Here is a 134,296-nt window from a genome sequence, read left to right as displayed (position 1 = left end):
GACACGTGTTGAGAAAGAATGACACATTCCAAAATGGAATAAGAGAAATTCTTTTTATTTTTATTTTTTTTGGTAGTGGGGAATCATTTAAGCTGCCCCAAAGCAAGCCCAGGAGGGCTGAAAATAGAACCACAACATAAAGTCTGATGGAAAAGCCCAATCGAACTAATAATAAAAGGAAACTTAATTTTCCACCTATGCTCAAATAAAGAACTAGTATAAGGAAATTAAACCTTAAAAAACTAAAAACTAGAATAGAGGCCCAATACAATGCAGAAACCCTAGCTATTGTAATCCCTGCGCCGTCAACTGCAAGTTGCCGTTGAAATACCGCCGGAAGCAGAAAAGCCTCGAGTACTGTACTGATTGTCCGATGCCAATTGAATCCCAAAACACAGATCATGTGAAACCCAACATCCAAGGGGAGAAGATCCCTCAAAACAAAATCATTCCCTCCACCACAGAGACATATCTCAAGAAAGAACCATGGCTACATAGATGGAACCAAGAACCAGTATGTAGAACAAGAACAAGAACGATGGAGAATGGGGGGTGGAAAACCCATGCGTGAGCACCCATACTCGCTAAGGTAAGTGACTTACACTTTAGAATCGCAGCCATATGAATCGTCTTGGAGGTTTAAGGTAGAGAGAGATGTCATGTTAGGAGGTCAAGTGATCTTAGATCTGGAAACATATGAGAACAGTTGGCAATGTGAAAAAAAGTGTGAGGGCTATTTGAACCTTTGCAGCAGGGCCCTCTTGATTAAGCGAGACTAGGCCCGAAATTGATCAAAGGTTGAACCTGAGAACAACTTCGTTGTGACTAGCTGGATGGTAACAGTAGCTTTTTGGCTTGAAGATACCAGCAGCGATTGGCCCAGGTGATAACAGCAGCAACTGGAATTAATTCAAATGGAACTTATAGGTGGATGTGGTGTGGGAGCTAGATGCATGAGAGTTTAGCAGAGAGGGAGAATTCCAGCAATGGCATGATTTCTGGATTTTGGGTTAAGGTTGGTTGGGAAGAATTGATGGCTAGGGATTCAGAGATAAAGCTTGATCTCTTGCTTGATGTTTCTGGGTTGTTGTGGCTTGGTTTCCTACGGCAATGGACTCGCCCTTTATAGCGGTGATAGACGGGGAGGATTTTCGCCAAGAACCAGAGGCTTTGAAAGGGTATTCTCAGTTTTGATGGGATCATTCTAAAACTTTCAGCTTTTGTTTTCCCCATGAAATCAAAAGAGTGAAAGCTTGCTTTGGCTAAGTGGGTAAAGACCGGTGGCGCAGGTATAGGACGGTGATGGGGATCCCAGATTTCGTGCTGCTGTGATTTTGGAGAGATCATAATCCCTTGATTTGTGCTATTGTAAATTGTGATCAAAAAAATCTAAGGATTATTGGAAATTGAGATAGGATTTCGGAGGATGAGAGTTGGGAAGCTTTTGTATAGACTTGGGGTTCTTACCAGAAATGGGTGGAGTAGTAATCCCAGCAACAACTTGATGGAACAACGTTCCTGATTTGGGGAAGACGACTCGAACGATTTTTTGGGCTACCGGTTCTAGTGTAGTGGACTTTGGGTAGGGGAATGACTCTAGTGGGCTCTAAGTCTTGTTGGGCTTGCTTTCATCTCTCTACTAGCCCATGTTAAGATTTTGGTCCATCAAGCATGAATTTTGGTTCCCAAGTCCAAAATTATCGATGGGCCTTATCGTAACAATGGGCCTCACAGGATCCGTTACCTTCCACACCACATCCCGCCGTATAAGCCCCAAACGTAGCTTGGGTCTACGCGTATTGCATGGTAAATAAGCGTGTTAGCTCCTTTGAAAATGCATGTCAATCGTTTGAGAATTTGGGCTTCTCGTATAGCTTGCTAAATAGAGAGCTTCCTTTTGACGTGAAATGGGCTTGCTTGAAGGCGCAATTAGGTTACGAGGTTGATGACTTGCCCTCTTCGCTTATCACTCATAGAATTTGAACTTGTGGAAATTTGGGTGTCAACATTAGCCCCCTTGATTATGTCGGTCGTGTGACCGTGTTACGGGCTACATAATCAAAGAATCCGGAGACTTACCGCGTGATTATATATAACATTTTTTTTTTTTTTTTTGCATTGGCTTGCGTATCTTACCGATACGAACTATGGCTTATCAAGCCTCTCTGTTGTCACATGATTCTCATCATCATTGGACTCCTAGATAGATAGAAGAGAGGAGTCATACTTTTCAGTTACTTTCCCTTCTAGGAAAACGACATTGGCGTATAAAGTATTTTTCTTTTCTCTTCTTTTCCTTCCATATTCTGATTTGTGCAAGACACCTTTCTTCTCAAGAGTCAGACCCTCGATCTAAGGAAAGAAGGCTCATCTTCTTTCAAATTTCTTTGGCTTGAGAGGCTCCATTCCCATTCCTTTACTCAAATACAGAACAGATCGAGTGAGTCGGGCTTATTGCAGAGCCGATTTGTGATTTCTGCGCTTGGTAAGCTTGGCCGACTGCATCCTCTTTTGCTTGGTGCGATAATCTCCGTCCTCTGTTATCTGTGTCTTTTTCTTCTCTCTTTCTCTTCTCTTTCCTTTTTCTTGATTCGGTATCTGCTGTTATTGTAGCCTTGTATTGGTTCACGCAGTATCAACTTGCCAACGCGACTGCTTGTTGCTCAGCGATATTGCTGATTTGCTGCCGTGATTAATTCGTTGCATATTGCGTGTTCTGTTCTCGTGTTATCAATTCTGCTGCTGTAATTGCTTGTCGCTTCAGCCATACTGATTCGTTGTTGTGACTGACCTGCTGCTGTGATCAATTTTGCTATTGTGATTGATTCACTACCACATGTTTTGAAAGGTGCCCAACTTGTAGGTATTTCCTTCCATTCATAATGCATCCCAATTTTTTTTTTCCTTTACTGCCATGATAGTGACGAGATTGATACAGCAGGGTATTATTGGCTACGTAAACTGTTTCTTCTCAGCTCGAGCTCAATGGCCTTAATTTTTTTTTTCTTTTGCTTGATGCGTGATAATAGATTGATTGGGCATGAGTGGCTTGGACTATTTCTTCTTTGAGTTATGCGTGGAGTTTTCTTTTTATTGCTGTAATTGCAATTAAACATGATGGAGCTTGCTGTTAGTCTGTCTGGTTCATCATGTAAGTTGATTCTATTAGCTTGGCTGGGCTATGTGGATTCAATAGTTTCAATTTTAGCTTAGTCCTTTGCTTGGCATGTGATTATGAATTGGTTGAGCATGGAGTAGCTTGGATTCTTTTTTTTTTTTTTTTTTTTTGGCATTATGCGTGGAGTTTTTACTGCTGTGATTGCAATGAAACATGATGCAGCTTGGTATCATTTAGTTCATCATGAAAATTGCACCTGTTAGCTTGGATTGACCATGTTAGTTTTAAGGTTTTAATTTTGCTCGGTTTCTTGCTTGGCATGTAATAGTTAACTGGTTCAACTTGATTGCTTGTGAATAGAGTGTTGTGATTCAATGGCTTGGCCTCCCTTTTTTTTTTTTTTTTTTGCATTGGCGTGATGATATGCTTTTGAATTGGAGCCCTAAGCCTTTTATTAGCTTGCTACCATGTGTTGAAAATGCATTCATGCATGTTCATCAAATTGATGTGCTTTTGGAAGAGTAGTTAAATGAGTAATGACATGGAGATTAGATAGTGAAATAGGTTAATGTGCTGAAATTAATAAGGAATGTGTCGTGTGCGTATTAGTTTAATGCATATAGGCATCAAGTGGCTGTGGTATGCATAATTATGTTTGCTAAATAACAAATGAGTATTTGAAAGGAATGAGATGCTTAGTGATTTGAAATCAATGCTTGGTTACTATAGCTGAAGAGTCAAAGTGTTGCGCTTATTTGCTAAGTCGTGGAACGAAGTAAGGGAATCATGTGATCAAATAATTAACAGAAGTAAAACTAAATGAATTGTAACATATAAGTCTGTGTCAGTTATGTGTGTCATATAATGCAGGAAGCATGACTTTTGTGTTAAGAATTGTGATAAAATGCATGCAACATTGCGTGAGAAATGAAATAAGAGTGATGAAAAGAATAGAAGGAAACGTACGACCTGATAATTGAAAGATGAGGAGATGATTTGCTGCTGGGAACAGCAGCAGGAGTAATACTCATGAGAAAGAAAGAGAAATGAAGTGTGTTTTGAAAAGCCATGAGTATTCAATTGCGTGAATGAATAAATTCGCGAGTAAGATGAGTTATAATGAAGCAAGTTCTCAGGTAAAATAATGCATGTGTGACACAATAGAGGTCAAAGAAAGCAAGGTTGGATTGAGACAGACCTTTTTCGATGATTTCGGTTATTTGCTTGGAGTATTTTTTTGTGTTTTGCTTGATTGGAGTTATTTAAGAATGTAGTAGCTTTGCTTGGGCATGTGCTTTGGTAGCTTGAGCTTGTGGCTACCTTAAGTATTTTGAGTGATCAATTGAGAGAGATTTGATATTGAAAAGAATGGGCATAATCGCTTGGCATGGTTCTCATTTGTTCTGTGAGAGATGCACGACCTTAGGGAGGAGCTTGGCATGGCTTTGCATGTATGTTTGATGCTTGTATGCATAGTATCATGCTTGCTTGGATTTTTTTTTTTTTTTTTTTTGCCTAGCATGAACTTGTTTAAGGGCTTGGCGTATTCCTCTTGGTCGTGGATCTGCTTGGCTTGAGCATGAGCTTGGCATGAACATGAGTTTGGCATAAGCATGAGCTTGGCATGGGCATTGACATGAGCATGTGCTTGGCATGAGCATTGACGTGAGCATGTGCTTGGCATGAGCCTGTGATGAGCACGAGCTTGGCATTGTGTAAATGTACTTTTAATAATTCGAACATCATAGGAACTTTGATTTTTTTTTTTTTTTTTTAAGTCCTAATACCTTGAATGAGTAGAGAAGTGGTCTTTTGTAGCTTGGTAGTGCTTTGCAAGGATTACTTAGCATGTAGTGGTAATGATGAATCATACAGCAGTGATTGTGCTCATGAATCATCTTTCACCAAGCCCCCAGTATACCTTACTCCCAGCAAAACCAATATTTTGCATGTAGCACAGCAGTGACACAATACCATAGATATGCATAAGAGCTGTCATGTTTGCTCTCTAGGTTGTGATTTCTGATTGAGTTATGTAACAGAGATTCAAGCTTAGGTCTTTATTTGATATAGCTAGCACATTCCGGCTATACTCTCATGTCCATTGATTACTCGTCGACTAATTGATGGCTTGGCATGGCTTGGACTTGTTGAACTAGGATCTAGTAGGAATTGCAGCTACTGTATGAACCTCTGCTGGAATTGCTTTAGTACAAGTTTTAATAACTTGTGTGTATGCTTGGTTGATTATGATGGTGAGTTGTTTTGGCTTAGAGGACATAAAGACAACGTGTAATGAAAAATGGTTAGAAGTGTTTATTTTCTTCAAAAATGAAGAGGAAGGACACTAGATGTTTGATTTTGATAATAGATAGAATTTAGTAAAGGAGGTGGATTGGGATACTGAAGGGAAGATGGTACAGTGTTTGGTTTTGATAATAGATATACTTGATTGTCTGAAATCAATAGCATATGGAAGCTTGAATCTTGAATTTGATTGAATACTTTGCTTGCTCAATTTCCCTGAATTTGATTTACTTTCTTCTGTAGTTAAATTGGATTAGCATGCTAAAGCTTCAGTTTCTCACGTGTGTATTTGAACGTTGGCTTTATTCCCAGCAGTAAAATGGGTCTGCTACTTGTTGATGGCAGAGCTTGTGGCTTGATATTTTAGAGGATTTATTACATATGAAAATGCTTCATGGAATTTATAGCATCTTATCGAGCATGTTGCAATGCCTAGAATCATTGAAAGCTTTGTTATTAACGGCAACATAATGGATCTCCTCTCTCTTTTCTTTTTGCACGTTGTTAAGGCAACGAAATAGCTTGGAATATTTGAATCGCTTGGATATGATGCCTTGTTTTTCTGAGCTCATTTTAGCATGGTGGTGAGTGGTGACTTGCATGGTTTAGCAACAACTTGATCATGAATAGGCAATGTATGTAGTCTTGGCTTGGTTCCGGCAGTGAATTTTTTTTTTTTTTTACTTTTCTCTTTGTTAAAGCACTTAAGCAGTTTGGAGTGCTTAAATTTCTTTATGCGTTGCTTGAGTTGCATGATGTTTGGTTCAGATTGCTTTGGCATGATGGTTTAGACTTGCTTGATTAGCTTTTTCGTTGTGGAATAAGTCCCCATTGCTTGGCTTGGGTTTATTTTGATTGAGCTTGTGATAACTATGCTTGAAAATGTAATAGGCATGAGTTTTCATAAAGGAATTTATTTGATTTGAATCCTTCTATACAAATGAGATCAAATCAATCCCAATTTTTTTTTTTTGGCTTTCAGATGGGATCAGCTTGATGCATGAATATGAGGATCAAAAGTTTGGGGTAGATGAGCAAAAGCTTGGAATTAGCACGGAATTGGCATGAATTTGAGTTAAGAGTAGGTATGAGCCTGATATTGATATCATAGAATGGGACGATTCCTGAATTTATATATGCATGTATTGTCTTTGATTGTTTTTTTTTTTTTTTGAATATCTTGATTGCATTTGTAAACTTCAGCTTCGCTTGGCCAATGAGGACCTTGATCACTGTGGTATAGAAGTGAGGCTTGAAGGTATTTTGGAGTAATGAGGCCTGCATTTACTGTGACTTCTTCAAATATTCTTTTTCCTATCAGAATTTTCTCTTTTTGGATGAGATTGCCATGCCTTGATATGAATATGGAGCATTTGCTGATATCAGCTTCACTTTGGCAATGAAAGAGATAGAAAACATCATGTAACAACCTTAATCACAGCAGTAACTATAGTAACCATGAGCAAGGTCTTAATTACTCAGCCCCCAAGTGTCTTTGCATAAGATTTGAGATGCTATTTTGAAATATGGAGGCTTAGGAATAAGTTCAAATTGGTTTAGGTTCTTCAAAAATGAGAAGGGTAGTTGTAGCACTCAATTGGTGGTTTGGAAAAAGCATGCTGTGATGTGGGCAACACAGTCTTGAAATTTGATAGCTGCTGCTTTGCATGTTGCTTGGCTTCATTGCTTATTATATACATGATTATTCCACTATAACTCTGTAAGCTGGTTTCATATTTGGTAGAGACATGGCTTGAGAGAGAGATTCTCCTAAAAGAGCATATATAGATTGACTAGCTCTTGGTACATGGTTTTAGGCTTAATGGAAAATCTTGGTGTTATGTATAGTACTGAATTACTAGCAGTAGCTAAGGGAATGTTAACAGCAGCTCAAATTTTGGCTATGAAATCTACTAGTTTGAAAGAATGCACAGTGGTGCAATAACATGGCTAGGAGATCAGGTGTTAGAGTAGGTTTACTAAGATTTGTGTGTTTGACTATGGTTTTGGGTTTAAAGAAAGTTCACAGCAGCTCATATTTCTGTAAGCTAGCTTGATATTTGGCATAGGCATGGCTTGAGACAGTATTTCTTAGGAAAGAGCATGAATAGATCAATGACTCAGGAGTTTGATTAGCTCTTGGTAACTTTTTTTTTTTTTTTTTTTTTTTTTTTTTTTTTGTCTATCGATGACCCCTTTCTTTGCTTGGCTTTGGCATGATTGAATATTCTTTGCATACCCTTATGATTCTTCTGAAGTTTGATCCAATCTTCGGCATGGGTCTTTAACTAACTTGGCTTGACTTCACTTTGAAGAAGTACCTTCAATTTCATATTTCGATCACAATGTTTTTATAGTGGCTAAGTTGTTGATTGAATGATCATGACACACTTCTTTTGGTTTTCTTTTATAGGAGCATCAATAATTGAAAACTGGAAAACAAAGCTCCATTCCGCCAGTAAATTCCAGCAGCTCAGCCCCCAGGTAAGAATGTACAGTGTAGATGCTAGCTTTCTTCGATTCGTATTAATCCCGCCAAAAGAAGCTTGCTTGCTTTGTCATTATCAAGTCATTCGAATTGGTATGAGAATGATATGATTGTTTGCTTGGAGAATTTGAGAATCTTCAGGCTTGGATATGTGATTTGGTAATGAGGGCTCTTTTAAATATTCTAAAGCATGACTACTGATTTAAATGGAACACAGCCATCTTTAACAATGGCATGAGTCTTTGCTTGTTGACTTGTTAGCTCGCTCGAAAATGATACTTCTAACTATGAGCTTTTAGTTGATTTAGGAAAACGGTGATAATAAAGATGAAACCTAGTTCTAACTCATCGATGAAGTAATGCCTAGTTAAGGGTATGGCTTTAGAAAGTGAATTTATATGGAATGAGGACCTAGTTTAGGACGATATATTTTTTCTTGCATGTTGGTTTGTTGCTGTGCTTGCTTTGCTCTGTGCTCAATGTGTAGCCTTCTATTAACATATGCATAATAATAAAAGATTCTAATACTAAGGCTGGCAGTAGTGGTTATTAGGATGTCTAGCATGTGGATCTTTGATGCTCTTAGGAAGAAAAGATAAGCATGGATGGCTACGTCAGCATGATTATTGAGGAGCTTTTATATTAATGCTGACTACATAACAAAAGAGGGTAGATAGTTCCTAATGATGGAAATTTTAGAATTTGGTTTTGTGCACTTCGGTTTTTGTACAGAGAAGCTCTTTACCTAATGAAGCTAATGGTGTTGAGTGCTTGATTACAAAAAATGCATGCAACCTGCTTGTGTTGTAACAACGATGGCTTGAAGATTGATCTTAGGAGTGTGCCTGTTTGCTTGAGTAACTATAGCATCTGAAGGCTTGGGGCATATTGAATAATTGTTTGTCAAATATATATATATATATATATATATATTTTAACTGCATCATGAATGCCTTTTCCAGTTTTTTAGAATCTCCTTTGTAACTGGTTCATGGTCTTGCCTCAGATTGGATCGGTATTCCATTGAAGATGAAATGTCAACTTCATTAGTTGATACAAGTTACAGCAGCAACTATCCAGCCCAGGCATATTGACATGAATGGGGGTTTATCACGGCATCTCAGCATGATTGGATGTTCTCTCCGTTTGACACCGAGAGGACTCTGCTTGTCTTTTGTGTATAGTTTAAATAGAAGTTTTGCTTCTTAATCAAAGTCACAGCTTCTGAACATTGTGAATTTGATAGGGAGGTTGCAATTGGAAGATGGAGTTTGCACGAGTCACAACCTAGTTCCATAAGAGGAACATGAAAAGATGTAATTAATTTTTTTTAATACCCAAATCTTGGCTCTTTGGAGAAAATAAACCACTCTTGTACTAATATATTTTTCTGATGTATACCAAAGGTTCACAAGAGGTAAGAGAGCAAGAAACTGAATATGGATTTTTCAAAAGTGAAGAAAACAAAAAATGTTTTCCGATTAAGCTTGACTACTTTGCTTTATGCTTGATTGTGTATTGGCAATGTTGTGAAATCAAAATCATGGATGGATAGAAGCAAACTATCATCTTGTCATGGAATAGAGCATGAAATTTTTTTTTTTTATTTTGCTTGCAGCATGGAGCACTGCTGTGAATTTGAGGAAGTCGTGCATAGCATGTTTTTGAAATTCATTAAGCAAAGCCCCCAAGTTTGCATGATGCTTGAATATATGCCCTTTTATTCTAGGCTTCCAATTACTTTCACAGAGGAGGATGACTTAAGAATAAATATGCTGAGCTGACTTAAGCCTTTAAAAAGCAAATGTGTTTGTAGTGATGAGAAGCTGTAAGAGGTATATGATCTCTAGAATGTAAAAAAAAGTATTGTGGGTGATAGCAAACAAAGACTTAGACTTTTCCATGTTGCAGGCAAGCTTGACAAGGGTGATCTGGTAAAGAATTGGGTTAGAATGTGTAGTGCATTGATGTTTGCAATGACTGGGAGGTGTGTGTTTGCAAAATCGTTTCCGGCAATGGTTCTTGATCCCATGAACAAAGCCTGAGGGATAGATTGAGATCTACTGCTGTTAGAATATTGTAGCTTGAGATATGTTGCTGTGAGGAAGAAGACACCAGCTAGACTCACAGCCTAGTCCCCAGTGAAGTCGCCAAAAATGTGAGGGCTATTTTGTGTTTTGAACCTTTGCAGCAGGGCCCTCTTGATTAAGCGAGACTAGGCCCGAAATTGATCAAAGGTTGAACCTGAGAACAACTTCGTTGTGACTAGCTGGATGGTAACAGCAGCTTTTTGGCTTGAAGATACCAGCAGCGATTGGCCCAGGTGATAACAGCAGCAACTGGAATTAATTCAAATGGAACTTATAGGTGGATGTGGTGTGGGAGCTAGATGCATGAGAGTTTAGCAGAGAGGGAGAATTCCAGCAATGGCATGATTTATGGATTTTGGGTTAAGGTTGGTTGGGAAGAATTGATGGCTAGGGATTCAGAGATAAAGCTTGATCTCTTGCTTGATGTTTCTGGGCTGTTGTGGCTTGGTTTCCTACGGCAATGGACTCGCCCTTTATAGCGGTGATAGACGGGGAGGATTTGCGCCAAGAACCAGAGGCTTTGAAAGGGTATTCTCAGTTTTGATGGGATCATTCTAAAACTTTCAGCTTTTGTTTTCCCCATGAAATCAAAAGAGTGAAAGCTTGCTTTGGCTAAGTGGGTAAAGACCGGTGGCGCAGGTATAGGACGGTGATGGGGATCCCAGATTTCGTGTTGCTGTGATTTTGGAGAGATCATAATCCCTTGATTTGTGATATTGTAAATTGTGATCACAAAAATCTAAGGATTATTGGAAATTGAGATAGGATTTCGAAGGATGAGAGTTGGGAAGCTTTTGTATAGACTTGGGGTTCTTACCAGAAATGGGTGGAGTAGTAATCCCAGCAACAACTTGATGGAACAACGTTCCTGATTTGGGGAAGATGACTCCAACGATTTTTTGGGCTACCGGTTCTAGTGTAGTGGACTTTGGGTAGGGGAATGACTCTAGTGGGCTTTAAGTCTTGTTGGGCTTGCTTTCATCTCTCTACTAGCCCATGTTAAGATTTTGGTCCATCAAGCATGAATTTTGGTTCCCAAGTCCAAAATTATCGATGGGCCTTATCGTAACAATGGGCCTCACAGGATCCGTTACCTTCCACACCACATCCCGCCGTATAAGCCCCAAACGTAGCTTGGGTCTACGCGTATTGCATGGTAAATAAGCGTGTTAGCTCCTTTGAAAATGCATGTCAATCGTTTGAGAATTTGGGCTTCTCGTATAGCTTGCTAAATAGAGAGCTTCCTTTTGACGTGAAATGGGCTTGCTTGAAGGCCCAATTAGGTTACGAGGTTGATGACTTGCCCTCTTCGCTTATCACTCATAGAATTTGAACTTGTGGAAATTTGGGTGTCAACAAAAAGAAAAGAAAATTCGAGGAACAAGGTCCTCCTAATCTGGACATAGCAAGGAATTCACCACAAAAGGGTACAAAATATCACCACAAGACCACAAGGGTGAGAAAGGATCTGAAAAAGCTTGGAAAATGGAGATGGAAGGAACCTGTGCTAAAGCCTTAACAATAGTCCCGCCCCCAACTCTGAAGCCGTCGATCTAGATTCGGATGGATCAAGATCTGGGCAAGAGAGAAGGGGGAGGGGGAAGTAGTTCTCAGATCTGTTTTCTCTCTCTAAAACCTAGATAGAGAAGCTCTCTAAGGAAATGTGCAACATGAGAGAGAGAAATTCTTAGATAAAGCAAGCGCACCATGTGGCGGTACAGATATGTAATCTTCTCCGAATCTAGGACCTGAGAAATGATAATACCAAAGAAATGGTTAACCTCATTAAGTTTTTAAGAAAGTAGCTTATTTTAATGACTAATTTAAGAAAATTACGAAGAGGCAACAAAGCAATGCCAGAAAGAAATTAAAAATGGTACGTTGAAACTCAAAAAACACTTGTCACAAAAAATTTCATGCAAAAAGGGCTCGAACCTCGAAATTCAACAAAAGCCTTTCTTGATACATGTGAAAAGAAATTTAGAGGTAGAGCCGAAATCCCGATGGATGCAATATAACGAATAAGGTAGAAACAAATTTCACTATGTTTTGTTTACCTTTTAGAGTTGAAAAGTTGCTAAAATTTGATTTGCTCTAATCTACTGAGGATTTTACAATATTTTTAAATTGGAGATATCAAAATTCTTATAGTAATAGGTCGATACAATATGGTTTCACTATCTGAAAATTACTCATAATTAAATTAACTGCTCAAATAAAGAAATTAAGTCCGTTCAGGGTTCTTGTATTGTTTCGATCTCATGAATAAAAAAAGTAACCAGGGAAATAAATAAAGCGATAATTTTTCATTTCATAAAAGAGTCAATTTACAAAAACGTTTGTCCTTCTCATAAAAAAAATAAACAGATATTTTGTCTGGGTTTTTTGTTGGGTATTTTCCCGTATACCCAAAAAGCCTCTGTATTTTTCCCAACTGCCCAACATTTTTGTATTACACTATTACTTTTAGAAAAAGACTAATAGGGAAAGGTCTTTCAAGATAATGCCTTTTGTATCCTATATTGACCCTTGGTTTTAAGCAATACTATTCAACTAAACGAACTTTGCTCTAAACGACAAAAACAAAAACAAGACTAGCCTTCAACATGCCCAAGTTTTTCACCTAACGGCCTCCTGCCTAACGGTTACTTTAACAGGAGGAATCACTGCTGCTTGTCCTAATTTTTGGTTTAAAACTGATTTTTTCAGATGAATAGTAGAATTAGAACCTTAGATTTATACAGGATGCATGCATCTAGATAATGACAAATATGATTACTGAAAAATAATGACAAATGTTTTGATGAAGTGGGGGATCACCTGAATTTATTTATTCAAACATACATCTGTGTTAAACATTCAGAGCCTCATTCTCAGGTAAACAGCAAAAGGCTGTTTAGCTATCCATAAGAATGAGAACAGATACTTACTTGTAAATGAAAGCACACTACTTCACACTAGACAGGAAGGGAAGCACACTACTACTATGACTTTCTTACTACTTGAGAGAAGACTCTTCTGCTCAATTTTCTGATGCCTTACAAATGAACCTAAAGCTCTTTATATAGAGAGCGGAACTCAAACTTGAATTCAAAACTTAAAAATGTACAGAACAACTCCGTGATCTTCTGCTTTTCTGAGTGCTCCTGATGATGGAGGTCGTACAGGGAAAAGCAAAAGCTTTAGTAGGTGAGAGGTGAAGTGTTTTTTACTTCCCTTTTTAGAAAAGCAAAAGATGGCTTTAAGCAAAAGTCTTAAAGACAACAGTTGCAAATTTGGTGCTATTCTTCTTCACCCGTGAGACTACATATTCTCATCTGTTTCTGAGTTATGGCCAAAGACAAAGGAATTGTTGTCTGCCTGGGCCATTCTAACAGTTGTTGCGTTGTCTTCGACATCTGTATCAACATACATCTTGTAGTGGTTGTCAGTTTCAAGTCTTTCCACCCATTGCATGCATGCCAGTGTCGAATCTATCTCTTTTCTGGTGAGAGATAGGAACAGGTCACTGCTGACTACGTCAGGATGATCGTAAGCAATGATAATAGTTTTTTCTCCTGCTGCCAGGAAGGTATTGCTGATATCTTCAGAGATGATCTTCTTGATATATTCCAGGGCCATGGCTTTCATCCATGGGATGCTTGAGTTTGGCTGGCCATTGTACCCAACACAGGCAGGCTGAAGATATTGTCTTTGAAGAATTCTCACATAATGATATGGAGAAATATATTCAACCTCACCATTTGCCTTTTGGATCCATTCTGGAGGAGTGGATCTAAACTTCAGACGAAGCGTACAATCATTTTTCCTTATGTTTTTGACTGTGTTAACAATGATAGGAGGCAAGCCTTTGAGATCATCATTTGTTTTAGTCCACAGATTATGGACAAAACCATTTTCAACAAGCCAGAGCTTGTGTTCTTGAGGATGTTCACTCTGAACATTTACCAGGTATCTTCCAACATAGGGTCCTGCGATAATGAAGAGAGTTGGAGGAATACGATCTTCAGAATTATGACTTCCTATCAGACAATGGAATTCATGCCAGTCTGATTCTTGGAGTGCTTTGATAGGGACCTTAGCACTTTCTGGAGCTTCTAGGAAGTGAATTTTTTCTTTCTTGACAGCACTCTGCTGTAGTTCTTCAAACTGTGGTCTTGCATTTTCATAGAGTTCTTCAGCTAATGCAAAGAGAGCTGGAAACATCAGACCACTGCTTCTTTCTTGAAAGGCAAATAAGAGATTATCTAGAATTGCCTTCTGGTGGTAAGCTAGTCTCCTGCCAGTTCTGAACACAGGAGTATCAAACGTTCGAAGTTCATAATTAAACACATTTATTACTCCAGTTGGAGTAGGTTTGCTTTTTGGCAAAGCAACAGCCGTCAACGGTCTTGATGAGCCTTTACCGTCTGCCGTTTGAGACGGGCTAGCCAATCCTTTACCCTGGGATTGATCAGTTGTGGCTGGTCCTTTTGGACCTAGCAAGAATCTTTTGAGGATTTTTTCTTTAGGATCCTCAGAAATTTCATGTTCTTTCCCAGTTCTTCTGCTTCTGGGATTGCGACCTTCGTCGTCATCTCTTCGGTTGAACATTGCTAGTTCTCTGTTTTAGGCGTCTGGAAGATAATTCTTGTTACCTGCAATTAATTCAACAACATAATCATATTGTTTAAGAAATAATTGCCAGTTTGCTAATCTTCCTCTATCAGCAGCTTTATCAAGTTTAAAATTTTTGAAATTCTTTACTCTAGCACAATCAGTGCGGACAGTAAAGGGTTTTCCGAGAAAAGCTGGAGAATTTAAAATTGTTTTCTTAACAGCTAAAATTTCTTTTTCCCCTGTGGGATAATTTAGTTCTGCAGGGCTGAACTTGCCACTACAAAATTTGCAGATCTTTTCAATGTTAGTTCCAGGCGTTTTTGCCAGAATAACACCGGACCAATAATTATCACCCGCATCTGTTTGGAGGATAATCTCATCATTTTCCTCTGGTTGCTGTAGAGGAGTGAGGTTTTTGCAGAGATTCTTTATTGATTACACGCATTTTTATGCATGTAATTGTATCTAAAACACGATAAATTAGTTAGTCCTCAAGTCAATCATAATGTAATTAATCCATTTTTATTTACTTGTAGAAAATAAGCGGAGTTGCGGAAATCGAAAGAAAATGACTCGAAAATTGAGCAAAATGGAGTTTCCGAAAAAAGGGCGAAATTGTCAATGCGGGTCAACCGTGGTCAACGCCATCAAGGGAGCGGAATCCAATTACCTCTGGTAGTATTTGCGGAAGTGCATTGAGAAGAAAGAAGAAGAAGAAGGAAGAAAAGAAAATTTAATTAATCAAATGATTAATTGCTTATCTAATCAAATGGTTAATTAAGCAATTGCACTTTGATTAATTAAACAATTGCATGTGCAGCTTTGCCCATCACGTGTACGTGTAAGGCAGGTGGAACAGAAGAAAAAAAAGAAAGAAAGAAGGCTTAGAATGCTGCACACGTGTTGGCCTATCAATTAAGCAATTGGTCATTTTCTTAATTATGCCTTGCTGACCAATTTCGAACCAGGCTCTTCCTTTCATGTAGTGCCACGTACCCTCTTCTTATCTCCATTTTCTTCAGACGAGGAAAGCCACCTAGTGCGATTCTCTCTCTCTTGTCAACGGTAGCCTGGAGACCAACATATATATTGATTCTTCTCCCATCAAACCCTACTCTCTCGGACAGCAGCTACAGCGCCGCACCAAGACCCATTCTTTTTCCTCTCACCAACAGTAGCCGACCTCCTCCTCTTCTCTATCTCTATAACCACAACCCATTTTCTATCACTAGTTCACCACCATTCTTCAATTAAATTCCATCAATCCTTCAAAAATCCAGGTTTAGGTACAAGAGAGAGTATAATTCCAAGCTAGTCATGTTCACTCTCTAGTGTAGTTGTGATTAGTCTTGGTCTCTTTCTCTTTTCTTTACTCTCTTCTTGCTTTAATTTCTTGTAATTGATGAATTTCTTTGTGGGTATGTTGATGGATTGTGAGTAGTTTCTTATTTGGGTCTAGAGCTTGAAGCCCTAGCAATTTTTACCATGTAATGACATTAATTTTTTGTGCTTAATGAAAGTGTGTTATGGTTTTTGTTCATGACTTTGCGTAATTTTCGATGGGAATTTGTTATAGAAATTAGCCAATTTTATGACTAGTTCTTGTCCTCATCATGAAATTCATTTAATTAGTGGCTTAATTTTATGAATGAGTATGTTGTCATGAGCAAATTGTTAGTCTCTAAAAATTGACTTAATGCCATTTAATTTTATGCATGTTAGGAGCCCTAGTCCGGTCTTAATGTGTGTGTGATGAGAATGTGAATGCCCTAGCCCGGATTTGCATTATTTTTGTACTATGAGAATGTGAATGCCCTAGTCCGGATTTGCATTATCACTCTAAGGCCCTAGTCCGGCTCAGAGTTAGGGATTGCGCCATTTCCCTTTTGTTGTGTGCCAAAAATTGTGTTGTTATGGTAAATGATTGCTAGAGTGGATGCCTTAGTACCCAAATTTTGTCCATTGTTTTCCAAACCTTTAAATTTCTAGCACTTTACTTTTTTGCAAATTTTAATTTTCTAGTTTTTAATTTCCAAAACCAAAAATTAATTCCCCCAAATATTTGCTCACATTTTTCATTGTAAGTACCATAAGGCCTTGAGCCTACCAATTTATTTTGGTGAGTTCTTGGCTACTTTTTGGCTTCGGGAGACCTAAGCCGTGCATGTGTGAGACTTGGTGTTTCACTTAGCCATTTACAATTTTTTCTTTTAGTTTAGCAAGTGACTTTTGTGACCCATAAACCATTGGATTTGAGTTAGCTCAAGATCCCCGAGGTACGATATTTCCGGGTTTAAATATTTCCCAATTCTTTGATGACCGTGTCCTTGTTGCGCGTAAGTTGCATTTTAGGCATCAAATCATTTATCTGCTTCACCGTTTTTTCATCATCTTCTGTGAAGTTCCATTTTCTTTTGGAACTTGTCTTAGGAGATAACATTGCTGTTAACCCTGAGATTTTGGGTATGAAATCTCTCCCATAATTTATGACACCAAGGAATCTTTCTAGACTCTTAGCATCAGGAATTCTATCTGGGAATTTCCAGATCTTCTCAAGGATATGCGGTTGGAGTTTTATTACTCCATTTTTGATGTTTATTCCTAGGAAATCAACTTCATCGAGGATAAAGAAGATTTTCTTTTCTCCTAGGATAATTCCATGTTGAACTATCAGCTTTACAACCTCGTGGAGGTGTTTCATATGTTCTTCTCTGTTTTTGGAGAAGACAAGGATGTCATCAATATAGACGACGCAGAACTCCGCAACATGTTTGAAGATGTTGTCCATCTTTCTTTGGAAAATTGAGGGAGCTTGTTTTAAACCAAAAGGCATTACCAGCCATTCGTAATGTCCTTGTGGTGTTCCAAATGCAGTGAGAGGGATACTCTCGAGATGCATCTTGACTTGCCAAAAACCCGACTTTGCATCGAATTTTGAAAAGACTTTGGCTCCTCTGAGCTGGTTGATCAGTACTCGTACTTGAGCAATTTGATATCCGTTTTTGACAGTCTTTTTATTGACATCTCTGTAGTCAATCACCATTCTAGCTTTTCCTCTTAGAGTTTCTGCATGATTTCTCACGTGGAATGCTGGAGCATGATGAGGGCTAGTGGAAGGTCGAATTAATCTCTTGTTCAGGAGATCTTCAATATCTTTTTTGAATTCTTTTTGATCTTCCTCTTTGTACTGAGGAATGGCTTTGACATGACAGATAGCATTCATGTCATGCATTCTTAGTTCACAGACCACTGGGTCTTTTTCCCAAAACTTCTGGGGATCTACATCGATGTTCTGTTCGAGTAGTTTCTTGATTTTCTCAAGAGTGGGAATTTTCTGAGACTCAAGCTTATTCTGGAAGTGCTTGAGGTTATGCTCATGGATGAAACTAGCTTCTTCTTCTTCACTAGTTTCTTCTTCTTCAGAAGATTCTTCAACAAGTAATTCTTCTTGTTGTTTGATTTGGAGTATGGGTTCAAATTTGGGTTTGTAGAGGGTAAGATCACCACTATTCTATTGCGATCTCTGATATTGGGTAGTGAAGTTTGGTCCAACTACACTTTTGGCTTGAATAAGCCTATCTGCCCAGAACACCCGTTCTCCTTTTCTGAAGCCTATTGCTTCTTCATCCTGGATAAATCTCTGTTGGAGAATGAAATCATTTCCCAACAAGAAATCTGAGCCTTGGCCTTCAGATTGCCAGACATTATGGATGAGAAATGTTCCTCCACCAATAGTGATATGAACATTTTTTGCTACTTTATTCATGGTGAGATGACTTCCATCAAATGTGACACCAGTAGCTGTTCTTTTCTTGTCTTCTTTCCAGAGTTCTTCTGGAATTGCAAATCTCTTTGCAACAGTAAATCCCGATCCATTATCTACAAAGGCATGTAGATGGTATTTTTTGTGATCAGGGAATTTTAGTCCAATCTCTATGTAGTTGCTGTATCTACTAGTAGAGACGACCTTCGATTGTTGAAGCTCATTTTTCTGAGCTTGTTCTTTTGGAATGAATGGTTTACATTTTTCTGGAACAATTTCTGGTGGTTCAACCAGTTCGAACTTTTCATTTTCATCAACTTTTTCTTCATCGATGATTTCTTCCTTTATTTTTGAGGAAGATGGTTCCATTATTTCTTGGAACAAGGCTTCTACCTTCTTCTCTTTTTGTTCAGAGAAATATTCTTCATATATTCTTGTTCTACCAATTGGCTGACAAGGCCATTCTTGGTTTTCCTTCTTGCTTCAGCTATGAAGCATTCTTTGTGATAAGTCTTTTTTGACTCTTCACAAAACATAGGGAGACCATCCTTTTCGTGACATAGGCAGTAGTCACAAACGAATGTACCAGGGTTCACCTGATAAGAAGACATTAATGATTCTGTCTTGCTTTCTTCCCAGTTTTTGATTCTCAGAACATTCATCTGTCGTGATTCGAAGTACTCTACTTCAGAATCTGATTCAGACTCAGATGATTCTTCTTCTTCAGACCAGGCAGAGTAAACTGACCTGTCGTCTTCTTCATCATCAGAATAGGCTATTTCGTAGCCTTTCATATTGGCAGATTCTACTATATGCTCGTATTCTTCAAAGAGAGCTTTAGTAGATCTTTTACCCTTTTCCGGGCATTCATTGGCATAGTGCCCTTCAGCTTTACATAACCAACATCTGCAAGATTTCTTGCTTGGTTGTTTATGTTGATGAGTATTCTTCTTTTTCTTAAAGAATTTCTTTTTAGGATCTTCATCCTGTTGTTTCTTGTAATTGGAACTCTTCTTGAATTTCCAATCTTTTTTTCTATTACTCTTTCCAAATTTTTTAGAGTAATATTTTTCTTTTTTCTTTCTGTGGAATTTAGATTCATGACAGCCCCAGTTGGTTGGCATATCAAGTATTCCATAACAGAAATTTTCAACTCCTTTGAGTTGTTTCTTAGCCATCTTTGCTCTAAGATTGGCTTTGCATTGTTCTTTCAATAATTGCCGGATTCTGTCGGCAGTTCCTCCAACTGAAAATCTTTCAATTGGTTTTTCAGCTATGCTTTCTCTCACAGCTGTTCTCCATGGTTCAGGGAGTTTCCTGTGCAACAGGTTGACTAGATCAGTATTCTCTAGTTCACCAATCGTACAGTAATATTCTTGAAATTCATTCAAGTATTCTTCAAAATATCTCATGTCACAGATTTTGAGAGCATAGATATTTGATTTGGCCGTTTCTGTAGCCTTTTCACTCAGATTTGAGAGATCTCCACAGAACTGATCGTACAGAGGTGCTGCAAAATCATACGGAGATTTTGAAGTTTTGATCTCTTCTAGCCATTCTTTTCCTCTGGCTGTTTCTTTGAAATAGAAGTAATACTTTTTTGCTACGCCGGTAAAAGTAGTTTCAAAGTACATCTGAAGATCAGGAGCTTCAAATTTTCCAAGGGTAAGAGCAGAGGCCATCATCAGGCTGTCTACCCATTGGTCAAGAGTTTTTCTCTTGTCTAGAGCTTTGTCTAAATCTAGCCAGATACCATAATTTGAAATTGGTACTCTAGGTATCTTGTCCTCTAGGACAAATCTTTGAGAATTTCTTTCTCCATTTCTACCCGTAAGGGCTTTCTGTATAGGGAGTTTAAGTTTTCCCTTTTCTCTAATTATGAAAGTTTTGGAGCTTTCTCCTTCTTCCATTTCAATATCCTGGTAGGGAAGGAGTTTTCTTTCCTTTCCTGGATTGAAGTTTTTCATTTCTTCGATTAGTTTTTCTAATCGTTCAGGATTTTCGCAGAATTCTGCTTCTTCATAGAGATCATAGAGATTTTTTGCTCTAAGCATATTGACTGGTCTGTTTAGATCAACTTCTAGTTCTTCTTCAGTGATGGACTCTGATGGTTCTTCAGAGTTTTTTTGTACCACTCACACTAGCTTCTCTAGTGCTGTAGCTTCTTCTGAGAAGATTTTTATTTATCCTGATATTTTCAGGACAAACATCACTTTTTCTGTGATTGTCGAAATTTAGACTGATTTCTCCAGTCTTTCTACTTTCATAAATTTTAGCTTTTGCACTTTCTGCTGGTAGCTTCAGACCAGATAATTTCCATTCAATGGGAAAAGTTACCTCTTTCCAAGTAACCTTGTGGATCTGTTGTGAATGGTTCTTCTGACTGGTGAGGAATCCAGTAGTAAGACCAGGGATGTTTGATATCCTTGTCTTTGGCTCTACTGTGGTACTCATCAGTTTATAGTATATTCTGTATACTATTGCCAATTCTTGCATATCATTTTTCATAGATATACCATCTGTCTTGACTCTCAGTCTTAGACAGTGAGCTGCATCTTTCAAGCTGGTAGAGAAATTTGGGAAGCAGTTGAAATATGCCACTTGGTTGCACAGAGATGCTTCAAGGGTTCCCAGCAGACTAGCTTGAAAATCTGTTAGTCTATTGTCTTGTAAGACACATAGAACTGAACAGTTTATGCCTTCTCGGGCAAGAAGTTTTATGCCGACTTGGACTGCTCCAATGTGCATAAATTGATAATTTTTTGCTCTTGCTCGGGCAACTTCAGCAGGAGTGATCATTAAGAGATCTGTTTCTCCTGTTGTAGATGGGGTTGTGAATTCTAATAATTTGAAGTGATGGGTATCCATCAGGTCAAATGTTCCCCTTTTGTAGATTTGTTTGAAATCTAGCTTTGGAATTGAGGCGTTTTTTACCTCATGCTCGATTTCGTTGTATTCAAATTCTTCAGCATTTAGGAGTTGTACTCCTTTCTTTTTCCCGAAGATGCTCATCATCTTGACCTCTCGAGTATCTTTCGGATTTTCATACCGAATACTAGTAGTAGAACTAGTTGAGGGATCCAGAAAAATCATGTTTGGAACATGATTCTTTTCTGGTCTTTCTAATGGTTTGAATCCATTAGTTTTCTTTGTTTTTACTGTAAGCACTTTCTTGTCCTTCAGCATATTTTTCATAGAATCCAGCTTTTTTTGCTGTTCATTGATTTTTCTGCTAACACTTGTTAGCTTTTCTTCTTCCGTTTTTGGAAGTTCTTTGATGTAATCCAGTTTGTTTTCCAATTTTTCTAATTGGTGAATTATAACAGGAATTTTTTCTAGATGATCTTGACATCTAGATATTTCTTTTTGCAGGATCTGATATTTTTCATCAGAAGATTTTAATAGAGAATTCAGTCTCTCTATTATTAAATCAGACATTGTCCCCATTGGGGATTCCCCTACTGAGCTATCTTACAAGCTCTGATACCAGTGATTTGCGGATCTAACCAATGCTCAAATAATCAAGAGGTTTTTGTTCCAATATATAAGAGATTATCAATATCTTGTTCTAGCTTATAAATTCTGGTTTGAAGTCTATAGATAATATCCCAGTAGTTGGGGGTTTCTCTATTAAGACTTTCTCTATATTCTTTCAATTTTCTCAATTTTTCTCTCTCCTTATGTAATTCTTTGCTAGTATTTCTACAGATAGCATTCAACTCGAGTCTGTCGACAATCGAAATTCTGAATAGTAAAGCGTACTGTTTACCTTTTGAAATAGAGGATGCCTGTTAACACTGCATATTTAAACAAATAAAACTCTGATGGGCCCACCACGTTTCAACAAAATTTAAGTAAATAATGAAATAGACAGCAAAGAAACCAGACTGACAAGGACAACCAAGAAGGGTACTACTGGTAGGGGTTTTGACAGGATGGGTAGGTAGGAAGAAAATGGAGAAACAGTTGTGTAAAGAGGAAGAAAAATAAGACACTGGGGTGTATGAGAAGTATTCTCAGGGATTTGGGGTGTATAAGCATTAACCTTTTTTTGTTTTGATCAAATTTGTCTGTGTTTTCGTACCTCTAAAAGAAAGACAGAAAACAGAAAAAAAAGACAGCTGGGCTCGTAGCTAGCTGCGGTAACTGCTTCCCTACCAAGCCTAATCCCTGATCACCAAAACCTCTCACCCTCAATTCTGGTCAGCATTTCCATTTCAGCAACAAGCTCAAGCAACAAAAGAACCCACATTGCCTTAGCAGCCTCCAAATTAAGAATCACCATGAACTTGAACAAATCCAAGCTTCAGGAGATGTGCCAAGCCAGAGGTTGGACCTTCCCCAAGTACAGCAGCAACCAGCAAGGCCCACCTCACCGACCTCGCTTCTCAGCCTCTGTGCTCGTCCATGGCTTCACCTTCAACACTAAAACTATGCTGACCTCTAAGAAAGAAGCCGAGTGCTGTGCTGCTGGGTTGGCCTTGGATTACTTCGATGAAAACCCACAACCACCCCAGCCCAAACGCCCCAAGTGTTTCTCTTTCCTGGCTCAGCCTTCTCATATACCTTCACTTCCTCCACCTTCATCACCAGGTAACAAAGTTTTAGAGGCTCTGGGTCTCTATAGTTGAATTTTTATTTTTAGTAGTATTAACTGTTTCTAGTTTTATGTTCTGTTTCTATTGTTGGGTCTCTTGTAGTTCTGATTTCGTGTCTGTGTATCAGGTTTGCCGTATCTCACATACAAGGAGAAAGAGATATGGGTGAGTCTCTGTTTTTTAAGGTTGATATTTCTGATTCTGTTCCTGAAGAAAGGTTAAAAATTTCTGAGTCATGAAGTTGTGAAATTGGAAATGTTTTATCTTTTCATGCTATGTGTTGTTTAAATAGGAAGTTTTGCAATAATGTACATGGCTACTTTGACAAGCATTCCCGGGATACGATAAGGCTTTTTGAAATCTGATGCTGAAAAGAAGTATCTTGAGAAAGAGCTTGAGCTTCAGAAGACACTGTCTTGATCAATGGGTGCATAGGCATTTGGTGGAGCCGTTTCTATTTGCTCCTTGGCTCTGATACTTGTCTTGATTAGTTAGCATCTCTGCCTTTGCAGAATAACTTTTTGGTTGTTAATTTCTCTTTTGCTAATCTCTAGTGTTCAGAACTTGTTTTGTTGACATGCTAGGAGCTAATGTAGCCTCTCTTTCAGAATGAGACAACTAGTACAGAGGGAAAGAAGGACACTTACGAACTGGAGCTAATGTTGGCAGAAGAGAGAAAGGTTTGCTGTACTTTGTTTTCTTTTACTTGGTAATTTGGTTGGTTGGAGCAATCACATGTGTACATGAAACTTTGAGATTAATTTGTATTTTTCATGATTGACCAGCTATGGCAGAGAGAAAAGCATCAGCTTCAACTAAAGAACTTTGAATTGGAGAATCAGATTGATATGAAGAAGAATGAGCTGGAGCACTGCCGCAAGAAGCTGCAGCATTTGGTAATCATACTGTTGCAATGAACTTAGACTCTATTGGGATGTTAGAATGATTTTACTACTCACGTATATTTCCGGCTTCTATATGATATTCGTTCATACGCACTCTGATTTGGAATATAGTTTGTGGACTATTGTGTGCCTTCACTGGGAATCAAATTTTCAGAGGGAGGAGAGAATGGTAACTAGGAGAAATGACGTGAAAGAATCAAAAACACCAATGAAGTTTCCTCCAAGTTTTTTTCTTGTCCACTTATCTGATATTCGATGAAAATATAATGAATCAGAAAAAATTGTTCTAGTAGGATTTAGATTGAGTTAGTGAGAAGGTACCATGGGGTGGTGCAACGTCAATCTCATTTTCAAGTTCCATTTTTAGTAATGCTTTACTTTGTGCCGTGATAGTGAAGTCTTGCTTTCAACGTCTCAAGCTCTTCATCATCCACTCCCTTCACGGTGTAATTCTATCTTTTTCCTTGTAACTTCTTTTGGTTTTCTTTGTTTGGATTTGTAGAACTATGAATTCTAGTTAACAAATAATGTTAAGGGCAAAGTTTAAAGCCCGTCTCTATGTTTGGATAAAAGTTGTGATTTCTTTGTGTTGATTTTTATGTTGCTTATGTGAGATTGCTTAATTGATTTTGGATTATAGAAAACTTTTATATGTATGTGTTCTTTGGCGGCCATTCTCCCCAAAACGCCGGTGGCCGGCGTCGTAGACTTGCCGGATGAGAGAAATGGGCTTCGTCTTCGACACCGCTACCAGCCTCACCTGACCCGGATTCCGGCCCGACCGCTCCGCAGCCTGCCGGACTCGAAGAATGACCGACCGGAGCGCCGATACAGCGACGTTTTCGACAGCCTGAGCAGCCATGCAGTGGAAATTTGGGAAATGTGGACCGTTGATTTTTTCAGTCTCTGCTGGGGTTTCCCCTTCTTTTTAACCATTTCCTTATGTTGTGGTCCCTATTTGCACCAATGATCTCTCAAAAAAAAATTCATTTTATTCTCGTTTTTCTTAAAACAAAAATTTCTATGTATCTCTGAATTTTACTTATTTTGATTTTTGAAAAAAAAAAAATAGAGGTCAATTTTTTATCCACCACGTATCGAACAAGCGTCCAATACATATAGATTTATGGTCAATTGGCAAAACACATCGACATCGGTCTTTATAACTAGTTAATGTTCAGTTTACTTCTAAACAGTCGGACACTTTGCTTGCTATATATATAATTCCGTTACTAATTACTTACATGTAATAGTTTATAAGAGAATATCTCAATTTTATATTCATAGCGAATCTCCCCAACTCTTAGTTAATCTCGAACAAGTAATGTATGTGTGCATAAGCAATAATCACTTCTTTTTTTTTTGGTTACATTGGAGGGAAATGACTCTATGACCTAGTTTTATTCGGATTGTCTACTACACATTCGTGTACGCCATCACACATAGATCCGACGATGTGTGAGCATTGTAAGGGATTTCTACTGTTCATTGTAGAGACTGAGTTGGATCCATGGATACATGGCATACACGCATGTACGATAGAAGTTTTGAGTTTTGTTTTATATAATCTAGTTTTTCACCTTTCCTCACCAGTTAAGTTTTGCCGGATGGGACAATCTGGTTTAAAACACCACATTTGAAATGGTGGTTAACTTGTGAACAATATTATTATTTACTTTTCCTGTTTCTTTTTAACCGTATGTAGATTGCATAATTTCGACCAAAAAAAAAAAGATTGCATAATATAAAATGCTCAATTCGCAATAATAATAACAATAATCTTATATATTAAGCCAAATTTGTGCTTGGAGAGCTTGTAAAAATCTACTTCCAACAAGAGACCAACTAACAACTAAGACTATGTAGATGAAGTTCATTGCCTCTTATGCAATCATCAATTTGAAGCAATGCTCATTTGTTTTGTAAGTGTCCAATAGCCTCACTTTTACTATCTCAAGTTCCATTTAATTTTACTATGCTTCCTCATATTAATTTTAAGGAGTGGATATTAGAACAAGCTTTACATCTCACACCTGAGATTTTTGAAAAGCGTTTAATGGTTATTTGGGGCCTGTGGAAAAATAGAAATAACAAGCTATGGGAGGACATAGTTCAATTTGCCATTTATATTTTCTTAAGCCGCATGACATGGCTTGAGGAATTTCAAAAAGCCAGAATGGCAGGTTCAACTTCTAACAAAGCTGATGTGCACCAGTGGAAGCTTGCTCTAAATGGTTTCAAGCTAAATGTAGATGGAGTCTTTCTAATGCAAGTACCAAAGCGAGGACTAGGAGTTCTTCGTAACCAAAATGGCAAGGTGCTTGTTGCATTTGCTCAACCTGTACAACATGTGACCTCGACATCACAGGTAGAATTGCTTGCTATTCGAGCTGGACTGTAATCAGGCTGTGCTAGACATCAAGAATACCTGTGATAGCAAGCAATTCATCTACTGTAGCAACTTCATATCTCTGGAGCTACTATTGAATCTGACTGTAATCAGGCTGTGCTAGACATCAAGAATACTTCAATGGCATTGTATGAGTTTGGTAACCTTTTGGATGATATTCATCAATCCAAGCAAGCTTTGCACAATGTAACAATTAGCTTCGCTCCTTGTACCTGTAACAAAGTGGCACATAGACTTGCCAGTATAGGCTTTGATTTTGTTCAAAGGGAGTGCTGGCCACATTGCACTCCCAGTTGTATTCTTGACATTGTTCGGAATGAGTATTCTTCTGCTCGTTAACTTCTATCAAATACCAGTTTTTCTTTCAAAAAAAAAAAAAAAAACTCCTAGAAGAGTGATTATAATTTTGAACTACCTATTGTAGATACCTCCATTAGTATGGAGAAATAACTATGTCACCAAGCATATGTAACACCCTCTTTGGGGGGCCCATAAGCCATGGTGGGACTCAACCGCGATATGCATCCCGTAGCTCGATGTCCAAGCTACGCTGTGATAGTCGGAAGTGCTCAAGAGCTTGCTAAGAAGCCAACTTCCCAACCATGACAATATATGCCTTCACAACATGCTTTGAAGACTAGAAGAATGACTTCTTGTCCCACATTGAAGAAAATGTAAAGGAGAGTGGCTCCATTCCTTATAAAAGGGACCACTCCTCCCACTTAGAAACCATCCCATTACAACACCTCTTGTAATCATGACCACTATACACCTCTTTCTTTTTTAACGTTAATTAGAGCCTTAGGTTTGTAACATTAACATTGGCGCCGTCTGTGGGAAGCTAACACAAAAGCTTCGTCATATACCACTCACTTAAGTTAGCTTGTGCACTCAGCTCCGACGTTAAACAACCCATTGGTTGTCGGCTCATTAGCTAGCTCATTGATTTGTCGTTCATCCAATCAAGCTTAGCTCTCACAAAAAAAAAAAAAAAAGAGTCAATTTACTCTGGACACCCACTCATGTAACTGAGTCTCATCTCCCCAACTCCCTTGTCGGACCCAAATTCATCCTTCTTCCTCATTGCATCACTCCAATCAGCAACAACACCAATCTTGCACCGCCAAGCTGCAAAGTTGCTCCAAGCCTCATCAAACTCCAAGCCTTTTCTCCTTCGCCAATAAGAGTTGACGGCCCCAAGCTCCAACACCCAACTTGGTCAGCGTCAGGTCAACTGACTAAATGCTAAAAAAAAAAAAAAAAAAAAAAAGAGTTTACACCTGTTTGCTCTTCGTGCCCAGTCAAGCTTAGCGTTACATGCCTAAGCTCAAGCTTGTCCTCGTTAACCCTTTTCAACGAGCGACATGCCGCTCAACTTACAATGGGCATGGTCCTCGTTAAAACTCTATGACGAGCGACATAAGCTCCAGACATCGACGCAGCTAACTCACAAGGTGTCGGCTTTAGACATAAGCGCAGCTAACTCACAAGGTATTCTGAGCGACATCATAAGCGCCAAGCACAGCTCACTCACTCCGCCAACATCACTTATGCACCCAGAAATTTGGCCGCCAAAGGCCTCCACCAAGAACCCATGTTCTACGATCAGCGTCAAGCGCCATTCACACCTACTGCAAGCAACAACGCAAGCGGCATCAAGAGCGCCATCCGCCAAGCGTCAGCTCACCATGACGGAGCTTATCGTTGCTATTATTGACGGAGCTCCTCTGACACATCTGTCATCAATAACCGACAGTAGCGAACAGGACAACGACCAGCATCCACCAGGCGTCATCCTCCAAATTCGTTCCCCAAGGATTCGTTGGTGAAGCATTTTCCTCCACGGATTCGTTCCATCAAGCGTGGCCCGTCAAGCATCGTTCCGTCATGTATTGCACAGCCATGCTCAGTCCTTATAGGCCGCCAAGCTCAACTGTGACGGACCGCCAAGCTCAACTGTGACCGACCGCCAAGCTCATTTGTGACGCACCGCCATGCTCAGTCATGACGCACCGCCAGCACAATCATGCCTCACTCATCTACTCTGGAAGTTTCGGAAATCTCGTTTGCTCGCTCATGGCGGTCTCTCATGATGAAATGCCAGGTCGCTCATGACGCAGTGCTAGCTCTTGGTGCAGCCTTCCGCCGGTCATCCAATCTTCAGTCCTCGGACCACCTACTCCGGATTGCTGCCCAATGACAAGCATCCTCAATGGCTGTCATCGACCTACCACTCTTGAGAAATCACCGAGTAGAAGTCATCAATCATTAAGCTCCCCCCCCCCCCCCCATTATATACTCTAGACACCCACGTACGGTTGATTCTCACCTCAGAACTGATCTGTCTTCATCTCTGGGCACCTATTGATCATTCGATCCGAGTATATAGCTGATTGCCGGGCACTGAGAAACTCAAAGTACTCGAACATGCCATAAGCTGCAGACAGCTTCCGAACAATGAGATTAGTTTCCCTCCAACCTTTACTCCCCATCATATACAGTCAAAGCATGCCTTATATGCCCATATTGCTCACTAGCTATTATAACATGCAAAATGATACAACTATTCTATACTTTTGTGGCAGATCCACTTGTCATGTTTTAAAACACACACATGGTTTAGTGTACTCTAATGTAGTGCCACGTATATGATATGTATGCAACGTCATAGGGCTGCTAAACTCATGCCTCTTATCAAAACCCGATAGGCATACACGTACAACACACATCATAATTCCTTTACATGATCTAGTATCATTGGAATTGAATGTTATATATATCCGTCAACCTCACATGGTTATTTAATATTACTTACTAATATTCAAGTATTGTTTCAATCATTATCTCTAGTTCACTACTGGACTTTACATAGTATGTGCTCTGAGTCTATTACCATTGACAACTGTCAAGAATCTAAATTGATTTACACAACTTGTGATAAATAATATGATTTATGAGCTAGCATTATTCTAACAACAGTATATTCACTCATTCTTTGACACAATTGCACTTTGTGACACATTCATGTTGTGATCATATATGGAATTTAAGCCTTAACATCCACACATGCTTACAAAGTCTACTCAGGTATATGTCAATTAGTTTCATTACCTATTTGAAATTCAAATTGGAGGCACATAGTCAACATGCTTCTCTCGCCATATATTGCTACATATACACATGTTATACGGCTAGTGACTGACTAATATATAGGCCATGCCAATCAAAACATGTTATATGGTGTGATGCATTATAAATTGTATAACACCGTACCACTTAAACGTGCGCAGTATCAATGCATTACCATTGCCCCCGGTCAACGCACATATCAAGCATTTAATAGTTTTACAAACTTACATGTTAATTGTCTACTTTGTCTTGAGGTTCGATTATCTCTCCCGGCAACTTTCTTAAAATGGAACCAATACCTCGATGGTCGGTTGATGCATTCCAAATAAAGTCTCACGATCGGATACCTCAATTCTTTACAACATATTAAAACCTCGTCCGATCGGCTCCAGATAAGTCTTTATCATACACTCTTTCAACTAGAGCTATTTGTCATGTCAATGCCATGCTTTATATGTTTCAAATAAATTTTAAAGCATGCTTATGATACATGCTATATGTTTTAGTAGCACACCTACTACACCTACATACTATCGTCATGCCAATGTCATGCTTTACATCTCAATGATCCTTAGCATGTTTACAACAATACAAAAATGTTATTAACAACTTTACTACAAGTACATGCTATATACATGTCATGCTTAAATCAATTTAATGTGACACTCACTTAAGAAAACTATGCCATGGTTTATTAATATGCAGAAGGAAAATATTTTTATTAATAAAAGGATAAAATATGAAGAATTGCCATTAACCACAAAAGGTCGAAGAAAGTCTACTTTTTATTAGAAATTTTTTTTTTTTATTAAAATATTTTATTTATTATTTATTTACTATTTTAGATTTCTCTAAAAGAAAGTGAAAGATCAAATATACATAAGGAGTGCGTGTCAAGAGGCTAGAAATAATAATAATAATAATAATAATAATAATAATAATAATAATAATAATAATAATAATAAATAAATAAATAAATAAATAAATAAATAAATAAAAATACTGAATAAATTACGCATCGTGTTTAAACAACTAAACCAAAAGTAGAATGAATAAGTAAGTCCAAACCAAACCGTTCTCCTTCGACGACGCTCTTGGTCTAGGGTTTGCAAATTTTCTTCCTGTCCGGCGGCACTCATTGGCGGCAGTGGCTCGCCTCACCGGCTAGAGGCTGCTGCCGGACGAAAAATTGAATACTAGAGGCCTGGGAGCTTCTTAGAGAGGAATTTAACTCGGGCTGTGGACGGGATGGCTTTAGTGACGAGCACTAGACGCCGGTCGGTGAGCACTAGAATAACTTAATCACACGACAATCATCAGACGACACATGAGTTTTTGCTGTCGTTTGAGTTACTCAGACGACAGATTTTTTAAACCTATCGTCTCACCTCAACTCAGCCAACACATCATCATTTAGTAAATTTAAGAAATTTCAGACAACAGTAACAAGGACATCTGTTGTCTGATCAACCAAAAAAACAAACAAAAAAATAATTTACATTTATTTTTTTTGCACTCAAAACACTCCAAACCTATCTGAAAAACTCAAAAAGCCGTGCTCCCTCCCTTAGCTAAAAAATTAGGTCACTCTCCCTCCCAAATCGCTCGCGGTCGCACTCACCATCGCCCTCCCAAAACCCGATAGGCATACATGTACAACACACATCATAATTCCTTTACATGATTTAGTATCATTGGTTGGACAACCAGGGTCCATAGTTAGATTCGAGCTATCAATGTGGTTCAAAAGCTACTGGCTCAATGCTCGGAGGTGGCCGAACGTTAGAGAATCTGTCAGTTCATTATCACAAGCAAAGAGATGGGTCCAAGAGCTGTACAAAAAGCACAAGTTTACGTCTTAAGGTTTTTTTTTTTTTTTTTTTTTTTTTTTTTTTGAGAATGACGTCTGATTGTAATAGTATTTTAGATTTTCAGAATTTTTAGGTAACCATTGTTTTAAGCTAGGTTATTTATAATGCCAGTTGCATGTTTTGTCGTTGCACATTCTATTTACAAGGTGTTTGAGCCCAAAAGTACGAAACTGGAGCCGAACACAAGGGTCACTATTAGAGTTCAGACCTTGCTTTTTTTTTTCTACATGACTAATAGCGTGTTATTCAATGCAATTTTTTTTCCAAGTCCAGACTGGACTTTTCAACCTGCAATTCTCTTTCCAAGTCTAGTACTCTGGAGTATGCGAAAGACTTAAAACACTTGACTCTGTTCCATTTCTACTTGAACAATGTATGGTTCATCTTTTTTGTTTAATTGAATGCATTTTTTTTTTGCCGGAAATAAATCGAAATACAGACCCACAAGGTGAACGTTACATCTTATGACGCATATATAGCTTAAAAAAAAAAAAAAAAAAAAACCCTTAGCCCACCCCACCCTTACATATGTCAATGAGAATCAAACCCATGACCTTTACAATGTTGGAATTATAATTTACCAACAGGTCACAACTCATCGACTATACATACCGGAGAGTAATTCTTTACATGGTTATTTCAGATCAGTTAAGGCTAAAAAAGCATCCCATTAAGTTACAAAGGTAATAAGAATGTAATTATATCAAGTTTCACATCGGTACCTTAGTTGAAGATGATGGACAATCCCTACTATCAAATTGTCATCTAATTTTGAATTTCATCTCCACAAATTTCTCAATACAAATTCGGCATTGTGATGGTGTCGATAATAAACTACTCTTCTCTCAGTTCCATGACTTATCCAATTCCAAAACTTCTGTGAATTGTACCAACCGAGGGTCTATTAATTATTTTGTATCCAAGGTTCTAAACATATGAATTAATTAAGGTTTGAAATGAGTAATGTGCACAATGAGCCCGTATAGTGACCAAAAGCCCAAAACTTTAACCAAAATTGAAATTCAATTATACAAATTGTAGAGCTCATATCTCATTTTTCATCATCGATCATCAGAGTAGCCGACATATGCAGAAAATCCGCCAGAAACACCAAAACTTAATTTTCTGTTCTTCATAATTTTGCTGATGTGGAAGCTTGGTTAGGAAACCAGAGTCCATAGTTAGATTTGAGCTGTCAAGGTGGTTCAGACTCTACCAGCTCGACGCCCGAACATTGCCGAACGCGGGAGATCACGGTCGGTTCATTATCGTGAGCAAAGAGATCACAGGTCGAGAGCTGTAGATTATTCTGACCCAGACCAAGCTGTGTGTGGAGTTGACAATTACAACAGTTACAACCCAAGTCAGCCAAAATTAAAAGCACAATTATAAGTTATTTTTGATATTATTTTGCAATAGTATTTTATATTTTTAGGCAAAACAACCACTGTTTTTTTTTCCCTCCTCCTCCCATGGGGTACCTGTATAACGGCTAGAGTTTCAAATTCGAAATACGCAGCCCGCGCCAAAATCAATTTGCCCTTTTCCCTTAAAAGCCCTGAGAGCAAAAGTGTGTGTGTGAAAAAGAGCGAAAAGTTTTCCCACTCCCTAACTTACCCGACCTTTCGATTCCACACCCCAAACCCGAAATCCCCAAATCCCCAATCCTTCTAGTGTTTCAATTCACTCTCAGACTCTCCCCAATCACCAACCCCCTTGGATCGAACCCTTAGGCTTTCAATTTCTCTCATTCTTTCTTCTAATTTTCAAACTTTTCCGCCGGTCTAAGGTTTCCGATATCAAGAACCGGCGAGAATGGATCCTCTTCCACAAGAAGTCGACGATTACATCAGAGAGTCGATTGACCACACCCTCGTCCTCCCCGTGTCCGCACAGACTCTCGAATTGAAGAAGCTCCGGTGCTCAGAAGCCGCGAAGCGACGTCTGCGCGACCAGTACACGGTTCTACTCGCCAAATTGAAGGAGAAGGATCAAGCTCTGGACCGATTTGGTTGGTTTGGTTGGGTTGCTTATGTGTTTTTGGCTTCAGGGCGAGGCTTGTATGAACGCTCAGGCTTTGAGGAAGTTTGTGGAGGAGAATCAGATACTAGCGGCAGAGTGTGTGCATCTGGTGAGTTAGTGTAACAAGTTGGAGAAGGAGTGCTCGCTCTATGATCATGACCGAGAGGCTTTGATGGATTTCGGAAACGAGGCAGACCAGAGGGCCAAGGAGGCTGAGTTTCGGGTCGAAGAGTTGGAGGATGAACTGGGACAATTGAGGGAAGAATTGAAGTTTTACAAGAATAAATACGAGAGGCTTTCGGTAATTCTTTCTAACTATCTTTTATTTGTGTAGTTATTAGTTTTTCATGGATTGAATGAAATTGGACTTGTTTGATTTGATTCTTTGGTAATTAGCTGTGAGAGTCATTAATTGTGCAAGGTTACTCGAGAACTGAAGTTCTGTTGTTTTTCCTTTGTGCTTGTTGAAATGATTCCTGTGGCATGCTGTTACGAAATTCATTTGTTGAATTAGAACAATCTAAATAGCTTGGATAGTTGTGCTTCATAATCTTTTATGTGCGGCAACTCATGTTCCATTGGATGACAGGAGAAATTGTTTGATTGCTGCTTTTGCTGAACTTTCTGATATTCAGATTGTAAGGTTAAAGTTATAACTCCACTAAAAACACACCCGGTGCTCTATTCTTGTTTTCTTGGCCAATTTCTTTCAAGCATTTAGAATACTTATTACAATACAATGTATGTAAACTTGGTTTGATCTTGATGGGAATAATAGGTTTAAGGCAAAGTATGAGCCCAATCAACTGAAGCCATCAAGTCGTACCAAAATATTAGTTTTCTTCAATGTAGGACGTGTCTAGCCATGAATCAGAAGTTCTCATGTTCCTTTGTTGCTATTGCAAAAGTTCAATGTGCATTTTTTTGCTCTAAGGGGTAGTAATCAGTTATTGCCTTATTGGTAATTGGTTTTGAAGAGATATGCCTAATGGTATATACCCTCTTTAACTCAATCCTTTGTAAAAACTTAACCTGTTGTCAATTTTTCAAGAGAGTAAATGTGAAGCCAGTTAGGGGTATCTGCTGAACACTGTGTATAGGATTCAGAGTTTGACAACTTGCATTATCACTCAAACTTGAGCTTTACTCCCTTCCATCTCAGTAGAGTGCTGCTAGATGTGGAATTTGGGAAGCTTAATATAACTGTGTGTATAAGATTGGCACTTTAACCTAACTTTAGGCTTTAGTCCCTTCCATTTCAGATTCAGTGCTGCTACTGTATATATTTGGGACCAGGATTCTAATATAACTGTGTGTATAAGATTGGCAGTTTAACCTAACTTTAAGCTTTAGTCCCTGTCAGAAGTTAATTTGATTGTCTTAATGCATGCTTTATTGTTGATTTTTGGAAAAATTTAAATCTAATTGCAGATTGGTTTAGATTTTAGAATGTAAGTCACTGAGTCCATCGTATGCCACTCATTGGTTGTATAATGATTAATGAGAGATCATGCGGAATGTATATGAAGAATATCAATTGTTATCCCACTGAACGTATTAGTGACAGTTAGCAATGTCTGCATATGGGCAGTTGATTATTAGCTACAATTTACGTGACATAATATACCTGCAAATCTGGTTAACCTATATAGGTATTGTGTTACAAAGGTCATGTAGAACTTATTATCACTTTATCAATCAAATAAGATTGGATTTTGTAATTGCAAAACAGGCTTAAATATCAGTAAGAATCACTTCTTTGGCAGATTTTGTATTTCATGTTGATGATGATATAAAAAAATAGGTATTATGAGTCAGAGTCTCTTTTACTGTGATTTTACGAAGGCTGATGAATATTTCTATGTTGAAGGTTGATTCATCTGCTGAGGGCTCACCTGTTGAAGAGAAACTAGTGGAGTCAGTTTTAGCAACATCGACCAAAGATGAGACTGGGGCGGCATGTGCATTTTTGGAGGCCAATAGCTGAAATGAGTCATGTCAAAGCTTGCTAAATATGTGGAATGGGTGAGTTTGTTTACCACTGTGCATTGTTCCTTTTTGAGTCGTTTTTGTGGCATATTATTGTTTTACTGCCGACATTTTGAATTGCCCGGTCTACTTTCATCTGCTGCTGATATATGGGTGTCAATTTCTATTTTCTGAAGTCAAAGAATGCTTAAAATTTCTTTTTGTTTACATGGCAGCTTGAGGCCGTCATCTCAAAAAGTTTTGACGCTAGTTGCTGAGTTGAAAACACTTCAGAAGAATAATGAAACACTTGAGAAGGATAAAGAACATCTAAGGATCAATCTTCTTTCTGCTGAAGAGGAGGTGAGAAGAGCAGAACGTTTTCTAATATTGATTCTTCCACTTCCATGTCAAACCTGATATAGTGTAATGAACTAATGATATCCCATATATATTATGATGAATGCAGGTCAAATGGCTTTTCAGAGAAAACAAAGTGTTAGATGAAGCTAACAAAAGATTACTAAAGCAGTACCGCATGGAAAGAAACAATTCTGGTTCTGATGGAAAGCATACTGATGTATCAACGAAGGTGAGAGAAATGGAGAAGAATAGCTTTGATTGCATGTTTTACTATGCTCTTATACTTTCCTTGGCATTTCATGTCCATGAAATTGTAGTAGGATCTAATTTTATGCATTCTCCCCTTTTGCAGTCAAACAAGCGAAAATCTAGCTCTAAGGTGATGACCAGTAGCCCGATTCAGGGGAAGATCGATTTCAGTGACCAAGATTCAGCAAGACATGGGAATGGGAATGTCGTGAATTTACATTTGCATTACATGGTTACAACGGTATATGAAAACAGAGGCTTTAAAAGGTTTAGGTACATGAAAACAAAGGCTTTAAAAGGTTTTGTATTGACAAAAATTTAAAGGAAAACGATAGGTTTGATGGAGATGATTGAAATTGCTGGTTGATAACATGAAAACAATAGGTTTGATGATGCTGACGATACATTGGTCAAAATTTAATACAGAAATGGTTGCAGAGGTGTTCATATTTTTTTTCAACCGATTGTTATTGTTCATTTCAAAACTCTACGAGAACAAGCCTCGGAGGTGGACAGTAATCTTGAGTCTCCGAATGATCAAGTGTAACAGCCAACTAAAGAGTGAAAAACAAATGCAAAGTATTTGACTTCGTTGAAGAGAAATTACATTACAGTGTAGTATAGTAACTAGTAATTAATTACTGTGTTCAGAATAAAAAAGAAATCTACAAAGATCTCCCTAGCTAAAACTAAAATATACAAGCAGTAGTCCAGCCAATACATTGAACTTGGCCGCCAAAAGAAGTTGCCTCGAGGGGAGGAAGAAGTTGGAGTCGAGGAATGCCTGTGGTCAATTATCCAAATACTGATGCTGACCATTGTAAGAAACTCTATATGTAGAAATAAGAAAGATTGCCACTACAAAACGTCAGAATACTGATACAGTGCTTTAGGCTGATCTTGATCAAATCCATTAAATTCGTCAGACTGTAAGTAGGGAGTATCGAGTGCAATATCAGGGTCCTGATAACCATAAACCATCAGATCAAAACCACCACAGAGCTGCTGCTCGTGAACAAGAGAGGGAGAAGGCGGCAATTTCTGCTCATCTTGTTGCTGTTGTTGTTCCTCACAACTGTTGTTAGGTTCTACTTGTTGTTGCGGCACTAGTAGTGAAGAATCCGGAAACTGTTGTTGTTGTTCCTCATACCATTGATCAAGAGAAGCCATAAACTGATCACTATTCAAAATGTCATGATAATCATCAACCAAGCCAGTTGGAGAGAATAATAGGTTCTCATCCACACAGTAATCATGATCATCACATTGTGGGGATAGTTGCTGTGTAGTGCTAGTACTACTAAATGAGGCACTTCCCTTTTGTTGCTCACACATGTTGTTTTGAACTTGAACTCTTTTCGGTTCAAGTTTTCGGTTTTTGAAAGACATTGTCTTTCTATGATTCTCATCCTCATTAGTCTCATCAGAACTCTTCTTCCTCTTTTTTCTTCCTCCTCCTCTGTCATTGAGTTTGAGTCGGCACAAAGCCAAATCGGGTGCTTGGTTGATGGTAAACTCATCCATCAACCAAGCCGCATGGTGTTCACAGCCTTTGTCCTTGTTGTTTTCGTATCTAAATTTCCTTAGTTTCCCATAAGGCTCTTCAATTCCACTGACATAGATAGGTTTAGCAGATTCAGTCTCGCTCCAAGTGCCCCCATCGCAGCCAATTCTGCGAAAACAACGAGAACCCAACTTCTTGACCGGGGAGAAGAAATAGATATAATCTTGATGTGGAAATTTGGAAAGCTCATAAATTCTCCATATATCCCACAGGGGTAAATCTGTGGTGCCATATATTTCAATATCAGGGAATGTTTGTTTTCCTCCAATTGGGGTTGGGGATTTGATTCTGTTGTAGAGATAGCTTCCCACTAAATCAGAATCAGTGGGGTGAAATGTTTTCACAACCCCCACATCAAGGTCTTCCAGGCTCATGAAACAAGAAATTGAAGAAGCCATTTGAATTGGAAAGTTTGAGGGCGAGAGAGAGAGAGTTGATCCTTGAGGCGAGTTGAGATGAGAAGGAAACCGGGGGTCTATATATAGCAGATTAGGAAATTTTATTTCCGAAACTACCCCTGATTTTAAAAGTTAAATACCTAAAACACCCCCCTTCTAAGAACCTGATTGGCTAATCCGTGCCACGTGTCCCCAACGTCGGCCCTACGCAAGACTTTCTCCTCCTCCTCTCTTCCTTTTTTTTTTTTTTTTTTTTTTTTTTTTTTTTTTTTTGAAAATGAGAAGAGGGCTAGCTCAACGCCCACTCTCAGAAATTTATTGATAACTCAAAAACAAAACAAATGGGGTGGAGGACGCAGCCAAGGCCACTCCCAAATAAAATTACAAAAAAGCAATGAGACCCAAATCTACATAGAACATTCTAGAAGCTTCTGTACTAATGCAAAGAGAACAAACATAATTGAAAGAAGTGCAAAGAGAACCAATAAAGTAACTTATAGGACTAAGAGAACCTGTAGGTTGGCCTTGATGAAAAATCACGACCAAAACCAGGAACCAAGAACAAAGGCAGTGCTGACCATAAATGGCTTCCAACATGAGACGCACCGTAATTAGCCAAGGTATCAGCTGGAGCATTCCCCTCCCTGAATATATGAGAAACATGCAATTGCAAGTGCTTTGCAAGAGCCAGACAGTTGGACCATTGCACACCTAGTCGCCAAGGAATCAAGTTCGGAGTAGCAACATACTTCAAGACCAAGGCCGAGTCCGTTTCGACCCACAGGTAATGCCACTCATTCAGTTTGGCCACCCTGATAGCCTCAATAAAGGCCAACACTTCGGCATCCAGAGCACTTGGGACACACACTCTTGAGGCAAAAGCAAGAACAAAGGAACCATCATTATCCCGTGCTATGCCTCCAAAGCCCGCTTGGTCCCGATTTTTGAAAGACCCATCAATATTAATCTTTATCCAAGGGGCCGGTGGAGGCATCCAAGTAACTCTAGTAAACTTGGGAGCACTATGTCGCAAAGGAGAGAGATGCAAGAACTTAAACATGGGAGCCCCAGAATGTGAAGTGGATGACGCAAACACCAAACTAGCAGACTCTTTTATGGCATTAATTAAAAAATGCATGAAGCTAGCCCAATTAAACCTACCTGCTCCATCATGTCGCAATCTGTTTCGCTCAGACCAGAGGCACCATAGAACATTACACACAGTGACGCGCCAAAGGATCTTCGAGGAGACAGAGAGATTAGACATAAACTCCACAGTAAAAAAATCATGCAACGAAAGTAGCTGAGGGAGAGCTATCTGGAACATGCGAAAGCACCACCTCCAAACTTTTAACACCACCGTGCAACTTAAAAATAAATGCTGCCAATTCTCACAACCAGCTTCACAAAGGCTACACCGAGAACAAATAGTAATCCCCATCTTTTGAAGCCGTTCATCGGTGAGAATTTTCTGATGAAAAATCTTCCAAGAACAAATACTTTTCCGCGGCTGAATTGCAGGATGCCATAAGAGAGAACCCCAAGCTAACATAGGAGAAGACGGAGCCAAGGCCAGGTAAGCATCCTTCGAAGTCAAAGAACCGGAGGAGGAGCCAGACCAAACCACTTGGTCCTTTGTTGGCTCTATGGGAAGCGTGGTAGAAGCAAGGGCTGCTGCGATCTCAGGAAACACCTGACCAAAGATGTCAGGTAATACCCATTTACCATGAACAATGAACTCACTAATTGTGTTATCGAGATTAGCAAGCTCTTGGGGACTCAAATTGAAAGCCTCCCCCAATATGTCTCCCATCCAATTATCCTTCCATAGCCTTATTGAAGCGCCATCACCAATTATCCAACGCAACTTGGAGAGAAGAGTCTTCCAAACTTGCTTCAACCCAAGCCAGACGGAGGACTTTTTGTAATAAAGACAAGGCTGAAATCCAGCAGTAAGAAACCGATCTTGCAAAAAACATGCTGCAGGGGAAGCTTTGGAGACGACATCCCAACCTCGTTTGAGAAGAAGGGCCTGATTCAAGACAACTATATTTTTAAGCCCCAGACCACCCCTGTCCTTTGGCTGGCAGACTTTATCCCAGGAAACCAACGTAGCACCTTTTTTGAGGGGATCCCCAGTCCAAAAGAAATTGCGAATGCATCGCTGCACTTTCTTCAAAAGAGAGCGAGGCCAAGCATAGATTTGAAAACTGTATATAAGCACACTGTGTATAACCGAATCAATTAACTGCAACCTCGCTGCTTGAGAAAGCATCTTTCCCTTCCATGCAGACAGTTTACACCGAACCTTGTCTGCCACCGGTCTTAAGAATTCACTCTTCGGCCTACCTTGAAAGATGGGAACACCAAGGTAGATAAAAGGAAGCTCACCCATTTTAATACCCAAGGTAGACTGGATTGCCGCCTGCCGAGCAGAGGCATGCTTGCCAAGGAATAAAAGTGACTTGTTTCGGTTGACAACCTGTCCTGAATTCGCAGCATACTCTTCCATGAACTAGGTGAGAGCATTTAAACCCCTTGGACTAGCTTGCATGAAAATCATTACATCATCTGCAAAGAGAACATGTGAAGGGGGAGAACAAGAGCTAGGGGCAGCAATGCGCTCAATCTGGCTGTCAGATACAAGCCCAGAAAGACCCCGGCTCAACACCTCTTCAGCCAAACAAAACAGAATTGGTGAAAGTCTTGATGTCCTGTGATTTCATAGATATTTTGACTACTATTCTTTTTGTCATATAGTTGAGGTTTAGAATGTAAGATTTTAAGGTACTACCTCGCCATTTTAGACAATCTAAATGTTATGTGCATGTCTAGGATTGAATTTTAATAGCAAGAGTATGATATGTCTCAGAGGTTAGGTAGTTCAGAGTTTGGCTATTATCCAGTATTCCAGTTGCCCCAATTTGGATGGCATTTCATTATTTTGGGTACCCATTATTATTGAGAATTTGTGCTGCCACTTTCTTTGGAGTAATAAAGAGTCCCCGTTATCATATGAGAGGTCACCTGCTTTTGGTGAAGGTAGTCGGAGAGAGGAAAAATAGAAAACAGATAGATCTGAATGGACTTCTCTTTTTGTTTTGTTGCTCTATTATATGTCATCTGAAATCTGAAGTGGGGCTTCTCTTTTTATTCTCACACCTCGGTTTCAACATCAAGACTTCAGTTTCTGGAGTTTATCTGATTTAATTCTTTTTTCTTTTATCGTGTTTCTAAAATCTTTCAATTTTTGTTGGCATGATGGGGTTTATTTTCCCCTTCTTCATTTTAACCTGGGGCATTGTTCATGTTTCATGTTGCTGGTTTGAGAGTTGGCGTCTTCTATTTAGTTTGATTGACTACGGTTTAATTTTGTCACGCCCCGGATTTTGAATGATAAATTCAAATCCGAAACCTGAATAATTACAATTACAAAAAAACCAAATCTCGAAACTTCGAGTTCATTATTACAATTCACTCTCACAATATATTATAAAGCTCAAATGAGCATAACACACCTCACAACTTACAATTGTTGTAAAACTCTAACAATTGCTCTAACCGCACGATCACCGTCCTGGTTCTCCTGTCCTGTAGGATTACCCGCTACACAATTTGAATAGTGTACCGGGAGTTGCAACAACACAAAACCCGGTAAGCTTTTTACAGCCAGTATGAGTAAACAAGAAAGAACTGTTGATTTATTAGATTTCAAGACTACCACAAACCCACGTTACTTTCTCACTCTCATATATATATATAGACACTTATGAGTTACTCTCAATTTAGCTCATAAGATCACTCACTCTCATATATCTACCACAAACCCACGTTACTTTCTCACTCTCATATATATATATAGACACTTATGAGTTACTCTCAATTTAGCTCATAAGATCACTCACTCTCATATATATATGTAGACACTTATGAGTTACTCTCAAATTCGCTCATAAGATTTCCCAACATTTGGTAGACAGACTCATATATATATATATAGACCCTTATGAGTTACTCTCAATTTCCCTCATAAGGTTACCATATATATATTGACACTTATGAGTTACTCTCAATTTCACTCATAAGGTCACTCCACATTTGGCAGACAGACTAGAGCTCTAACTGAACGTAACCACTCGTCCGGCCACAGACGTGATTACGATTTAATACTATTAATAACCACCAGCCCGGTACGAGAGCGTGATTCACTAATAGATGCCATGGTCACCTAGTGACCTAGTGATCTCCACAGATCACAACAATTTATTGTTCCTCAACAATAAAACTCAACACCTCTCACAATATATTGTTTCTCAACAATAAACTCAATATCTCTCACAATATATTGTTTCTCAACAATAACTCAACACAACTCCAACAATACATATTATTTCACGTAATAATATATATACAGACATTCACACAGGAATGTCTAGTAACACCAACAATAGTTCATATGATTGCAACAAAATAAAGCAATTAATTGTATTGGGTTCGTAATATGAACCACGTGAGGTTTACTCACCTCGATAATCCCGCTGCGTCTTCAATTCAGCTCAAAATACGATCCACAATCGTCCACCAACTCAAACCGTCAATCACCTAGTCCAATAATGATCTTGACTTAGCCAACAACTCAAATATGTAATTAAACGACGATCCAACGCTCAGATTCAAATTAAACGATGATCCAACGGTCGGATCTGAATTTAATGATGATCCAACGGTCGGATCCTCACGGATCGCCTTTAGGATCATCCTCCAAAATTATCACGAAGATCCAACGGTCAGATCTTCCTGAATCGCCTTTACTAACATCTCCACAAAATTATATGAAAATCCGACGGTCAGATTCTCACGAATCGCCTTCCGAATCACTATTTCTCAATTATACGAAGATCCAACGGTCGGATCTTCGCCCGTGACCTCACAAGGTCACCGGGACAGTCATACGATCAACATATCCAAAATTGAAGCAAAACCGATGGTCAGATCTTCACAGATCGTAAACCGAAGATAAACGTAAAAACGTTAAATAGTAACGTCAAAACGTAAATCCACTATTTATCAACTTTTTCTAACATGACCATGTTATATATCAAAACGCTCGTATGGATGCATAGATCATCGCCTAGATAATGAAAACTCGAAATATGGTCTGATGCGCCGCCACAAGCGGTGGTCAGTGGGCGGTCAACGCGGCGGTCAACGCCGGTCAACCACCTCAGATGGCAAAGTGACCAACTACAAACTGGTTCAAAATGAAAGGGTGATCGACTTCCATACCTGGAGCTAAGTCTGGTTTGGCCTAGATCGTCCTAGATCAAGCGTTGAAGTTGGATTAATCTCGTGCGTCTGATCAGATTCAGATTAAATCAGGGACGTCGAAAAAGTCAAACCATGATCTAGCGTTCTATACACAAAATCGTGATGAAAGGCTTACATGGGGATGATCAGCATGAGGAGGAGATCACGAAAATGGGGACGATCGGCCCATGCAACGCCGGAAAAGTCGTTTTCCGGTCGGGTCGGGTTCACATGGCTGGGGCGTCTTCGATCTCCATCTGGGGGCAGCGGCGGGGCAAGACGGTGGCAGGGAGCGGCTGGGCGTGCGACGGCGAGCTCGGGGAAGGCCGGGTCCGTGGCCAGAGGAGGCCGGAGGAGGGCCGTTCGGCCGGGTCGGGTCGAGCGGTTCGGCCGCGTGGGAGAGGAGAGAGGACGGAGGGTTTCGGGGGACTATTCCGCAAAATCTCCATTTTTTTGTCCTTGATGAATAAATCAGAAATTTTTCCTATTTATAGAAAATTCCCAATTTTCAAATATTCATAACTTAATCATACGAACTCCGAATAATGCGTTCCACATGTCCACGAACTCGTATCGACGAGCTCTACAACTTTCATGAAGGAAGTTTTCCCAAATTTTGAACGAATAAAAAGTCAACTTTGTTGACCCCCTAAAAACGTTCGTTTTCGAAAATAAAATCGTTCGAACTAATTCCACAACTTCTCCAAGCTTCGTACTCGCTCCTACTATCGTGAAATCATTTCTAAAAATCCACGGAAATTAATTTGGATTTTTCGGGGTATTACAATCTACCCTCCTTAAAGAAATTTCGTCCCGAAATTTGAGCGTAAGTCAATTCCTCTCGATTAAGGTTGACCTAATCATAGAATCTCCATCTTTTCCAAATCTGTAGTAATCTACAAAGCCACAATCCTTTGTATAAAAATACATTCCTAGGGCCACTAAATCCTTTCATCACAATGTAAATTCACAAAACAACTGCTCAACAACACTCCACATCACATACACAAAATCGTCACATGGATCATCTCATAGATCCTCACATAGATCTTCACATAGATCTTCACATAGATCATCACTCTGTACTGGCATACAAGCACAGTAAACACTCCCACAAAGTGTTTCGCTACTCAATTAGCATCACGGTAAATCTCTATAGTAAAACTCAAGCATGCACCTTTCTTCACAACAATAGAGATGCATCACTCAAAACAAATCATCCCCAAAAGCACGCCAATAAAATATGTCACCCAGTGACGATGACTTGGGCTTGTTCAATCCTTGGGCTAAGCATTAGGGCTGGCCAATTGGGCCTGAAGAAATCGGACCATCCACATTTCGAACCGGCCCAAACCACTTTGGGTTTAACATTTGGGCCTACTATTCGGGCCGAACAATTGGGCTTACCATTTGGGCCTACCATTTGGGCTTACTATTTGGGCTTACTATTTGGGCCTACCAATCGGCCCACCAACTTCCAGCTCGGCTACGGTATGAAATTGTACATACCGTATATACGTATGCATACCGTACAGATCGTATATACGTATGCATACCGTACAACTGTATATTCGTATGCATACCGTACAGACCGTATATACGTATGCATACTGTACAACTGGATATAAGTATACATACCATACAGACCGTATATACATATGTATACCGTACATACCGTATATACGTCCGTATATCAAGCATATACGAGATCCAAAAATATTTGTAAGAGGTAAGGTTCGAACTCCCGACCTCAAACACGAAGGTTTTGCTCTCAACCACTGAAGCAAGAGCTGCCTTCATTAATATATGCTCACGTGTTATATTTATTATGTCATAAGCGACATAAATAAAATAACGGGGGAGGCAAGGTTCGAAACCTTAACCTGCTGCACAAGGGCTTTGCCCACCAACCACTGGAGCACAAGCTGTGCTTAATATAATGTGTACAAATGTTTTACTTATTATGTCATAAGCGAACATAATAAAAATAAACGAGAGGCAAGGTTCGAACCTCTGACCTCTTGTACATGAGCCTTGCTCTTCAACCACTAGAGCACCAGCTGCTCTCGTTACTATCCATGCAACTTCTTTTATTTATTCTATCATAAGCGATAGAATAACAACAAACTGTCGGTACACTCCACGTGCCACGACACGTCTCTTCCGTGATTTACGGAAAGCAAATCACTTTCGGCTAAAGCTGTCTGCCACAGCGTCTCGAGGTTCGGCCTGTCCCCTTACACGCTCAACACGCGCCAACAGCTTTTCCGGGTTTCGGGGCGACTTTAATCCAACGCGTGGATTCAAATTCTGAGATCGTTCATCCAACGGTGGAGATCTGCTCACCTTGTTCTATAAATAGGTGCATTCTGGAGAAAAACTGTTCACTCCAAAAGAAAAGAAATTTTTCTTCCGAGCTCAAGTCTTTCTCTCTCAACTCTTCAGCCTTTCTCTTCTCAAATCCTTTCTTCATCAATTTCAATCCTTCTCTTCTGATCTTCTCTCCCATCTAGTTGATTCAATCCCATCTTTCCTCTGAACTTTCAGATCTTCAATATTTTCCTCCAAATCTTCAATCCTTCTTTCTCAGATCTTTTCTTCCATTTGAAGATTCGATCTCATCTTTCCTCTGAGAATCTCAGATCTCCAATCACCAGTTCAACAACTCCAATCCTTCTAACAAAATCTCCCTCAAACACTAAACCATGTATTCCTCGATTTCCACATCCTCTCACCCCATGACCCAAGAGCCACGAACTCTGCAACTAATGGAGCTCCAAACCCCGCAACAAATGGAACCACAACAACAGCAACCAACAGAGGAGGGAGGAAACACCCAAGCAGCTGGAAGTAGTGCCAACATGGATTTCTGGCGAAGCCGTACCAGGTGGATTCCTACTCCAGAACAAATAAGAATCCTCAAGGATCTTTACTACGTCAAGGGATTTAAGTGCCCAACTACAGAGCAGATTCACGAGATCTGTCTCCAGCTGAACCAGTATGGGTATGTTGAGGGTAAGAACATTTACTTTTGGTTCCAGAACGTCAGGGCTCGAGAGAAGCAGATGAATAGGTGTAATCAGGCTGCTCCAGTGCCCATGAGAACTAGTTCTCTTGGTACTGGTAGATCCATTGATCTCAATTTTGGGTCCACTGGTTCTACTGGTGCTGGTGGATCCATCGACATCAATTTTGGGCCAGCTGGTGGATCCATTGACATCAATTTTGGGTCCACTAGTTCTACTGATGATGGTAGATCCATTGATCTCAACTTTGGTTCCACCTATTCTACTGGTAATGAAGGATTTATTTACTTAAATTTTGTTTCATATTCTTCCTCACACTTCAACACTAATACCAGTCCAACTCTTTTGGCACAACAGGAGGACAAACATCCCTGCAACAACGAGGAGGAGATCACCAGGAGGTTCAAACTCTTCCTCTGTTCCCCGTGCACGGCGAGGACGTCTTTGGTAACCTGAAGACTACTTCCGAGGAAGGTAGCGCTTTTGGTTACTATTCTGGTGGCTCAGGCGGTTACCACAGTGGCTCAAACGTTTCTCTTGAGCTTAGCCTCAACCCATCCGGAGCTGCTGACTAGGCTTAGTATAGCATAGTCCTCGTTTCCCTTTTTGTAATATAAAATCAATAAGATTGTGTGCATGTTTTCTTTTTCTTTTTTTGTTTAACCACAACAACACCAAGGATCGAACCTTGGTCACTTAATACTCTTTTCAAAACCATCGAGACTCTGCTGCACACATCTTTCAAAATGATTTATCACAAACAATCATTCAAAACCTAGCAATCAATTAAGTCACACAGAGGTCAAGCTAGTATCCTCTGAGTCAAACCAAACACAATAATTTCGTCGCTAGAATTAGGGATTAATAAAGCTAAACACTTCCTGAGTTAGCTAGGAAAAACCCACATCTTTAGAGTCACACTTACAACTCTAAAAAAAATCTCGATCACTCCATCTATCAATTGCTTCAACAAGCAATATGTACCATCTTAGCATCCACTAATCGATACTGGTACCACACTCAGTATCTCACCCACGAATCACCTCACTGCTCATTTGGTGGTAAGTCAACATCTAGTGGGTCAAAATTCTGTGATTATAGCACTTCACAATAATTTCCAATACCATCCGCAGATCTCAAACCACACCCCGACATTTAGCTAATATATAGTAGCTATCCTAAACACCAAACAACTGTGCATGAATGAATGCTCCATTATAACACAATTCCATCACTAAGCAACCAATAACTGCTAAGTATTCTTCAACTCAAAACATCTGCATATCCAACTAATGGAAAGTATCACAACTACTAGTCAAATACTCGTAACGACTTTAGATACAAGCATTGGTCAAACACCATGACCCCAACAACCAACGACTACAATGCACATAAGGATACTGTTTTTCGTGAAAACCATCCTCAATAACTCCACCAGAGTTTAATCCAAAGGTTCCCATTCCTCAAAGGTGATAACTCAAAGAAGCTACACAAGCTCCACCACTTCACTTACAAAGTCAACCTATGCCATGATCACTTGACATACTACCCTTATTAAAGGTAACATAAGTATCTCCCAAATTACATCACTACACTCGAACACCAATATAGTCTTGAGAATTCTGTCTCATAATCTCTCACACTCCTATCATCTTGAGTTGGTGAGATCAATTCTCTTTTCAACTATTCCTAGGGTCTCAATCTCTTTCACCATTTCAACCCAAGAATAACATCCATCACATCAACTACAGGTAGACTAGGCAACTCAACCTCTAATGCCTCCACCTCATCCTCAACTGTCTCCATAGAAAGGTCCTGTCCCTACATCAGACTCGACCTCTACCTCACCGACTCATCAGAGTTAAATCCAGAGGTTCCTATTCCTCGAAGATCACAACTCGCGGAAACTAAACTTATTCTAATACGAACTTAGTAGACAACTCTACCGTCCTACGGACTTACACGTTGTCTAGACCCCATACTAAGACATACCCAATGATTTTACCAGTACCGAAGAGTATATGATGGGGATCCGCTGCAGACGGGCCATCACTCGGGAGGTACTGATTATCACCAAATATGTACCTTACGCTCTGATACCAAACTGTCACGCCCCGGATTTTGAATGATAAATTCAAATCCGAAACCTGAATAATTACAATTACAAAAAAACCAAATCTCGAAACTTCGAGTTCATTATTACAATTCACTCTCACAATATATTATAAAGCTCAAATGAGCATAACACACCTCACAACTTACAATTGTTGTAAAACTCTAACAATTGCTCTAACCGCACGATCACCGTCCTGGTTCTCCTGTCCTGTAGGATTACCCGCTACACAATTTGAATAGTGTACCGGGAGTTGCAACAACACAAAACCCGGTAAGCTTTTTACAGCCAGTATGAGTAAACAAGAAAGAACTGTTGATTTATTAGATTTCAAGACTACCACAAACCCACGTTACTTTCTCACTCTCATATATATATATAGACACTTATGAGTTACTCTCAATTTAGCTCATAAGATCACTCACTCTCATATATCTACCACAAACCCACGTTACTTTCTCACTCTCATATATATATATAGACACTTATGAGTTACTCTCAATTTAGCTCATAAGATCACTCACTCTCATATATATATGTAGACACTTATGAGTTACTCTCAAATTCGCTCATAAGATTTCCCAACATTTGGTAGACAGACTCATATATATATATATAGACCCTTATGAGTTACTCTCAATTTCCCTCATAAGGTTACCATATATATATTGACACTTATGAGTTACTCTCAATTTCACTCATAAGGTCACTCCACATTTGGCAGACAGACTAGAGCTCTAACTGAACGTAACCACTCGTCCGGCCACAGACGTGATTACGATTTAATACTATTAATAACCACCAGCCCGGTACGAGAGCGTGATTCACTAATAGATGCCATGGTCACCTAGTGACCTAGTGATCTCCACAGATCACAACAATTTATTGTTCCTCAACAATAAAACTCAACACCTCTCACAATATATTGTTTCTCAACAATAAACTCAATATCTCTCACAATATATTGTTTCTCAACAATAACTCAACACAACTCCAACAATACATATTATTTCACGTAATAATATATATACAGACATTCACACAGGAATGTCTAGTAACACCAACAATAGTTCATATGATTGCAACAAAATAAAGCAATTAATTGTATTGGGTTCGTAATATGAACCACGTGAGGTTTACTCACCTCGATAATCCCGCTGCGTCTTCAATTCAGCTCAAAATACGATCCACAATCGTCCACCAACTCAAACCGTCAATCACCTAGTCCAATAATGATCTTGACTTAGCCAACAACTCAAATATGTAATTAAACGACGATCCAACGCTCAGATTCAAATTAAACGATGATCCAACGGTCGGATCTGAATTTAATGATGATCCAACGGTCGGATCCTCACGGATCGCCTTTAGGATCATCCTCCAAAATTATCACGAAGATCCAACGGTCAGATCTTCCTGAATCGCCTTTACTAACATCTCCACAAAATTATATGAAAATCCGACGGTCAGATTCTCACGAATCGCCTTCCGAATCACTATTTCTCAATTATACGAAGATCCAACGGTCGGATCTTCGCCCGTGACCTCACAAGGTCACCGGGACAGTCATACGATCAACATATCCAAAATTGAAGCAAAACCGATGGTCAGATCTTCACAGATCGTAAACCGAAGATAAACGTAAAAACGTTAAATAGTAACGTCAAAACGTAAATCCACTATTTATCAACTTTTTCTAACATGACCATGTTATATATCAAAACGCTCGTATGGATGCATAGATCATCGCCTAGATAATGAAAACTCGAAATATGGTCTGATGCGCCGCCACAAGCGGTGGTCAGTGGGCGGTCAACGCGGCGGTCAACGCCGGTCAACCACCTCAGATGGCAAAGTGACCAACTACAAACTGGTTCAAAATGAAAGGGTGATCGACTTCCATACCTGGAGCTAAGTCTGGTTTGGCCTAGATCGTCCTAGATCAAGCGTTGAAGTTGGATTAATCTCGTGCGTCTGATCAGATTCAGATTAAATCAGGGACGTCGAAAAAGTCAAACCATGATCTAGCGTTCTATACACAAAATCGTGATGAAAGGCTTACATGGGGATGATCAGCATGAGGAGGAGATCACGAAAATGGGGACGATCGGCCCATGCAACGCCGGAAAAGTCGTTTTCCGGTCGGGTCGGGTTCACATGGCTGGGGCGTCTTCGATCTCCATCTGGGGGCAGCGGCGGGGCAAGACGGTGGCAGGGAGCGGCTGGGCGTGCGACGGCGAGCTCGGGGAAGGCCGGGTCCGTGGCCAGAGGAGGCCGGAGGAGGGCCGTTCGGCCGGGTCGGGTCGAGCGGTTCGGCCGCGTGGGAGAGGAGAGAGGACGGAGGGTTTCGGGGGACTATTCCGCAAAATCTCCATTTTTTTGTCCTTGATGAATAAATCAGAAATTTTTCCTATTTATAGAAAATTCCCAATTTTCAAATATTCATAACTTAATCATACGAACTCCGAATAATGCGTTCCACATGTCCACGAACTCGTATCGACGAGCTCTACAACTTTCATGAAGGAAGTTTTCCCAAATTTTGAACGAATAAAAAGTCAACTTTGTTGACCCCCTAAAAACGTTCGTTTTCGAAAATAAAATCGTTCGAACTAATTCCACAACTTCTCCAAGCTTCGTACTCGCTCCTACTATCGTGAAATCATTTCTAAAAATCCACGGAAATTAATTTGGATTTTTCGGGGTATTACAAATTTCTCTACTGTTGATATTGGTAGGTGCATGAGGAACTTCTTAATTGTTTCTTCATTTTGTCTAAAAATCCATGGGCTGAAAGAAAAGAAAATTTCCATGGATTATGCTGTCAAATTTTAGCCGTAATGCACTGTATTACTGGATGGTAAAAGATTTGCATTTTATCGATGTTTGTTTCTAGATGAGTGACACAGTGTTATCAATGTTTATTTAATTTGACTTCCAACATTGTTTTAAATTGACACAATGTATACATTAAATTTTTTGGCCTTTATTTTGATTGAGTGTGCAAGGAAGCTTTCCATAGAAGAAGAGTTATGTCTTTGATTTGGATTTTTTTTCTCAAATTCAGTGTCTACCTGCTTGCTATGTAACATTTTATTTCAGTGTCTAAATGTTATTTATCATTTGTATGTATCATTTAAATTTAGTTTTAGGTAATCATATTTAGTTTCTTTTGTATCTTTTTTCACATCAAACTTTATTTTTAACCGCTGCCTTATCAAACAGGCTGTGATTAATTGTAGAGCACGTTACGCAAGGAATCTAAGCATATAGAGTGCAGGTATGTGAAATTTTAGATAAAAGGTTAGTGTGGTCTTTTCAATTATTCTCTGTTGAAATTCACAATGTCTTGACATTGCCAAACGGAGCAGACTTTTCTAACTATGAATGCAATACAAAAAGGTCATCTTCTTTATCTTCATACTCCAGCTTCTAAATAACCCTATAATATGACCAGCGATTCCTAAACCCTGAACTTGGCCTTTGAACATTATATGCTAATTAGATATTGTGCATGGAGTAACAAAGCCAGTTAGTATACTTGAATTCAAAGTGTGAACTTAACTTTTCTATTTTTGGAAACACCAGGCCACTAATTTAGGGTACAATCACTATTACTTTCTGTTGCTGTAATATAGTACTGAACCTCTAAGGTAAGATATTTTCTGTATTAGAGACGAACTGTTTTCTATTTACATTTGTTATCATTTAAAAATAGGGTACAATCACCATGTGGCAGCTACTGAAGCACTCTCTCTCAAATCTGAACTCTCAATATTGCAGAAGAGGGAAGAAGGGTAAGAGGAAATGAGAGGAGACAGAGATATCGAGGAGGTTTTGATTTGGGTTCTGCCGATGGGAGGAACGAAGATGCAGAGGAGAGAAAGGAAAAGAAGATGAAGAGGGAGAGCCTTCAGCAATTAGATACGCTAGGATCGAAATTCCAAGGTACGATATTCACATTGAATCCTGTCAATTGTATGATGTTTGATGTGAGAATAATTGATTGGTTAGCTATCAAGAAGTATATCTATCAGTTGGAAAAGGTATTGTTTTAGTTTCTTCCTTTTGATTTCTATTTCTTTTCATTCCTGCATGGTTCTTCGTTCTGGAGGTTCGGAGTTGGATTTGGAATTGATTTTGAGAAATTATTTTAGGTGAAGAATTGGATTCTTGGTTTAGGATTATTGGGATATAAAGCAGGGAATTGGTTTTGATTGAGATTTCATTGATTTGTATAGGTCATTGAAAGGGTTTTCATATTTTTTATTTTTATTTTTAGGGATGAGAAGAGATGAGTTTTGCAGCAGAATCTAAGCTAAAACCGGTTGGATTTCTAATTCCTAATGTTGTTTCTGCGATCTGTTTATGTGATGTGATGTGTGAGGTACAAGTTTATTTGTGATTGGTCTTTCAAAGACCTTGAGAATTTAAGATGCTGTAGTACTATCTTACCTTTGAAGAATCCATTCTTTTTATGAACAAAAGTAACTGCTGCTAAGATGACAGTAAACGAAATATGATTTATACCTTTTAATTAGGACACTATAATGTAATTGACTATCCATCACATTCTTTTTCTGAAAGGTAGAAATGTGCCTTTGAATCAAGTCTTACGAATTTGTCATATGGAAAGCATGAAATATGCATTTGATGATGCTGTAAGAAATTTGTTTAGTGAACTGCAGATGCAAAATTAAAAAATTAGTAATTTTTCTTCCTCTAGATGGGAGATTAACAGTCTACAAACTATCTGTATGTCCCAAATCTGTGTACATTTCCCTTCGCTGATTTCGACTACCAAATAATATGAAATTGATGAATATCTTATACCTTTTTAGCAATGTGATGACCTATTAAGTGGTTAAGCTTACAAGTCATGGTCGACTCTTATTCGGGCCGATATCGCATATATCCCATTCGTTGAGAGATTCCAAAGCGTCTTATCAGAGGACTGATTAACTCATTATAATGTTTAGTTTGCTCCATTATTGTCATTGCAGGGAATGCCTTGAGAAATGTAAGGAAGCTGTTGCATTACTGATGGTTGCTGCAGCTAGATTTTCTGATTTACCAGAGCACGTTGTCTGACATTAGGCAACTATTTCAAGAGAGATATGCGAACTCTCTAGCTTATTGTGTGGATCAAAAGGTAATTTTCTATGGACCTTCTTATGGGACATTTTCAAAGCTCCAACTCTGAATTCATATATAAAGTTGCCTTTTATCTGCATATGGGATTCACCACCATCATGTATTTATCTTTGTGCTAGCAGTTTTTCATGTGCTCTACTGCATCACAACCTCAGCTTTGGGAGGGCACAAGGTACTCTCTCTCTCTCTCTCTCTCTCTCTCTCTCTCTCTCTCTCTCTCTCTCTCTCTCTCTCTCTCTCTCTCTCTCTCTCTCTCTCTCTCTCACACACACACACAACAATTCTTTGTTTTTGTTTTTCTAGACTACAAATGAGAATATGGAAGTATTGGGAGAAAGATACAAAAATAGTTGCATACCAGTTTACTAATGGTAAATTGGTTCAATCTTTTCACTAAAAAGCTAAATGCATTCATTTCTTCAACATGATGATTCATTTAACTATGCAAATCAATTAGTTAGTCTGCAGGCTGACTTTCTTTACATATCAAGTGTTCCTACAAATTAAGCTTCTGTGGCCTATACTTTTTTTCCTTTCTACAATCTATAATGTCATCTCAGATACCGGTTGACAAATTTTTAGCTTTCTTAGTCGCTAGAACTTCTTGGATTATACCTTATAAAGTGTTTGCATTGCAGATTCAGAAAGGTTTATGTACGCAAGGGATACATCATTTTGAAAGAGTCATTTGAACTTCTGGAGCCAGTCATCAGTTTTCCTTTGCTTTGTACGTAAAGCACTACTTTGAAGTTGAGCTTTATTGCATTGTTAATAGGAATTTGTACTTGCAATTGTTGGATTTTACAAATAATTAACTCAGTAATGCATGGAGTATGTAAAAGCTATGACAACAAGGTTTAAGGTTATTCTTCTTTTCTAATCAGGTGTGCTTCTTCAGACAGTTTTTCAAGCAGTTACTATGAGTACCTGACTCTGAGGCATGGTTTTATCTCGGTAAGTAAAACAGTTTTAAAACTCTGAGGCATGGTTTTATTGCATTGTTAATAGGAATTTGTACTTGCAATTGTTGGATTTTACAAATAATTAACTCAGTAATGCATGGAGTATGTAAAAGCTATGACAACAAGGCTAACACAAAATGTATATGCAGGGGCTTATGACGAAGAAGAATTCACAGCAAAAGCATATGAGTTGGCAGCAGTCAAGTAGCGGGGAGCATCAACTTTTACAAATTTTCCGGTGTAGGATTATGAGAATGAAATTGATCTGTTGAAACATTAACCAAAAGAAGAGTACTTGGCCTCGCTAAGAAGCTATTTATTCATCTTCAAATTAACAAGCAGTTGAGCAGCCTACCTTAACTGTTGTAAAAATTTCAAGAGAAGAATTTGATCCATTTACTTACTAATTATTTGATAGCTTTTTGTTCAAACCTGTTAAATAGCAAATTCATACTAAATTGCTCTATAAATGAGTGGATGCAAAATGACACATCTTCAAGTTTTCATTTGTGTTTGATTAAGTATTTACTAGCAATGTATAGCTCTCCGTGTAACCTTTCAAATTCCAAGGCAGTTGCAATTTCATAGGAATTGGAAACGAAAACCCATTTTAATGTTTGAAAAAGGAAAAGGTCATCTCAAGGACTCAGTAGTGGAACAAGAAGAGGAAGAAGCAGTTGCATATATACAAAGGGAAAGTGGTAGCGAAATGGTCCTTCACTCACCCGCAGCAAAGCGCAGGCTGCCTGCTAGTTTAGTATAAAGCTTGAGATTGGGAATCAGGACTCAGTGGGCCTTAATTAAAAAGCAATCATACTATTTGGCTGAAACACTGAAAAAATGGAGCAGTGTTTAAGGAAAACGTAAATTAAGAGAGAGAGAGAGAGAGAGAGGGAGAGTAATGAATCTGAATTGTGTTTATTCATCTCATACAAGGGTGTATTTATAGGAATACTTTGTAGGGTGAATGCTCAAAGAGGAAACCAATTTGGTAACCATGAACTTTGGCTTGTAAACCTACAATGGCTGCTGCAATGATCACAGCTGCAATTCCAATAGTAAGGGCTGCCATGCTTGTTGCTTTCCCATTTACTTTATGCTACACAAGTCCTCATACCTATGTTATACACTCAAGTACTATGTCTATACACTCAAGTACTTTGTTCTATACACTCAAGTACATATTTACATTTACATGAAATAGCCATAATTCATTTATTTATACTATAACAAGCAGCTTATTATCTAATTTATCCATAATTATAGCTTTAGGGAAAAGCGAAAAGCTGGAGGTTTTTTTTATTAGCTTGATATTGCATTATTAGCAAGATTCTGGGTAATGTTATGTTAAACTTGAACTCGATCTGCTGATTGAGGAATTGAAAGATGAGGTTGGAAAGGGCCTCAATGAATAGACTTGAGTTTTAGCTTTAGGATTGCAGCAAAATCTGGAGTAATGCCTAACGTTATCAGTGATTTTGCTCAAGAGGCTAGTTATTATCCATAACATCAGGCTGAATGCTTTTGATTGGGGAACAGACAAATGATGTGACCAAGGGGCTCATAACAAATAATACGTGATGTCTAGCTTTGTACCTATACAGGGTGTTGTTGTTTATGAACAATCAAATTTTGGATGACCGTGGAGTGGACAGTGATTGATGGCAACCTTAAAAATGAACCACTTGACTGCTATGATTTATGGCAATTGTGATAACTGTGGAGTGTAGACAGTAGACAGTGGCACTTGGTTGCTATAAATATACTTCTGTTGTGTAGTCTGATTCTGGCGATCAGTCACCTTTACTTTTGGTGATTGTTCTGTTTAGAAGTCACAAAAAAGTGCAGGAACTTAAGTTTTGTTGATATGATGCAACATTTTCTTTTCTGTAAGTTATATATTAACTTCATCATTGGAAAGCAGATAGATAGTGACATGAATTTTATTGGTTGTGGGCTACTGGCACTACTATTTTTTTAAGAGTTAAATGCTGCTTATATTATGATCTGATCAATTCATGCCTTATCTCCTCAACCACCCGAGACTTTGATAAGAGCGTAAAATGCGACGAATTTATAGTTTAACCCTTTCCACTTTTGCTTAGTTATTTCGTTAAAAAGATCAAACTAACTTTGTTATTTCCTTAGAAGTTTTGTGGAGCAAACGTGGAGAAATAGGAGCTCAATTGGGGCAAGTTAAGGTTCTGATGTACAGTAGTGATGCAAAAGATGAAAGACGACTATTTAGATGGTCAGAATCAAGAAGGAAAGTTTGTGGAAAAATTCGTGCAATACAGTTGCCGAGAAGCAAAATCTGAAAACTGGAATCTGCCTTATTATCTTCTGTATTTGGGAGCCATTTTGAAGATATCTCGAGTGGAAATTGGTAGGAATTCTTAGCTACATTTGAATATCAGATGTTGTACTACAACTGGAGCGAAATCAGTGGGGATTCATACACTGATTTTATTTTAACGTGGGTTCGATTCTTGAAAGCGGAATCGTGGGGATTCATACACTATTAACGAACTAAGAGCGTTCGTAAGACTTCGGACTAAGAACAATAGATACAAGAAAAAATATGTTGTTACTTATGCACTAAAACAACAGATAAATGTTATTGTAGGCTACTAAAGACGATAGATAAATGTAATCTGAACTGAATGCTAATAACAGTTAACTGTTATTGGAATTTGCTGAATAAAACAACACTAAACTGTTATTATAATTCCATTCAGACAACATGCATATAGGATTTCATATCTTCTACTTTGGTGCATTCAAACCACAAAAATGACCATTTTTCTGTCTTTGGAATAAGCATTAGATCATACAAATTGTAAGGAACTATTATTTGTTTCCAGATCACAGACATTTATCTGTCGTTTGAATTCACTAGTACAAACAGTTAGCTCATGTCTTGATTTCATCAGACAACAGAAGACCTAACAAATTTCTGTCGTCTGATAAATAAGACGACAGAGGAAATCTGTCGTCTGATGCCCCAAGAGACGGCACCATACTAGACAATAGAAATTTTTTTCATCAGACGACAGATCTCCTCTGTCGTCTGATTGCTTTTCTGGCATAGTGATTGGAGCAAACACTGAAACCATATTGGTGCAGTCAGAATAGAGTGGGCAAAATTTGTTGTTAAAATATATATGTAAGTAGTATCGCATCTAGCTGGTTAGTACTTGGGTTTAGGGACTTATTTTGATAACATGGGATTGATGAATTAATCTGGACATGAATTTGCACTTTTGTAAATGTGTTGAATATGGCAATGTATGAAATAGATGGTAGTAATCTACGACAATGTGGTATTTTAGATATGTTTTGAACATGAAATTTCATATCTGCAACCATTTGTGCAAAGCCAATTCAGACAATAAATATAGGTCAAGTATCTATTGTCTGAGATTCTGTCAGACAACACATACTTAAGGCCGCATATAATTCATGTTGTCTGAACATCTATTCACACAACAGATATAACAAAACTCATGTTGTCTGAACATCTATTCACACAACATATATAACAAAATCAATGTTGTCTGAGATTCATTTCACTCATCATATATAACAATAAACTGTTGAATGAGGTTCATAAAATACAACTGAAAATAATAAAATGTGTCGCCTGAATGTCCAGTGAGATGACAAATTTCATTTTGGAACTGTTATTGTCACTACTACAAAAAGTTAATCACACAACACTGATCACACAACGGAACAGAAATCATCTGTTGTGTGTTTAAGTAAACTCTATTGTACAACGGTATTAGTGATGTTCTGTTGTGTGAATGTTAACAAAGTGATAACTTTTTTATCAGAATTACATTGCACAACAGAATTAACTATTGTCCGTTGTCTGAGTCTTAAAAAATTTAGTGGCAGATTTCCCTCCACTCTGGATCTTGGTTGCCTCTTGAAACATCGAAATTTGGGCTACTAGGTACAACGGTTTCACTATTTCCGTTGTATGATTGAAAAATTGAGCACCAAAGTTTGAGGAAGCTTGCTTGAGTGTCTTCCCCTAGATAGGCCTAGTGTAAGCTGTAAATATTGTACAACAGATTTAAGCTTTTCTGTTGTGTGAACTTGGAACTAGGAAGCAACATTTTGGCTCAAATTGTAGGCGCCATGTTTCCCTCCACGATTTCACATTTTGATTTTCAGTGCTGCATTTTAGACGACAGTTGGTGAGGTTTGTGTTGTGTGAGTAACATTGACAATTTTTTTCTAGGTGTAATTGCCATGCCGTATTGTGTTCCAAAGGGGGGGGGGGGGGAGGGAGGGAAAGCGAGAAGGAAAACAAAACCTACCACCACGACATACAAAGCCTCTCTAACCCCTCTCTCGAATAGCCTCCCCGAAACGCCTCTCTCTCTCTCTCCGGCACGGCCACGTGAAACCTCGATCTCTCTCATGAATCTCTCAGTCCTCTGGGAAAGCTCTCTGTCTCGTGAAACCTCTCTCAGCCCTCTCTCCCCAGTTTCCAATCCCACACTTAATTTCAACCTTCTAAATCCCTAAATCCCTAAATCTTCCACCTCCGCGGGAAGCCGACTACGATGGCCTCGATTCTGAAGCCGTCCAATGGGGTGAGATGGGAAAACGACGACAACGAGCAATAGCAGCAGCGACGTTTCGATGACGTTTCCGGAGAAGCGCTGGGGAGAAAATCGACACTAGGCGTCCTAGGCGGGTTGAGCTAGGCGCTGGACGCTAGGCGAAATCCAAATCGACTCTAGGTTTAGTCGTTTAGATTTGTGCAGTTACTGCAATCGCCGTCTCTCCTCTCTCTCTCCGGCGCGGCCGCGTGGCCTCCTTTACTTTACTCTCCAGCCTCTCCTCAACGGTGATGCCGTGATGGACTGACGGTGGTACTTGCCTAATTGGTAAGATTGAATTTCTGGGTTTTCACTTTTCACTTTCTGGAAAATTCATAATTGTTTCAACTTTCAATCGATCTGTCTCTCATGAACATCTCCACTTTCTGGGTTATCACTTTTCAGTCGAAGTCTCGAACTGGTCATTGCTCTTGGTTGCTCTCTTCCACATTCTGGGTTCAATTCTTCAGTCGAAGTCTTGCTTGGTAAGTTGCTGCTTTGCTGGATATTCACTAGTGTATGATTCTGGGTTGCTCTTGTTATGCCGTTTTGGATGATTGAGTATGAATATTTGCTCTCTGTACTGATTTGAGACTTTGAGTGATTTCAAATTTCGCAATTTGGAATTGAGTATGAATATTTGCTTTCTGGGTTCGATTTCTTTTTGCCAGAAACTATTTGATGACTTGGATTGTGGCAGCAAATAATCCAAATATTGGTCTATCAGTGTATCTGTTATTCTGTTTTTGACTTTTTGGGCATTTGGCATCTGTTTTTCCAATTTTGAAATTGTATCTGGTAATGATAGGAAATTAGGAATCATAGGATTGATAGCTATTGATATTGACTGATGCTCTAATGGATAACTGGAAAAGTTCATTTAGTTATGAACTTATGATTTATGAATTAATGAATTATGACCTTTTGTGGCTTTCTTTCTTTGTTTTGTTTTGTTTTTCATTTCTAATGAGATGGACTGGATATTGGATCCAACTATTACCTTGTTTTTGTAGTTTTCTTTAATATTTCATGATTCTATTTTAATTTGAAGTAATTTGAGTGTGCTATATATATTTTTTTTCAAAGATGGTGCAGGCGATACTTCTTTCCCTGTTATAAAAGATCAATCTCAATTTTCTGTTGCACATGCACGTTACAGTAAGGTAATCGAGTTTTCTTTTCAAAACATGTTCCCACGCAGATATTTCTTCTACATGGGCTGAAAATTTTCTATTAATGGAATTAGGGGATAAAACACAACTGCTATGTCACCATGGGGATTATTATTTTGATCTTTTAAGTGAATAGACGTAGTACTCTTATCCTGGTGTCACAGATTGTCAACGTTTAGATACGAATATTTTTCAGTGCTTTCTTTGGGTAATTTTCTCCAGTGGATTCCTAGTCTATAAAGGGCACTGTGTGGGACTTGTGACTACTCAATCTTCACTCTATTAGCTGTTTTAGTTCATATGTCAGTCATTATTGTTTCCAGCTTTAGGCTATTTTCCAACTCTCTGATAGTCTGAGTTTTCTATTGTATCCACACGCTTAGAAGTTCAGTGATATCAATTTGTAGGAGATTGTAGTGATCTGACCGGTGTTGCATTTTTTTTATGTTCCACCTTTGTATGTAGTGAGCTTGAATATTGTAAGTATATTTCCTTTAGTCAACTGTCTCTTTTATCTGTTTCCTTTACCAGTACTTGACTATGTAATTAAGATTTATACTTTGATATGTTATGGATATGCCACTTGAAAATTTGAAATGTGTCAAAACTTTTCATTTGCTTGTTAATTTTTATCTTCCTTCTCAGTTGTTTGTTTGATAATTTCTCATTTTAAAAATAGAAGGAATTAAAGGAAAAGGAATTAGAAGTTTCTCAGATAAATGAAATGTATTTATTATTGATATACACGCACACAAGTCTCCATGTGTGTGCATGGCCAGGTCATATGTCTCCATCTGTGTGCATGGTATGCTCAATTCATTTAGCATGATCCTTGTTAATGGCATTGTGGAATTTGAGTGCATAGTTAAACATATAACACAATTAATAATGTTTTCTGGTTTCTAATTCTTGTTTTCATTATATATATCTATATAATTTATATCATCCTCAATGATCTGCATAGTATGCTTAATCTTAAACAAGTAGGCCGATTGTGCCTGATATCTCACTGGATAGTTGAACTGATTATCATAATCCATGTCATTTTTCCTTTCAAATAGCAGGCATTATCTTTACTAGTTTTGTTTGTCTTAAATTATGATATGTGTGCCAGTTGATGTGATTTGTTACAAATTTCCTTTCAAATAGCAGGCTCGCAAGATCCGAATTGCTAAAAGAGTAACTGCACTGGAAGAACTGCTTCCACAATCTGTAGAGGTAATAATTTGCCTGTGCCAGATCATGCATGCAGTTGCTCATTGAAGAGGAGTTTTTAATGACTTGTCAATGGTTTGTTTTCTTTTATTATGTCCTACTGATGCCTTCAATCTGAATATTTTGAATTAGTAACTAAGTTACTGACATGGGCAGTTGAGTCTACATATAAACATAATTAGAGTTTGGTATGTAATCCCTGGCAGAATATGCTTATTACACACCTCTTAGCATGCTACCTGTTGTTTCCCATGTGAATTTTAGTTGTGGTAAAGTTGAAGTTTGTTTACATGATTAAGAACGTGTATAAATGTCTTTGACTCACATTATCATGTAACTAAGGCTATTATGTTTTCTGTGCTGTAGGAAACACCTGCTATAGTCAAGTCCTACTATGACAAAAGAATAATTGGATGCCCTGGTGTTGAAGGAGGTAAACTCCTCCAGCTGCATCTTTTTCTTCCTTGCTGAACTTACATGCATCATTCCACATTTGCAGCTAACTATAATTTTTGGATATATATGTCTGCTGAGGATGATCACGATGCTATGTGGTTTTGGCTGGACAAAGGCAAGTCACATGAACGCGCTATCTATGTTATCGTTTGACTATCTTTTTTTTTTTTTTTACTTTATATTATGGGGGTTAGCTATTGCTAGCAATGCTTCTATCATAATGCTGTCTATGTGTGTGTGTGCAGCATATGCTTAGGTACTCATATTGGTCTCATATTTTTGAAAGTGCGCAAGAGGTTCTGTTGTTCTCTTGGACAGTGATGGTGCAGCTGCATTAGTGCTAGAGAGTGGGAAGAAGGCACTTGAATGCAATAGTTTCAGCATGTGTATGTTTTTGGAACAATGATATTGTATCTTTGCTATCTTTCATTGTAATTAGCTAGGATGCAGCAGCCATCAAGCTAGCTAGAATGCTTTTTTTTTTTTTTGGTTTTATGGTATGGATGGATACATGAATGCTACCTCTTTTGGTACATTAGATGGTTGAATTAGAGTATTTCAATGCCTAAATCTTATATTGTGCAGTATTTTTGTGCAAATATTTCAGGTAAAGAACCAAAAAAATCAAATAACAATCAATTATATTACGTTGTATGAATACACATATATCGTTAATCACACAACAAATCAATTTTAATCACACAACGGTACGTATAAAATTTTGTCGTCTCATTAATACTCACACAACAGTTCCCATATTTTTCTGTTGTATGATAAATTAACCAACAACAGTATGGTATTACTTTCGTTGTCTGAGTGTCATTTTTCTGTTGTGTGAGAAGTTAACCAACAACGGTCCCTACTTCTGTTGTCTGACCACATCGACACAACAATTAAATGCGCCGCATCCAATTTCTGGCATTGGCATGCGCAGAATTGGTGCAACGGTTTTAACTGAAGCATTGTGTCTATGATATACACACAACGGTGTTTCACCGTTGTTGGAGTGTGCTCATCACACAACACCGAGATAGACGACAGACATGGTCCAAATCACACAATAGATTTCCACCGTTGTGTGATGCACTTTTTGTAGTAGTGTGTTAATGCATCTCACACAACTGAAAAAAATGAGGCAATGTTGTTGGAGATTCATTTCAGACAACGGAGGTATCTTAACAGTGTCGTCTGAGATTCATTACGCACAACATAGTTCTCTTAAAAGTGTTGGGGTAATATAATGTGAGACAACAATCATTAAATGGACTGTTGTCTGAATATCTAACAGACAATAGTTTTTCCAAATTAAAATAGTTTGGTAATTTTCAGACGACAGTTATGAGCTTATATATGTCATCTGAGTATAAAACAGACAATTGTTTTGAACTGTCGTCTGAATGAAGTCAACCAGACAACAGGCTACTAGACAACAACAACTTTTTCACTCAGACGACAGTTCAGGAACTGTCGTCTGATTAACTTTGTGGTGTAGTGATTTCCTTGGTTTTAGGGCAACTATAAGTTTTTACCTTTAGGCTTGCTTATTTACTATGTTATTTCATAGTCTGTAGACTTGCTTAAATAAGTGAGCATGAGTACCGTCAAATGATCAGACCTAATCTATGTATCGCTGTGGTTTTCCACAAACTCTTTATCTACCCAGAGATGGTAGAGGGAGGGTCACTACACCAAAAAAATGAAACAGACGACGGGTTTTTTTCGTTGTGTGATTTGGAGGCTCACTGTTGTGTATCGGAGCGTTGTCTGATTAAATTTTGCACAAGGGTGGTGCACCGTTGTATGATATACAAACACACGACATATTTTTGTTATCAGCGTTGTGTCATGTCTCGACAGATGCCAAGCACAGCTGCCGCGCAGCATGACGTGCATCTTTCATACAACAGAACTTGTTTCCAAGCTGTTGTTGGAAACCCTTGTTAGACAATATTTTTTTTCATTTCACCGTCGTCTGATATACCATCACACTTCAGTTGTACACTATGGTTGTTGTGTGAATTGGTCTTGGACAACATAATTTGGTTCTTATCGTTGTGTGATTGTAAAATCAGAAGACATAGTTCTTTTACAACCATTGTGTGATATGTAAAGAGTGCATTGAGTGAATGACCTAATTTTTGTATTCAGACAACGTTGGATTGCCACACTATAAAACTGTTGTACAATCATTTTCATTTGCTATATTTTGTGCATATATAGCTCCATTTTACCTAATGAACATTGATTAATTGGAAAGAAAACACATTGCAAATGCTCAAATGAGTAATCAAACCCATTCCATATATCTCAAATGTTAAAAGGGAGCATTTCCCAATCATCCAAGCAACCATTAATGGAAGAAAAGTATTCAAATGCATGGCCATCTACTTGGGACATCAAAAGCTGATACAACTACGTTGTTCCAAATTAAACATGCCACATATAGTGTGTGCAGGAACTTGGTTTCTACAGCCAACATATTGATACAAACTCTTGTCTTCCCACTATTCCCGGAACTTTGTCTGTGCAGCCATGGTGTCAAACCTATAAAGTTAAAGCGATTATTGGTGCGTTAAATTTTGATTTGTTTAGCCATGGAATCAAATCTAGTTCCCCACCTGTCTTTATACAGCATCAACTACATGCACCGTCCTTTACTTGAACAACATGATCTGCAAGCCATCAATGAAAGAAAAAATGAAGATACTTTGGCAAGGAAATCATACAAAATCAGCAAGACTTTTGCATAAACTGCGATTGTGAAATGATCATGATTCATGCAGTTATATATCATAAATTATAAAGGCAGATATAGCATTTAGAAACAGAACAACTCTCAAGCAAAAATCACAGCTCAAGTAATTATCATCTTCTGGTGGAATCATTTTTTGGTTCCTAATTCCTAAAACCTCTACATTTTCCAGAACCAAAGAGTTCAATATTTGAAATTTCACTCAACAAGTCAGACTTATTAACGCACTGGACACACTCAAACAGGACCAAATTAATCTGATAAAAGCACTAAAGTACTAAACTCATCAAGCATTGGCCATTACAAAAACTCAGGTAACTAAACCTCACATCATAAACCATGAACACAGCTAGAATCGTAAGCATGGCTATTCAACTACAATCTATCAAACAAGTACCTATACCATGACATAGTTGGACAATGGACTTCCTACTTTTCTTTGCAATACAAAAGTTTAGCCTAGTTCTCGTCTAGTTCTCCTACTTCTACTTTCAATTAGCTGAGAGGAACAAACTTTTAAATTTTGAATAAAAACAGTAAGAGCATATTGGCATGGTGTAACTTATAATGCATCTATAACATAATTTAAGCCATCATATCAGAATCAGAGGAAAGCAAATAGCCAATTTCAGCATTTTTGAGGAAGACAACTGGAAGATAAAGATAAAAAGAGTTACAATATACGCACAAAATACTTATAGAGATATAATAGGATGAAGATATAGAGAAGGAGGCAAACCTGCCAAGACTTATGTTAATGAACTTATGTTAATTCACTGTCTTGTAGAAACAAATGGAACCCAAGCTTCCATCCCAACTCTATGAGTATGAAAAAAGGAGTGAATTCCAGGAGTAAAATAAACTGACAATTTATTTTCTTGGATAATAACAAAGGTCATCAGTGAAAAAAATAAATCAGCATTTTTTGAGAAATTAAAAAAAAATCTCAATAAATTAAGCATAGACAACAAACTGCACTGATAACTTCAGTCTAAGCTGCTTACTATGTTGGGATTAAACCTGCAGAAAGTGTAAAATTAATCAAGAAACAGAAACACGCAGATCATGCCCTGTTGAGTATAGTGGCAGATCCTTCAAAGTTACACAGCCACATGTACTGCATAGTAATACAAGAGAGAAAGGCTCCTACAAGAATGAAAAAAAGGAAGAAAATACAACCCACAGAAGATTAGGAGACATAAGCTGCTGTAACAAGCATGGACAAGCCACTTAACATGCAAGTTTCACATGAACGAAACTATCAGTTGCAAGGCACCAGTAACGAACCTCCCCCATGATGAGCACTTCCAATGCATCTTGGTAATTTTGTGCTTTAATTAGTTGCTTTGCATTAGTATGAAGCATCAGGCCGATCATGATTGCCCTGTCAAACAACATTTCAAATCTTACTTCAAACTCAAAATGGGATTGCATCCCCTAAATTTCTCATAAAAGGATCTAACTTGAGAACAGAAATTACTGAAACCTAATTAAATCATACCGCTGATCAGTCTCCAATCCATTTGTACTTTCTTCCCACTCTGATCTTCAAGTACTATGTTGAAATTTTCAATTGGCAGTAAACCATTAGCGTGTCTCTTCAACAGCACAGTTGCAGCAGCTAAACCCTATAGCGTGTCTCTTCAATTGGCAGTAAACCATTAGCGTGTCTCTTCAAAAACTCTATTTGTTCAATCAATCCAAAACAAAACCCAGAATAGAGTGTTCATCAGATAAACAGCCACCATAATCATACAAAAAACACACTCATATGCAATGAAACCGATTCTACCACCAAACCAACTAACATAACCGAAGTTTTCATAAAGCTAAATGCTTTCATCAAAATCAAACAAATCCATGACTAGCACAACCAAATTTGAACAACTTAAATCAAATCCATGGCATAAACTGTTATATTCGATATGAAAATTGTAGAATCTAATACAACACGACATTATTTTAATATGAATTCAAGAAACTTGTAATTTAACACTTAACATCGAGACTAACTCAGAATCTCATCATTAAGCATAATGTCTATACTGATTTCATAATTAATCGAATGCAAATTATTTCTCAACTTCCCATATATCATAAATCAAACCACTCCATGCTCAATCCACTCCATGCTCAAACCACTCCATGCTGAACTATTAAAATTTCAATTGAATCAAGAAAGTATGAATGGAAATAGAAAGTTACCGAAGATGCAGCCGATGGCCCAAATGTCCTTCGGAGTTGAGTAATCTGTGAATCCAAGCAAAACCTCCGGCACAAAAGACTTGTAGAAGAAAGCGAAAGACTGACTGATCCCATCGCCGATCTTGAGGCTCTGTTGTTTCTTATCAAGCAGCAGATTCTTAGGTTAAGGTTCCGGTGAGGATGTTGTTATCATGACAGTCGTCGACGCCCTTCAGGAGCTGGAAGAGAAGCTTCTTGACCAAATCGGACGGCAAGGGTTCGATGGAGGCCGTCATCGACCTCAAATTCTAGCCTATGGTACACTAGAATCTCGCGGGAGAGGGCAGGGGGTAAGCCGTTGGGGGACAGTTCAGAGCCGAACGGCGGCCCAGTAACGACGACGGGGTGGTTCGAAATTGAAAGGAAACTGGGATTCAGAGAAATTAGGGCTTAGAAGGAAATTTGGGAATGGAGTTAATCTTCGATTGGATTTCTGTAAATTGAAACGAAAAGGAAACTAAGGAAAAACGGAAGATGAAGACGTCTGGGTTTGGTGATTTGAGATTTCAAATTGAATCAATTGGGGAAAGGTTGTTTAAGGAGTTGAGACTGAGCCTTTGAGGAGATGGCTCGAAGAAGCTGACCCAATATTTGGATTTTTATCCAAGTGGGATAGCTCTCTTTTCTTTTGTATTTATGAATAAGACAACACAAACACAAGTTATGTTATCTGATTATGTAAAAATTAATTAAACATTCCAAAGAGGGAAAGTTCCCGCTCTATACAATCAAAGCATGTAGTTTGGCGCTAGGTTTAGAAATTACTCATTCACACAATACAAATAAGTAATTTGGTTGTGGAAGCATACAATCACTAAATATATCTCGATCAAAATTTGTAGATTTTAGGGGGGAATAGGTGCCATTTTGGGGCAAATTTAGACACATCCAAATCTTCTTAATACATCTTCCTTTATCATACAACGAAAAGTAAAAAACGGTTGTATGATATTTTAGAAGCTACACTCAGACAACAGATATAACTATTCTGTTGTACTAAGTAATACAAATTTGGAGCCATATTTGCGTCGAGCTAGGAGGAAAATGTGCCGCTCTTTTTTTATTCATTCACACAACAAACTATTCTTGTAAGTGTTGTGCAATTACCTTTTAGCTAAAAACTTTAAAATTTTAATAGCCTTATACAACGAAAGTTTTGTAAAGGTGTTGTATGATTCAATTTCCCTCATCACACAACAAAAAAAAAAAAAAATTTCGTTGTGCAAAAAGTGTTGTCTGTTGAGGTTATTGGTGTAGTGGGTGGTCCTTTCTGGCCTGAGTATTAATATATATATATATATATATATATATATATATATATATATATATATCAACATGATATTCTTAAAAAAAAAACTAAACCAAAAGTACCTCAAAGTGTTATTCTATTGAAATAAAATAAAAAATAAAAAAAAGGTACATAAGATTGGCTAATTGATTTAAAATCCAAGCCAGAGTGGAAAATAGAATCGGAAAAAAATAAAACGATTTAGTAGATAGCAATGTAGGTGAATTGCGACTTGAGAGTGGAAAATTTGCCGAATTTCCTGATGAACAAATACACCTGCCCTAAGAGGTATGAGACTAACTACTAGGTACGGGTTGAACTTCTCCGGAAGTGTTTGGTTTCTTCATTTTGGAATTCATGAATTTACACCAAGTATAAATCTCCAAACCCAATGTGATGGAAGCAAGCACTGCAAGGGTTCCAATATAAGCGCATAGCCAGGTTTTGTCTGGCTTCAAAATGGCAATGCCATGGAATATATTCAATATGATCACAGCCAGAAGTGCGTAGCCCAGAAAATGATGGTACATGTCCCAGTATTTCCGGAAATCATCTATTGGCGTTGGCCTTAAACGCAGAGCAATCATCTAGATAACATAACAAAAACCAGGTCACTCTTCTTCAATTGCAAGCAAATGAAAAACCATATGCATTCAAAAATTCTTGATCGAAAGAGGGTTGAGTACTGAATTACTTGTAATGTTGTAAATGCAAATATGAACATGGCGAGAATATTGTGAGTGTGGAAGTGATATTCTTTGGAAGCATGTCCGAGCCATATTCCGATTGCCCAACCAATCGTGCCGAGAATGTAACCAACGATCTGACAAGAGACGTGCGATAAAAACCAATGTGTACAATGAAAGGGATATCTTCTCAAGTACCTCGCTATAATCACTCCAAAGGGCAACAATGTTCCCCATCCCACAATATTCAGAATCCCATGCACCTGTTAGAAAAACAAAGATATTTGATAAAGAACAAAAAGAAGTTAGTATCTGTATGGTTCTAATTACAATGAGCAGAGTCCATGTTTGTCACCAATTCATTTGAAGTGCTTAAAAAACTTGAGAGACTTAAAATTCTAATTAGTTGTACCAGAGGGATTGATGTATAACAAGTGTTTTGGCCTTTTTCTAGCTTTTGGAATAAAGAAAAGCGAAGTTTATCAATATTTTGTTGGAGAGAAATGTTTTACCACTAAATTTACTAAACGCTAGTTGGTAGAAATTATGTCAATTTTGTTAACATAAGTTCTAATTTGACACATTCGCAACTTCTTTTTAAGTAAGGCATTGATAAGTTCTATATAAGCACATGTGTATCTTTCTCATTGGCGATGAATTATGACAAAGAATTTACATAATTCAATATAAAAAATAAAAAATAAAAATAAAAAACTTTCTTCACCAGCTTATATGTATTTATGTAATATTACTTGCACCATATTTACTGATATTTACGCATCTTACCGTTCTAAGATGATGCCGGCGATGTTCAATGCTGATACCTTTCCAACTGTACAAGTTTGTAGTCTCTGTGCTATCCACGTTCTGGAGAGCCGTCGGGTGCATCTTAGGCTCCAGAGCAACCTCATCAGCTTCATACCCAACTTGCCACACATGGTTCAACCTTGCAATGTCGTACGCAGCTAAATCTGGACGCAAAATTAGCGTCGCAAAAATTGACATGTATCTGTTAGGTTTCACATCACCTGTCATGTTTTGGACGACGACATCCTCGAACTCTATGGAAGGCTGCAGAGGCTGCAAACGACATCCCAGCTTGGTGTCACTGGTGATGTTGTATCTGCTGACCTTCAAAGTCCCGTTGGCCTGTGAAATGGCGATAATGGCCCTGGTTCCGATCATCCGCGGCCTTTTCCGACGCGGGTTCACACCCCAGGCGACCCATTTTGGTGTGTCGTCCATAGATATTGGAATGGTGAACAAGATGTCAATGTGGGTTTCGTTGTGGATGTTCCAGCCGAGTTCAGCTCCCAAGGTGAGTAGTTTCTTGCAGTTGGTGATGTTCATGGGGTTGATGGGAATACAAATTTTGGTTCTCTTATGAGCAGAGGTGGCGAGAGAGGAGGAGGACAAGATCAGTATGAGAATTAATGCACACCAGTACATGTTGGACGGTTGGGAGGAAATTCTCTGCAAATGCCAAATCTGCTAATTACTTTGTATCGTATGTACTTGTGTTTGAGGAGATCGAGTGGATTTGTTCCTTTTGGTCTTTGAATTGGGTAAGATTGAGGAACAAGTAAAGCATTATATATAGTTGTTTTTGATACTGTTTTTACAGCGTGTTGGGTCAGAGTCGTAGGTACTTTTTTTCAATCTACTTGGAATATTTGCTATCTTCGCAATTGCCCCCGTCACTTTTGTTTTGCTAGCTGTAAAAAAAGTGAAACTGTACGTACTGTGTGAAAATCAGATTCGTTCTGCTTCCGGTCGAGTAAAACGTGACCATTCATCCACGATCCATCTCAGGTTTTGTTGCTTGTAAAACGTTTCAAGAAATATGCGTACGACGTCTTGAAGGTAAAGCTAGCTAGGCTTACAGCTAGGAACAATTTCAAACGAGAGAAGTAATTCAGAATTTTTTTCTTATTAAAGATGAGATGAAAAAACTCAAAAGAAATTTAGGTTGTCCTGCCTCTCCTCTCTGAGGTATTTAATAGGCAGCCTCGCTCTCATCTTCAACGAAATAAGCAAAAATCCAAAGAAACAATGAGCTAGCAGCTATTTAAGCAATTGAATTGGCAAACAAAATGTTAGAGTAACTCCAACAGCTTCCCTATATTTTGATCTTTCTCTATTTTAGGAAAAAATGAGTCTCTTTTGCTCCAACAGATTCCCTATAACTCTTTCTATTTTAGGAAAAGTGAGGAAGGAGAAAACTAAATTCCCTAAATTTACAGCAATCTCTAAAATTTTAAGGAAGAATTATGGAGATTTTAGAGATTAATGTAAAATAGGGAATCTGTTGGAGTTGGAGTTGGAGAAGAAAAAGAGGCTAAAGCTTTGACATTAAGGAAGTAATAATACAAAAATTATAGAGAAGTTGTTAGAGTTGCTCTTATATGGGGTCGATTTTCGTCACTCGCCGCTCATATGTATTCGCTAGTACTATTGCACTTCAAAATCAAGTTCAATCTTGCATTCCATATTCTTTTAAATTTTCTATAATTTTTGCTACACTAATATAGGCATTGATGAAATAGATCTTTATTGTTGTTTCCAATAAATTGAATAGATTGGTTGTTAATTAAGAGTTCAGAGTTCATATTGCATAGTTTTTCCTTCCTTGCCATGGTGATGGACGTCATTGTGGTTTCTAATTACATATTTAGGCCTTCATACCCCAGCTACTCATCTCTCCGATCAATAGTCGGATATCGAGATCAGTTCTTGTTGACGTTCAAGGGTCACCAACGATTCCAGATCTAGTTGATAGAACGTTGGCGCTTTGGCATCAAGTCATGAGGAAGCCTGTCAATCAAAGTGAGGCAATGACCCAAGTGTTTTGACAATTAATGATTTAATATCTATACTATTATTAAAAGAAGATGATTTATTAGCTAAAATTAAAAAATTGTACCAAAATAACTCTGAAATATTAATAAACATTTACACTCATAAAATATGTAGGGATAATATAGTCAAATTACAAGAGAAACAGAAAAATAAGAAGAAAAAAAATAGATAAATACGTGAGAGAACTACCAATCTCATGGATAACCATCCACTGAATCCATTTTCTCTGCAGATAACTTTCTATCTTTTTTATTTTTTATTTTTTACAACGAAAGTTTTTCTTATACATGCAGAGCATGTGATCGTAGACTAGTATTGATTGTTCGCTCTGCGGTACGTTCTCCAGCCTCTATCTGTAGGCCTATGTCTTAGGGGGGAAATTATTACATGGTCCTGAACCATAGTACACATGGTGGTCCCGAGTGATATTATTGGCTCATGTGACTCGTAATTACTTTTGATTGGTCTCTTAAATTAATTTTTTTTTTCTTTTCGAGTGATATTATTAGTTAGGACCACCATATGGCAGTGTCACGCGGTACTTCAGGACCACAGAATAATTTCCCGTCTTAGAGTGCCAATCTAATGTAGGTAGTTAAGTCATCCGATTTTTAATTACCTTTTAGCTAATTCTAATTTTGTGACTTGTAAGTGCTCATTAACTGCTTCTATATATGAAGGAAAAAAAAAAGTGCTCATTAACTAAATGGATTACGAATTTTTAGAGTATCCTTCATTAAAGCTACTTTAAACATTCAACAAGCTAAGATATCTTCTTTGCTTTTTGAAGTGAAAGAGCAATTGAAAATCAAACCTTGCTACGGCTATAGCTTTTCTTTTCCTTGTTTATGTCTTTTTTTTATTCCTCTTTCATATCAGAGTGTTTTATAATGTTTTGAAATATTGAAATTCCAACATTACGTGTAGCTAAATTATGGTATGCATATAAGGGATTCCGATAAAGCTGGACATGCAACAGGTCTCCAAAATCGAGTGATTTGCACAGCTCCAAGAGCAGGGTCTTTGAAGATGAATTTTGACGGGGCCTGTGATGTGAAAAACGGCGTATGTGGCCTGGGCGTGGTGTTCAGAGATCATCAAGGGTTGTTAAAGGGGGCTTTAGCTGTTCCACAGGTGGGCAATATTCCTCCCAGGTCAGTAGAAGCCTTAGCACTATTACATGGACTCCGCTTTGCGATCCATGTTGGATTCTCAAACCTGGAGGTTGAAGGTGATGCTCTCTCAGTCATCAACACTCTACATGATAGTTCTGATGATCTAAGTTTTGAAGGTCATATTATTGATGAAGTTAAGTCTTTAGTTAAGTCTTTTCCCATTTGTAGTTGCCACTTTGTGAAGCGGGAAGGCAACAAGGTTGCCCACCGGCTTGCAAAAGAGGCGTTAAGAGTTAGTCAACCTTTGCTTTGTTTGGAGTCGGGGCCTTCTTGGCTCCATCAGTCTGTCAGTATGGATTTCCATGGCGAAGTCTAGTTGGATCACTATTCGGGTAATAGTCACCATGTCGGTGTACTTTTGTCGAGTATTGTTCCACAAATCGTTGTAATATTTCATTATTAATGAAGTTCATTTTGATCAAAAAAAAAACATTACGTGTAGCTAAATTATATTAATATAGAGATTTTTGATTCCGAAATTTCAACATTAATATTCTGTGAGTACTCTTACATGCTGCCTCTTGTGGACCAAGTTTTCAAATTCTGTGAGTGCAAAAACTATACATATTCTCGCCCACATTCATAATCTAATTAGGGGGTTGATGGGGGCAGATTAGGCAAACTGGGTTTGGATTTTGGGGCTGAACCAAGTGTATAACAAATCTTGAGGAAGATATGTCAAAGCTTTCATTCTGACTAACGCAGAAAATGCACTTCCTAAAGTTCTAGATGTTGATTAAACATAGTGGAAATTACTCTATTTGTGTGGAATGTGGCCAAGGTTTATCAGAGTCTATTCAATATCCAAAATACTTCATTGTTCACATGAATCCCAAATTCCTAGTACTATCTAGTACGAAATTAGATTTGATAAGTCAAAGATTGGAGAGATATGATTTGGCCTCAGAACTAAAATATATATGTGAAAGTGTTCTATATGCACAAAGCACTTGGTTTATATATGTGTGGTGTGATCAACTCGTAAAACACGCATTAAATATGTGTATTACATGTACGGATTCAGTTCCTCTCAAGTTTTTTTTTTTTTATCAAATAAGAACTTCATTAATAATGAACTGCTTACAACGAGTTTTTGGCGACATCTCTTACTCAGAAATGGCCACTAGACTTCCCACTGGGAACTCTATATACTGACTCTAAACTTGCACTACAACTGTATGACAAAGACAATAAACGCAGGAGCAGTAAAACCTTGACATCGCACCTCTCGTCCAGCCAGTAAGAACTCTAAAACTAGACAACTCACTTGTGTCGACACTAACTCACCAACCAGAGTCCTCCTGACCAGCTTTTGATCGACCAAGCCAACACTCATTGTGACCTAAACTCGACCAAACGGATTGCCGGACCTTCAAACCTGGGACTAAAGAAAACCCAACACCATCACCACCCTATTGTCGACACCATCCATCCACCACTGCTCCAAAACGCCATCGCCTCCGACCCGATCCTAGATAGGAAAGACCCACTAGAAGGCCAAGGATGATTGTCTAGCCAGACTGTTTTGCCACCGCTGCTGACCCAACTCCAGAACAGGAACGATCCCCGAGACCGCGACAGAGAAGATTGTCTCTGTCACACCTTTAGTAGTGTCAAATTACCAACAAAAAAGAAAACCAAACCCTAAAACATTAGTAACAGCCAAACCCGCCACCATGGCAAACCCGGTCCACCATCGCACCACCACCAGCGGCGCCCCATCCCCCACGATCTCCACCTATCAACCAACCAAACAACTAGCAGCCCAATACCTGAATCCAGGCCCAAGACCAAGCCCAGACCCCATACGGACTGCTCTGTGCTCTGCCCTTTCGTCCCTACCATCGTTCCACCACGACTGCTACACCTCCACCGGCGTACCACCACACCCGACTAGCAAAATGCGCAAATAAACTACGCAACAGAAAGTAAAAACAGCTTGAAATAAAAAGAGCTAGGGCAGGGCCCAAAAATTGAGCCCAAACCCAAGCCCAATTAGCAACCATGGAGCCAAGAAGGTCAAACGCCGCAAGCCAATATCGGCCTGATCTCGCTACGGCCACCGCCGGACCACCCACAGCGCCGCTCCGCCACCGACTCTGGACCGCCGCCGTCATCCTTCCGCCCTCCCCGGCACGCCATGGAGAGACACCACCCCAATCCACCGTCCCCTTCCCCAGATCGTTCGACGGAAACCCAACCCAGATCGGGTTAATCCGATCTGAGTCAAGCCCTGCCGTCACGACCACATCACCTCCAGTCCACCTCCTAGCCCGTGCTACCCCATCAAGCCGCCGACCCTGCATCCATGGCCGTCCAGCCGCCGTTCTAGCCCGCTCCGCACCCAAACCCCACCAGCGAGAACAAGACCCCGCGCCAGCAGCCTTGATCTTCCCCTCCATCGCCTCTGCACACCAGCGATCAGATCGACGGTGCAAACCACAGACCAACAGCCCAAAGGGCCAACAGTTCCCGTCCGACGACAGCGTCACCAGACGCGCCGCCGGACGGAGAGAGAGAAAAGTTTTGAAAACCCTAGTGTCCGTCAGAACAGGGAAGGACTGGAAGTTTTTTTTTTTCATCCCCCAGTTCCTCTCAAGTTAATTTTTATAAAGTTGTGTGAAATTTATTAAATATAAACGAACTTTATAACCTAAATCCTAAATGTATTCAATATGCCACATCAACATCAAAGCTTTTTGTCTCTTATGTAACATCAATTTCACACTATTTGGTTTTCTTTTGATTTTTTTTTCCCTTCTTCGTTCTATTTTTTCTGATTAAGAATCTTTCTTATTCACCATGAAATCAAAATATTCAAAACTCCTTTGACGTACAGATGACCAAAGAGATTGAAGAACACTTAAGTGTAGAAAAGGCAAAGTTGTCACTTTGTAGATTTGGCGTTCGGCGTTCGATTGCTGATTATTATACCTTTCCAAGAAGAGAATGGTGATAGGAACAAAACTCGTAGCATATATGGGCTTTTCCGGGCATCCGAGATCATTTAGGACCTCAAAATTGGGTTTTTCTATTTCTGTCAAATTTTAAATTTGGGCTAAATACTGTTTAGTCCTTGAGCTTTTGACCAAAAAATACTTCAATCCATGACCTTTTAATTTCACACGTTTAGTCCTTGTACTCTCAGAATTTGGACCAATAGGTCCATTCCGTTACTCTCAGTCCAAAAACTCTGTTATGTTGTTGGCATGGCAATCCGTCTGCATCAAAAAGTCAATTATACCCTCACATTCCTTTTCTTTTTGTCCTTAATTTCTTTTTTCTATGTTTTTTATTTTATTTTAAATTTTTTTCTTTCACTTACTCGATAAGTTGGATTTCTCTGTCAGCCCCTCAAATCTCTCCACCCCCAAACCTCGCCGCCCCAAACTCTGAGCCACCATGGGCAGTAGGGAGGTGAAATTGAGTTGGAACTTATCTCCATCGATCCCACCTCCTTGAAGCTTAACCTCCAGCTCCTCGACGCCGACAACTTCGAATTGGTGAGACGAAGAACATGGATGCAAGGAAAGGTCAGAGAAGTCAAAAAATTTCCAGGAGATTGCCAGATTCTAGGAATTTGTAGACTTGGTGTTTTTACAGAAGCACTCGAAGATCGAGACCCATATCGATCTTCTTGATCAAAAACCCAGATTGAAACCCAGCCGGCTGGGACTTGATGGCTTGTGCTCAGATCGGGTCTGGAAATATGGCGGCGTTTTGCTTCCAGGTTTGCAGCAACATCTCCGGTGAGTTCTTTGATCTTGGTTAGAAGTTGGATTGTTTGATCAATTCTAGAATTAGAATTTTTTTTGTTGATTTTGGGAGTTTAATTTGAAGTATGGAGTGGGGTTTTGCACATCGCCGTTGGAGAAATAGGGGATTTTCATTTCTAATATGGTTATGGGCGACAGAGCATTGGGGATGAAAAATTTCTGGGTTTTGAGGGTTGGGAGGTGGTGCACCTACCTGGAGATGCAGCGGTCCAGCCGGTGCTTATGCCGACCCTTCTTTGGCTCGAGTCTCCACCTTCATATGACTGTTGTTCCAGCAAGGATGGCAAGATTGGTGGAGTGGTGGTGCTGATGATGGCAGTAGTGAGGAACCTCAGGGATGGGGTGCCCAAACAATTTGGGTACCCGAAACAACTTTCTCTCTCTCTCTCTCTCCCCCTCCTCCTCCTCCTCCTCCTCCCATGGCGGCCCGGTGATCTTGATCCTTATGATCCCTCATGATCCCAATGCCTTCATCATTTGATCTTGATGACTCAAAATTTCCAGATTTGCATTTGGGATCGATGTTTGAGAGTTCAAATTGGTTTGATCTTTGTGGGTTGATTTTTTGTGGGATCCAAGGACGACTAGCGGAGAGAGTTCAAAGAAAAAGAAGACTAGAAGAGATAAACAAAAAAAAACAAAAAATTAAAAAAAACTACGTGAGGGTATAATAGACTTTTTGATACCGAAGGATTGCCACGTCAGCAATTTAACAGAGATTTTGGACGGAAAGTAACGGAATGGACCTATTGGTCCAAAATTGAGAGTACAAGGAGTAAACATGTCAAATTAAAAAGCAAATGACTGAAGTGTTTTTTGGGTAAAAGTGTAAGGACTAAACAATATTGGACAATACTTGGCTGACCAGGGCTGGGCAGCCCTTCCTAACCAACCTCTGCGTGTCACACTCCCAATCCAACACGTGTCTTTTTTTTTTGCCTCTCTTTCTATTCTCCTCCTTCCTCTTCCTCTTCCTGTTCCTGTACTCCGTCTCCCTCTTCTCCAACTTGACCATCCTCAACCTCATTCCTCCTCCTCAACCCCTTCTCCACTCCCCATCGTCGGTTTCCAGTCACCACCACCTCCTTCCCCACCCTCTCAATCAAAGCCTACGCCACGGATCGAGATCCCTCCATACTTGTCTCCGGAAATGGCAAATCCTCCTTCAGAGTACTATTCCCTGCTTCACAGCAGGACTACTGTTCCTCCACCTCCATTGAGGTCGATGCCGTCACCCGGGAGAACAGATTTTGAAGCACAGCGCTACAAACGGGTTCGACGTCGCGCGGCTCAACATCGCGACTGGGAGCGCGTGACGAAGGCTTAATTGGCTTAGAAGGACACATGTCATCCAGTTAGTGGATATGGTCAGCCAAAGCTGACCATACCTGGTCAGCGAAGTATAATCCAACAATATTTAACCCTTTAAATTTTTAGTTATTTTTTATTTTATTTTTATTTTGATCTTTCGGCTTATTAGGATGGTTGTTAGAGCCCCCAAGCGCGCGTTTATTTTGTACTATTTAAGCAACCTTAAACAGCCCTGCAGACTTCATCTTTTACATTACTATCAATCAAAACGAGAGTTTTACTCAAATTCCCTGATGGACTTCAGAACTATTTATTTTAGGGTTTATAACTTGTAAATCTAGATACTCCGACTATGTCATCATTTAGGCCTTGTATCATCTATTATCGATGTGAACTAGGGTGGTGCCTAGTTGTTGAGAATGTGTATAAATATAACTCCCACATTGGAAAAAATATAACTTTGCTTATGCATTTATAAGGGTTTGGGCCACTCCATCCATTGCCAATTGGTTTTGGATGTGAACCCCAGATTACTTTATCATGGTATCAGAGCGGGTTACCCACGTGTCTGGTTTCAGCGATGGCTACACGTGCTCGCCGTCACTCAATATAACTTGTGCACGTGTATGGCTTGAGAAATTGCCACACGTGCGGGGGCGTGTTGAGAATGTGTATAAATATAACTCCCACATTGGAAAAATATAACTTTGCTTATGGATTTATAAGGGTTTGGGCCACTCCATCCATTGCCAATTAATTTTGAATGTGAACCCCAGATTACTTTATCACTAGTATAGTCGCACATAATGATTAATAAGATAAACTTTTCATAAATCACATAATGTTTTGGTATGATGACTAATGTAGCTAGTCTTTTTACAGGTCAGAAGTGTCATTTTTGAATTATGCCTAACTGTATAAGTGTTAATTATATTGATAATTTATATGCAGGTACGTATTAGATGTAACCGGGCTCTTCATTTTAATTGCACTTCTGCACATAACCGCATTCCTATTGTTTGACATGTTCTTCTTTATGATTAATATTCGAACATGTTTGACATTTGAATTGACTAATGAGGACCTAACTTGGCTGCAGTTTTCATTATTCAGAGTTGGTTATTTATTGGTATGTAGACCACTCCACTAAGCTCAGAAAGGGAAGACCTGCATGTGAACTTTACTATAAAAACCCACCTCCATTGTCATCCTTAATCAAACCATTCCCATCTTAAGCCTCTTCCCTTCCAACAACATACACAAGACCTCTCTCTAGCAGCGACCCTCTTATTTCTTATCCATGAAGCTCAGCATCGATAATTGTTTCCTCATTTCTATTCTCCTCTTTAGTATTTTACTAATGAATATCGAAGCAAAGCCCACTGTACAGGAAGAGAAAGATGATCATCAAGAAGTCGCCATTGATGATTCTCTGAACTCTCCTGACAATGAAACTGAATCAAACTCCTGCTTCTTACACAGAAATGATCGCTCTCTGAGGCAAAAGATGAGAACACATACGGTGCGGTTGACCTGTAACAAGTTCCCCAGGATATGTTATACTAAGGGAAGCTCAGGACCTCATTGCTGCAAGAAGAAGTGTGTTAATGTTTTAACAGATCGACAAGCTTAATTGTGGGAAATGTGGAAAGAAATGCAAGTACAGTGAGGTTTGCTGCAAAGGGAAATGTGTAAAATCCATCTTTCAACCGGAGTCATTGTGGTGGATGTAACAATAGGTGCAAAGATGGAGGGTTTTGTGCATTCGGCATATGCAACTATGCATAATCTTTTTTTCATTTTCTTTTCTGTACATTTCATTCAAATTCTTGAATTCTTTTGGCAAGTGTAACCAAGAATGATGAGAATATAATTTATTATAAATTTATTTTGAACTAATTTTATGCTCTTCTTTGATTAATTTGAACTAGACTCCAAACACATTCTATGGGTGTGGATAATTACGTGAAAAGTTATTCCACAGAATGTGGAGAAAATTGCTGCACATATTTTGTTTTTGATTTTTGATTTTTTTTTTGTTAAATTTCTTTTGTTTTTCTTTTATTTGTGAATTGACCATTTTGTCTTTCTCAAATATTTCAGTTCAAATGTTTTTTAATATTTGAGGGATATTTGGTAAAATTTTTCTGTTTTGGCTGACAAACTCTCTTCTCTTAATAATAAACTAGCATTTCCTGCAAATTATTATTATTATTTTTTTCATAAAATAAAAAAGAAAAGAGTTAGTTATTGCAGAGAAAATATAATGGAGAGAGAAAAGTGGATTGTGGATATTTTTTTTGTTTATTTTTTTAATAAAAATATTTTGTAAATGTCTTAATTATCCTTCTAATTTAATTAATTCTTAAAGTTTATTAATCTTCTAAGGTCATTTATGTCAGAATTTTAGATTTTGACTAACAAACTCTCTTCTCTTAATAATAGTATAGATAATATAGATACAACAAGACAATAAATACCAATCAATCAGCATTAGTTAATGGAAGCTAGCAGGCACTAATTAATTAAAATTATTTGATTGTTCAAAAATAATAATTAAAATTAAGATCGGATAAGCACGCATATAAAATTGTGGATGGAAAATCTTTTAGCAGAGTGAAGTGTATGCCATGAAAGATAATTAATTGTCTGTAATGGTTCATGGTTGGTAATGAAGGTTCTATGAGTATGAGAAGAATAGGGATTTGTCGATCACATGGCCAAAATGGAGTAATATTTCTTATACTTTCGACTACACGTACCCCTGTAATCAAAGATTGATTGAGTTTGATTAGATTTTATAAATTGCTAAAACATCGATCAAGACATTACTTATATCCTTAAGTATACAATGAAGAGACATCTGGAGCAATTCAGTATCAACTGAGATCTCACTTTAGTGCATTGAAAGTGGTTGAACTAAAGACCTTTTTTTTTACTCTTAATATTTTTTTCACGTTAATTAGCCAATCAGAGTTTTCATATTTTGGAGTGGGAAATAGTGCTAGGGCTTCCAAGTTGAATGATGCCGTCGAAATATGTGAGACTTTAGTCCCATGTATTGTGAAAAAGCTACAGTAGGCAAATGTACTCTGCTTGTTGTTTGTGCAACTCTAAAGCACATGCATGTAATAAGAGACTTCACCTTAAGATGATAATTAGAAGATTTGGGGTGTAATCACACGTCATTATCCCAATTTCTTGGCTCATTTGGTTGTTTCTATAGTTCCTATGTTTAGCTCATGAGTAATGAGTCGTCTTCACTATTCATTGAATACTTTGGAGTTGATCAATGAGTCGTCTTCACTATTCATTGAATACTTTGGAGTTGATCAGTTCTTATTTTTCTGTTTTGTTTCTCTTTTTTTATGGACTGCATCAAATGAATTGAAACTATAAATTGAAAATGATAAGATCATCAGTGACTTTGAGAATTACATGATCAGTTAACAGTGAGTTGACCATTGACTTTACTAACTAGGGACCTGGCCAGTGACTTGGTCAATAACATGTGTATAACAGTGACATGGTCAGTAACATGTAATGTAACCTGGCCAGTGACATGGATATAACAGTGACTTTGCCAACGACTTGGCAAGTGACATGCGATTGACAGTTACTTGGTCAGTGACTTTGATATATAGTTACATGATCAGTGTCATGTTCATAATTGTGACATGGCAAATGACATAGCCAGTGACTTGAAGTTAATGGTAACTTGGCCAGTGACCTCACTAACTAGGAAACTAGGCTGACCAGTGACTTCACTGGTGAGTGACTTGGTCATTGACATGTGTATAACAGTGACATGTGATTGACATTGACTTTGCCAGTAACTTGAGGTTAACAGTGACTTTATCGTTGACTTAAGGTTAACAGTGATATGACCAGAGATTGACAGTGACATGATCAGTGAGTTTACCGGTGACTTGAGGTTAACAGTGACCTTGTCAGATATTGACAGTGACATGATCAGTGCCTTGAGGTTAACAGTGACTTGGTCAAGGATTGACAATGACATGATTAATAACTTGGCTAGTAAGTTGGCCAGTGACATAGCTAGTGATTTAAGGTTAATAGTGACTTGGCTGATGATTTTGGTTGTGACGTAAGGTTAACAATGAGTTAGCCAGAGATTGACAATGACATGCAATGTCACTTAGCCATTAACTTGGTTAGTGACATAACCGGTGACCTCACTTATTAGGAATTTGGCATGGCCAGTGACATAACCAAGAATTGACAGTTACATGGCTAGGGATTGACAATGACATGGTCAATGACATGTTCATGACTGTGACATGACCAGTAACTTGGCTAGTGACATATCCAATGACTTGCGGTTAACAGTGAATATCAGAGATTGATAGTGACATGGTCAGTGACTTGGCTAAAAATTAACAGTGACATGGCTCAATCATTGCTCCTCACTCGAGGAGATTTCTACTCACTTAGATTCACCTCGAGGGGATTACTTTTCACACATATTGGCCTTAAGGTGATTTCTCTTCACTCATACTGGCCTTGAGGAAATTACTTTACTCCTCACCAAATTTCCTCGAGGGGATATCTCCTCACCCAGATTTCCCTTGAGGAGATTACTCCTCACCCATATTAGCCTTGAGGGGATTTATTCTCACACAGATTCAATGATTCAAATTTCGGTTTCAGTTTCGATTTTGATACTTCAAATTAAAGGAAATTTTGGAGAAAGTTTTGAGTTCGGTGGAAATTTCAGTTAAAAATAAAGAAACCACATTACTTGCATTTATAAAATGATATTTTTGAATAAACCTTTTACATAGATTAAACTAACCTATAATAAACCTACTTACAATGTAACCTCTCTAAAACTATACATTTATAATAGAATTGTGATATTTAATATGGACGAGTAATTAACTAGTACTGTAGTAGGTTGCTAAACTAGTGTTTTTATTTATGTGTAATTATAAATGGGCAGTACATTGATAATGTAAATGTGATTTGCTTTTTTTTGTTTGGAAAAATTCATGAATAGTACCTGAAGCATAGCCCACTATTATTTTCAATACACTAAGTTCCAAAACATAAACTTTGGTACATGAGGTTTCAAAACTGATCCAGTATACATACATGACGTCAATGACGCCGTTAGTTTGGTGCCAGCTGTCATATTTTAAGGGGTAAAACGGTCTCTTCACATTTTTTACTCTGAGCACCCAGCTATCTCTCTTCTTTTGTTCTGGGCACCCAGCTCGCTCTCTCTCGCTCCCTCAATTGGAAATCTGAAGCAGGTTCCGAGATCTGATGCTACCATTGGCAGCGGACCACTACTCGGCTACAAAGGAGGAGTCTTCACTCCAGAAGCTTCCTTCACTCTAGAAGCTTCCTTCACTCTAACTCTACCACCAAACCCAAACTAACGCTCCTTCCTTCCCTCTCTCTCCTCTTTCTCTCGCTTTCGGACTCTCCCGACCGGACCTGACATGGCCGTGGCCTCCGCCTCCCAGGACAAGATTGAAGTCACGCCGCCTCTTCGGAGGGTACCTTGTCGAGATCTTCCTCGATGAATTCCGATCATTCCTGGAAGGAATTTACCGTATCAAGATCTTCCTCGATGGGGTTCTATTATTACTCGACAAGATATCTTTTTCTAGACGAGATATCACCTCTTTAACAAGATATACCATCCTCGACAAAATATTCTCTCCTTAACGAGATACCTCCTTATTGAATTTTTAAAACTATTCCAGAAACTTTCACCCTACAGTTCTGTTACTAGTCTCCAATGCCCACAAATCAATTCTTGACATGAAAACTATATACGACTCCATGCTGACACACTTCTTTGCAACCAAAACTTCACATAAAAAAAAAAAAAAAAATTGCTCAAAAGATTGAACTTGAAAAGCTTGGGAAATCTCCATGCACGTGTATTTGAGAGAGAGATAGAGAGAGGGACAGGGAGATACAGAAGCAACATAAAGAGGGACGATCACCCCCGGCCCCGGACTCTGTGTGTGTATATATTTTATTTTTGTTCAGCTTAATTGTATTAAATGTAAAATAGGATTATGAAAGTTTAGAAATTGAAGGAAGGGCAACTATCGATTTTGGAGATATGAATAGATCGAACCTTTTAAAAATAAAAGATTTTTATTAATTTTATTAAACAATGAGCATTTTAGAAAAATTAAGGAGGTGTATATTTGATTATTTGTAAAAGTAAGTTTGAGATCTATTAAGTGGGGACTGAGGAGGTCCAAATACCAATTTAAGAGGTATAAATAGAACCTCTATCTTGTAAAGCACTTAATATTTTTTTTTTTAAACAGCCGGACCGTTTAGGTCAATCCGAAACAGATCGGGCTGGGCTTTCGGCGTAAAACACCTGACCATAGGTCTTAGTCAAACCATATTTGACAGCAATCTTTTAAGGGTTTTTGTCCATTTACACCATTTTTAGATATTTTTTTCCCACTTACCCCATTAAGTTTTTTTAATTCTCTCTTACCCAAAACACTCTAAGGAGGTATTCCCTAATACCCCATTAAGATTTTTTTTTTGTTTTTTAATTTTTTTTAATACCATTTTACCCTCACCCCTTTGTTACCTAGAGAGAGAGAGAAAATGGAAGAGAGAGAAACCAAAGGAAACTTCGCCGAAGCCCGGTCACCGGCCGCCGGAATCCGGCTAAAGTTGGCCGGATTTCGGGAACCTGGCACCGGTCGCCGGAACCCGGAACCCGGTCACCGGCCGCCGCCCACCGGAATTTGCTGAAAATCTCACCGGAAAAGTTTTTTTGCCCCCAATAGACGTCTATTGCTCCAATAGTTTATTACCCCCTAATAGACGTCTATTGCCCCCCAATAGACGACTATCAGCCATGTATTGCCCCCAAATAGACGTCTATTGCCCCGCAATAGACCACTATCAGCCATGTATTGCCCCCCAATAGACCACTATCAGTCATGTATTGCCCCCCAATAGGACTTTCAGTTACCAGAATGAGAACTAATCTCCCTAAATTTAGACAAATAAAACTTTGATTACAGAAAAAAAAAAAAAGAGGAGATTACATCAATTCAAAACGTCTATTGCCCCCCAATAGCCGTCTATTGCCCTCCAATAAAAGGGTAATAGACGTCTATTAGGGGCCAATAGACATTCAAATTTTTTTTCTTTCCTTCCTTCGGAGGTGTGATTTACGGACACTAATAACATTCAATTTGGCAAGCAACTCCAAAATTCAAGTTTCTAGTCACAATCGATTCACAAACACACATCTAAACAACAATTTGAATCAGGTTCAGGAAGGTATGGTGCACCAAGTAAAAGACTGAGCCACCAACAGCTCCAGCTACATACAACTTCAGCAAAAGTTCAGGCACAAAAACTCTTCCAATCTGATCAATGCACCAATACAAGAAACATGAAAATGATTGAATGTAACACTCCATAAAGACTTGCTCCCTTAACTCTATTACTCTTCGTCTCGAATTTGGTCAACATCTTCACCACCGCGATCACTGTAATCCAATCCAATCAAATCAAAATTCAACCACCGCATGAACAAAATTCACAAATGAAATCGCATCCACTGTCTTCCTCTAGCCAATGAATTTTATATCACAAATCAATCGTAACGCTAAAAGATAAGTGAAACGGATCTGAATCGGAAACCAAGCGGTGATGAAAATCGTACCTTAGATCTGAGTGGGTGAGAGGATCCAAAGGAGTGGCTAGGGCGCTGACGAACTCACTGAGTTCCGCTTCACCTCCGGCACCTCCGACGTCCGATTCTCCATCGCCGCTGCCGGATTCTTCTGCAGGCATACAGAGCATCTGTGACTTTAAACGTTGTGTCGTTAGGCAGCAAAAATTTGGCAGTTCCTCGCCCTTTTATTACTTGTGATAATCCAATCACCGTAGTCACAGAGGAATTATAGGTTATTAATTCAATGCATAATTGTCTATTCCTTAATATGGTGTGGGTAGTTCCACTATCAACTAAGAGCATCTTTAGCAATCTAGCCATTTTTGAGTCAAATTTTAGCCAAAATAGCTAAAAAATCAGTTTGGCTAGCAATTTAGAAATACGTCTGTATCAGTGCTATCTATTTTAGCTAATTTTGAGTTTATATTATTTATTAAATGGAGATTAAATAGTTTAAATGTATTTATAAGTTACATAAAATAACCCAAAAGGAATGTTTTAAATTATAGAGAGCCTCATCTCGCTCTCTATATTTAGGAGCGAGATAGCTAAAAGTTATAATAGAGAGCCACTTAGGAGTCTGGTGCAGCTGCTAAAATATATAAAAAGCTAAATATGCTCTCCAAAATAGCTAAGGAGCCAAAATAGAGAGTCTGCTAAAGATGCTCTAAGCACTCAAGTTCTCCTCGATTCATTCCTACAAGTAATAGAAGGTATTATTAATTAATTCAAAAAATATATCTCATATTCTTAGAGTAAATAGCCAAATAAACACTTCAAATAATCTGTTCATTAAATCAACATTTCAAATAACCTGTTCATAAAATCAACATCTCAACTATTCAAATAACATCAACAATCTGTCAAACTTGCACATCAACTATCAAGTATCAACAATCTGTCCAACAAAAGCAAGTAAAAGGGAAACAAACTGAAACCAAAAGCAAGTAAAGGAAAACAAACTGAAACCAAAAACAATTCTCAAACAAACTTAAGAAGCAGCAAGTAAGAAATTGTCAAACTAATGCTCTCATGGTCAAAATTGAAGAAGCAAGCAAGTTTCCCTACCGAAATAGAAACAGAAATTCAAAATCGAAGCAAGCAAGCCTCCCTACCGATTCCATTCAGAGATGAGATCAGAAGATGTCCTATGTGGCGTTAGTCGGCGTCCTTGATCGGAGTTCGACGGCGTCCTCGGTCGGCGTTCGACGTTAGTGAGAAGAGCAGCTGTCGAGAGAGAGAGAGAGCTGAGGGTCGAGAGAGATGAGGCAGAGTGGAAGACTCGAAATGAGAGGCTGACTAAGTCAGCTAGGGTTTTCTCTCATTAAGAGTAATCAGGTGCATTAAGGTGTATGTGTAACTTGATTTCAACCAATAACAATTCGACAACCATTTAAAAATAATATTAATTTAAATAAATATTAAATATGCAGGCGGTCCGGTTTTTTTCAAATTGGAAAAATCCGGTCCGGTGCGGTCAAGTCATTTTTTCAGCCCTCCGCTTCGGTTTCTACCTGCCCCTAGCCCATAGTTTACCAAAAAAAAAATGATGTGGGCACCCGCATCTTCTTCTTCTTCTCGTTGGAACCTTGATGGAGCCAGCGATAAACCGCTCCGTAATTCAAGCTTAGCTGTGTTTGCTGTGGATGATAAGGGCGCCAAAGATGAAGATCCGGTCATCAATCCGGTTACCATAGCCTTATTCAAAATTTGAACAAAAAATTGGTCGCCCACTTTCAAATCCTTCGTAGCAAAAATACACGGGAAATTACACTTGAGCAAGACTTTTATAAATAACAATGTACGTGTAAGCCACCTTGTTTTCATATGACGGGTGCTTGGACAGTACCCAATCCACCACCGTATCAAATTAATATTTCCCAGAAACAGATACCGGGACAGGAGACTACGTCTAAACAATATCATTGGAAAGTCCGAAACCACGAAAGTGTATTCGATCCTGCTCGGAAAAGGTGATGACGTCCAAGTTAAACAAATAAATAAGATAACAATGTACTGGCATGGGTTCAAGCAATCCGGCCAGAGTTATAATGAAGCACGCTACATAGTACGTACAGCGCGCAGTAGACAGTTTTAGTTTTTTTTGAGAATGACAGTTTTAGTTGACAATAAAAAAATGGGTTAATTATAGACATGGATGCGGGTTTGACGTTTTTAACGCGGTTTACAATATTCCGGATTCTTTGGTATATGTATACACACATAATTACGTACAGCGTTCTTTCCTTCATTACCTGTCTGGTAAATATTTCTGGGTCTGTGCAGAGAGAAATTGTTGCTAACTTGCTATTAGGTCGGTCTTGACCATTTCTTTTGTAATATTTCGATATCTCTCCACGTGCATTCACTAGAGTTTTATTTTGTGATTTAAACAATATCCGAGCTAATCAGCTTGAAGGTTTTGGTGGACGATGACATTAGTTGATTAAAAACTTGAGAAAATTCAAATTAAACAATCAAATTAAGGTAATCAATGAGAAATAGGGAAGAAAGCATGGAGAACCAACCGTACGTTCAACGAATTACACTTCTGTTTAAGAACCTATTGCATATTTGCATTGCATCGTATTGCACTGAAAACAAGTTAACCATACCTCGTGAGAACGTCCTATTTGGTAAGACAGTTTGGTTTAGTTTAATAAAATCATTATGGTAAAGAAATTGAAGTTTCTGTGTTACTTGGACATTAGGCTACGTAACTCATTACAGTAAAGTTCCCCCCAATTTCCCTAGCAAGCTCATTAATTTGTATATAAATTTGCCTGAGCAACATACTTATAGACACAAGATTAGTATTGACTAGCTACAATCATGTCTTCCCCTCAAGAAATGTTTGGAAAAAATTCAAGTGTAAAGGGTAGTTCTAATGGAAGTGGTGGATCTCCACCGACCGCTCAAGATGTCTGCGGCAAATAGAAACAGAAGCATGGCTGCGAAGCAAGGCCGGATCGCAGTTGTGCAGAATGATGTCTCTTACATATGTTTTCAGGTTATTGTCAATTGATAAACATGCATAAATTCATGGCAACGTACGAAGTATTTGTGTCTGCTCTAAACAAACTTATTTACATTTTAAATTAAAATCTTTATTCTTTGTACACATTTCAATCAGATTCCCATATGTAACCATTTCATTTAAGTGTTGTATTGTAAAATTCCTCTGTGTGTAATAGATTTATAGAAGAAATATAATATATATGTTCATTATTTCATTTTGTTTTTTAATTATGTTGCTTTAGTTAAGTTTAAATAGTAGAATAAACCCGTTGCTTTTCTAATTTGTTGCAAATGGGGAGCCAAAAACCATGCATGAAAACTGGGTTCTAATATATCCACGGCTCCATATATATAATCATCAATATGGAGCTAGATCATGAAATCGACTTTTAGTTTTGGACACTAATCACTAATTTTTCGTAGCTATTCGAATTATGCATGTCTCTGCCTCTACTGTTCAATTAGATTTTTTAACTCCAGCTTTAATTAATTAGGGCATGATCATTAACATTTTCTTTTTGGCACGTTGCTATTCTGTTTACGGCGGTCATGACTTGTGACGTGACACTTTCTTGATAAATATTGCGAAGGAAGGACTTTTAGTCCAATGCCAACTTGTTAACTCTACTGCATCTAAATGTCAACTTCCACGCGCGCGTATCAATCACATTCTGCCGGTTCGAATGAATTGCTCTACGAGTGTTCCATTTTTGGCATGAATTTTCTTAACACCTCGTCGCTCGACACGTATCCACTCTATGGCTATCCGACCTCTAGTAGATTTAATTTTGAAGACTAATTTCATTTTCAATAATTAATTTTAAACCAGCATGTGACCTTAGTCGCTTGTTTATGATTTGGTATTTATGTTACTTCTCGGATTAAGATTTATTCTATTTATTAGTTATTTGGACGGTAAACCATAAAACTCTTTCGAATCTTGTTTAACATTTTTAGGAGGCCTTAGAAATGACATTTTTCTTTTGTCAAATTTTTAAGAAAATGTCATTCACGAAAGTTATATAGAAAGAAATTTAGAGGTCTCAATAAAAAAAGATGCGACTATTACCACTCGGCTAACTACTTTGTTCACCCTACAAGTTTCTGATTTAATAAAAGGAAAAATAGCCCAAACAGTATCCCATTTTTTGTCATTTTAAACTTTTGTACCTCAGCTTCCAAAACTATCAGATTGGTATCTGAAGTTCTCACCCCGACCCAATTTCGATTTTTGGAGCCGTTAGCTCTGTTACGGTGTCTGTCATGTGGCATATTTTGAAGGGTATTTTCGTCCCTTCATATTTCAATTCTTTTTTTTTTAAGCATCTTTTTTTTCCCTACTTTCTTCTCTTGCTTTGCTGCTCAGTCTAATCTCTCTCTATTTTGTTCTTCCGATCTGATCTGGATGGTCTTGGTGATCTTGCCTCATATCAAGCATCTTTCTGTTGTTCATTCTTTATCGTTTTCAACTCATTTTCAAAACAATCAGCTTTGATAGAATTGGGATTTTGGACTTTTCTTATCTTTTTTTATGGTGATCTAGGTTTTTGAGGATGAGAGCTCGTGATTGGGATTGGATGAGAAGAAATAAGGACGAAAAGAGAGGAATTGAGCTTTGCGTTTTGATATGGGTTTGTTACTTTGGATAATCAAACTGGATTTTGGTCATAACCAAAAACAAAAATCTTAACAACTCCTCAATATAGTTTTTTCTTTTGCAATACTGGGCTTCACCAAAACCTCTTTCTTGTTTTCTCCCATCTCTCACTATCTAACTTTAACCCTAACCCTTCTCACCCCAAATGGCCACTGCCCAACCCTCCAAAAATGGCCTCACCAAGGCTCCAGAACCCGACCCGCAACCAGCAACCTGAACCCGTCACCGACGCCGCCACAACTGTCGCGCCCGAGTCTAACTCGCCCATCATTACAACTGGTAACAACCAAAATCAAAACCCCGACTCCGAATCTGGGCCCAAAATCAGAAGGTCCACAATCTTCACCAAACTCAATCTATGGCTGCCTCATCTTCTCTATGCAACTTTCTTTCCTTCCTGACACCCTCAAAGCCCCCATCACAAGACAAACCCCCACCACCCCATCTCCATCTCTCCCAAACCCAGAAGCCCAAAGACGCCTTCGTCCCTCTAGTGGCCCAACCTGGTCCCTCTTTCTCTTCTTCCTCTTCGGAATTGGAGTCAACTATTCCAATTTCAACTCCTCCCAATTCCAATTCCATACCCGAATAACGATGCCCCATCAAAATCAAATGATCTAGGCTTTCTGATGAAGAAGGTTTCCCACGATTTCCTTCATTATGATTAGAAACGAGAGAGAAAAAGAGTGAGGCAGAGAAGCAAGAGGTTCAGAAGGGAACGAAAATGTAGAGAGCAGAGATTAAACCATAGTTAGAGTATAGACGAGTTGCGGAGAGAGAGAGAGAGAGAGAGAGAGAGAGAGAGAAGGAACATAAAAAAGGGGAAAATTTTGGTATGTGGACCTGAACTATGGACCACTACGAATTTCAGTACAGCAAGTTTCAAAACATAAACTTTGGTACATTAGATTTCAAGTCCGACCCAGTAAACATACTGACGTCAATGGTGACAGGTGTCATAATTTAAAAGGTAATTTGGTCTCTTCAAGTTTTTTACTTTGAGCACTCAGCCTTCTCTCTTTTCTTATTATGGGCACCCAACTCTATATCTTTTTTACTCTGAGCACCCAACCCTCTCTCTTCTCTTCACACACCGTGACAGTGCCAGCGAGTGTGCTCTGGAACATCTCTGGCCTGAAATCAACTCTCGCCCTCTTTGAAGGCCTGTAGTTGTCCTCGTCAGTATCTACAATAGAACATCAACCTCATCACCACCACCATCATCTAACACATTTTTATTCAATCCTTATTTCCCAATTGTATCTACAAAATTACATGAACATCACTACCGCCACCGCCATCATCTAATAAAGATGCATTCCATTTCTATTTTATAATTACAATCCATTCCTAATTCATAATTGTATTGAAACCCCAAATTAACTACAACAAGAGTTGGATAAGAGTACCTCGGCCGGAAACAGATTGGTGCTCGGTTTTTGCAACTGGGTCATCTCCAAAAAGCTAGCATCTTGGAGGTGTGAAGTGGGTTCGGGTTGAAGAATTGGGTTTTCGAAAGGGGTTTTGAAGGAGGGAGTGGGAGAAGAGCCAAATTGGGTATCTCTGACCTCTTGAACCCGTACTTCTCATCGTCAGAGGCGGCATACATGGTGGAGAGGTCGTCAGAGGCCATTGCTTAGCTTGGGGGTAGCAAAGTCGGTGAGCAAGGTTTAGAGAGAGAGAGAGAGATAGTAATCACTATCCCAAATCGAAAATCGCAAATTCACCAATAGATCTGAGACTTGATGGCCACGAGTAGAGGCTTGTTGGGATCAGAGCCGTCGTCCTGCTTCAGCTCCTTGGCGGTGATTTCGCCTTGCTAGACCAGCGGTAGCAGAGGCTGCATCTCCTCCAAGTTCCTGGGGTGGTGGTGGGTCTCGGACAGCCCAAATATCCCAGAAAAGACATGGTAAGAGGCAAAGATCATAGCCAGGAGTGTGAAGAAGGTGGCCGGAGATAGGCCCGTGTAGACCACGATCGCCTTCTTCAGTTGTATTCCCAGAGTTGCAGAGCCATTTCTAGAGAGAGAGAGAGAGAGACAGATAGAAAGACAGAGAAGGAGTCAGAGAGTGTGAGAGAGAGGAAAGCCATTGACCAATGAAAAACCAATTCTGCCCTTCATTATGTGCGTAATGGCATGTGGATTGATGGAGTCATTGACGTCGTGTACATATATTGGTCGGTTTTCATATTTGATGTACCAAAGTTTATGTTTTGAAATTTGCTGTAATGAAATTCGTAGTGGGCCTTACTTCGGGTACTATTCATGAATTTTTCCAAAAAAAAAAAAACTTAGAGATCAGAAAAAAACGAAATAATAGATTAAAATATGAAGAGAAGAAAATACCCTTCAGAATATGTCACGTGGCACGCACAGTAACGGAGCTAATGGCTCCAGATACCGAAATTGGGTCGGGGTGAGAACCTCAGATACCAATCTGATAGTTTTGGAAGCTGAGGTACGAAAGTTTAAAATGGCAAAAAGGTGAGACACTGTTTAGGTCATTTTCCCTTGATAAAATACTAAAAATATCCTAATATGAAATTACAATAAAGGACAATATCTTATTAAAAATTACAATTAGTTTTTCTTATTATCCTTACAGAATACGTACTTAAATTTCATTCTTAATCTTTTCATTCATCGTTAAACCCAGTGAGACTGATTGACTAAGACTTCATGAGATTGATTGAGAGAGACGAGAAGAAAGCCAAAAATAACTGAGAGAGACGCAGAGGGAGCCAAATAGAAAAAGAATTCGAGTTAAACCCTACATGGAAAAAGGGTATTTTGGGTACTGGCCGTACTGCAAATGGATGAACAAAATAAACAAGAAATTAAAAAAGGATTTTTGACCATTTATCCTAATTCTAGGAGTTTTTTTTTTCCCTTACACCACCAACTGTTTTTTTTCCCACTTACCCATAAAGACTCTAATAAGATCTTTCCTAATACCCAATTAAGTTTTTATTTTTTTAGACTATTTTGCCCTCATCCCTTTCTTACATAGAGAGAGAGAGAGAGAGTGTAATACCCCGGAAAATCCAAATTAAATTCCGTGGATTTTTAGAAATGATTTCACGATAGTAGGAGCGAGTACGAAGCTTGGAGAAGTTGTGGAATTAGTTCGAACGATTTTATTTTCGAAAACGAACGTTTTTAGGGGGTCAACAAAGTTGACTTTTTATATGTTCAAAATTTGGGAAAACTTCCTTCATGAAAGTTGTAGAGCTCGTCGATACGAGTTCGTGGACATGTGGAACGCATTATTCGGAGTTCGTATGATTAAGTTATGAATTTTTGAAAATTGGGAAATTTCTATAAATAGGGAATTTTCTGATTTTATTTTTCATTTAAGGACGAAACTTTTCTGTTTTTGCGGAATAGTCCCCCGAATTCTCTCTCTCTCTCGATCGAAAACCTTCAGAACCCTCGGGTTCCGACCGACCCGACCCGGCCAAACGGTGGTCCTCCAGCCTCCTCTGGCCCCGGACCCGGCCTTCCCCGAGCTCGCCGTCGCACGCACAGCCTCCCTCTGGTGTCGCCTTGCTCCGCCGCTGCTCCAAAAACTGGATCGAAGCCACCTAGAAGCAACATTCGGACCCGGCCGGAAAACCATTTTTCCGGCGTTGCATGGGCCGATCGTCCTCATTTTTGTGATCTCCTCCTTCCCCTGATCATCTTCATATCCTCCTTGCTTGACGATTTGGAGTGTGGAGTGAAAGATCACGAGTTGAAGATTTCGACGTCCCTGATTCGATCTGGAATCTGATCAGACGCACGAGATTAATCCAACTTCAACGCTTGATCTAGGACAATCTAGGCCGAACCAGGCTTAGCTCCAGGTATGGAAGTCGACCACCCTTTCATTTTGAACCAGTTTGTAGTTGGTCACTTTGCCATCTGAGATGGTTGACCGGCGTTGACCGCCGCGTTGACCGCCCACTGACCACCGCTTGTGGCGGCGCATCAGACCATATTTCGAGTTTTCATTATCTAGGCGATGATCTATGCATCCATACGAGCGTTTTGATATATAACATGGTCATGTTAGAAAAAGTTGATAAATAGTGGATTTACGTTTTGACGTTACTATTTAACGTTTTTACGTTTATCTTCGGTTTACGATCTGTGAAGATCTGACCATCGGTTTTGCTTCAATTTTGGATATGTTGATCGTATGACTGTCCCGGTGACCTTGTGAGGTCACGGGCGAAGATCCGACCGTTGGATCTTCGAATATTTGAGAAATAGTGATTCGGAAGGCGATTCGTGAGAATCCGACCGTCGGATTTTCATATAATTTTGTGGAGATGTTAGTAAGGGCGATTCAGGAAGATCTGACCGTTGGATCTTCGTGATAATTTTGGAGGATGATCCTAAGGGCGATCCGTGAGGATCCGACCGTTGGATCATCATATAAATTTGATCTGACCGTTGGATCATCATTAAATTAGAATCCGACCGTTGGATTTCTGTATATGTGTGGTCTATGAATGATTTCTAAGTTAAGATCGTGTTTGACTAGGTGGTTGATGGATTGATTGGTGAACGATTTCGGATCGTTGTTTTTGAGCTGTTAAGAAGACGCAGCGGGAATTTAGAGGTGAGTAAACCTCACGTGGTTCATATTACGAACCGAATAAATTTAATTTCTTTATTTTGTCGTAATTGTGTGAAAATATTTATGAAATAAATATTTGTTTTAAATCATATGGACTTGATCAACTACGGTCCATAGGTAAGTAAAATGATTTAATTATACAAAATGAATTTCACGATTTTTATGCTTGGACTATAGTTGGTATTAGTGATTATCCCTGAGCGGATAATTACGTATATATATATTTACGTGATTATATATGGATTGGTGTGACATGGAGATGTGTGATTTTATAATGATGATAGTGATTGGTGAAATTATATTGGAAATTTATGAATGACGTGGTATTGAGTGATGATATGATTGAGTATGGATTGGTGATTTTTGGAGTTGTATTTTGAGTACATATATATACACAATAATAGTACGTATCATGGTATTATTGATCCTATTGTGTGAAAGAATATTATTGTACTCGATTGGTTGAGTTTAGGGTCAACATAGTGACCAGTATGGGGGAATCGGATGCTCTAATATTAGGTGGATGATGGGCTACGATTGGTCGAGTGTAAGAGACGCCCCAACCCTTATTGGGTGATGGGCTAAGTTGAGTATGTGTATCGGATGTTCTAACCTATGTTGATGAACTACGATATTGATAATCATGTCGGATGCCTTAACCTAGGCCAGGTGATGGGCTACGATTCAGTTAGAGCTCTAGTCTGTCAGTCACCGTATTTGTATAAATACGCTTTCGGGGTTTTGGAAAGAAATATGTGAGTTTAGATTCCGTATTAATCCTTGGTGATTTAGAGTGGTGATTTTAGTGACTGATTTTGGGGATTGTGGATTGCTTTGTGGTTGTTGTGATTGTTGGTTGTTTTGCTGGAGTTAAAAGAAATATGATTTAATAAATCAACCGTTCATTTCTTGTTTACTCATACGAGCTTTAAAGATTTCTTTAAAGCTTACCGGGTTTTGTGTTGTTGCCAATTCCCGGTGCACTATTAAATTCAAATGGTGTAGCGGGAAATCCTACAGGTCAGGAAGATCAAGGCGGAGATCGTGCGGGTTAGAGTTTTTGTTTCAGTTTACAGCTTTGTAAATTGTGAGATGTATTATTGAGAGTTGTGAAGTGTGGTTGTTGTGAGAAAAAAATTCAGGACGTTTATTCTATTAAGTTGTATAATTCATGTTTTCGGATTTTAATTGTATTTAAAATTCGGGGCGTGACAGTTTGGTATCAGAGCGTAAGGTGCATATTTGGTGATGTGTCAATACCTTCCGAGTGATGGCCCGTCTGCAGCGGATCCCCATCGTGTGCTCTTCGGTATTGGCTAAGTCATTGGGTATGCGTGAGTGTTGGGAGTTGTTTAGGCCGCTAGGTCGTTTTAGGAACGTGAATACCTTCCCTATAGTATTGACTTGGTTAATATGAATTTGTATTTGACTTATACTGTGTTTTAAGTGTTATACATGTATTAGCCAAGCATACTATACTCCTTAGGTGATGGAGATTCGAAGGGGTTGTACTTAGAACCTTACAGTTGTCTTGTAGGTTCGTATTGGAATAAGTTCAGTGGCCGCGAGTTACAATCCTTGAGGAATAGGAACCTCTTGATTCAACTCTGTTAAGTCAACGAGGATTGTTTTATGGAAATGAGGTTCTTTTGATTGTTGAAGTGTTTGGTTGAGGACATGGTGTGGACCTATGCACGTACCTAGTGTGGATACGAGTATGAATTGTTATAAATTTTGTCTTCTTAAGTTGGACGTACAGATGTTTAGATGAGGTGTACGTATCAAGGATTAGATATCTTGTTTTATAAATAGACGTCTTAGTGGAGTTTTGGTAATTGACATGTGATACGTGATTAAAGTGACTCTGAGGCAATTATGCTGACCTTGTGTGAGATTGAATTCTTAGTGTAGACTAAGAAGGTTGTGTGGTGATTTTATATACACTACGTGATGAACTTTTAGAAGGAAAAGTTATGAGTAAAAGTATGGGTTTTTCCCTGATGTCTATAGCAGACTTGTGCATATGGCAGCCTTGTGGTGGTGCCAGTAGTGTTTATTTTATAACAGTTTTTATGGCAGTGCTTGTAGTGCTTTAGTGGTAGTTGTGTGATGTAACCATTTGATAGAACTCACCTTGGTTAAGGTGTTAGCCATTGAACAGGATTCTTGACTCTGTGGTTTGGGAAGAGATTGATATAAATTTTTGAGTGTAGTGAGGTAATTTGGAGATACTTAGGTTATCTATAAGGAGGGTGGTGGAGTTTGTTATCGAGGTGATACCAGGTTAGATACCTATATTAATGTCGCCTTATTGGATGAAACTGAACTTAAGGAGTTGAAAGTTCAAGGTGAGAGTTTACTTGAGTAGAGATTCATTAGAGCTAGTATTTTTCCATGATGGTACTGTATTGAGAAAGAAGAAGAATGTGGCTATGTTCCTTCTTTAAGGTGAAACATGACCATGATTAGATTTGGTACTAAGGATATGAATTATCGATAATGACTTGGAGCGAATTTGTAGCATTCTTTTGAGACATGTACTTTCCTGCCCAGTGAAGGATATGTTAGTGTTCTAGTTCTGAAGATCACGAGCGTAAGAGGTGTTAAGTTTGGTGCTCTATAGGTGTTTCTGAATGGGAAGTGTTTAGCTTTATTAATCCCTGAATTCTAGCGACGAAATTGTTTGTGTTTGGTTTGACTCAGAGGATGCTAGCTAGACCTCGATGAGACTTAATTGATTGTTGGATTCTTTTTGAGTGATTGTTTTTATTGCATCATTATGAAAGATGTGTGCAGTAGAGTTGTTTATGGTTTTGAAAATTGTATTGGGTGACCAAGGTTCGATCCTTGGTGTTGTTGTTGGTTAAACAAAAAGAAGAAACAACATGCACACCATCTTATTGATTTATTATTACAAAAAGGAAATTGGAACTACGCTATACTAAGCCTAATCAGCAGCTCCGGATGGGTTGAGGCTGAGCTCAAGAGAAACGTTTGAGCCACTGTGGTAACCGCCTGAGCCACCAGAATAGTAACCAAAAGCGCTACCTTCCTCGGAAGTAGTCTTCAGGTTACCAAAGACGTCCTCGCCGTGCACGGGGAACAGAGGAAGAGTTTGAACCTCCTGGTGATCTCCTCCTCGTTGTTGCAGGGATGTTTGTCCTCCTGTTGTGCCAAAAGAGTTGTACTAGTATTAGTGTTGAAGTGTGAGGAAGAATATGAAACAGAATTTAAATCAAGAAATCCTTCATTACCAGTAGAATAGGTGGAACCAAAGTTGAGATCAATGGATCTACCATCATCAGTAGAACTAGTGGACCCAAAATTGATGTCAATGGATCCACCAGCTGGCCCAAAATTGATGTCGATGGATCCACCAGCACCAGTAGAACCAGTGGACCCAAAATTGAGATCAATGGATCTACCAGTACCAAGAGAACTAGTTCTCATGGGCACTGGAGCAGCCTGATTACACCTATTCATCTGCTTCTCTCGAGCCCTGACGTTCTGGAACCAAAAGTAAATGTTCTTACCCTCAACATACCCATACTGGTTCAGCTGGAGACAGATCTCGTGAATCTGCTCTGTAGTTGGGCACTTAAATCCCTTGACGTAGTAAAGATCCTTGAGGATTCTTATTTGTTCTGGAGTAGGAATCCACCTGGTACGGCTTCGCCAGAAATCCACGTTGGCACTACTTCCAGCTGCTTGGGTGTTTCCTCCCTCCTCTGTTGGTTGCTGTCGTTGTGGTTCCATTTGTTGCGGGGTTTGGAGCTCCATTAGTTGCAGAGTTCGTGGCTCTTGGGTCATGGGGTGAGAGGATGTGAAAATCGAGGAATACATGGTTTAGTGTTTGAGGGAGATTTTGTTAGAAGGATTGGAGTTGTTGAACTGGTGATTGGAGATCTGAGATTCTCAGAGGAAAGATGAGATCGAATCTTCAAATGGAAGAAAAGATCTGAGAAAGAAGGATTGAAGATTTGGAGGAAAAGATTGAAGATCTGAAAGTTCAGAGGAAAGATGGGATTGAATCAACTAGATGGGAGAGAAGATCAGAAGAGAAGGATTGAAATTGATGAAGAAAGGATTTGAGAAGAGAAAGGCTGAAGAGTTGAGAGAGAAAGACTTGAGCTCGGAAGAAAATTTCTTTTCTTTTGGAGTGAACAGTTTTTCTCCAGAATGCACCTATTTATAGAACGAGGTGAGCAGATCTCCACCGTTGGATGGACGATCTCTGAGATTCAATCCACGCGTTGGATTAAAGTCGCCCCGAAACCCGGAAAAGCTGTTGGCGCGTGGAGAGCGTGTAAGGGGACCGAGGGAATCTCGTGGCGCTGTGGCAGACAGCTGTAGCCGAAAGCAGATTTGACTGCCGTGAATCACGGAAGGGATAAGCCGTGACACAAGTGGGCCGTACTTGGGCCTGTCTCGGATCAAGGCATCACTGTAGCTGTGGGTGGAGGCCTGATGGGCCGAGTTTCAGAAACAGTTTTGGACATGATGGGCCGAGTTTCTGAAACAGTTTTGGATGAGTTGGGCCGGATTTCTGTAACAGTTTTGGATACGTTGGGCTGGGTTTCTGCAACAGTCTTGGATGTTTTGGGCCGAATTGTTGAAACAGTTGAAACAGTTGGTTTAAATAAAAGGATTGGTATGGATAATAACGTGAGCAGCCGTGCTCGAGTGGTTGAGTGTACAGTTCGTGTACAAGAGGTCTGAGGTTCGAACCTCGCCTCTCGTTTATTTTTATTATGTTCGTTTATGACATAATAAGTATAAAATTTGTACACATTATATTAAGCACAGCTTGTGCTCCAGTGGTTGGGGGACAAAGGTTTCGTGCGGCAGGTTGAGGTTTCGAACCTTGCCTTCCCCGTTATTTTATTTATGTCACTTATGACATAATAAATATAACACGTGAGCATATATTAATGAAGGCAGCTCTTGCTTCAGTGGTTGGGAGCAAAACCTTCGTGTTTGAGGTCGGGAGTTCGAACCCTACCTCTTACAAATATTTTTGGGTCTCGTATATGCTTGATATACGGACGTATATACGGTATGTACGGTATACATACGTATATACGGTCTGTACAGTATGCATACGTATATACAGTTGTACGGTATGCATACGTATATACGATCTGTACGGTATGTATACGTATATACGGTATGTACAATTTCATACCGTAGCCGAGTTGGAAGTTGGTGGGCCGATTGGTAGGCCCAAATAGTAAGCCCAATTGTTCGGCCCGAATAGTAGGCCCAAATGTTAAACCCAAAGTGGTTTGGGCCGGTTCGAAATGTAGATGGTTCGGTTCTTCGGCCCAATTGGTCAGCCCTAGTGCTTAACCCAAGGATTGGGCAAGCCCAAGTCATCATCATTGGGTGACATAATTTATTGGCGTGCTTTTGGGGATTCTATGGTTAGGTCAACCTTAATCGAGAGGAATTGACTTACGCTTAAATTTCGGGACGAAATTTCTTAAAGGAGGGTAGACTGTAATACCCCGGAAAATCCAAATTAAATTCCGTGGATTTTTAGAAATGATTTCACGATAGTAGGAGCGAGTACGAAGCTTGGAGAAGTTGTGGAATTAGTTCGAACGATTTTATTTTCGAAAACGAAAGTTTTTAGGGGGTCAACAAAGTTGACTTTTTATATGTTCAAAATTTGGGAAAACTTCCTTCATGAAAGTTGTAGAGCTCGTCGATACGAGTTCGTGGACATGTGGAACGCATTATTCGGAGTTCGTATGATTAAGTTATGAATTTTTGAAAATTGGGAAATTTCTATAAATAGGGAATTTTCTGATTTTATTTTTCATTTAAGGACGAAACTTTTCTGTTTTTGCGGAATAGTCCCCCGAATTCTCTCTCTCTCTCGATCGAAAACCTTCAGAACCCTCGGGTTCCGACCGACCCGACCCGGCCAAACGGTGGTCCTCCAGCCTCCTCTGGCCCCGGACCCGGCCTTCCCCGAGCTCGCCGTCGCACGCAGAGCCTCCCTCTGGTGTCGCCTTGCTCCGCCGCTGCTCCAAAAACTGGATCGAAGCCACCCAGAAGCAACATTCGGACCCGGCCGGAAAACCATTTTTCCGGCGTTGCATGGGCCGATCGTCCTCATTTTTGTGATCTCCTCCTTCCCCTGATCATCCTCATATCCTCCTTGCTTGACGATTTGGAGTGTGGAGTGAAAGATCACGAGTTGAAGATTTCGACGTCCCTGATTCGATCTGGAATCTGATCAGACGCACGAGATTAATCCAACTTCAACGCTTGATCTAGGACAATCTAGGCCGAACCAGGCTTAGCTCCAGGTATGGAAGTCGACCACCCTTTCATTTTGAACCAGTTTGTAGTTGGTCACTTTGCCATCTGAGATGGTTGACCGGCGTTGACCGCCGCGTTGACCGCCCACTGACCACCGCTTGTGGCGGCGCATCAGACCATATTTCGAGTTTTCATTATCTAGGCGATGATCTATGCATCCATACGAGCGTTTTGATATATAACATGGTCATGTTAGAAAAAGTTGATAAATAGTGGATTTACGTTTTGACGTTACTATTTAACGTTTTTACGTTTATCTTCGGTTTACGATCTGTGAAGATCTGACCATCGGTTTTGCTTCAATTTTGGATATGTTGATCGTATGACTGTCCCGGTGACCTTGTGAGGTCACGGGCGAAGATCCGACCGTTGGATCTTCGTATATTTGAGAAATAGTGATTCGGAAGGCGATTCTTGAGAATCCGACCGTCGGATTTTCATATAATTTTGTGGAGATGTTAGTAAGGGCGATTCAGGAAGATCTGACCGTTGGATCTTCGTGATAATTTTGGAGGATGATCCTAAGGGCGATCCGTGAGGATCCGACCGTTGGATCATCATATAAATTTGATCTGACCGTTGGATCATCATTAAATTAGAATCCGACCGTTGGATTTCTGTATATGTGTGGTCTATGAATGATTTCTAAGTTAAGATCGTGTTTGACTAGGTGGTTGATGGATTGATTGGTGAACGATTTCGGATCGTTGTTTTTGAGCTGTTAAGAAGACGCAGCGGGAATTTAGAGGTGAGTAAACCTCACGTGGTTCATATTACGAACCGAATAAATTTAATTTCTTTATTTTGTCGTAATTGTGTGAAAATATTTATGAAATAAATATTTGTTTTAAATCATATGGACTTGATCAACTACGGTCCATAGGTAAGTAAAATGATTTAATTATACAAAATGAATTTCACGATTTTTATGCTTGGACTATAGTTGGTATTAGTGATTATCCCTGAGCGGATAATTACGTATATATATATTTACGTGATTATATATGGATTGGTGTGACATGGAGATGTGTGATTTTATAATGATGATAGTGATTGGTGAAATTATATTGGAAATTTATGAATGACGTGGTATTGAGTGATGATATGATTGAGTATGGATTGGTGATTTTTGGAGTTGTATTTTGAGTACATATATATACACAATAATAGTACGTATCATGGTATTATTGATCCTATTGTGTGAAAGAATATTATTGTACTCGATTGGTTGAGTTTAGGGTCAACATAGTGACCAGTATGGGGGAATCGGATGCTCTAATATTAGGTGGATGATGGGCTACGATTGGTCGAGTGTAAGAGACGCCCCAACCCTTATTGGGTGATGGGCTAAGTTGAGTATGTGTATCGGATGTTCTAACCTATGTTGATGAACTACGATATTGATAATCATGTCGGATGCCTTAACCTAGGCCAGGTGATGGGCTACGATTCAGTTAGAGCTCTAGTCTGTCAGTCACCGTATTTGTATAAATACGCTTTCGGGGTTTTGGAAAGAAATATGTGAGTTTAGATTCCGTATTAATCCTTGGTGATTTAGAGTGGTGATTTTAGTGACTGATTTTGGGGATTGTGGATTGCTTTGTGGTTGTTGTGATTGTTGGTTGTTTTGCTGGAGTTAAAAGAAATATGATTTAATAAATCAACCGTTCATTTCTTGTTTACTCATACGAGCTTTAAAGATTTCTTTAAAGCTTACCGGGTTTTGTGTTGTTGCCAATTCCCGGTGCACTATTAAATTCAAATGGTGTAGCGGGAAATCCTACAGGTCAGGAAGATCAAGGCGGAGATCGTGCGGGTTAGAGTTTTTGTTTCAGTTTACAGCTTTGTAAATTGTGAGATGTATTATTGAGAGTTGTGAAGTGTGGTTGTTGTGAGAAAAAAATTCAGGACGTTTATTCTATTAAGTTGTATAATTCATGTTTTCGGATTTTAATTGTATTTAAAATTCGGGGCGTGACAGAGAGAGAGAGAGAATGGAAGAGAGATATAGGAGACTTCGTCAGAGTCAAGTCAACGACCACGGGACTTAGGTCACCGGTCACTGGTCGCCGGAAGTCCCCAAAGAGATCGTCGAAGAGGTTAATTGCTCTCTAATAAACGTTTATTGCCCCCCCCCCCCCCCCCCTCCAATAAAGCTTTATTGCCCCTCCAACAAACCCTCTATTGGCCCCCAATAAACCTTTAAGTCGCCGGAATGGGAACTAATCTCTCTAAAATTAGACAAACAAAACTTTGATTAAAGAACAAGATGAGGAGATTACATCAATTCAAAACTAAATGTTGAAAAATATTTTATTGCCCCCCAATAAATGAGATTACTCTTTTGTGTTATACTACTACTCGATTTTTTTTTGTCCAGTATAACAAATATGGATAGTAATCAAACCTGCAATATTTTGACCCAAAAAAATTGAATTTTCTTTTTTTTTTTAGAAGAATTTTTTTTTTGATTTGGCCACCTAGTCTTATCCCTTCAAATTCGCCGGTTGCAGACCTGGAATCGGAACCCTAAGTTCGCAATTGTGATTCTTTCCAGCCTATCAACAAATCGAGATCTGAGTTCGAACTGATGGCAGAGAGCTATGCCTAGTCTTCACGCTAAGGCCGAACTGATGGCATCGCCGCAGAGACCACGGCTTGGAGGAGGATCGACAGAGCTGGCTGGTCTTGACCCCGAGGAGAGCAAACACTAACAGAGCTCCGGCGTCGTCCAAGAGAGACCCGGTGTTGGGAGGCTAGCTCAAGGGCGGTCTTGGCGCAGGCGACGACGTCAAAGGAGTTGCTGGGAAGGAGAGGTTGATGTCGCCGGCTGCGGGGTTTGTGTTGTCGCCGAGGTGAGGGTGATGTCGCCGTCAGAAGTCGAAGTCAGCAGAGAATTTGAGAGAGAGAGAGAGAGAGAGAGGCATAATATGTAGTTTATTAATTAGATTAAGGGCAAAATTGATATTTTACTTTAAATTGGGTTAGTAGGAATAAAATTTTATTTGATGGGGTAAGTGGGAATACATTTGCTCAATTTTGTGCTTTGGGTCAATGACCCATTAAAAAAATATGTGTAGGGTGAGAAGAAAATGAAGGGTGAACAAAGTAGTTAGTAGGGTGAAAATAGCCACAAAAAAAAAATCTTTGTTGTCTATAATAGTAATTTTATATTAAGATAAATAAGTAATTTGATAATTCAAAAAGAAAAGAGATAAAATGAGAAATTTAGAAGTCGTACTAGAAAAACTCTCATATATACTTGTTCCTTAATTCTTTTAAAAAGCATACACGACATTTCGAAAACACTTGATATTGTAGTTATTAACGTCAAAATTGCGAATCTCGAAATTCAACAAAAGCCTTTCCTGATACTGTGATACATGTGAAAATAAATTTAGAGGTAGAGCCGAAATCCCGATGGATGCACTATAGCGAATAAGAAAGAAACAAATTTCACTATGTTTTGGACTTTGGTTACCTTTTGGAGTTGAAAAGTTGCTAAAATTTGATTTCCTCCGATCCACTAAGGGTATTTCATAATATTTATAAAATTGAAGATGTCAAAATTCTTATAGTAATGGGTCGATGACAATATGGTTTCACTGCCTGAAAATTACTCAGAACTAAATTAACTACTCAAATAAAGAAATTAAGTCCCTTCAGGGTTCTTGTATTGTTTGATTTGTTTCGATCCCAACAATGAAAAAGTAGCTAGGGAAATAAATAAAGCGCTAATTTTTCATTGCATAAAAGAGTCAATTTACAAAAACATTTGTCCTTCTCATAAAAAAAATAAACTGCTCCCCTACCAAGCCTAATCCCTGATCACCAAAACCTCTCACCCTAATTCTGGTCAGCATTTCCATTTCAGCAACAAGCTCAAGCAACAAAAGAACCCACATTGCCTTAGCAGCCTCCAAATTAAGAATCACCATGAACTTGAACAAATCCAAGCTTCAGGAGATGTGCCAAGCCAGAGGTTGGACCTTCCCCAAGTACAGCAGCAACCAGCATGGCCCACCTCACCGACCTCGCTTCTCAGCCTCTGTGCTCGTCCATGGCTTCACCTTCAACACTAAAACTATGCTTACCTCTAAGAAAGAAGCCGAGTGCTGTGCTGCTGGGTTGGCCTTGGCTTACTTCGATGAAGACCCACAACCACCCCAGCCCAAACGCACCAAGTGTTTCTCTTTCCCGGCTCAGCCGTCTCATATAGCTTCACTTCCTCCACCTTCATCACCAGGTAACAAGGTTTTAGAGGCTCTGGGTCTCTCTAGTTGAATTTTTATTTTAGTAGTATTCACTGTTTCTAGTTTTATGTTCTGTTTCTATTGTTGGGTCTCTCATAGTTACTCGATTTCGTGTCTGTGTATCAGGTTTGCTGTATCACACGTACAAGGAGAATGAGATATGGGTGAGTCTCTGTTTTTTAAGGTTGATATTTCTGATTCTGTTCCTGAAGAAAAGGTTAAAAATTTCTGAGTCGTGAAGTTGTGAAATTGGAAATGTTTTATCTTTTCATGCTATGTTTTATCTTTGAAAAGGCTAAGGCTTTTTGAAATCTGAAGCTGAAAAGAAGTATCTTGAGAAAGAGCTTGAGCTTCAGAAGACACTGTCTTGATCAATGGGTGCATAGGCATTCGGTGGAGCCGTTTCTATTTGCTCCTTGGTTCTGATACTTGTCTTGATTAATTAGCATCTCTGCCTTTGCAGAATAACTTTTTGGTTGTTAATTTCTCTTTTGCTATTCTCTAGTGTTCAGAACTTGTTTTGTTGACATGCTCGGAGCTAATGTAGCCTCTCTTTCAGAATGAGACAACTAGCACAGAGGGAAAGAAGGACACTTACGAACTGGAGCTAATGTTGGCAGAAGAGAGAAAGGTTTGCTGTACTTTGTTTTCTTTTACTTGGTAATTTGGTTGGTTGGAGCAATCACATGTGTACATGAAACTTTGAGATTAATTTGTATTTTTCATGATTGACCAGCTATGGCAGAGAGAAAAGCATCAGCTTCAACTAAAGAACTTTGAATTGGAGAATCAGATTGATATGAAAAAGAATGAGCTGGAGCACTGCCGCAAGGAGCTACAGCATATGGTAATCATACCGTTGCAAATGTTAATATCGATCAACTTAGACTCTATTGGAATGTTATAATGATTTTACTACTCACATATATTTCCGGCTTGTATATGATATTCGTTCATACACACTCTGATTTGGAATATAGTTTGTGGACTATTGTGTGCCTTCATTGGGAATCAAATTTTCACAGGGAGGAGAGAATGGTAACTAGGAGAAATGACGTGAAAGAATTAAAAACACCAATGAAGTTTCCTCCAACTTTATTCTTGTTCCCTTATCTGATATTCGATGAAAATATAATGAAACATAAAAAATTGTTCTAGTAGGATTTAGATCGAGTTACTGAGAAGGTACCATGGGGTGGTGCAACGTCAACCTCATTTTCAAGTTCCATTTTTAGTAATGCTCTACTTTGTTTTCTAGTTTAAGTATACATCATTTTTCTTATCTTTTATTTGTTTAGTTCTCTCCTTTGGGTAATCTAAAGGCCAAAATATGATTGGCTTATATTCTTGGCATATGTTATTTGATATGAGCTAATACTGTGGTTATTTATGTAAGAATGAGAGAGCAGAATCAGAGCAGAAGAAAGCAGAAAATCTGATAGCGCTGGCAGAAAAGAGAAAGGTTTGTAGTCTATTTTCTTTTCGAAACTTTGAGATTTGGATGAATAAATCTCTGATATTTCTTGCGCTTTATTGGTGATTGCAGAGAGAAAATGAGAAGCTTCACTCAGAAATAATTCAATTGAAAGACCAGTTCCAAGCCAAACAGGCAGTGAATGAGGATTTTGAGGCCCAGAAGAATATTAAAGCACTTGAACAAATGTTAAAGGAGAAGGAGCAGGAGCTTACTGATCTGTCAGAATTTTACAATGCACTGATTTTCAAGGAGAGGAGCAATAATGATGAGCTGCAGGGGGCCCGTAAAGAGTTAATTGAGGTATGTTCATATTCTAAGCATGTTTTCGATATAGTTTATAAACTATTTCCCTACACTATATATTGGAACTAATGCATGATTAAAATCAGAATGCCTTGAATAAGTTACAGTCTCTCTGTCATATTTGTTGGTTCACTATTTTTGATAATCGATTTTGTTGGGAAGAAAGGGGAAGGCATTTTTGGATATGTACTTATGTAGTGTGCCAGCTATGTATTGGGTATTTTGGTTGGTATGAAATTGAAGGATTCTATTTTACTTTTTTTTTTTTTTTTAGAACAAGTGTTTTGGATTTTGTCTAATTTTTGTTCTCTGTAGGGACTGAAAAATCATTCAAAAATATATATTGGCGTGAAGACATTGGGTGATCTTGACTTGAAGGCATTTCAAGTTGCAGCCAAGAGAAGATATACTGCATTAGAAGAAGCAAATGAGAGGGCAGTGGAGTTGTGCTCTATGTGGGAGGATTATGTTGGGGATTCTAATTGGAACCCATACAAGGTTATTATGGATGAGACAGGAAAAAGAATGGTATATGATGAACTAAATACATCCCTCAATTTAGCATGTCATACTGGACATTTCTTTTACTATTGTTCACTTTGTTTGATTTTTGATGTAAATACAGGAAATTATTGATGAAGAAGATAAAAAGTTGAAAAATTTGAAGACTGAGCTGGGGGATGAAGTATACAAGGTGGTGACAACTTCGTTAATGGAATTGAATGAACATAATTCCAGTGGGAGGTATAAGATACAAGAGCTTTGGAATTTTAAAGCAGGGAGGAAGGCAACACTTAAAGAGGGAGTTGCTTACATTCTGAAGCAATGGAACGCCCTTAAGAACACGAAGCGGCGAAGAAACTAGAAGTAAGGCATATGTGTTTAATATTTTACTAGCTCCACTGTTTGAATCAAATCTATTATCGTGCTTCTTCGTAATTGTGCATTTTATAAAATTGTGTGAGAAATTGATGTTTAGTGTACTGCATTCTACTCAAGACTGAAAATTGAAAGATGATTACACTCGGATACGGTATTTTAGTACTCTATTAGTAAATTGAAGTGGAAGAACATGTGTAGTTGAGTTGTCAATTTTACCTATTTCGTATAGAATTCCTGATTGCGTAGGGTTTGTGCAGTGAGGTTTATAAATGCTACTATTTGCTCACAGGTTAAAGGGCTTTCATCTGAAGAGTTTGCTGCTCGTAATGAGTTGGTTGAAGGCTTGTTTACAAAAAAGGACAAAACTGGAAGTAACCACTGTTTTGCTGGGAAAAAAAAAATGCCTATGTAGAATTGAATTGATTGACAACAAGGTCAATCAGTTTCCCCTCTTGCATATGTTTTTACATTCAGTACTAAAAATGATGCCTCTTGGAAACGATCTTGTAAATTGAAATGTAAAGGCCTTCCTCTATGAATTTTTGTGTCATTCTTTACTTCCCATTCAGTTTTGAGCATTTCTATGTGCTGAGATTAAGGTTGATGTAGTTTAGTTGGAATGAAGTTGGAAGCAAGATTTTTGAGGTTGTGTTTTTGGTTTCTGAGGTTTTTGTCTTGTTGGGTTTTGTGGGTTGTTCTTGAATTTTGTGCTGGTGAAGTTGTGTGTGTTTTTTTGTTGCTGTCTTTGGTAGCTGATAAAAATGTGGGAGAGTGGGAAATGGTTTTGGGGATTGGATTTGTTTGAGAATTAATTAGGTGGGTTTCAATGAGCTTATCAGCTTGTTCTAGATAACTGGGTGGAATTCAAATTCAAGTAGCTGGCTCTGCTCCTGTTCTTGATGGTTTTAGAAACTAAAGTAGTTTGACAGATGAATATGAATTATTATATGGGATGTCATAAATGTTATATGAGAGGGGCAATGGGTAAGTGGAGGAATTTTGTGGATGCTCTTTAATAAAAAGTTAATGAAGGTGTGAAGAAGGTTGGAAGGTGAATGTTTGTTCCTGAATTTGAGTTGATTAAGTTCAATACTTTATAATGCGCCTGCAAGATTTCTTCTTTAGCTCCATTAGTGAAATCAGTTTCGACTTTCTACACTCTCTCAAGGTGGCAAGATTTTTTTTTTTTTCTTTCTTTCTTTTCCAACACCTGTGGCAAGATTTCTTCTATAAGATTTGACAATTTTGTGTCGATGTGTATGTTGGAAGTGGTACTTGCTCTTGAGAGATGCAATAGCATCTGCATTATCTGAAGATAAATTTGATGTCTGCTTGGTTTCCGGGAAAGGCCGTTGGCAGAAGAATGCGAGATCATAAGTTAGGAGGTTCCATCATATTGTTGACCTCGATTGTAAGAGGGCTTTATACAGGAGCTGCCGCCTATGGTGCTCGTTCAGCAGCACTGCAGCTGTTAGTAAGAGTATGTTAATTGCATTGACTGAGTCACTGGTCAAGTCACTTGCTAGGTCACTGGTCACGTCCAATGTTGATCACAAGTCAGTAGCTAAGTTACTGTCAATCACATATCACTGGCTAGATCACATTGCATATCACTGACCATGCCATTATTATACACGTCACTAACCAAGTCACATTACATGTCACTAACATATTTGAAATTTTCAGGTCACTGATATATCCAGGTCATTGGCAAAGTAAAACTGTTAACCTCAAGTCACTGGCCATGTCATAGTAATGAACATGTCACTGACCATGTCAATGATTATGTAACTATCAAAGTCACTGATAATCTTCTCATTTTCACAAGAAGAAGCATTGTAAGTATACAACACTTTAAAATGTTACTTTATTGTTATACTGTTCAAATTCACTAACTTGAAGTTTTATATGGCCAACAGACTGGTTAGTGACTTGCATCTTAAGCAATAAACAAATTTCTAAAATTTCTTCTATACTCGCTACTCTTCTTCATATCCTTTTTCTTCTTGACGAGTACTTCTACTTCTTCTTCACTTTCTTCCCTTTGTTTTCTTTTACCCCGGCCCATGTGTCCTGTTTGTATAACCTATACAAAATTGTGAAAATGAGAAGATCATTAGTGACTTTGATAGTTACATGATCAATGACATGTTCATGATTGTGACACGGCCAGTGAAATATAGCCAGTGACTTAAGGTTAACTGTGAGTTGGCACTAAGTACTAGGGACCTAGCCAGTGACTGGGTCAGTGAAATGTGCATAACAGTGACATGGTCAATGACATGCAATGTGACTTGACCAATGACATGGATATGACAATGACTTTACCAGTGACTTGGCAAGTGACATGTGATTGACAGTTACTTGGTCAATGACTTTGACAGTTACATGTTCAGTGTCATATTCATGATTGTGACATGGCCAATGACATAGCCAGTTACTTGAGATTAATGGTACCCCCTAGCTGCAAATCTAACCTCAATCTCTCCATCGTCACTAACAATAGTAGCCGACGTGCCACCAAGGGTCAGTACCCGAACCACTCGATCTGGGCCGCTGTTGTAAGCGTGCCACCAGCCTTCACCAGCAAAGACAACCAAAGGAACAAGAGCAATCTCGTTCCTATCACCCCACGCTTTCGGCGATAAAGAAACCTTCCACCGCGCGCCGTCATCCACAAGGTAGACAGAGAGAGCAGAAAATCCAAACCCTCCGCCCAAAATTGCCAACACGCCGCCAAGGAACCCTAGCATTGCTCTCAACCTCTCGAGAGAGTTTATAGTGAGTCAAAATAAGCCGTACGATACTAATAGATTTTTGACTTTCAAATTATGTTATAATAATTCAGTTGTATGATTAATACTTTATGTTTGGACCCCCTAAAAGTTAAATTTTGGTTCCGCCCCTTCATACCTTCAAACTTGATATTTGGACATCTCTCTTTTTCTAAGTAATAGTTGACTTTGTCAACTCATGTCAAAGTTACCAATAAAGACACGAAAGAGGGAAGCAGTCTCTTCTTACCTCTATGAATAGTAGTAGACTTCAACTTGGAGAAATCTTTCTCCTCCAACATAAACTCTAAAATATACATCAGTAAAGGGCTTTGCCATTAAATTTTTGAAAATCAATAGAAAATTTTATCACTTGCTTCTTTGGACTGGAGCGGGAGTGAAACCTTTGGCGGTCAAGAAATTGGTCACCTCATTGAAATCCTCCTCGAAGGATTTTACTTTATTGAGATCCTCTTCGAAGGGTACCTTGTCGAGATCTTCCTCGATGAATTCCAATCTGACCTCGATGGAATTTACCTTATCAAAATCTTCCTCGATGGGTTCTATTATTACTCGACAAGATATCTTTTCCTGATGGGTTCTATTATTACTCGACAAGATATCTTTTCCTAAACGAGAAATCACCTCATATCTTTTCCTAAATGAGATATCACCTCTTTGACAAGATATACCATTCTCGATGAGATACCTTCTTATTGAGTTTTTTAAACTATTCCCAAAATTTTCACCCCACAGTTCTGTTACTTGACTTCAATGCCCACAAATCAATTCTTAACATGAAAACTATACACGACTCCATGTTGACACACTTCTCTGCATCCAAAAGAAAAAATTGCTCATGGTATTGAAATTGAAAAGCTTGGGAAATCTCCATGCCTTGTATTTGAGAGAGAGAGATATATAAAAGCAACATAGAGGAACGACTACCACCTGAAGTTTATTTTTTTTATTTTTTATTTTTCAGCTTAATCGTATCAAATGTAAAATAGGATTGCAAAATTTTAAAAAATTAAGAGGCAACTACTGATTTTGAAGGTATGAATAAAGCCTCTTAAAAATTAAAGGCTTTTATTGATTTCATAAGACGATAAGCATTTTGGAAAAATTAGGGAGACATATTGGTTATTTGTAAAAGTAAGTTAAATGCTTATTAAGTGGGATGTCTAAATACCAATTTAAAAAATATGAACATGACAATGTGACATCCCTTTTGTAAAACGCTCAAATTTTCAAAAAAACCAGACCACTTAGGTCGGGCCGTAACAAGGGCCGGGCTTTCGGGCTAAAATACCCATCCGTAAGTCTTAGTTGAACCACATTTGAGAGCAATCTTTTAATTAGATAATAGAAAAACAAAGGGAAAAAAAAAAGGAAAAAACGAAGAGGGATAGAAATTTTCGACCGTTGAAAAAGCTGCTGCCGTGTTGCTCATATATTTCTCCAAAAGCCAACAGGGTCAAAGTTGGCTGGGTTGCTCTAATGGTCACTGCCGATATTGCGGGTTCAATTTTTTGCATTGGGCTCATTTTCGCAGAACTGTATGCAGTAAGCTACATATATACCTTGTACACGTCGATTCCTTGTGCCTCCATCTCTCTAGCTCTGTTTGTTTGGTGACTTTGGTCATCGGTCTGTGCAGGCATGCCATGTCCGACTGTTTCTCAGAAGATAATAAGAAAATGCCTGCATGGTCGACCAGAATTAATTGTTGATCCGTTAAGTTTGATTATTTCTTCGGTAATTTGATCATATACATCTTCTGATCCACATACCTATCCCTGATTTCTGTCCATCTTCTTCGATGGTTTTCAAAGTCAATAAACATTTATTTACAGAAGCCACTTCTGATCAAAGATCAAACTCCTAATATGAAAACATACAAGAAAGAAACCTTCGTGAAGTTAAACCAGAATCAGCCAAAAGTTTCTTTTCCCTTTCCAGGAATATGTGATTTAGGAGGAGCAATCCTAGAAGCAATCACATACCATTCAAACCCACTTATTCTCTGAACACCAAACCACAAAACTCCTTGCTACGAAAGGTTGGTTCAATTCCATCATAAACTCTTCATAGAAAATGAAACTAATTGGAAATAGTTTTGCTTTGACATTAGGGTTAATTACTTGTTTCCATACCCCAATTCTCAACATCAAGTTCTTGTAAACTACACAACATGAACTTGCTGTCGTCGTTCATTTGACACCATTTTTCTTTGTGGTAATCTTTTCCTTCACATTTACCATTTCTATCATCAATCTCCATTTGGTAGAAAGAAACTACCAAAAGAGGAAAGTAGTTACCAAATGGGCCCCAAGTATAATAATACGATTGTTTTTATTCATTGTAGAAATTAATGTTCTCTATTTAATTTTTGCTTTCAGTTGTACTATGCAATAAGAAATACATGTAATATATTATTTGATCTTGTTCGTATACGATGATGCTGTACTTGAGGATTTTGATTGTTTCTTAATTGATTGTCTAGTAGACGATTCAAAGTTGTTGCTGTTCTTTAATTTTCTAACTAACAAAATGTTGTTCGCTGCACTATTGCATCTCCCTAAACCATGAACCAGAACAGTTATTTCTTCCTCGCTAATTACTTGCTGATTTTTTTTTTTTAAATCAAATTACGATGATTTCTCATTTAACTCAAACCAGAGTGACACGTTACATATCTTTCTATTTTCATGAACACAAGCAAATAAGAAAAGTGACATATAAAGGGCAACACTCATTAAAACATCAAATATTCACTTATTAAAATTAGCCTATGAACTATGAAATAACATAATAAATAGGTTAAGTTAAAAAGAAAATAAAACTTAAATTTTCTCCTCGCCCCTTCAAACTAGGGCTATGAGGCTTTGTAAGATAAGCTAAGCAAAGTTCTGGTGCTTCTGCTACCTTCTTTGACTTGGTGGGGTTTTTGTTCTTGGAACCAAGTGGCGGTGTGCCCCTTTTCTTCTTTGGTTCAACTTTTTCCTCGTGTTCAACTTCCTTAGGCACCAAAATGCTTCATGGAGCCTTGATCATGCCAAGAGACTTAGCAGAGAACTTTGTAGTGAATCCGGCAGCCTCAGCTTCTTTGTAGGCGCATCCGTATATTTGTTCAACAGTTCTGGCAACAATACCTTCAGCTTCTTTGGAGAGGAGGCTAGTGATAACAACTTCATTAACTAGATCAGGTTCCTCTATAGGTACATGCTTCTCAACTGGGCACATTATAGGCCGACTTAAAAGATTGCGAACCAAAGAAATACAGTAGCAACAAGAACAACCAATAGTCCAGCACAAGAAAATAGAAAAGTTATTGGTACAAATTTAATGTATTTTGGGTTTGTTTTGGACATGAATAGGATCTCTGCCATTAATTTTGACAATGATGAATTTTGATACATAACCTTTTTTTTTTTCTTTTTTTTTGAAAGGGGTTTGGAACCCAGCGCTGGGAGGCTCAGCCTCACGCTCGATTCCATTTATTATATTAATAGTAAAATTTTGCATCAGGGGGGGGGGGGACATATCACCTAAACCCCAAGCTACAGATAAACAATGACAATAATCCTCATAGAGAACATCCTGAATAATAGCAGGTGTCTCCCCTAACCAAACATCATCAAAAGAAGCACTACTAGCAAGATGTGCAAGCCTATTTGCAACACCTTTCTTGCAACTACATATATAGATTAATGAGAGATGAAAGTGGTGATATGAATTTCAATTTTATTTCTTATTGTCAGACAATAAATTTTCTATAATATACTTAGTGACAATAAAATTCATGTTACAATACCAATTTAATAAAGAACGTGTCAATCATTACAGAAGGGCCTATTATTTCATAACTTAAGTTATTTGAAACATCACAATTTCAATAAAAAGATATGCATTCTCAATAATGGAAAAGTAATGTTCGGGAATTAATTTCTACAAGCAATCAAAACATAAGAACTCAATTTCCAAGTAAACTTTACTCACAATTGAGAAAGAAAGATGAGGTTTAGGGCACGAAAGGTAAGATAATGATTTCGTCAAAGTAACTGAGGCACAATTTTTTTTTTTTTTTTTCAACTTTGATCCAAATTGAGCACAAAAGGAAATTAATCATATATATATATATGTATTGTTATATTATAGTGACACAAGCTTGATGAATTATTGAATTAAGATGGAGGTGCTCGATTGGTGTCTTCAATTACGAGCTATGATCTTGATTCTTTGCTTTTCTTTTTGCTTGATATGTTGTTTCAGTATTTCATTTTCCTGGACAAACCCATCACAAATTACGGAAATTGAGTGATGGAGTTGTGAGTTTGTGAGAAACATAGGTAGAGTGGACTGATGAAGGAGTGTGGTGGTGGTGGATGCAGAGCTGCCATTAAATGGATGGAGGTGTATATTTAGTTATCACCAGCAGTAATATAGGAAGTTATGGAGATAAAAGAACAAAAAAGAAAAGAAAAAAACATAGAGATGTGTATTAAATAGTAGTTCAAGATGTGGGATTAAAATTTCATTTTGCATATATATTTAACTCATTAAACATACAAGAATTTCATTTTCATGAACCAAACAAAGACCTTATTGAAGACTCTCCCCATTAGTTGAGTTGATATAAACTCCAAGGGTTCGTGGGAGCAAAATAATGGGAAACTTGAGCTTTTTTTTTTTTTTTTTTAAATAAACAGAATATTTCATTAGTCCATAGGCAAATTGAATGATACATAGAAGTCTAGCGACTTTTAATACGTATTAATGAGGTCTAGCGCTCCACCTCATTAGGCAGTTTATGACGGTCCTGCTTGTGTGAACAGCACCCATGGACCTGAAAAAATTGGTGTAGAACGAATGTCCTCAAATATTTCCCCGAAACAGCTTTAACAGAAGACTATGAAACCAATACCCTCAGAAATCTGCAAGGAAACGACGCGGGTGTTCGACCTCGGTCTCAACTGTCACGCCCCGGATTTTGAATGATAAATTCAAATCCGAAACCTGAATAATTACAATTACAAAAAACCAAATCTCGAAACTTCGAGTTCATTATTACAATTCACTCTCACAATATATTATAAAGCTCAAATGAGCATAACACACCTCACAACTTACAATATATTGTTTCTCAACAATAAACTCAATATCTCTCACAATATATTGTTTCTCAACAATAACTCAACACAACTCCAACAATACATATTATTTCACGTAATAATATATATACAGACATTCACACAGGAATGTCTAGTAACACCAACAATAGTTCATATGATTGCAACAAAATAAAGCAATTAATTGTATTGGGTTCGTAATATGAACCACGTGAGGTTTACTCACCTCGATAATCCCGCTGCGTCTTCAATTCAGCTCAAAATACGATCCACAATCGTCCACCAACTCAAACCGTCAATCACCTAGTCCAATAATGATCTTGACTTAGCCAACAACTCAAATATGTAATTAAACGACGATCCAACGCTCAGATTCAAATTAAACGATGATCCAACGGTCGGATCTGAATTTAATGATGATCCAACGGTCGGATCCTCACGGATCGCCTTTAGGATCATCCTCCAAAATTATCACGAAGATCCAACGGTCAGATCTTCCTGAATCGCCTTTACTAACATCTCCACAAAATTATATGAAAATCCGACGGTCAGATTCTCACGAATCGCCTTCCGAATCACTATTTCTCAATTATACGAAGATCCAACGGTCGGATCTTCGCCCGTGACCTCACAAGGTCACCGGGACAGTCATACGATCAACATATCCAAAATTGAAGCAAAACCGATGGTCAGATCTTCACAGATCGTAAACCGAAGATAAACGTAAAAACGTTAAATAGTAACGTCAAAACGTAAATCCACTATTTATCAACTTTTTCTAACATGACCATGTTATATATCAAAACGCTCGTATGGATGCATAGATCATCGCCTAGATAATGAAAACTCGAAATATGGTCTGATGCGCCGCCACAAGCGGTGGTCAGTGGGCGGTCAACGCGGCGGTCAACGCCGGTCAACCACCTCAGATGGCAAAGTGACCAACTACAAACTGGTTCAAAATGAAAGGGTGGTCGACTTTCATACCTGGAGCTAAGCCTGGTTCGGCCTAGATCGTCCTAAATCAAGCGTTGAAGTTGGATTAATCTCGTGCGTCTGATCAGATTCCAGATTGAATCAGGGACGTCGAAATCTTCAACTCGTGATCTTTCACTCCACACTCCAAATCGTCAAGCAAGGCCTATATGGGGATGATCAGGGGGAGGAGGAGATCACGAAAATGGGGAGGATCGGCCCGTGCAACGCCGGCACGGCCAAGATCCGGTCGGGTCGAATGCTAGGCTCTGGGGGGCTTCGATCCACGTCTGGGGGCAGCGGCGGTGCAAGGGGAGGCCACCAGGCGGCTGGGCGTGGCACGGCGAGTCCGGAGAGGGCCGGGTCGTGGCCGGAGGACGCCGGAGGAGGGAGATGGATCCGGGTCGGGTCAGTCGGGTCGGCTGCGTAGGGAGGAGAGAGAACGGAGGAAACCGGGGGCCAAAATGCAAAATTTGCATTTTTTCGTCCTTAATGAATAAATCTGATATTTTTCCTATTTATAGAAAATTCCCAATTTTCAAATATTCATAACTTAATCATACGAACTCCGAATATTGCGTTCCACATGTCCACGAACTCGTATCGACGAGCTCTACAACTTTCATGAAGGGAGTTTTCCCAAATTTTGAACGTATAAAAAGTCAACTTTGTTGACCCCCTAAAAACGTTCGTTTTCGAAAATAAAATCGTTCGAACTAATTCCACAACTTCTCCAAGCTTCGTACTCGCTCCTACTATCGTGAAATCATTTCTAAAAATCCACGGAATTTAATTTGGATTTTCCGGGGTATTACAGTCTACCCTCCTTAAAGAAATTTCGTCCCGAAATTTGAGCGTAAGTCAATTCCTCTCGATTAAGGTTGACCTAACCATCGAATATCCATCTTTCCCAAAGCTGTAGTAATCTACAAAGCCTCAACCCTTGTATAAAAATACATTCCTATGGCCACTAAATCCTTTCATCACAAACGTAAACGCACAACACAATTGTTCAACATCAATCCACATCAATTACACAAAATCATCACATGGATCATCTCATAGATCCTCACATAGATCTTCACATAGATCATCACATAGATCTTCACATAGATCATCACTCTGTACTGGCATACAAGCACAGTAAACACTCTCACAAAGTGTTTCGCTACTCAATTAGCATCACGGTAAATCTCCATAGTAAAACTTAAGATGCATCACTCAAAACAAATCATCCCCAAAAGCACGCCAATAAATTATGTCATCCAATGATGATGACTTGGGCTTGCTCAATCCTTGGGTTAAGCACTAGGGCTGGCCAATTGGGCCTGAAGAAATCGGACCATCCACATTTCGAACCGGCCCAAACCACTTTGGGTTTAACATTTGGGCCTACTATTCGGGCCGAACAATTGGGCTTACCATTTGGGCCTACCATTTGGGCCTACCATTCGGGCTTACTATTTGGGCTTACTATTTGGGCTTACTATTTGGGCTTACTATTTGGGCCTACCAATCGGCCCACCAACTTCCAGCTCGGCTACGGTATGAAATTGTACATACCGTATATACGTATGCATACCGTACAGATCGTATATACGTATGCATACCGTACAACTGTATATTCGTATGCATACCGTACAGACCGTATATACGTATGTATACCGTACATACCGTATATACGTCGTATCTCAAGCATATACGAGATCCAAAAATATTTGTAAGAGGTAAGGTTCGAACTCCCGACCTCAAACACGAAGGTTTTGCTCCCAACCACTGAAGCAAGAGCTGCCTTCATTAATATATGCTCACGTGTTATATTTATTATGTCATAAGCGACATAAATAAAATAACGGGGGAGGCAAGGTTCGAAACCTTAACCTGCTGCACAAGGGCTTTGCCCACCAACCACTGGAGCACAAGCTGTGCTTAATATAATGTGTACAAATGTTTTACTTATTATGTCATAAGCGAACATAATAAAAATAAACGAGAGGCAAGGTTCGAACCTCTGACCTCTTGTACATGAGCCTTGCTCTTCAACCACTAGAGCACCAGCTGCTCTCGTTACTATCCATGCAACTTCTTTTATTTATTCTATCATAAGCGATAGAATAACAACAAACTGTCGGTACACTCCACGTGCCACGACACGTCTCTTCCGTGATTTACGGAAAGCAAATCACTTTCGGCTAAAGCTGTCTGCCACAGCGTCTCGAGGTTCGGCCTGTCCCCTTACACGCTCAACACGCGCCAATAGCTTTTCCGGGTTTCGGGGCGACTTTAATCCAACGCGTAGAATGAATCACAGGAATCGTTCATCCAACGGTGGAGATCTGCTCACCTCGCTCTATAAATAGGTGCATTCTGGAGAAAAACTGTTCACTCCAAAAGAAAGAAATTTTCTTCCGAGCTCAAGTCTTTCTCTCTCAACTCTTCAGCCTTTCTCTTCTCAAATCCTTTCTTCATCAATTTCAATCCTTCTCTTCTGATCTTCTCTCCCATCTAGTTGATTCAATCCCATCTTTCCTCTGAACTTTCAGATCTTCAATATTTTCCTCCAAATCTTCAATCCTTCTTTCTCAGATCTTTTCTTCCATTTGAAGATTCGATCTCATCTTTCCTCTGAGAATCTCAGATCTCCAATCACCAGTTCAACAACTCCAATCCTTCTAACAAAATCTCCCTCAAACACTAAACCATGTATTCCTCGATTTCCACATCCTCTCACCCCATGACCCAAGAGCCACGAACTCTGCAACTAATGGAGCTCCAAACCCCGCAACAAATGGAACCACAACAACAGCAACCAACAGAGGAGGGAGGAAACACCCAAGCAGCTGGAAGTAGTGCCAACATGGATTTCTGGCGAAGCCGTACCAGGTGGATTCCTACTCCAGAACAAATAAGAATCCTCAAGGATCTTTACTATGTCAAGGGATTTAAGTGCCCAACTACAGAGCAGATTCACGAGATCTGTCTCCAGCTGAACCAGTATGGGCATGTTGAGGGTAAGAACATTTACTTTTGGTTCCAGAACGTCAGGGCTCGAGAGAAGCAGATGAATAGGTGTAATCAGGCTGCTCCAGTGCCCATGAGAACTAGTTCTCTTGGTACTGGTAGATCCATTGATCTCAATTTTGGGTCCACTGGTTCTACTGGTGCTGGTGGATCCATCGACATCAATTTTGGGCCAGCTGGTGGATCCATTGACATCAATTTTGGGTCCACTAGTTCTACTGATGATGGTAGATCCATTGATCTCAACTTTGGTTCCACCTATTCTACTGGTAATGAAGGATTTCTTGATTTAAATTCTGTTTCATATTCTTCCTCACACTTCAACACTAATACTAGTACAACTCTTTTGGCACAACAGGAGGACAAACATCCCTGCAACAACGAGGAGGAGATCACCAGGAGGTTCAAACTCTTCCTCTGTTCCCCGTGCACGGCGAGGACGTCTTTGGTAACCTGAAGGCTACTTCCGAGGAAGGTAGCGCTTTTGGTTACTATTCTGGTGGCTCAGGCGGTTACCACAGTGGCTCAAACGTTTCTCTTGAGCTCAGCCTCAACCCATCCGGAGCTACCAATTAGGCTTAGTATAGCGTAGTTCCAATTTCCTTTTTGTAATATTAAATCAATAAGATGGTGTGCATGTTTTCTTTTCTTTTTGTTTAACCAACAACAACACCAAGGATCGAACCTTGGTCACCCAATACTATTTTCAAAACCATAAACAACTCTACTGCACACATCAATCATAATGATTTATCACAAACAATCAATTAAGTTGCACAGGGGTCTAGCTAGCATCCTTAGAGTCAAACCAAACACAACAATTTTGTCGTTAGAATTAGGGTTTAATAAAGCTAAACACATCCTGAGTTAGCTAGGAAAAACCCACATCCTTAGAGTTACTCATACAAATCTTATAAAATCTCAACCATTTCCTCTATTAATTTCTCCATTAAACTTACCACAATTCATACCCTATGAATTTACGATTTAGAAACCGAATCAAACTCCATATCGCATAGTAATTCACTTGAACCACTATGGATACCCAACAATGTCACTACAATCAATACCCAAAATTGCACTTAACCATTTCTCCTAAAATCCATCACCACAGAAACACACCCTCATCTAATAACATTTACAGAGAGTTGACTCTAAATCTCCCCATTAATTACCGACCAAGATCAAATTCCATTTCAAAACTTTAAGTGTCCCGCCTACTTAAACTTAAAACACAACAACCTCAAATTCACTTCAGTCCAACTCCATACTACGATCCAAAACTTAAGAAAACTAGTTCACAAAATCAATTTCCTTCACTTAAATAAAACTATGTCCACAAGTCATAGTCAGGTCAACAGACCAAGGTGTCCAAACGGAGAATTTCCAATCCCTGTTTACAGGTGTCCTACCACTTAGAATACAATCAAGATAAAGCCTAGCTTTATCTAGCCCCCATAAAATTCCTTGTCACACAAACTACCACTAAAGCACTACCAGCACTGCCACACAAGCACTACTACACAAGCTGCCTATCACATAAGCATTGCTACGAAAGCTGCTACAAAATCATTACTGGCACTGCCACAAACGCAGCCATATGCACAAGTCTACTATAGACATCAGGGAAAAACCCATACCTTTACTCATAACTTTTCCTTCTAAAAGTTCATCACGTTGTGTATATAGCGTCACTACAAAACCTTCTCAATCTATACTAATAACTCAATCTCACACAAGATTAGCATAGTTATCTCAAAGCCACTTTAAACACATCACCCATGCCAATTACCAAAACCCCACTAAGACATCTCGTTACAAAACAAGATATCTATTATTTGACATGTATATCTCATCCAAAAACATATGTACGTCCAACTTAAGAAGGCAAACTTTCTATCCATTAATACTCGTATCCACACTAGGTATGTGCATAGGTCCACATCATGCCTTCAACCAAACACTTCAACATCCAAAAGAACCTCACTTCCATAAAACAATCCTCGTTGACTTAACAGAGTTGAATCAAGAGGTTCCTATTCCTCAAGGATTGTAACTCGCGGCCACTGAACTTATTCCCATACGAACCTACAAGACAACTGTAAGGTTCTAAGTACAACCCCTTCGAATATCCATCACCTAAGGAGTATAGTATGCTTGGCTAATACATGTATAACACTTAAAACACAGTATAAGTCAAATACAAATTCATATTAACCAAGTCAATACTATAGGGAAGGTATTCACGTTCCTAAAACGACCTAGCGGTCTAAACAACTCCCAACACTCACGCATACCCAATGACTTAGCCAATACCGAAGAGCACACGATGGGGATCCGCTGCAGACGGGCCATCACTCGGAAGGTATTGACACATCACCAAATATGCACCTTACGCTCTGATACCAAACTGTCACGCCCCGGATTTTGAATGATAAATTCAAATCCGAAACCTGAATAATTACAATTACAAAAAACCAAATCTCGAAACTTCGAGTTCATTATTACAATTCACTCTCACAATATATTATAAAGCTCAAATGAGCATAACACACCTCACAACTTACAATATATTGTTTCTCAACAATAAACTCAATATCTCTCACAATATATTGTTTCTCAACAATAACTCAACACAACTCCAACAATACATATTATTTCACGTAATAATATATATACAGACATTCACACAGGAATGTCTAGTAACACCAACAATAGTTCATATGATTGCAACAAAATAAAGCAATTAATTGTATTGGGTTCGTAATATGAACCACGTGAGGTTTACTCACCTCGATAATCCCGCTGCGTCTTCAATTCAGCTCAAAATACGATCCACAATCGTCCACCAACTCAAACCGTCAATCACCTAGTCCAATAATGATCTTGACTTAGCCAACAACTCAAATATGTAATTAAACGACGATCCAACGCTCAGATTCAAATTAAACGATGATCCAACGGTCGGATCTGAATTTAATGATGATCCAACGGTCGGATCCTCACGGATCGCCTTTAGGATCATCCTCCAAAATTATCACGAAGATCCAACGGTCAGATCTTCCTGAATCGCCTTTACTAACATCTCCACAAAATTATATGAAAATCCGACGGTCAGATTCTCACGAATCGCCTTCCGAATCACTATTTCTCAATTATACGAAGATCCAACGGTCGGATCTTCGCCCGTGACCTCACAAGGTCACCGGGACAGTCATACGATCAACATATCCAAAATTGAAGCAAAACCGATGGTCAGATCTTCACAGATCGTAAACCGAAGATAAACGTAAAAACGTTAAATAGTAACGTCAAAACGTAAATCCACTATTTATCAACTTTTTCTAACATGACCATGTTATATATCAAAACGCTCGTATGGATGCATAGATCATCGCCTAGATAATGAAAACTCGAAATATGGTCTGATGCGCCGCCACAAGCGGTGGTCAGTGGGCGGTCAACGCGGCGGTCAACGCCGGTCAACCACCTCAGATGGCAAAGTGACCAACTACAAACTGGTTCAAAATGAAAGGGTGGTCGACTTTCATACCTGGAGCTAAGCCTGGTTCGGCCTAGATCGTCCTAAATCAAGCGTTGAAGTTGGATTAATCTCGTGCGTCTGATCAGATTCCAGATTGAATCAGGGACGTCGAAATCTTCAACTCGTGATCTTTCACTCCACACTCCAAATCGTCAAGCAAGGCCTATATGGGGATGATCAGGGGGAGGAGGAGATCACGAAAATGGGGAGGATCGGCCCGTGCAACGCCGGCACGGCCAAGATCCGGTCGGGTCGAATGCTAGGCTCTGGGGGGCTTCGATCCACGTCTGGGGGCAGCGGCGGTGCAAGGGGAGGCCACCAGGCGGCTGGGCGTGGCACGGCGAGTCCGGAGAGGGCCGGGTCGTGGCCGGAGGACGCCGGAGGAGGGAGATGGATCCGGGTCGGGTCAGTCGGGTCGGCTGCGTAGGGAGGAGAGAGAACGGAGGAAACCGGGGGCCAAAATGCAAAATTTGCATTTTTTCGTCCTTAATGAATAAATCTGATATTTTTCCTATTTATAGAAAATTCCCAACTTTCAAATATTCATAACTTAATCATACGAACTCCGAATATTGCGTTCCACATGTCCACGAACTCGTATCGACGAGCTCTACAACTTTCATGAAGGGAGTTTTCCCAAATTTTGAACGTATAAAAAGTCAACTTTGTTGACCCCCTAAAAACGTTCGTTTTCGAAAATAAAATCGTTCGAACTAATTCCACAACTTCTCCAAGCTTCGTACTCGCTCCTACTATCGTGAAATCATTTCTAAAAATCCACGGAATTTAATTTGGATTTTCCGGGGTATTACACAAGAGTTGCCCGAATGAAATAAAATAAATGAGAAAACAATGAATTGGGAACGAAATCTACAGGCCAAAGAAGATATAATACCAAGCAAGCTACGTGTACCAGAAGGTGGCAATGAAGATGGGACTCAGACCCGTCAAACCTTGTGGTTTAAACGCGGTTTAGAATTTATCTGAGTGAAGTTATGCAAGTTCCTCTGAATCGCATAGCAATTCCTGCAGGAGCTACTGTAGATTTTCCCCAGTCTTCTGTGAATTTGTTTCTGGGTCTGTGAATGGTCAAGTAGCTAGATAGAACTTGCTGCACTCTCTTTGGTCGGTCGCTCTTCACCATTTCTTCTGTACGTCATTTGCGATCTCATTAGTTAGTATGTCCCAATCAATTTCCTAGCTTGTACGTATGGATTTGATCAAGGATGGATTCGTGTGCAGTGCAGCTGTGGGTTAATCCGTATTTTCTGGTCATCTTTATCAACCGACTGGTTTTGAAGTCAATTAATTAATAACATTAGTTAATTACAGAAGGAAATTCAAATAACTAATCTTCTCGAGAAAACAATGAGAAATAAGAAGGAAAGCGGGCACCACTAAGAGAAGCAATTCTTCAAGAAATCATGTAATTCTGTATAACTCCGGCAGAGACTTAAATTTCAAATTCTAAGTATGCTGCTATGCAGCAATGTTTGTAAAGAAAAGAAGAACAAGAAGGGAATTTGAAAGAGATATATTTTATAATCTGTTTAAAATAATACCAGTCCTAGCTTTGTACAAAAGTTGTGCGTCTATCCAAGGTCAGAAAGAAGGTTGGTTCATAGAAAACGAAACTAATTGGAAATAGTGTTGCTCTGGCCTCTGACATTAGGGTCACTTGTCTCCATACCCCAATTCTAAACATCAAGTTCTTGTAAACTACACAACATGAACTTGCTGTCATAGTTCATATTTATGTTCGAGTTCTTTTCTTCTTGCTGACCGACGATTACAGAAATTTTCTTGGTGAAATTTCATTTTTGTTTTGAATGTTTACTTATCAAGTTGATCCATCCACGGTAAGGTTCTCCCTAATCCCAACACAACATCCCTTTAATTTCCCAAACCAAAAATGTAAACAAGGAACTCGCTTCCTCAACTATATATATAGGTCTATATGTGACCTGGGTATAAGCCATAAGTTCTAAGATATCCTTCATACAAGATAAAGTAGCAAATCATTAATTTACAATGTCTTCTGGTTCTAATTCTTCTCAACCCTCTTCTTCTCAAAAAAAAAAAAAATCTTCTCAACCCAATGTCCGTGATGCTCTTTGGCGCAAGGAACCCAGATCAAATTCAAATCCACCAGTTAGTCAGCCCGCTTCTCAACCCAGTGTCCGTGATGCTCTTTGGCGCAAGGAACCCGGATCAAATTCAAATCCACAAGTTAGTCAGCCCGTGGAGACTCAGCCAAAACCTTAAGCTTGTTTAACAAAAAACAAAGGGAGATAAGCAAATGAGATGACATATTGTGCACTAGCTTTCTGTGACAATACATAATAAGAAGAGGAAGGTAGTTACCAAATGGGCCCCAATTAAGTATAATAAGAAATAATACGATTGTTTTCATTCATCGTAGAAATTAATGTTCTCTATTCAACTTTTGCTTTCAGTTGTACTATGCAATAAGAAATAATATATGTAATATGTTATTTGATCTTGTTCATATATGATGTTGCTGTAAATGAGCATTTAGATTATTTCTTAATTAATTGTCTAGTAGACGATTCATAGTTGCTTCTGTTCTTTAATTTTCTTACTATAACAACATTTTGGTCGCTGCACTATTGCATCTCCCTAAACCATGAACCAGAATAGCTATTTCTTCCCTCTAATTACAGGCTGATGACTTTTTTTTTTAATCAAATCACAATGATTTCTCATTTAACTCAAGCCTGAGTGGCATGTTACATACCTTTTAAATTGCCATGAATACATGCAAATAAAAAAAAGTGGCATACAAAAGGCATCACTCATCAAAACATCAAACGTTCACTTATGAAAATGAGTCTATGAACTATGAAATAGCATATATAGTAAATAGGCCTAGTCTGAAAATAAAATAAAACTTAAATTTTCTCATTGCCCCTCAAACTAGGGCTAAGGAGGCTTTGTAAGATAAGCTAGGCAAAGTGGCAGTCTGCCCCTTTTCTTCTTTGGTTCAACTTTCTCCTCATGTATAGCTTCCTTATGCACCAAAGTGCTTCTTGGAGCCTCGACTATGCCAAGAGACTTAGTAGAGAACTTGGTAGTGAACTCCAGCAGCTTCAGCCTCTTTGGAGAGGAGGCTGGTGAAGTTGGCCTGCGCCGTTTGGTTATAACAGCTTTATTAACCGGATCAAGTTCCTCTATAAGCACATGCTTCTCAATTGGGCACATTATAGGACGACTTAAAAGATCACCAACCAAAGAAATACAGTAGCAACAAGAACAACTAGTAGTCCAATACAAGAAAATAGAGAAGTTATTGGTACAAATTTAATGCACTTTGGGTTCGTTTTCGACATGGATAGGATCTCTACCATTACTTTTGACAATGATGAATTTTGATACATAAACTTCCTTGCAACTATATAGATTAATAAGAGATGAAAATGGTGATTCAATTTCAATTTGATTTTTTATTGTCAGACAATAAATTTTTTATAATTTATTTATATAGTGACAATAAAATTCATGTTACAATACCAATTTCATAAAGAACTAGCCAATCATTACAGGAGGGCACAAATAGAATTATGACTTGAGTTTAAGTTATTTGGAACATCACATTTTCAATAAAAAGATATGCATTCTTAATAATGAAAAAGTAATGTTCGGGGATGCATTCTTAATAATTAAAAGATATGCATTCATAGAGATGTGTATTAATAGTAGTTGAGGATGTGCGACTAAAATTTTGATTTTGCATATATCTATTCATCAACTCATTAAACATACCAGAATTTCATTGATGTGAACCAAACAAAGACTCTATTGAAGACTCTCCCCATTAGTGGGGTTGAAATAAACTCCAAGGATATGTGGGATAAAACTAATTGACAACTTGACCTTCTTTTTTTTTTTTTTTTTTTAAATTAACATAATTAACATAAGATTTCATTAGTCCATAGGCAAATTGAATGACATAGAATAACATCTTATAGTTGTGTCCTACATTAATGGGCAAGTAGTTTAAACCAGTACCATTCACTAGAACATTGACGCGCACTTATTCAATGAGGAAGATCATGACTAGTCTTCCTATACAAGATTAAGTATGTATACCTTTATCAATAGACTAATTGTGATACTCCGAGATCCACTTAAACTAAGAAAATCCTTCATAAAATGTAGGCTAAAAGCTCACTTAAACATGAGGCCCAAGCCCACTATAGTAGCACTTGGCCTTGAGAATCGAAGACTTTTTAAAATAGAAATACGTGTACAAGGAGCCTCGTGGGGCAGTTTATGATGGGCTTGCTTGCGTGAACAGCACCCAACCATCGTCTGAAAAATTGGTGCAAAATTTCCTCAAATATTTCCCCGAAACAGCTTTAATAGAAGACTATCAACCAATACCCTCAGAAACATTCAAGGAAAGGACGCAGGTGTTCGATCTTGGTCTCAAGAGTTGCCCGAGTGAAATAAAATTAATAAGAAAACAATGAATTAGGACACGAAATCTGCCAGCCAGAGAGACAATACCAATTACTAAGCAAGCTATGCGCACCAGTAGGTGGCAATGAAAATTGGGATTCAAACCCGTCAAACCTTGCCGTTTAAACGCTGTTTAGATTTATCTGAGCAAAGTTATGCAAGTTCCTCCGAATCGCATAGCAATTCCTGCAAGAACTACTATAGATTTTCCTGAATCTTTTGTGAATTTGTTTCAGGATCTGTGAATGGTCAAGTAGATAGAACTTGCTGCACTCTCTTTGGTCGGTTGCTCTTCACCGTTTCTTCTGTAAGTCATTTGAGATCTCATTAGTTTAGTATGTCCTAATCAATATCCTAGCTTGTACGTATGGATTCAAGGATGGATTAGTGTGCGGTGCAGCTGTGGGCTAATCCGTATTTTCTGGTCATCTTATCAACCGACTGGTTTTGAAGTCAATTAATAGCATTAGTTAATTACAGAAGGAAATTCAAATAAGTAATCTTCTCAAGGAAAATTATGAGAAATAATAAGGAAAGCGGGCACTATTAAGAGAAGCAATTTTTCAAGAAATTATGCAATTCTGTATAATTTGCATTGGACTGTTGAAAACCAGATAACTGACCATATCTCTTGAAAACTAGTTGTTATGACATTTTGGGTTCGTTAATAAAACTTGCTATCGTAAAAGCAATTAAAATTTCTGTGCATTAGGGTTACTTATTATAGTAAAGTTTCCCCTCAAGTTCCTGAACTAATCCCTCAGTTTCTAGCAATTAGCTATAAATATCACATATCCAGGGGCGGATCCTGCCACACGCTGGGTAGGGCTCAAGCCCCACCGGACTTTTTGGACCGAAAAAAAAAATTGGATATGTAGCCTTTTTTTTTTTTTTTGGGAACCACGCTCCTTTCAAGCCCCACCGCCAAACTCGGTTGGAGACTTGGAGCACTCCCTAGTCCATTTCACAGAACGCAGCAACCTGCAAGGCTGCAACCAGCAACCCATCTCCGGTCTCCGAGCTCCGCCTCCAGGTATCTCACTAGCTAGTCACTATCTCTCTCTCCCTCTCCGTCTTCTTCTCCTCCTTGATCGGCTCCTCCAGTCCTCCTCTTCTTCTCTTCTGAGTTTCTGATGGGTTCAATTTCAAATGGCTTTGATTTCCTTTTGATCTTGATCTTGATTTTAATTAAGGTAATGATACTGATTGAGTGATTGGGTAGTTAGAAATGAGTTCAATTTCAAATGGGTTCAATTTCCTTTTGAATTTTTGATCTTGATCACTTGATGTTGATTTTAATTAAATTAAGGTAATGATACTGATTGGGTAGTTAGATATGGGTTTGATAACTTGATTTCCATTTAATGTTGATTTCTTCTTCAATTGCAGTTTGTAGCTTTGTATGATTCATGTCTGTGTCTTTTGACAAATTATCGTTCTGTGCATGAGATAGGGTGTGTTGAAGTACTTTGAGATCTTTGTCGATCCACTTACATACAGATTTTGTTGAGTACTATTTTATGATCACGACGCACTTATGATTTGTGTGCTGGTTTGGATAACGTACATTAGTCAATCACAAGGTTTGAAATATCAAATATTAATCTGATTAAGGAAATTAATGAGAACTATGAGAGAAAGCACCATGAAGAAGCTAGCAAATTTATCACGTAGTAATGTTTTTCAGCCTTGCATTGAATCCCATGAGAACGTCCTGGTTGGTAGGACAGTTTGTAATTTTCATTCAAGTTATCAATAAAAAACCAAATATTAGAGAAGTTTCTCTATTTTTCTTACGGTTGTGCCCGTAATTGCTAGTGGATTCTAGCTCATCTCATATGGCTTTCGACGCTTGACGGAGCCTCTTACTATCGTGTACACCCTTCCCGCATCAATTTTTAAAGAAGCTGACACGCTTATTTATCGTGCGATACACGTAGACCCAAGCTACGTTTTGGGGCTTATACGGAAGGGTGTGGTGTGGAAGGTAACGGATTCTGTGAGGCATGTTGTTAAGATAAGGCCCATCAACAATTTTGGGCTTGGGGGCCAAAATTCATGCTTGAGGGGTTAAAATCTTAACAAAGGCTAGTAGAGAGATGAAAGCAGGCCTAGCAAAACTCAAAGCCCATTAGAATTATCTCCTTACCAAAAGCCCATTACAACAGTCTCTAGCCCAAGCCCGTTGAAATCATCTTCTTCTCCAAACCAGAATGTCATTCTATCAAAATTGCTGCTGGGATTAGTGCTTCACCATTTCTGGCAAGAACCCAGAATCTATGGAGAAGTTTTTTATGCATATACCCAGCAATCCAGTTTCAATTTCCAATACCCCTCAAACTTTGTGATCACAATTTACAATAGCAGAAAATAAGGGATTAGAATCCCTCAAAGATCACAGCAGCATATAATCTGGGATCTTCACCGCCCTATGCCTATACCACCGACCTTCATCCTCATAGTCAGAACCAGCTTTCACCCTTTTGGTTTCATGGAGAAAACAAAAATTGAGAGCTTTAGGATTATCCCACCAAAACTAAGAATACCACTTCAAAACCCCCGATTCTTAGCACGAATCTTCCCCGCCTATCTCCGCTATAAAAAGCGAGTTCACTGCCGTTGGAAACCAGACCACAACAACCCAAAAACATCAAGCAAGAGATCAAGCTTCATCTCTGAATCCCTAACCATCAATTCCCCCAATCTACCCAAAACCCAGAACCATGCCATTGCTGGAACTCTCTCTTTGCTAAACTCCCAGGCATCTAGCTCGCACACCATATCCACCTATAAGCTCTGTTCCTGTGAAACTAACTCCAATCACTGCTGTTATCATCTAATCCAATCGTTGTTGTTGTCATCTAATCCAATCGCTGTTGTTATTATATAGTCCAATCGCTGCTGTTATTTTCTAGCTGGTCACAACGAAGTTGTTCTTAGGTCCAACCTTTGATCAATTTTGGGTCTAGTCTCGCTTAATCAAGAGGGCCCTGCTGCAAAAGATCCAAAACACAAAATTGCCCTCACAAGACCTCTATTACCCACCAATAGAGGGGCAATAAACATCTATTGCCCCCCCCCCCCCAATAGACATTTATTTTCCCCCAATAGAACTTTTGGTCGCCTGAATGGGAACAAATCTCTCTAAATTTAGACAAATAAAACTTTGATTAAAGAAAAAAACGAGGAGATTACATCAATTCAAAATGTCTATAGCCTCCCAATAGAACTTTCAGTCGCCGGAATGGAAACTAGTCTTGCTAAATTTAGACAAATAAAACTTTGATTAAAGAAAAAGAAAAAAGATTACATCAATTTAAAATGTTTATTGCTCCCCCAATAGACCTTTAACAGACTTCTATTGCCCTAATAGAACTTTTTTTTTTTTCATTTTTTCTTTCCTTTTGGGCCTTCTGTCCCCATTTTACAAAAAAAAAAAATGAAAGAGAGAAATTGATTTGGGCACCCAAAGAAAAGCTCTAGGCACCCAATCATCTTTCTCCTCTGCCACAAGAATTGAATGGGGTTGAGAGGAATATAGGACAGAAGTTGAAGAAATCTTGTGAGGAACTGAATCAGATTCAGAGGGCGATTAAGGAGCAGGGTGTAGAATTTGATTTGAAAGAAATGAAAGAGGAGAAATTGAATTTCATTTAGAAGAGTATCGAACAGAAGTTGAAATTGGCAATTGAGGAGGAGAAGAAAGCATTTGATCGACGTTGAACAAATATCTTCATTTTCACTGGAGAAGAAAGCACGGGAGGATACGCAACTGAGGCCATCGACAACGCATATAAACTCGCTATGAATTGCGACCGCCGATCCACCAACATCAGCGACGATCGATGGCGCCGAATCTGCGCCTTCACCGAGTATCACCTCCGTCGACATCATCGTCGTCCTCGTCTCATCGCTGGCCATCTAGACCAGAGATTGGAGCTGAAGGCCATGCACTGGTTGGGGGAGGGAGGGAGAGAGAGAGAGAGAGAGAGAGAGAGAATGGCATGGCAGTGGTTGTAATTCATTAGTTAGATTAAGGGTAAAATTGTTATTTAAATTTAAATTGGATTAGTGGGTATAAAAATCTGTTGCTGGGGTAAGCGGGATAGTTTTGGCCAATTTTTGTGCTTTGGGTCAATGATCCAATGTTTTATTTTCATTACTTTGTCAAAGTTAATAGAATAGCACGGTGGAGTTGTTATAAAATTTTGAATAGAGATGTCTAATGTTTAAATCTCATCATTGAAAATCTTTTATATTTTTAAAAATAAAAGAAGATTTTATGTTTATAACGGGCCGACCCATAATATGTTGTGCTTGGGCCATGCCAGATCCATAGCGGGCTCAGCCAAGTTAGGCAGATGGGCCAATATACCTCAACCCAGCCCACAAGAATGGGCCGTGTTGGCTTGGTTCACTCTTAATCATACTCAGGCTGTGCCGTACTTAGGCCTGGAGGCCTATTTGCCACCTCTACCAGTGCGTAGATTAATTTCAGGGCGTAAAAGTTCAAATGAATTTCTTTCGAAGTTATATGTGTGTAGCCTTTTGGCATGAGTTTTCTTAACACCCTGTAGAGTAATTATATCGATCTCTAATTTTTTTCTCTTTAATATGTTAAGAAGATAGAGTTTCAAATTTAGATCTCTTTCATAAGTGTTCATAAGTATAGATATAGTAAAACTACAATAAATTAATAAAGTTAGAACGGCGGAAAATTATTAATTTAGCAAGATTATTATTTCATTGATAAATTAATAATTATTAGTTTGTCAATAAAATTATGTAGAATTTTATGTTCGATGTATATTGAAATTAGTATGTACATACATAATGCATACATCAAATCAAGATATACACTTGACATTAGTATGTCTATACATAGTGCGTATATCAAATCAAGATATACATAAAATCAAGATATACAACAAATTAACAATTCCATAAAAGATTTAAGTGTTATAACTTCATTAATGTGGCTTGGACTGATGACAAGGCAACCACTATTGTAAATTATTTCCGGCATTGCAAGATCCGCTCAGTTGAAGGCATGGCTTCTCAAACATAAAGTGGTGAAGATGAAGGCATCACAAAATTATCTCAAGTCGTTTCTACTCTAAATTATAGAAGGCCGACAGATGTGGAACTTCTTTTGAATTATTCAAGTGAAAATGATGCACTACTGGAAAAGCCTACTGATGAAGAGATTATTTAAAAGGTAATTGATAGACCTAATGATGATGATCATGATGACAGCTGTGTTTTATTTATTTATTTATTTATTTATTTATTTAATAAGAGGATCAAATGATTTCACTCCTACCCCCATGGTGACTCGAACCCATGACCTCGATCTTAGGTAATGGACACTCTAACCACTGACCTAACACCACTTCGTCACGATGACAGTTGTGTTTTCTTTAGTTGACATATTGTTTTAGTTGGTTTCTTAGCTTTTATGTTTATTTTTTTAGTTTGTTATTTCGCTTGGTAATGTAATATTGTTCGATTGAGGGTGGTCTTAGCCTAGACTTTATAGGTAGCATTAGAGCCAACTTCAAGTATAAGGGCCAAGCTATAGTGTAGTGGGGTTTTAGAAGTAAGGAATGTCGTACCCAAAGGATTGGTAAATCTCACTCTAGTTAGGGAAGTCCTGAGGTAAACTTGAGAGAATATGCAAATTGTAAATGTACAATCACATACAAAGGCTCACAAGTGAACCCAAGTTCTTGATGAGTATGTGCAATGTGTTGTCTAGTGATTTGATTTGATGTTTGGAATAGTGTCGATTCAAATTAATTGAAACAACTAGAGCAAGTGTAAATTAAGCTAAGCTAAACAAGTTGTTATCAAATGGATGGGAGTTAGAGCTTAGTTTGTCCACTATAGCCTCCCTTGTATCATTGATGCTCAAACTACAAGTGATGCAATCTCAAATACCCAATTACCCTTTTGGCATCCGGGCAAGATTACTAAGGCCTAAACTCTTTTTGCTCATATATTTCCCCTAAAGGGTCACAATTGGTTGGGTTGCTCTAATGGTCACAATTTTTTGCATCGGGCTTATTTTCACAGAACTGTATGCAGTAAGCTACATATATAACTTGTACACGTCGATTCCTTGTGCCTAGCCTCCATCTCTCTAGCTCTATTTGTTTGGTCATCGGTCT

The 134,296-nt window shown here is 38.7% G+C and overlaps 2 protein-coding genes, 4 long non-coding RNA genes and 1 pseudogene across 19 annotated transcripts; 5 read left to right on the top strand and 2 right to left on the bottom strand.

Annotated features, from left to right (window-relative positions):
* Positions 1-6,405: 6,405 nt before the first annotated feature.
* LOC133730148 (uncharacterized) lies at positions 6,406-9,324 on the top strand. Its single transcript, XR_009856645.1, has 3 exons — positions 6,406-6,510; positions 7,839-7,909; positions 8,920-9,324. It is a non-coding gene; the product is annotated as an uncharacterized LOC133730148 (long non-coding RNA).
* A 13,149-nt stretch (positions 9,325-22,473) lies between these two features.
* Positions 22,474-108,802, top strand: LOC133734714 (factor of DNA methylation 4-like). 2 transcript variants are annotated; one of them, XM_062162327.1, is made up of 9 exons: positions 22,474-22,958; positions 23,091-23,128; positions 23,572-23,643; positions 23,749-23,859; positions 106,933-106,998; positions 107,083-107,313; positions 107,632-107,844; positions 107,942-108,183; positions 108,488-108,802. In XM_062162327.1, the coding sequence occupies exons 1-8, from the start codon at positions 22,649-22,651 to the stop codon at positions 108,179-108,181; spliced, it is 1,281 nt and encodes a 426-aa protein (XP_062018311.1). In that variant the 5' UTR covers positions 22,474-22,648; the 3' UTR covers positions 108,182-108,183; positions 108,488-108,802. The 2 variants fall into 2 exon arrangements, with proteins under 2 accessions (XP_062018311.1, XP_062018310.1); XM_062162326.1 differs by lacking the exons at positions 22,474-22,958; positions 23,091-23,128; positions 23,572-23,643; positions 23,749-23,859 and adding exons at positions 105,083-105,529; positions 105,663-105,700; positions 106,096-106,167; positions 106,273-106,383.
* LOC133734309 (uncharacterized) lies at positions 32,936-36,202 on the top strand (annotated as a pseudogene).
* On the top strand, positions 51,007-54,398 carry LOC133732983 (uncharacterized). Of its 5 annotated transcripts, none has more exons than XR_009857440.1 (6): positions 51,007-51,568; positions 52,072-52,236; positions 53,292-53,440; positions 53,565-53,614; positions 54,081-54,169; positions 54,327-54,398. It is a non-coding gene; the product is annotated as an uncharacterized LOC133732983 (long non-coding RNA). The 5 variants fall into 5 exon arrangements; XR_009857438.1 differs by having other exon boundaries at positions 52,028-52,236; XR_009857437.1 differs by having other exon boundaries at positions 52,007-52,236.
* LOC133732582 (uncharacterized) lies at positions 58,707-61,976 on the top strand. 4 transcript variants are annotated; one of them, XR_009857192.1, is made up of 5 exons: positions 58,707-59,308; positions 59,426-59,505; positions 60,107-60,183; positions 61,345-61,410; positions 61,774-61,976. It is a non-coding gene; the product is annotated as an uncharacterized LOC133732582 (long non-coding RNA). The 4 variants fall into 4 exon arrangements; XR_009857193.1 differs by having other exon boundaries at positions 61,342-61,410; XR_009857194.1 differs by lacking the exon at positions 60,107-60,183.
* Positions 64,144-67,446, bottom strand: LOC133732813 (uncharacterized). Of its 6 annotated transcripts, XR_009857333.1 has the most exons (6): positions 66,821-67,446; positions 66,117-66,298; positions 65,620-65,999; positions 65,355-65,434; positions 64,482-64,535; positions 64,144-64,407 (listed from the first exon to the last, which is right to left on the bottom strand). It is a non-coding gene; the product is annotated as an uncharacterized LOC133732813 (long non-coding RNA). The 6 variants fall into 6 exon arrangements; XR_009857331.1 differs by having other exon boundaries at positions 65,355-65,999; XR_009857329.1 differs by having other exon boundaries at positions 64,482-65,999.
* On the bottom strand, positions 68,228-70,381 carry LOC133733708 (cytochrome b561 and DOMON domain-containing protein At4g12980-like). The gene is made up of 3 exons (XM_062161347.1): positions 69,620-70,381; positions 68,842-69,096; positions 68,228-68,734 (listed from the first exon to the last, which is right to left on the bottom strand). The coding sequence occupies exons 1-3, from the start codon at positions 70,280-70,282 to the stop codon at positions 68,444-68,446; spliced, it is 1,209 nt and encodes a 402-aa protein (XP_062017331.1). The 5' UTR covers positions 70,283-70,381; the 3' UTR covers positions 68,228-68,443.
* Positions 108,803-134,296: the final 25,494 nt, after the last annotated feature.

The sequence above is a fragment of the Rosa rugosa genome, chromosome 2, assembly GCF_958449725.1.
Source record: "Rosa rugosa chromosome 2, drRosRugo1.1, whole genome shotgun sequence".
Lineage (NCBI taxonomy): Eukaryota > Viridiplantae > Streptophyta > Magnoliopsida > Rosales > Rosaceae > Rosa > Rosa rugosa.
This window is presented reverse-complemented; position numbering and strand designations above follow the sequence as displayed.

Bases quoted from the DNA above. Each gene is read 5' to 3' on its own strand.
- LOC133733708 (XM_062161347.1), bottom strand. From the start codon at position 70,282: ATGTACTGGTGTGCATTAATTCTCATACTGATCTTGTCCTCCTCCTCT. The intron at 69,097-69,619 runs GTAAGATGCGTA...TTTTTCTAACAG, and splicing joins GCCGGCATCATCTTAGAACG to GTGCATGGGATTCTGAATAT. The intron at 68,735-68,841 runs GTAATTCAGTAC...TATGTTATCTAG, and splicing joins TTGCATTTACAACATTACAA to ATGATTGCTCTGCGTTTAAG.
- LOC133734714 (XM_062162327.1), top strand. From the start codon at position 22,649: ATGAACTTGAACAAATCCAAGCTTCAGGAGATGTGCCAAGCCAGAGGT. The intron at 22,959-23,090 runs GTAACAAAGTTT...TCTGTGTATCAG, and splicing joins TCCTCCACCTTCATCACCAG to GTTTGCCGTATCTCACATAC. The intron at 107,314-107,631 runs GTATGTTCATAT...TGTTCTCTGTAG, and splicing joins CCCGTAAAGAGTTAATTGAG to GGACTGAAAAATCATTCAAA.